At 45.9% G+C, this 126,108-nt stretch overlaps 5 protein-coding genes and 2 long non-coding RNA genes across 20 annotated transcripts; 5 read left to right on the forward strand and 2 right to left on the reverse strand.

Annotated features, from left to right (window-relative positions):
• Positions 1-12,882: 12,882 nt before the first annotated feature.
• Positions 12,883-13,936, forward strand: LOC100152524 (olfactory receptor 13A1). The gene has a single exon (XM_084993324.1). It carries the CDS (start codon positions 12,883-12,885, stop codon positions 13,897-13,899), a length of 1,017 nt encoding a protein of 338 aa, XP_084849450.1. The 3' UTR covers positions 13,900-13,936.
• Positions 13,937-30,551: 16,615 nt separating this feature from the next.
• Positions 30,552-32,038, forward strand: LOC100156664 (olfactory receptor 13G1-like). Its single transcript, XM_084994168.1, has 2 exons — positions 30,552-31,328; positions 31,871-32,038. The coding sequence occupies exons 1-2, from the start codon at positions 30,567-30,569 to the stop codon at positions 32,036-32,038; spliced, it is 930 nt and encodes a 309-aa protein (XP_084850294.1). The 5' UTR covers positions 30,552-30,566.
• A 20,165-nt stretch (positions 32,039-52,203) lies between these two features.
• On the forward strand, positions 52,204-58,983 carry LOC100154185 (olfactory receptor 13A1-like). The gene is made up of 2 exons (XM_021073735.2): positions 52,204-53,327; positions 58,769-58,983. The coding sequence occupies exon 1, from the start codon at positions 52,204-52,206 to the stop codon at positions 53,167-53,169; it is 966 nt and encodes a 321-aa protein (XP_020929394.2). The 3' UTR covers positions 53,170-53,327; positions 58,769-58,983.
• Positions 58,984-62,067: 3,084 nt separating this feature from the next.
• On the forward strand, positions 62,068-74,554 carry CYP2E1 (cytochrome P450 family 2 subfamily E member 1). Of its 2 annotated transcripts, none has more exons than XR_014825737.1 (9): positions 62,068-62,277; positions 63,203-63,362; positions 66,978-67,127; positions 67,412-67,572; positions 69,353-69,529; positions 70,551-70,692; positions 72,602-72,789; positions 73,282-73,665; positions 74,131-74,554. XR_014825737.1 is itself a non-coding variant. In NM_214421.1 (9 exon segments), coding segments are annotated over 9 exon segments (1,488 nt in total). In that variant the 5' UTR covers positions 62,098-62,100; the 3' UTR covers positions 74,351-74,552.
• Positions 74,555-78,251: 3,697 nt separating this feature from the next.
• On the reverse strand, positions 78,252-86,516 carry LOC106508107 (uncharacterized). Its single transcript, XR_014825766.1, has 8 exons — positions 86,396-86,516; positions 85,217-85,273; positions 84,969-85,076; positions 83,606-83,687; positions 83,194-83,251; positions 80,593-80,647; positions 79,639-79,873; positions 78,252-78,885 (listed from the first exon to the last, which is right to left on the reverse strand). It is a non-coding gene; the product is annotated as an uncharacterized LOC106508107 (long non-coding RNA).
• A 67-nt stretch (positions 86,517-86,583) lies between these two features.
• Positions 86,584-112,927, forward strand: LOC100514924 (uncharacterized). 7 transcript variants are annotated; one of them, XR_014825764.1, is made up of 6 exons: positions 86,584-86,954; positions 87,182-87,267; positions 89,175-89,318; positions 91,799-91,891; positions 106,612-106,791; positions 112,573-112,927. It is a non-coding gene; the product is annotated as an uncharacterized LOC100514924 (long non-coding RNA). The 7 variants fall into 7 exon arrangements; XR_002338897.2 differs by having other exon boundaries at positions 106,683-106,791; XR_014825765.1 differs by lacking the exon at positions 106,612-106,791.
• SYCE1 (synaptonemal complex central element protein 1) lies at positions 98,611-107,327 on the reverse strand. 7 transcript variants are annotated; one of them, XR_014825760.1, is made up of 14 exons: positions 107,225-107,327; positions 106,471-106,623; positions 103,583-103,645; positions 102,895-102,954; positions 102,480-102,554; positions 101,794-101,841; positions 101,508-101,562; positions 100,726-100,946; positions 100,414-100,477; positions 99,615-99,681; positions 99,406-99,529; positions 99,223-99,333; positions 99,003-99,090; positions 98,611-98,757 (listed from the first exon to the last, which is right to left on the reverse strand). XR_014825760.1 is itself a non-coding variant. In XM_084993320.1 (14 exons), the coding sequence occupies exons 1-14, from the start codon at positions 107,292-107,294 to the stop codon at positions 98,680-98,682; spliced, it is 1,146 nt and encodes a 381-aa protein (XP_084849446.1). In that variant the 5' UTR covers positions 107,295-107,327; the 3' UTR covers positions 98,611-98,679. The 7 variants fall into 7 exon arrangements, 6 of the variants coding, with proteins under 6 accessions (XP_084849446.1, XP_020929631.1, XP_084849445.1 ...); XM_084993320.1 differs by having other exon boundaries at positions 100,726-100,815; XM_021073972.2 differs by lacking the exon at positions 106,471-106,623 and having other exon boundaries at positions 100,726-100,815.
• Positions 112,928-126,108: the final 13,181 nt, after the last annotated feature.

Here is a 126,108-nt window from a genome sequence, read left to right on the forward strand (position 1 = left end):
GTCACTTATGCTTTTAGGTCTTTGTTCTTAAGCTTAAGACATTTACCAGTACTGTGACTGTTTTTCAAAGCAGGAAGATGGGATAAAATAAGACAAGAAGATGGGATAAAGTAAAGAAGGACAAGATGGAGTTTTCAAGGAAACATGTCTTGTGACAAGTGAGTGTTCTAATTTCATTCTTTTCCATGTGGCTGTCCAGTTTTCCCAGCACCACTCATTGAACAAGCTGTCCTTTCTCCATTGTATAGTCTTGCCTCCTTTGTCACAGATTAGTTGGCTGTAGGTGCATGGGTTTAATCCTGGGCTTTCTATCCTGTTCCACTGATCTATATTTCTGTCTCTGGGCCAGTACCATGCGGTTTTGATGACTGTTGCTTTGTACCATGGTCGGCAGTCAGGGAGCCTGATTCATCCAGCTCCATTTTTCATTTTCAGGATGTCTTTGGATATTCTGGGTCTTTTGTGCTTCCAAACAAACTTTAAAATATTTGGTTTGAGTTCTGTGAAAAATGTCCTTGGTAATTTGCTAGGGATTGCATTGCATCTGTAGATTGCCTTGGGTAGTATAGTCATTTTGATAATATTAATTCTTCCAATCCACCAGCATGGGATATCTTTCCATCTGTTTGTGTCATCTTTGATTTCTTTCATCAGCATCTTGTAGTTTTCAGAGTACAGGTCTTTTGTCTCTTCAGGTAGGTTTACTCCTAGGTATTTTAATCTTTTGGATGTGATGGTAAATGGGATTGCTTCCCTAATTTCCTTTTCTGCTCTTTCATTGTTAGTGTATAGAAATGCCGTCAATTTCTGTGTGTTAATTTTGTATCCTGTGACTTTGCCAAATTTGTGGGTGAGATCTAACAGTTTTCTGGTAGTGTCTTTAGGATTCTCTAGGTATGGTATCATGTCATCTGCAAATAGGGATAGATTTACTTCTTCCTTTCCAATTTGGATTCCTTTTACTTCTTTTACTTCTCTGATTGCTGTGGCTAGGACTTCCAACACTGTGTTGAAGAGTAGTGTCGAGAGCGGACATCCTTGTCTTGTTTGTGCTCTCAGCAGGAATTCTTTCAGCTTTTCACCATTGAGAATGATGTTTGCTGTGGGTTTGTCATATATGGCCTTTATCATGCTGAGGTAGGTTCCCGTTATGCCCACTTTCTGAAGGGTTTTTATCAGAAATGGGTGTTGGATTTTGTCAAAGGCTTTTTCCACATCTATTGAGAGGATCATATGGTTTCTATTCTTCAGTTTGTTAATATGGTGTATCACACTGATGGATTTGCGGATATTGAAGAACCCTTGCATCCCTGGGATAAATCCCACTTGATCATGATGTACAATCCTCTTAGTGTATTGTTGGATGCGGTTTGCTAGTATTTTGTTGAGGATTTTTGCATCAATGTTCATCAGTGAAATCGGCCTGTGGTTTTCTTTGTTTGTGGTATCTTTGTCTGGTTTTGGTATCAGGGTGATGGTGGCCTCATAGAATGAGTTTGGGAGTGTCCCTTCCTCTGCAATTTTTTGAAATCGTTTCAGAAGAAGAGGTGTTAGCTCTTCTCTAAATGTTTGATAGAATTCGCCTGTGAAGCCATCTGGTCCTGGACTTTTGTTTGTTGGAAGTTTTTTAATCAAAGTTTCAATTTCAGTTCTTGTGATGGGTCCATTCGTCTTTTCTATTTCATCTTGGTTTAGTCTTGGAAGATTGTACTTTTCTAAGAATTTGTCCATTTCTTCTAGGTTTTCTGTTTTATTGGTGTATAGTTGCATACAGTAGTCTCTTATGATCCTTTGTATTTCTGTGATGTCCGTTGTTACCTCTCCTTTTTCATTTCTAACTTTATTGATTTGAGTCCTCTCTCTTTTTTGCTTGATAAGTCTGTCTAGGGGCTTATCGATTTTGTTGATCTTTTCGAAGAACCAGCTTTTCATTTCACTGATCTTTTCTATGGTTTTCTTTGTTTCTATTTCATGGATTTCTGCTCTGATCTTTCTGATTTCTTTCCTTCTACTAACTTTAGGTCTTGTCTGTTCTTCTCTCTCGAGCTGCTTTAGATGTAAAGTTAGCTTGTTTATTTGAGCATTTTCTTGTTTCCGGAGGTGGGCTTGTATCGCTATAAACTTTCCTCTTAGAACGGCTTTTGCTGCATCCCATAGGTGTTGGGGTGTCGTATCTTTGCTGTCATTTGCTGCCAGGTATTTTTTAATTTCCTCTTTGATTTCGTCAGTGAGCCATTGGTTGTTTCGTAGCATGTTGTTTAGTCTCCACCTGTTTGTGTTTTTTGCAGTTTTTTCCTTGTTGTTGATTTCTGGTCGTATAGCATTGTGGTCAGAAAAGATGCTTGAAATGATTTCAATTTTCTTAAAGTGAGTGATGTTGGACTTGTAGCCCAGGATATGATCCGTCATAGAGAATGTTCCATGTGCACTTAGAAGAATGTGTATTCTGTTGCGTTTGGATGGAATGTCCTATAAATATCTCTTACGTCCATCTGGTTTAATGCATCATTCAGGGCCTGTGTTTCCTTATTGATTTTCTGTCTGGTTGACCTGTCCGTTGCTGTAAGTGGGATGTTAAAATCCCCCACTATGATTGTGTTATTGTTGATTCCTCCTTTTAAGGTTGTTGACAGTTGCCTTATATATTGTGGTGACCCTGTGTTGGGTGCGTAGATATTTAAAATTGTTGTATCATCTTCTTGGATTGATCGTTTGATCATTATGTAATGTCCTTCATTGTCCCTTAAAATAGTCTTCATTTTAGAGTCTGCTTTGTCTGATGTGAGTATTGCTACTCCAGCTTTCTTTTGATCCCCGTTTGTGTGAAATATTTTCTTCCATCCTCTCACTTTCCATTTGTATGTGTCCCTAGAAGTGAAGTGGGTCTCTTGAAGACAGCATATACATGGGTCTTGTTTTTGTATCCATTCAGCCAGTCTATGTCTTTTGGTTGAGGCGTTTAGTCCATTACCATTTCAGGTAACTATTGATATGTATGTTCTTATTGCCACTTTATTAATTGATTTGGATTTGCTTTTGTTGCTCTTTTTTCTTTCCTTCTTCTCTTGTTCTTTTCTGCCTAGAGAAGTTCCTTTAGTGTTTGTTGTAAGGCTGGTTTCGTGTTGCTGAATTCTCTCAGCTTTTGCTTATCTGTGAAGGTTTTGATTTCTCCTTCAAATCTGAATGAGAGCCTTGCTGGGTAGAGTAGTCTTGGTTGGAGGTTTTTTCCTTTCATCATGTTGAGTATAGCATGCCACTCCCTTCTGGCCTGCAGAGTTTCTGCTGAAAAATCTGCTGATAACCTTATCAGGGTTCCCTTGTATGTTATTTGTGTCTTTTCCCTAGCTGCTTTCAAGATTTTGCCTTTGTCTTTAATTTTGGTCAGTTTGATTAATATGTGTCTTGGGGTATTCTTCCTTGGGTTTATTTTATATGGTCCTCGTTTTGCTTCCTGGATTTGAGTGAGTGATTCCTTTTCCATGTTAGGGAAGTTTTCAGCTATTATCTCTTGGAATATATTTTCTGTCTCCTTCTCTCTCTCTTCTCCTTCTGGCACTCCTATAATATGGATGTTGGTGTGTTTAATGTTGTCCGAGACTTCTCCGAGACTCTCTTTATTTGTTTTCAGTCTTTTTTCTCTTTTCTCTTCCCTATCTGTAACTTCCACTAATCTGTCCTCCACCTCACTTATTTGTTCTTCTGCCTGTTGTATTCTGCTCTTAGCTGCTTCTAGTGAGTTTTTTGTTTCAGTTATTGTATTTTGCATCTCTTCTTGTTTAAGTTTGATATCTTGTCTCCCTTTGGTCAGTGTTTCCTGTAAGTTATCCATCTTTGCCTCCAGTTTATTTCCAAAGTCTTGCATCATCTTCAGCATCAACAGTCTAAAGTCTTCTTCCTGGAGGCTGAGAATTTCCTCATGGCTTATCTGATTATCTGGGGTTTTTCCTTTCTCCCTTATCAGAGTTATAGTCCTTTGTCTTTTCATTTTTATAGGTTTTTGGTGTGGTGACCTTCTTACAGGTAATAGAGTTGTAGCTTCTCTTACTTCTGGTGTCTGCCCCCTGTGGCTGAAGTTTATATGGGGGCTTACTGTAGGCTTCCTGATGGGAGGGGCTGATGCCTGCCCCTGGTAGGTGGAGCTGATTCTAATCCCTCTGGTGGGTGGGGTTTAGTCTCAGGATGGGATTAGAGGCAGCTGTGTGCCTGAGGGGTCTTTAGGTAGCCTGTTTACTGAGGGGTGGGGCTGTAATCCCACCTAAATTTTTGTTTGCCCTGGGGTTTCTCAGCAGCTGACTGATGGGTGAGGCCAGATTTTCCCAAAATGACCACCTCCAGAGAAAGGCACTGCTGCTGAATATTCCTTAGAACTTTGCTTTCAATGTCCTTCCCTCACAACAAGCCACATTCACCTCTGTTTTCCCAGGATGTCCTCCAAGAACTGCAGTCATGTTTGGCCCAGATTCCCCTGGAGACTTTGCTTTACCCTGGGACTCAGTGCACGTGAAAGTCTGTGTGCCTTTTAAGAATGGGGTCTCTGTTTCCCCCAGTCCTGTGGAGCTCCTGCACACAAGCCTCACTGGCCTTCAATGCTAGATGCTCCGGAGCTCTTTCTCCCTGTGCCAGATCCAAACACGTGACAGTTTGATGTGGGGCTCAGAACTCTCACTCCTGTATGTGAGTCTCTGTGAACCAGTTAGTTTCCAGTCTGTGGTGCTTTCCACCTGAGAGGTATGGGGTTGTTTATATCATGAAATCGCCCCTCCTACCACTTGATTTGTCCTCCTCTTTTTCTTCTGGAGTAGGGTATCTTTTTTAAGGTTTCTGGTCCATTTGGGTGAAGAGTGCTCAGTCTTTAGTTGTGAATTTTGTTGTTTTTAGGAGAGAAGTTGAGCTCCAGTCCTTCTATGCCACCATCTTAATCCCGTCCTGCATGTGGTTATTCAGTTTTCCAAGCACCAGTTTTCTTTTTTTTTTTTTGTGAAAAGTTTGTTGAAGTGTAGTTGACTTATAATGTGATAACTGCTGCTGCACAAGAGAGTGATTCAATTTTATATGCGAACACATCCATTCACTTTCAGATTCTTTTCCCACATAGATAATCACAGAAAATTGAGTAGAGTCCTCTGTACTATATAGCAGTTATGTTTCCAAGAACATACTTTTTTCAATTGTATATTCTTGGATCCTTTGTCATAAATTAATTGACCATATATGGAGGGTTTTTTTTTTCTAGGCTGTGTATTGTCTCCTACTGATCTGTTTGTATGCCAGTGTCATTCTATTTTGATTACTATAGCTTTGCAATATAGACAACTCAAGGAGGGTGATGCCTATTTTTGTTCTTCTTTCTCAAGATTGCTTTGGCTATTCAGGGTATTTTTGGTTGGTAGAAATTTTAATCCTTTTTTCATATTCCTATGAAAACAATATTTTAACAATAAAATGGTTAACACCTCTGAGATTTTTTTTTTGGATGTGTTCCATGGTGTTAAAAAATATAAAATAAGAACTTTATACAGTTTAAGGCAAATGGGCTATAGAATGAAAAGCTTTTGCAATGATTCTCTCAGAATTAAACTCTTAGTAGTCATAAAAAGAAAACTTAAAGTTTTGCCTATGTTCTCTTCCAGGAGTTTGATGGTGTCTTGCCTTCTATTTAAGTCTTTCAGTCATTTTGAGTTTATTTTCATGCCTGGTGTGAGGGGGTGTTCTAGTTTCATTGATTTGCATGTGGCTGTCCAGGTTTCCCAGCCATTCTTGCTGAATAGACTTTCTTTTTCCCATTTTATGCTCTTGCCTCCTTCGTCAAAGATTAATTGACCATAGGTGTAAGGGATTTTTTCTGGGTTCTCTATTCTGTTCCATTGGTCTATATGTCTGTTTTGGTACCAGTTCCACACTGTTTTGATGACTGTAGCTTTGTAGTATTGCTTGAGGTCTGGGAGAGTTATGCCTCCTGCTTGGTTTTTGTTTCTCAGGATTGCTTTGGCTATTCTGGGTCTTTTGTGGTTCCACATAAATGTTTGGATTGTTTGTTCTAGTTCTGTGAAAAATGTCATGGGTAATTTGAGAGGGATCGCATTGAATCTGTAGATTGCTTTGGGTAGTATGAACATTTTTACAAAAATATGAATTTTTCCAACCCAGGAGCATGGAATATCTTTCCCTTTCTTTACATCCACTTTAATGTCCTTGATTACTGTTTTGTAGTTCTCAGCATGTAAGTCCTTTGCCTCCTTGGACTTGGTCAGGTGTATTCCCAGGTATTTGATTTTTGGGGGTGCAATGTGAAAATGTATTTTGTTTTTGTATTCCTTTCCTAATGTTTCATTGTTAGTATACAGAAATGTGACTGATGTCTGAATGTTAATCTTATATCCTGTTACTTTGCTGAATTTGTTGATCAGTTCAAGTAGTTTTTGGGTGGAGTCCTTAGGGTTTTCTATGTATAGCATCATCTCCCCTGCATTTGGTGACAGCTTTATCTCTTCTCTTCGTATTTTGATGCTTTTTATTTCTTTTGTTTGTCTGATTGCTGTGGCTGGGACTTCCAGTACTATGTTGAAGAGCAGTGGTGAGAGTGGGCATCCCTGTCTTGTTCCAGATTTGAGTGAGAAGGCTTTCAGTTTTTCTCCCTTGAGTATTACATTTGCTGTGGGTTTATCATAAATGGCATTGATCCTGTTAAGGAATGTTCCCTCTATACCCACTTTGGTGAGAGTTATGATCATGAATGGATGTTGGACCTTGTCAAATGCTTTTTCTGCATCTATTGAGGTGATCATATGGTTTTTGACTTTTCTTTTGTTAATGTGGTGGATGACAGTGACTGATTTGCATATGTTGATCCATCCTTGTGAATCTGGGATGAATCCCACCAGGTCATGGTGTATGATCTTTTTGATATGTTGTTGGATTCGGTTGGCTAAAATTTTGTTGAAAATTTTTGAGTCTTTATTCATCAATGTTATTGGCCTAAGTTGCTTTGGTTTGTTTTTGGTTTTCATTTTCGCTTTTGGTTTTTTTTTTTTTTTTTTTTTTGGTGGTATCTCTGTCTGGTTTTGGACTTAGGGTGATGGTAGCATCATAGAATGTCTTTGGGAATGTTCCTTCCCCTTCAACCTTTTGAAAAAATTTAAGGAGGATGGGCGCCAGGTCCTCTTTGTATGTTTTGTAGAATTGCCTGTGAAGCCATCTGGTCCTGGGCTTTTATTTGTAGGGAGTGTTTTTATGACATATTCAATTTCATGTCTAGTGATTGGTCTGTTCAGTTGGTCTATTGCCGAGACCAGCTCAGCAGGATGGGCTGAAGAATGGGTGCTGTGGAACTTAAGGAAAAAAAGTTAACATAAAACAAGATACTGAGACGTTTGTCTTAAGCAAAGGTGGGAACCAAGGGACTCAAGGTCTCAGGGGCCAAGAGCCCTGCCTCAAGAAACCACACTGCTTTTATTGTGCTCTTCAGGATTACTCAAGTGAACAGGGGGTTGTAGGTGCAGGATATAGGTTTTTTTTAAATTATTTTATAAGTTCTTTTGTTATTTTAAAAGTCTCTTAGCTGGTAGATGGTTAAACTTTTACCCTAAACTTTAGGCATTTAAGAATCATCAGCATTTGAGTTAGTTATCTATGCATTGCATTTCAGAGAATCCTCACTGTGCTTCTGCAAATGGCATGCCTGTTTGCAGGCAACCCTTTGTGCCTAGGTTTGCACCTTGGTTCTCTTTGCTAATGCATATTCTGCTAACAACCACTCATAAACCATTGGCCATGAGGTTCCTCTTTCTCTTATTCTTTAGAGGACATATCATGCTTGTGCAAATGGCATGCCAATCTGCACAGGTCCAGCGTGCCTAGACCAACGTATTATCTCCTCATTCAGCTGAGCCCACGAATAACTCATGTCTTTAGGTCTTTGTTCTTAAGCTTAAGTTATTTACCATCACAATGACTGTTTCTCAAGCAGGAAGATGGGACAAAGTAAGGAAGGACAAGATGGAGTTTTCAGCAAAGAGGCTAAGAAAATATTATAAAAACATGTCTCAGGACAGTCTATTTCTTCTTGATTCAGTTTTGTTGGTCTGTAAGATTCTGGAAAGTTGTCCATTTCTTCCAGATTGTCAAATTTGTTGGTATATAGTTGACATCAACCTCAGGAATATTTTCTCAGGTCATTCTCCCAAGGCAACAGAAATAAGAGCAAAAATAAACCAATGGGACCTAATCAAACTGACAAGTTTTGCACATCAAAGGAAACCAAAAAGAAAACAAAAAGACAACTAACAAAATGGGAGAAAATAGTTTCAAATGATGCAATGGACAAGGGCTTAATCTCTAGAATATGCAAGAAACTTATACAACTCAACAGCAAAAGAACCAACAACCCAATGGAAAAATGGGCAAAAGACCTGAATAGACTGTTCTCCAAGGAAGACGTACAGATGGCCAACAAGCACCTAAAAAAAATGCTCAACATCCCTTATCATTAGAGAAATGCAAATCAAAACTACCATGAGATACTGCCTCACACCAGTAAGAATGGCCATCATTAATAAGTCCACAAATAATAAGTGCTGGATGGGGTGTGGAGAAAAGGGAACCCGCCTCCACTCTTGGTGGGAATGTAAGCTGGTGCAGCCACTGTGGCGAACAGCATGGAGGTACCTTAGAAATCTATACATAGAACTACCATATGACCCCGCAATCCCACTCTTGGGCATATATCCGGACAAAAATTTCCTTAAAAAAGACACATGCACCCGCATGTTCACTGCAGCACTATTCACAATAGCCAAGACATGGAAACAACCCAAATGTCCATCGACAGACGATTGGATTAGGAAGATGTGGTAATATACACACAATGGAGTACTACTCAGCCATAAAAAAGAACGACATAATGCCATTTGCAGCAACATGGATGGAACTAGAGACTCTCATACTGAGTAAAATAAATCAGAAAGACAAAGACAAATACCATATGATATCACTTATAACTGGAATCTAATATACAGCATAAATGAATCTTTCCACAGAAAAGAAAATCATGGACTTGGAGAATAGACCTGTGGCTGCCCAGGGTGTGGGGGGAGACAGAGGGAGTGGGAGGGATTGGGACATCGGGATGGTGGGGTTATTGGATGGAAACTCTTGGTCTTGCAATGGATTTACAATGAGATCCTGCTGTGAAGCATGGAGTAGTTCTAGATACGTACATCGTAACACAACAATGGGAGGAAAAAAGCATGTATACATGTATGTGTAACTTGGTTCCCATGCTGTACAGTTGAAAAAATAAATAATTATATAAATAAAACAAAAACCCCATAAAGTTTGAGTGTGATACTGGGTCAGGAACTGATCTAAGAACCTTAGATGTTTTATAAGATGTAATTCTCCCCCAAACTCTATAAGGCATTTATTATTGCTTCCAGTTTTCATGTAAATAAATGCGGCATGTGGGAGTTTGATAACACATATGTAATAGTCCCTCATATCTTTAGATCTCTGAGAGTTGATATTCTGTTTAAAAGTCCATAGCATATTTGAAAAAACCTGACCATGCCCAAACTAATGATGTTTAACCAAAAGTGATTGTGAGAAGATACTTGCAAAGTGTGTGAAGCAGCATCTGGCTGAGAACAGACCCCGCAAGCGGTGGGGCCACAGGGAAACCTCAGTAAGGTCGCAAAGGAAACCCCCTCTAGTCACGACCTTTGTGGTTGGTGGTCGTCAGAGCTCCAGGCCAGCGAGGGTTGGCCGTCGGGGTAATGTTGGGGTCAGGGCTCCCGGGGGCGGATAGGAGAATTTCAGGTCTAACTGTTCTCTGTGGGGAGGTGGGAAGGGGGCACTGATGAAGGGGTAATAAGGGGCTTTGGCCCAGGGAGGAGGGAAGCCCCCACCCCCCCGGCCAGAATCTGCCAGCAGCTGAGGGAGGACCTGGGTGGTGAGCGGGAAGGTGGGGGTGGAAGTCACACTTTCTTCCTCTGCTTCCCCCTTGACCCCATTTGTTACCAGGCCCAGGAAACACCTGCTTCCTACACATGCTGCTGCTCCAGGTGAGGGTCCCAGCCTTTGTCGAGCGGCTCCTTGAAATGCCGTTTGCTTGTCATCTTTGCAAGAGCCACTGACCTAAGTGATTCACACAGCAGGTGATGCTGAATCATATTTAACTATCTTTTAATATCCCAGAGGCAGATTCACCAAAGGTACAGGCAAACTTAGAGCAGCTGTAAACATTCTTTTCTCCCCCTCTGAAATCGGCCCCCTTTGCCATCAGTGGCAACAAAGAAATGAATGCCCGTTTTAAGCACTGGTTATATTCAGTGGTGACAATAATGCCAAAGGCAGGGCCTTGGTGCCACCACTGGGAATCTCCTCCTATCAGGAACCGAGTTATATTGTTGGTGTTCTCAGTTCCTAATGTTCATGGAGACTGCCTTCCTCCTTTTACTGGCAGGGGCCTGGTGAGAGCCAACACGGCCTGGAGCCTGGGCCCACAACAGGAAGGGGGGACCCGTGCCCCAGCCCCTGAGAGGACCAGGGTTGTCCTGGGCCCCAGGTGGCAGAAGGAGGTCCCAGGGGTTTTCCAGGTAATTTGCAGCTGATGTTCGGTTGCAAAGATTGTGGAACCTCAGCAGAGAGCTCACCCTCGTGCTGTGTTCACACTGACCCCTCCCACCTGGAGCCCCAGCCCATGTGGCACCAGGCACCCTGGCCCTTCTCGGTACCTGTCGGGGTCCTTTTCCTGCTTGCTCTGGGGCTTGTGCCCACAGGGACCTTGTTTAGTTCCAGGAGGGCACGACTGCCTCCTGAGAGCCAGGCCTGGTGGTGCTCTGAGCTCCCCAGAGCCTCAGTGTCACCTGAGGAGACAGACTCCTCTTAAAGGTCAACAGCAGACAAAGGCGCCACTGACCTGGAGCCAACGCTTTAGCCTCACGCTACATCTCACGTTCCAACAGAGCGAGATTTTCCCAAGTCTTTCCAGGAGGATGTAAATCTCATCTACTCGGACAGGAGACAAGCAGGGGCACGTCCCTTCTCCACACAGTGAGTCGCCTTCCGTCCTGAGCTCTTCTTGCCCTGCGACTGTCTTCCCTACTTTTCCTTTTGATGTTTCTGCAAAAGCCAGATTTGTTCTGCCCTGACCTATTTTATCGTGGAGAACACGATACCCAAATTGCTTTGCTTGTGTCTTCTGCCACCTCAGTCTGAAACTGTGAAGTCCCCAGGAACGTCCAGCAAGTCCGTGACCTGCCTGTGCCCCAGATCAGTAGGAGGAAGGCACTCAGAAGTGGTTCACTTTCTAAACTGATCAGAGTCTTTAAGAGAAACCAGAGCCCGAGGCCCTGACTCAGCAGGGATCTGGTAGTACCTGGGTTCCTGTGAATCAGGTGAGAGGCTAGGGAATAGCCAGCCGACACAGAGGGTCAGGTGGCCAGGCTACAGGAAGGGACTCAGGGGGCTCAGATGTGCAGCAGGAGGGGGTTGTGTCAATTCCTGCCCACATGGAACAGGTCTTGGGCAAGTGCTGACAAGGGGTGTGTGCTGTGTGGCAATTACCAGGGCCAGCAGTGACCAGCAGGCAGGAAGCCCACCCTGCTGACCCATGGGCATTTCGATGCTGTGGAGGTGGAGCAAAGCGGGTGAGAGGATTAGACAGGTGGCAGTTGGGGCTGTCAGGAGCCCAGAGCCTTCCGACCTGGATTCCCCCACAGATATGGCTGAGGACAGAGTTCTGTAAACACATGTCTTTGCTCACATTCTACCAGGAAAGGACAAGCCTTCCAGAGTTGCTGACACTTGTTTCCAGGTAGCCCACAGCCTTCATGAACCCCCAGGGCAGGGTGTGATCCTTCTGACCTGACATCCCCCTGGGCTCCCTGGAGGCAGCAATACAGAGGGAGTTGGGACCAGCCTCCCACCCAACTCTGGTGCATTGATCTAGTTTCTCCAGGGGCACAAGGAAGATGGTCTCCTCTAGTAGGTGCAGCCTGTCCCGCCCAGGGAGGCCCAGGCGTCCCAGAAGGGTTGGGAAACAGGTGTGCAGGGCTGGGTGAGGGGGCTTGGTAGCTGAAGCCCTTATAACATATACGCTGGGGTCCCGGGATATGCTGAGCGGAGTGTGTGCCTACCTTTGCTGTATCTCAGCTCCTGGCCTGGCCCAAAACTCAGTGCAGGGTGTTTCTTGGCCAGCTCAGGAGCAAGGGATGGAATTACAACCAGGACCCAGCTGACCCACACTCCTCTGGCTCACATGGCCTCCCTCCCTGGGGGAGCAGCTTGGAGTGGTCCAGGCAGAGCCGGGCAGCTGTGGTTTCAAAGAAAGTGCTGTGGCCAGGTCAATTCACAGCCAACTCTGACAACTGATGGGGACCTTCACTTGGTACCTGGGCCAAACCCAGGCTGAGCCCCCAAACACTCGCACCCCACCCCGACTCTGTACTCCCCGCCTGAGCACCCATTTTGCTGCCACCAAGAGTGAGAATTCCCTCCTGGCCTGGAGGCCTGACTCCGGCTGATGGGTTTTCCTTTAGGGAATCAGGAATCCTGTGCTGGCTTGTGGATGGGGACAAGCCCAAATGGTAACAGGTTCAGCTCACTTGCAACAGAGAGCTTCCAGGTGTGTGGATCCTGTTGGACATGCCCCACATCAAGGTAGGAAGGCTCACGGTGCCCCTCCTGTGTGGCTCAGGGAGCGATGCAGGCTCTCGTGGAGCTGGGGGGTTTGTGGGGTAGTAGGGGCCACCAGAGGGTCTAGAGTGGAGTTAGTTCTCTGCATGTCTCCCTGGGCACAGGGACCTTGCCTGATGTCTTAATTATGTGCTTTCTGCAACAGAGCTGCCAACACCACACACTCTCTCAGTGCCGCCCCACCGCCCCATGCCTCCCTGGGCCGGGCTGGCTGTTTCCCAGAGGCTGCAGGGGCTCACCCCCCAGATGACTGCAAACAACGGCACCGCCGTGGAGGAGTTTGTCCTGCAGAGCTTCTCGGAGGAGCCTGGGCCACGCATTCTCTTCCTGGCCATGTTCCTCCTCCTTTACCTGGGGGCTCTTGCAGGGAACGCCCTCATTGTCACCGCCATCAGCCTGCACCCAGGCCTCCATACCCCAATGTACTTCTTTCTCACCAACCTGGCCATTTTAGACATCGTCTGCACCTCTACGGTTGTCCCCAAATTGCTGGAGAACCTGGCACTCAAGGGTGGCACCATCACCTACCAGGGCTGCATGACCCAACTCTTCTTCCTGACCTGGTTTTTAGGGGCGGAGCTCCTGCTGCTGACGGTCATGGCCTATGACCGCTACGTGGCCATCTGCCGCCCGCTGCACTACAGCAGGCTGATGGGCCGGCCGGTCTGTGCTCTGCTGGCAGGCAGCGTATGGGCAGCCAGTGTGGTCAACACTTCTGTGCACACAGGGCTAATGACAAGGCTGATGTTCTGCAGCCACAATCAGATCCAGCATTTTCTCTGTGAAATCCCCACGCTGCTGCTGCTCTCCTGCAGCCCGACCACCCTGAACAATGTCATGATGATCCTGGCGGACGTGTACTTTGGAGTGGTCAACTTTCTGCTCACCCTGGCGTCCTACGCCTACATCATCGCCAGCATCGTGCGCATGCGCTCCGCCACGGGCAGGCAGCGGGCCTTCTCTACTTGCTCCTCCCACCTCTTGGTGGTCACCTTGTACTACTCCACGGTCATCTACACCTACATCCTCCCGGGCTCTGGCTCCTCCCTGGAAAACGGCAAAGTGGTTGCTGTGCTGTACACGGCAGTCAGCCCCACCCTGAACCCCCTCATCTACTCGCTGCGGAACAAGGATGTCAAAGTGGCCCTCGGGAAGGTGTTTTCCTGCATCCGTGGCCGGCATGGACCTTGCAGGCTCACGGGCTGATTTGATAGTAAGACGCGGAGAGTCTGAAGTGAGAATCAAAGAGCAAGAAGGAAGTTAATGTGATACACTTAGGTGATATGCGCTGTCCGGCAGGAACTGCCGGTTTTCCAGGTGGCTCTGAACTAAGCCTTCCAAGGCCCTAAGGGTGGATGCTGTCAGGGCTGCAGGAGGAAGGAGGCAGGGGAGACCCAGCAGGGGCAGGAGGAAGAGCAGGACGCTGGGCCGGGTGGACCCCCTCCAGCACCTTGCAGCCTGGTTTTCTCAGCACCTGGCACCTGGAACCTTGCCTGAGGGGTGCTGCTGGCCCCTTCCCATTCCAGAGCTGGGCTCCAGCGGTGAGGGAGTGCCCAGAGTCTGGCTGGCCCAGTGTGCACACTGCCTGGCACATTCTGGCGTGGGCAGGTCCCTGTATCCTGCTCTGGGCCACATCACCCAGAGCCTGATTCTCCCACTAGACTCCTGTTGGTGGGGGGTCCTGGTTCTGGCACCACAGAGACTGTGACACGTGGTGGCATCCAGCCTTCCACCTAAGGACCTGCAGCAAGAGGGGCGCTTCTACTTATTTTTCTCCTTTCAGAAAAGGGCACATTCATCCTTTTACCAGGAGACAGTGCCAGGGCAGGAAAGGGTTGTTTTTGCTTCTTCGCACAGAGCACTGCGGCTTATTATGTTAGGGGCCCCTTTCCTCCTCAGTCTCCTCGTTGTTATTTGTCCCACCCTCTGTGCTGGCCCCTGAGATTTGGTGTGCTTCATGGCTTCATGCGAGCCCCTCCTTTCCTTTAAGCCCATAATAAAAGCTGCATTTCTTCTTAGTATTTGCCAGTGGTCTCCAAATATAGAGCTACAGTCAGAGCCTCACCTCTGAAACCCAGAGCATTGCCGTAACTGCTTAGCTGACCCTTAGCCGACAGTGACATCCCTCACACACCTGGAGGCCCATTGGGACCTCACTCCACAGGCATATGCCACATATTCAGCCCTTCAACCGCATCCAGGCGGAAGAGCCACAGCTGTGTTTAATAGTGTATTTATTCATTCTTTCAGCTTTATTGAGTTATAATTGACACATAGGTCTCTGTAAGTGTGTGTGCAGCATCATGGGTTGACATACACCTATTGTGAAATAATTGCCACAGTGAGTTTAGTTAATATCCGTTATTTCATAAAGATACAGACAAAAATGAAAAAAGAAAGAAAGAAAGTGTTTGTTTTTCCTTGTGATCAGAAGTTTTAAGATCTGGAGTTCCAGCTGTGGTGCTGTGGATTAAGAATCTCATTATTGTGGCTCAGTCTCTGTGGAGGTTCAGGTTCAATTCCTGGCCCCAAAACTTCCATATGCCATGGGTGCGGCCATTAAAAAAACAGAACTTTTAAGTTCTACCCTCAGCCGGTTTTAAACACACGCTGTCAAGTGCAGTCACCCTGTTGTCTGTTACGTCCCCCCCTTGTCTGTCCTATGACTGGAAGTTTGCGAGTCTTTTATTTCCTTCAGCCCAATCCCTGCCTCTCTAACCTCAGATCTGATCTCTTTTCCTATGAGTTTGGTTTTTGTTTGTTTCTTTGTTTTTTGTTTAGGTTCCACATTTAAGTGACATCATATGGTATATACCCGTCTCAGGCTTCCTTCAGTTGGCATAATGCCCTCAAGTTCTGTCCATGCTGTTACAAATGGTAGGATTTCCTTTTTTAAAAAATTGGGATAATATTATTATAATTGTATAATTGTATAATATATAGCATCATCCCACAAATTCTTATCTGTTTTATTGCCATTTTCATTAAGTTTAAAATGCCATCTGACCTCCTGAGTTCTTAATTTGACCCATGTCCAGAAACGCATTATTTAGTTACATATTATTTGGTTACTTTTTCAGATATATTGACTTCTAATTTAATTTCCTCATGGTCAGCACCCATAATTTCTATGACTTAAATCCTTTAAAACTTGTTGAGACTTATTTTATGGCCTAGTATGTGGCTTTTCATGGGGAGTGTTTTGACACCTTTGAAAAAAATGTGTATTCTGCTGTCATTGCTCAGAATTCTGCTGAGCATTCTGTTAAGTAAGAATGAGGTCAAGGTGACCACGGTGTGGTTCACGCTACTATATCCTTGTTGATGTTCTGTCTAATTCTTCTATCAATTACTGAGAGAGGAGGTTTGAAATATCCCTCTACAATTGTGGGTTTGTCTATTGCCTCATGCAGTTCTTTCAGTTTTTTCTCATGTGTCTTGACACTCTGTATGTAGGTACATAAGCATTTAAGGATATTGTGTCATGTTAGTTGTTTCAAATTTTATTCTAATCCTTTATTATAAGATGCCTCCTAAGTCCCTGGCAATATATATATTTTACTCTGAAATTAACACTGTCTGATATTACTGTTATCACTCCTGTTTTTTCTTGACTGTCATTAACACGATACATCTGTTTTCCACCCTTTGCTTATAGTGTACTGTGTCTTTATTTTTTAAGTGCTTTTTTTGTGGGCAGCATGCCTTTTATGTTTATCTAAACTATGCCTTTTAATTGGTATGTTTTGGCCTTTTACATTTAATGTAACTATTTCACAAATATGTGAAAGATTTTTTACACCTAGGTTCAGAATTCCTAGGTTTTTTTTTCTTTTAGTACTTTAATGTTGTTGATTCTTTTCTTTTTATCTTGGATTGTAGCAAGAAATTTGCCATTATCTTTGTTTCTCTGTATAGATCATCTACTAATAGTTTGAAATAATTTGAGTGATTATTTTGTTAAATTTTTCCAGTTGCAATAGGATGTAATTCCACTACAAGCAGAAGCATGTTTGTTTTTCTTCCCGTTGTATCTTCAATAGATGGGGCAGACTCTGGTACAGAGGACCAACCAATCCTGCCAAGTGCATGAACACATTTGCTGTAATTAATGGCCTGTACAGTCTATTCAGGCACTTGGCAATGAGAAAGTGTAAACTAAGAGGAAAACACACTGTAGGAAGGAAAATAGCCACTTACAGGACTTTGTGGGTTTTTAAATCTTATTCTTAAGTTTCTGAGGATTATGAAGGGAATATTTGGGAATATTAGGGTGGCTAGGGATTTCTTGACCAAATCCCAGTGATTTACTTGGACAAAGATGCTTGTGATCTGTGTGTGTGAGACACTGTGCAGAAGCGACTGAGGAAAGCAATGCTGGATCCCTCCTTGCATCCCTGGTTGGATTGTGAAGCAGACTCTGTAAAAGCCTCATCTTGTTCCCGTCCCACATTAGTACTGTCATACTAATGAAAAAAATAAACACATGTTACTTCCTTCAAGCAGAATGGATGAAGAATGTCCAGCAAAAGGAGAGGTTTCTGGCCAAAACTGTTGGACAATGTGAGAAATAGTTTCCGAAAAGATGCATGGTAAGGACAGACTTTGTGTATGTCTGGCCCTTTATTTCTAGCCTTCATAGACTAGGGATACATGACCAAATGCAGTGCCATCAGCAATGGGTGAGTCTATTTAGGGAGTTTGTGGTCCAAAGAGCCCCATACACACTCTGTAGTTTATCAGGCACTCCAAGGGCTGTGTGAGGAAGGATATGAATGAGTTCTCAAGTCCAGTTCTGCTCTCTGAACAGTCAGATTTTTCTGGTGAATCTGGCTGGAAGTGGAGCCATGCAGAGGGATTCAAGTCAGTATACAACCACTTTCATTTTTGCATACTGATGTGATTCCCTCTGAATGGCTATAATTTCATATTTTCCCACCCACTTGGCTTGAGGATTCTGTGGGATGTTGAAAGACCTGGAAAGACCAAGATACATACAAGGGTGGCCCAGACATTGCTGGACCCTGAGAGGAGTGGGGAAGAGGGAGGATGACCTGGAGTGTGAAGAATAGACTAGAGACCAGCACGTTGATGCCCAATGATCTTTTCTCCTTTTCCTGGACCTTTATCCAAAACGCAGACCATGCGGTTGCTTCTCATCACACTCTGAATAAAACTCAGCCTCCTCACTGCAGTCTCCAGTGTGCCATGTGATTCCGCTGTGCCCTCTTCTGATCTCACTCCCCAGCTCTCCCTTCACCATTGGCCCAACTGCATCTCCCTGCTCTCTTTATGTCCAACAGGTTGCAGGTGCCCTCACTGTCCTGCCTCTTCAACTGGCCTGAGCCCTGCTTTCATTCAGGTCTCAGAAGAATTGTAACCTACAGAGTCTCTGCTGTTGTCTTCTGGCCTGGAAGCTACCCTCCAGATCTTTAGACGATATCATTCTGTTTACTGTTTACAATTACATTGTTTCCTTATTTGCCCATGTATATTTTACTAGAACATAAGCTCCATGAGTGCATGGAGTTTTATCTGTTCATTTCACCGTTGAATTTCCAGCATCTAGATCCATCATTGGCAAGTGGTAGGCATCTCATAAATGTCAGTTGAATGAATGCATGAACATCTCACTTACTAGATTGCAGATTCTATGTTCATGAAGTCTTCATCTACTTTATTTAAGCTGAGCACAACACTGAATGCCTGGCACACAGTAGGTGTTCAGTAAACATTTCTTGAATGAACAGCATGTCCATGATCTTCTGGAGAACTCTGAGGCTGGACTATAGACTGTATATGTGATTTTTGTAAATGTTTAGAATTGAGCCACACAATTGTGTTGTTTTAGGACTCCAGTGGCAAGCATGCCTATTGCTTGGATGTCAAAGAAGCAAAGAACACGGTTAGCAAGCCTTGATCACTTCTCCAAGTCTTTTGAAGGAGACCTGTCCTCCAAAGGCTTAAGTAGACAGAGAGGGGAACCAGTGGCACAGGAGGGTAGAGATAGTGGGAAGAGATTCTCTGAAAGCGGACTGAAAGTGATGTCCATCCTCTTACAGGGAATTCCCAGGAAGGGTGGACTCGGAAGGGTCAAAGAGGGTGTGTGTGAACATCCTTGGAGGTGCTGAACCCATGTTGATCCTTGGTGAGCTAGTGCTGCTTCCCCTGCAGGGGGACAAGCTTGCCCCCAGACACCCCATCCAGAAGTCCATCATCACCCACAACATGTGTTCCCCACTGGTGTTCCTGGTCACTTGAATGACAAGTCATTTCTTAGTCTGAACACCTGTCAGCCAGCCATTAGCAGCCATTCTTTCACTGCCTTGGGAAGGCTTCCTAGAAGCTGACCTGGAGGTAGCACTTTGGGCAAGTGGTTTATTAATCAGATTCTCCAGGCGACCTGTGGTAGGGAAGGAAACTAAGACAAACATGAGTGTGATTGGTTTCAGGTGAAGTTTCAGCCTGATCCCAGTGGGATCTCTGGAGCATAGAATTGACCAAGGTATGTGGATTAGGCTTTCAGTCTCCCATGCCAACCAGCTCTTTAGTGTCCTCTGGCCATGCAGACAGGAATGTAAGTGTGCAAGGCATTGGTGTCCTCACATCCAGTGTCCTCTGCAGGTTGGGTGTGCTCCAGCTTTTCTAGGGCCCATCATGGAGAGATGAGTAATAGGCCCACTGGCTGGTAATAGTCCCACTGGCTGCAGACCCTGAACAGATCTTTGTTCCAGTGGTAGCTGTACTGAACAAGATCTCTGAGACAGTCCTGTCCACCTAAAGAGCAGGCAGAAACCACACCCACCTGAGTTGGACCCTGTTAACAGCACCACCAACAGCAGACTCTACTGCTTACTTAGCAGTGACTCTGTGACTATGAGTGGCCCCAACCAACTCACACTGGTTCCTAGAAACAGTACTGTCAGCACAGGGACCTAATAGGAGAAAGTCTCTAGCTGCCAAATTTAGTGTGTAAAGACTAGAAGCGGTATTTGCTCCTTCAAATGCACAGACAGCAATGCAAGGCTACACAGAACTTGAATAATAGAGTCTACGTGACACCACAAAAGGAAAGTAATGAAGCTTTAGAAACTGACCCCAAGAAATGGAAACCTATGAATTGCTTGAGAAAGATATAAAAATCATCATGTTAAAGTAGCTCAGTGAGATACAAGAGAACACTGATAGATAATCAACCGAAATTACAAAACAGCTATGAAAAACGAGAGGTTTAATAAAGAAGGAAAATCCATTAAAATCAAACAGAAACACTAGGCCAAATATTACAGTGTCAAAGCCCAGAAATTCAACACAGAGCTTCAACAGCAGAGTTGATAATGCAGAAGGAAGAGTCCATGTATCAAAGACAGGTCTTTTGAAACCAGCCAGTTAAAGGAATGGAAGCAAACAAACAAATGAACAAACAAACAACAAAAAAGAAAAGATGGAAGTATCACATGAAACCTATGGGAAATATTGAAATGATAGAATAAGGCCTTTTGTGAAATTCAGGAAAAAGAGAGAGCGCTAGCATTCCCTTGTGGCACAGTGGGCATGTTCACTGCAGTGGCTTGGATTGCTGCTGTGTCATGTGTCTGATCCCTGGTCTGAAAACTCCCACATGCCATGGAAGTCAGCCCTCACAAGCTACCCTGGGGTTCTCTTCCATATAAATAGCTGTCCATGTCTCTAGGGGTTGTTTTCCCTAAACTCACAGAAAAAGAAAAATATAATTAAAATGAGGATGTTCAGGAATAATTCCAAATTAAAAGATCAGGACAATTCCCCTGAAGGAGGAAACAATGAATCAGACCTCTGCAGTCCAGCAGACACTGCATTCAGAAAGGAGACAATGAAAATGCAGAGGGACTTAAGAGTGGGTATGAACCGTTATGCAGATTACTTTAGAAAGGTACTAGAAAATATAAGGTGGAGCCAGGAAAAACTAAAAAAAATTCATTTGCAGAATTGCAAGCTGAGTTAAAGTCATTGAAGAGCAGAACGAATCCTTCAGGGGAATGAATAAGTGACTTGGAAGATAGAATAATGGAAATCATCCAATCAGGACAGCAGACAGACCAACTTGTGGAACCTGGGAAGCAGCTACGAGGGGTGGAGCAGAACCAGGCGGAGAGTGGGGAAGGCAGAGCAGGAGGTGGAGGCGGGGCCACTGGCCCTGGAGCTGCATGCCGCTGCACCTGTGTGGGCCCTCCGAGTGGTACCCCTCCACTGCCCTCAAGGGCTGTGACGTGCATATAAAAGTTAGAACTGAGGGAATGGATTAAGATGGCAGAATAGAAGGACTGGAGCTCAACTTCTCTCCTAAAAATCACAAAATTCACAACTAAAGACTGAGCATTCTTCACCCAAATGGACCAGAAACCTTAAAAAAGATATGCTACTTCAGAAGAAAAAGAGGAGGACACATCAAGAGATAGGAGGGGATGATTGCATGATATAAACAACCCCGTACCTCCCAGGTGGGAAGCTCCACAGACTGAAAACTAGCTGGTTCACAGAGACTCACATGCAGGAGTGAGAGCTCTGAGCCCCACATCAAACCCTCACATGTGGGGATCTGGCACAGGGAGAAATAGCCCCTGGAGCATCTGGCATAGAAGGCCAGTGGGACTTGTGTGCAGGAGCTCCACAGGACTGGAGGAAACAGAGACCCCATTCTTAAAGGTGCAAATGGACTTTCATGTGCACTGGATCCCAGGGCAGAGCAAGGGATCCATAGGAATCTGGGTCAAACCTGACTGCAGTTCTTGGAGGACATCCTGGGAAAACAGGGGTGAACGTGGCTTGTTGTGAAGGACGGACATTGAAAGCAAAGCTCTAAGGAATATTCAGCAGCAGTGCCTTTCTCTGGAGGTGGTCATTTTGGGAAAATCTGGCCCCACCCATCAGTCAGCACTGAGAAACCCCAGAGCAAACAACAATCTAGGTGGGATCACAGCCCCGCCCCTCAGTAAACAGGCTACCTAAAGACCCCCCAGGCACACAGCTACCTCTAATCCCATCCTGAGACTAAACCCCACCCACCAGAGGGATTAGAATCAGCTCCACCCACCAGTGGGCAGTCATCAGCCCCTCCCATCAGGACGCCTACAGCAAGCCCCCCATGCAGACTTCAGCAAGAGGGGGACAGACACCAAAAGCAAGAGAGGCTACAACTCTATTACCTGAAAAAGATCACCACACCAAAAACCTATAAAAATGAAAAGACAAAGGACTATAACTCAGATGAGGGAGAAAGCAAAAACCCCAGAAGAACAGCTAAGCCATAAGGAGATTCTTAGCCTCCAGGAAAAAGACTTTAGACTGTTGATGCTGAAGATGATGCAAGACCTTGGAAATAAACTGGAGGCAAAGATGGATAACTTACAGGAAACACTGACCAAAGGGAGACAAGATATCAAACTTAAACAAGAAGAGATGCAAAATACAATAACTGAAATAAAAAACTCACTAGAAGCAGCTAAGAGCAGAATACAACAGGCAGAAGAACAAATAAGTGAGGTGGAGGACAGATTAGTGGAAGTTACAGATAGGGAAGAGAAAAGAGAAAAAAGACTGAAAACAAATAAAGAGAGTCTCGGAGAAGTCTCGGACAACATTAAACACACCAACATCCATATTATAGGAGTGCCAGAAGGAGAAGAGAGAGAGAAGGAGACAGAAAATATATTCCAAGAGATAATAGCTGAAAACTTCCCTAACATGGAAAAGGAATCACTCACTCAAATCCAGGAAGCAAAACGAGGACCATATAAAATAAACCCAAGGAAGAATACCCCAAGACACATATTAATCAAACTGACCAAAATTAAAGACAAAGGCAAAATCTTGAAAGCAGCTAGGGAAAAGACACAAATAACATACAAGGGAACCCTGATAAGGTTATCAGCAGATTTTTCAGCAGAAACTCTGCAGGCCAGAAGGGAGTGGCATGCTATACTCAACATGATGAAAGGAAAAAACCTCCAACCAAGACTACTCTACCCAGCAAGGCTCTCATTCAGATTTGAAGGAGAAATCAAAACCTTCACAGATAAGCAAAAGCTGAGAGAATTCAGCAACACGAAACCAGCCTTACAACAAACACTAAAGGAACTTCTCTAGGCAGAAAAGAACAAGAGAAGAAGGAAAGAAAAAAGAGCAACAAAAGCAAATCCAAATCAATTAATAAAGTGGCAATAAGAACATACATATCAATAGTTACCTGAAATGGTAATGGACTAAACGCCTCAACCAAAAGACATAGACTGGCTGAATGGATACAAAAACAAGACCCATGTATATGCTGTCTTCAAGAGACCCACTTCACTTCTAGGGACACATACAAATGGAAAGTGAGAGGATGGAAGAAAATATTTCACACAAACGGGGATCAAAAGAAAGCTGGAGTAGCAATACTCACATCAGACAAAGCAGACTCTAAAATGAAGACTATTTTAAGGGACAATGAAGGACATTACATAATGATCAAACGATCAATCCAAGAAGATGATACAACAATTTTAAATATCTACGCACCCAACACAGGGTCACCACAATATATAAGGCAACTGTCAACAACCTTAAAAGGAGGAATCAACAATAACACAATCATAGTGGGGGATTTTAACATCCCACTTACAGCAACGGACAGGTCAACCAGACAGAAAATCAATAAGGAAACACAGGCCCTGAATGATGCATTAAACCAGATGGACGTAAGAGATATTTATAGGACATTCCATCCAAACGCAACAGAATACACATTCTTCTAAGTGCACATGGAACATTCTCTATGACGGATCATATCCTGGGCTACAAGTCCAACATCACTCACTTTAAGAAAATTGAAATCATTTCAAGCATCTTTTCTGACCACAATGCTATACGACCAGAAATCAACAACAAGGAAAAAACTGCAAAAAACACAAACAGGTGGAGACTAAACAACATGCTACGAAACAACCAATGGCTCACTGACGAAATCAAAGAGGAAATTAAAAAATATGCGGCAGCAAATGACAGCGAAGATACGACACCCCAACACCTATGGGATGCAGCAAAAGCCGTTCTAAGAGGAAAGTTTATAGCGATACAAGCCCACCTCCGGAAACAAGAAAATGCTCAAATAAACAAGCTAACTTTACATCTAAAGCAGCTCGAGAGAGAAGAACAGACAAGACCTAAAGTTAGTAGAAGGAAAGAAATCAGAAAGATCAGAGCAGAAATCCATGAAATAGAAACAAAGAAAACCATAGAAAAGATCAGTGAAATGAAAAGCTGGTTCTTCGAAAAGATCAACAAAATCGATAAGCCCCTAGACAGACTTATCAAGCAAAAAAGAGAGAGGACTCAAATCAATAAAGTTAGAAATGAAAAAGGAGAGGTAACAACGGACATCACAGAAATACAAAGGATCATAAGAGACTACTGTATGCAACTATACACCAATAAAACAGAAAACCTAGAAGAAATGGACAAATTCTTAGAAAAGTACAATCTTCCAAGACTAAACCAAGATGAAATAGAAAAGACGAATGGACCCATCACAAGAACTGAAATTGAAACTTTGATTAAAAAACTTCCAACAAACAAAAGTCCAGGACCAGATGGCTTCACAGGCGAATTCTATCAAACATTTAGAGAAGAGCTAACACCTCTTCTTCTGAAACGATTTCAAAAAATTGCAGAGGAAGGGACACTCCCAAACTCATTCTATGAGGCCACCATCACCCTGATACCAAAACCAGACAAAGATACCACAAACAAAGAAAACCACAGGCCGATTTCACTGATGAACATTGATGCAAAAATCCTCAACAAAATACTAGCAAACCGCATCCAACAATACACTAAGAGGATTGTACATCATGATCAAGTGGGATTTATCCCAGGGATGCAAGGGTTCTTCAATATCCGCAAATCCATCAGTGTGATACACCATATTAACAAACTGAAGAATAGAAACCATATGATCCTCTCAATAGATGTGGAAAAAGCCTTTGACAAAATCCAACACCCATTTCTGATAAAAACCCTTCAGAAAGTGGGCATAACGGGAACCTACCTCAGCATGATAAAGGCCATATATGACAAACCCACAGCAAACATCATTCTCAATGGTGAAAAGCTGAAAGAATTCCTGCTGAGAGCACAAACAAGACAAGGATGTCCGCTCTCGACACTACTCTTCAACACAGTGTTGGAAGTCCTAGCCACAGCAATCAGAGAAGTAAAAGAAGTAAAAGGAATCCAAATTGGAAAGGAAGAAGTAAATCTATCCCTATTTGCAGATGACATGATACCATACCTAGAGAATCCTAAAGACACTACCAGAAAACTGTTAGATCTCACCCACAAATTTGGCAAAGTCACAGGATACAAAATTAACACACAGAAATTGACGGCATTTCTATACACTAACAATGAAAGAGCAGAAAAGGAAATTAGGGAAGCAATCCCATTTACCATCACATCCAAAAGATTAAAATACCTAGGAGTAAACCTACCTGAAGAGACAAAAGACCTGTACTCTGAAAACTACAAGATGCTGATGAAAGAAATCAAAGATGACACAAACAGATGGAAAGATATCCCATGCTGGTGGATTGGAAGAATTAATATTATCAAAATGACTATACTACCCAAGGCAATCTACAGATGCAATGCAATCCCTAGCAAATTACCAAGGACATTTTTCACAGAACTCAAACCAAATATTTTAAAGTTTGTTTGGAAGCACAAAAGACCCAGAATATCCAAAGACATCCTGAAAACGAAAAATGGAGCTGGAGGAATCAGGCCTCCGGTCTTCAGATTATACTACAAAGCAACAGTCATCAAAACCGCATGGTACTGGCCCAGAGACAGAAATATAGATCAGTGGAACAGGATAGAAAGCCCAGGATTAAACCCATGCACCTACAGCCAACTAATCTGTGACAAAGGAGGCAAGACTATACAATGGAGAAAGGACAGCTTGTTCAATGAGTGGTGCTGGGAAAACTGGACAGCCACATGGAAAAGAATAAAATTAGGACAATTCTTAACCCTTACATAAAAATAAACTCCAAATGGATGAAAGACCTAGATACTATAAAACTCCTAGAGGAAAACATAGGCCAAAACCTCTCGGACATAAACCACTGCAGTATTTTCTCATATCTGTCTCTTAGAGTAATGACAATAACAACAACAACAAAATACTTAAAAATGTACAATCTCCCACAACTGAATCCTGCAAGAAATAGTAATTATGACCAGTCAGATTACCAGTAATGAAATTGAATCAGTAATTTAAAAACTCCCGGCAAACAAAAGCCCAGCACCAGTTGGTGCCATAAGTGAATTCTACCAACATTGAAAGAAGAGTTAATGCAGATAAATGACCTAACCAGGAAGTCTAAAAAACAACAAACGTAGCCCAAAGATACAGAGGAAGGAAATGTTAAAGATGTGAGCAGCAAAAAATGAATATGGCCTTGAAAGACAATAGGAAATATAACAAACCTAAGAGTTATTTCTTTAAAAAATGAACAACAAAATTAAAAGCTATTAGCTAGACCAGGAAAAAAGAGAGAACTCAAATAATTGAAGGGGGAGACATTACAGCAGACACCACAGATCTAGAGACAGTCATAAAGGAGTAGTATGAACTATTCTGTCCCCCAAACTGATGACCCAGGATAAATGAACACATTCCTATAAACATGCAGCATTTCAATTAGGTCAGGAGGAAATAGATAAGCTGAAGAAAATGCACAAGGAGTAAGTCGTGTAAGGAGATTGAAGCAATAATAATAATAAAAAACACCCCCAAGAAAAAAACCCAGGACCAGATGGCCCCATGGGGTCAATTATACCAAAAATTTAAAGATAAACACAAGTCCTTTGAAATTCTTCCGAAAGTATTAAGAGGAGCAAACACTTTAAAGTCACTTTACCAGTCCAATGTCACCCTATTACCAAAGTGGGACAAGGACTCCATCAGAAAAGGAAATTCCAGGCTAGTATCCTTGAAGAACATAGATGCAAAAATCTCAGAAAAATACTGGTTAACCAAACTCAAGAGCACATTAAAAAGTATGCTCAACTTTTAATCTTGTGATGCAAGGATCGTTCAATATTCCCAAATCAGTCAGTATGATTCACCACATTAATAGAATAAAGGATTAAAAGCCATATGATATAGATGTAGAGAAAACATTTGAAAAAATAAACCATCTTTTCATGAAAAAAACCCCTCAACCATTAGGTACAGAAAGAAGGTACCTCAATATAATAAAGGCCATAGGTGACCGGCCCCCAGCCAGCATCTTCCTCAGAGGTGAAGGGCTCAAAGCTTTTCCTCCAAGATGAGGACTAGGACAAGGAGGCCCACTCTCACCACTTTTATTCAGTGCAGTACTGCAAGTCCTAGCCAGGGCAAACAGGCAAGAAAAAGAAAGGAAAGGCAACTAAATCGGAAAGGGAGAAGTGAAAGTGTCTGTGTTTGCACAGATGGCACGATCTTATACACGGGAAACACTAACGACTCCATCAGACAACCCCACGCAAGTCACCCTGCCCTTTGGGACAATCGAGATGAATCTGGAGGACATTGTGCCAAGTGAGATGTGCCAGACAAAATGACAAATAAGTACGGTACTGCTCACATGTGGAATCTAACAAAATTGGATCACATAGAAACGGAGAGTAGAATGGGGCTTGCCAGGAGCTTGGAATGTGGGGAATGAGGAGAGGTTGATCAAAGGGTACAAACACTCAGTTATAAGATGAGTAGGTTCTAAGGGCTGACTATACTGCATGGAAACCAGAGTTAATAACACTGCGTTGTATACTTGGTATGTGCTAAGAGAGCTAACACTGAGCATTCTCGAAACAGAGTAAGTCTGGGAACTGACGAATACATTAATTAATTTTACTGAGGTAATCATTTCAGAGTGCGTACATATATATATCAAATCATCATATTGGATGCCCCTAACGTCCCACGGTGTAAACGCAAAGTATAAATAGACCCAAACTGGTAGGTGCCCTAACGGGGAACTGAAGACGTCCAGGCAAGAGCAGCAGGATGAGTCTGAGAAGATGTGGTGACCAGCCACCACCGATTCCACATTAACGTCCTGAGGACTGGAAAGTCCTAAAGCTTTCCAGGAGCAGGGCAGCTGCAGCCACTGGTTCATGCTGGCCCAGGTGTGTGATTTTTTCCTTTTTGGCGACACCCACAGCATGTAGAATTTCTCCAGAGAGGGATTGAGGCTATGCCACAGCAGAGACTTTGCTGGAGCCTTAACACGGTGCAGCAGCAAGGAACTCCCCAGGTGTGGTTTGCCCAGGGCAGGGTGGTTTTCATTCCCCCCACGTTTGGTAAGCAACTGTTAAGAGGAGTTGTTGGGGAGTTCCGGTCGTGGCGCAGTGGTTAACGAATCCGACTAGGAACCATGAGGTTGCGGGTTCGGTCCCTGCCCTTGCTCAGTGGGTTAACGATCCGGTGTTGCTGTGAGCTGTGGTGTAGGTTGCAGATGCAGCTTGGATCCTGTGTTGCTGTGGCTCTGGCGTAGGCCGGTGGCTAGAGCTCCGATTCGACCCCTAGCCTGGGAACCTCCATATGCCGTGGGAGCGGCCCAAGATATAGCAAAAGACCAAAAAAAAAAAAAAGAGGAGTTGTTGCCATGATTGGATGAAGTCTGTACTTGCTGGTCTTGCGAGGGAGGCAGCAGTGAAAGAGCCGATGCTGAGAGCAGTGTCACTAGTGGCCGTTGACAGGCGGCCTTTAGCCAGCATATGACACTAAAATAGGGTGATGTTCTTAGCAGCGTGGACCACAGATCCACTGACAGAGGCTGCCCTGAATTCTGTGTGTTTCTTTCTGGGAAGGAAGGTCAGTGTCTGCCCTCAGCCGAAATGATGGGTCTGTTTGTTCCCTGCCTGGATGCCAGGACAACGTCAACGTCTGACATGTCAGCTCTGCGCATCCTGCAACTGTCCATGCTGCTGCTGGTGGTCAACCAATCCCTGGATGGGCATGTCTAAGCACAGCCCCAATTCCAGGCAGGAAACACCAGCCTGTGCCAAGGATGACCTCAGTTCTTCCTTGGCAGGGCTTAGACCTGTCCCCAAGGTGCTGGTCAGCTCCTCCAGAGAGTCCTGGATCCATGGGCTGGTTCTGCCTAATTAGGGAGAGCAGGTTCTGGGCTAATTGGTCCCTCAGGGCCCCCAAGCACTAACTGTGAGCCATCTCTGTGGATGTCAGATGAGGCAGGGCTTCTCCAGCCAGGCTCACCATCTCTGCCTGACCTTCCTCTTGTCTGCAGTGTACCCATGGTACTTTTTTTTCCCTTTTAGTCAACTCTTTCTTCAAGTGATTGCCGAGAATTCTCAAGTGTTTTCCTGAGAAGGGAGTTTCTTGAGAGGACACCAGGAGCTCCAGAGATTCTTTTCCATCTTTCGTAAGCACCTCCTGTGAGTGAATGTGGATTCTATGTGTCATGTGTGTGCTTTGATTTGGGTGGATGATGCTATTTTACTCTGGAACTAAGAGCCGTGAGACCCCTTTGGCTGTCATGTTGGAGAACAAAAGTTCTGTAAAAAGGGAAGTGAGTAATGTGCACAAAAGGTGGTATAAAATCACTCTCTCCATCTGTGTGTGTGTGTGTGTGTGTGTGTGTGTGTCTTTCTCTTCTTTACCGTGAGAAATTGCTGGTTGAGAAGTGTTAGTGTTTTCCACACCAGTGAAGACATTCCAGTTGGCTGTCTGGATGTCATTCTGGACCACCGCTCACAGAGACACATCTCTGTCACATTTCGGGAAAGCCCTAATCTCCAGGCATTGACTCTAAAGCAGGCGGGCACAGGGAGACCAGACTGAAGACACACCATGCAGTGGTTGGTTGGTCCCCAGATTAATGCAGACATGTGACAATCTCCTTTTTCTTTAAAGTGCTGCAAGCTAAGTGGTGAAGTATTTTTAAAAAGCATGAACTTGAAATCCGCTCAGTGCCCCCTATGGAACCCCAGTTTATAAAGTGCCAAGACACCTTCACTTGCACCTCCATCCAGAAGCTGGCCTCCATGAGCCCAAGTGCCCACTATTTCTGGATGATCCTGGTGGGGGGGGTGCTTCATTCAGCTGAAGAGTTTTGGTGATTACATGTCTCTAATTTGCGGGGGTCCCCGTAATGGGTTGTGCAGGGGCAGGCAGCTGCCAGATCTGGGTTTGGTACCATTCTGGTTCTTGGCATTCCAGTGACCCTGGGTGTGAAGACCCTTGGCTGACTTCAGTCCATGCTGCCCTGTTGTGGTCAGTCTAGGAGGCGACATGAGGATTTTGGAAACAGGTTCTTTGCCATAAAAGGTTACTTTATCTTGCCATTCTTCCTTTGTGACCAGACACTGCGTGCATGTGTGGCAAAACAAAACGTTTCAAGTAGGAGAAAGAGCTCAGGAACCCTTCTGCTGGGTTTCCCTGATAGTCGAGCCCAACTGCAACCCCACACATGCTCAGTGCTCCATGAGGGCTAGGGAAGGACACGTCATGCACGCTGTCCAGGTCTTGGAGTCTGGGGATTTGGGGGAGTGGCCGTCTCGGTCCTGCACCAGCAGAGAGGGGGTGGGCACTGGAGCTTCTCCACACCTCGTTGGGCAGCTGCTCTCACTGCAGTTTCCCAGGGGTCCAAAACTATCAGGGGCACAAAGCTCCACTTTTATTGCTGGCCTGGGATTTGAACTTCTCTTTCTTGCTACACCCATTCTAGCAAGATGGAACATTCAGCTCCAGTGTAAAAGTGAGTCCCTCTGTCTCTACAGCCAGTGGCAGAGCAGCCCCTGGGCTCCCAGAGGGCCCCAGCCTGGCACCCACCAGGGTAGTGATGAACCAGACGCTGGTCACCGAGTTCCTCATTCTGGGATTCTCCGAACCTCCTGGGCTGCAAACACTGCTTTTTCTCGCCTTCCTGCTCCTCTACACCGTGGCCCTCTCGGGAAACCTGCTCATCGTGGCGGTCATCAGCTCCAGCCCAGCCCTGCACACCCCCATGTACTTCTTCCTGGTCCACCTGGCCTTGGTGGACATCCTCTGCACCTCCACCATCCTGCCTAAGCTGCTGGTGGGCATGGTGGCCAGCAGGACCATCTCCTATGGGGGCTGCATGGCCCAGCTCTTTTTCTTCACGTGGTCCATGGGGGCCGAGCTGCTACTCTTCTCTGCCATGGCCTATGACCGCTACGTTGCCATCTGTCGGCCCCTCCACTACAGTGCCCTGATGGGCCCCCAGGTGTGCCAGCTCTTGGCAGGAGTGGTGTGGACAGTCAGTCTGACCAACACCAGCGTGCACACTGGCCTCATGCTGCGCCTGCCGTTCTGCCACTCCAATGTGATTGAGCACTTCTTCTGCGAAATCCCGCCTCTGCTGAAGCTCTCCTGTGCCCCGACCCACCTGAACGAGACCATGGCCTTCACTGCGGATCTTTTCCTGGCGGTGGGGAACTTTTCCGTGATCATGCTCTCCTATGGCTGCATCATCGGCAGCATCCTGCACATACGCTCAGCTGCGGGCAAGCAGCGGGCCTTCTCCACCTGCTCTTCCCACCTGCTGGCGGTCACCATGCACAACTCCACTGTCATCTACACTGTTGGAGGCATGAATATGTGACGTGACAAAGAATGGAAAGAAAAAGTGGCGCCATTGAGCGACTGAGGAGGTCAGTCTATACTTTAAAGTCTTGTGACTCTCATGACCCTTGAGGCCAAACGAATGAGAACATCATCAAAGAATGGCATCTTGAAAACAAGATTGCTGAAGTATTGATGTTGCTGATGGAAAACCATCAGCTCTGACATTCTCAGGACTGGAACCTTGGATGATTTTTGGGAGAGGCCATAGATGGCTTGAAGCAAACAACAAATTACAGCCTAGGAGGGCTAAAACATTTATGATTACTTTATGTGCTTAGGAATGGCTGTCCTAGCATATCTTGCTTCCAATATGTTTGCAGTAAAATATCCCCTACACGTACAAGGAAGTAGGAAATAGTAAATAAAAACCTTGATTTGGCGCAGAGGGTTGCTATTGTCTCTTTAAGGCGGTAGCCCCCTGATCCCCACTCTATTTCTGTGTCTCTGTCTTCTTATTTATGCAGCACCGCTGACTTCGGGACCTGGGGTGATGAGCAGCCTCATCACTACACCTACATCTGCCCCACGTCCAGCTACTCGCTGGACAAGGACAAGTTGGTGTCGGTGATCTACACCTCCGTGGCACCCTCCCTGAACCCCCTCATCTACTCACTGAGAAACACAGAGGTGAAAGTGGCACTCGGGAGGCTGCTCTCCTACAGCTGAGGTCTGTCCTCGTCACCCAGCCTGCCCCCATCCCCCCAGGGTGGGGCCCAGCACAGTTTTCCCTAAAGTGGGGCGTGTTTGGTCCTGGAAGCCTCTGTTGTTTTCTCTGAGCACACACGTGAAGTACCATTCAGTGACCATGGGACCAGTTCTGACCCATTATGCCCTGGGGACTGGAGTTGCCCCTAAACCTCCAGTTGCCCCTAAAACCTGGGGTTGTGTGTGACTTCTTCATGACCTGAGAAGGTGGGCTGAGCCCTTTCTCCAACGCTCCTCCCAGGTTCTCCCCAGGAGGCCATCTCTGGATCTTGTGGACAAGCCAGGGTTTGCTCGAGCTCTCCTGCTGTGAGCTCCTTCCATTGTGGTGGCCTTTGCCTTAGTCAGAGTGGGGGCTGAGCAGGGAAGGAGGGGGCTGAATGGAGGGTAGGAGTTTCAGGAGGACAGGTTCTCCCAGGCAGCAGAGTCTCCAAGAGGAGTCCTTCAGAAAGGGGAGTGCTTTTTAGGGTACTATTTTGACAAGGCTTTTTCAAGTCAACAGTGTAAAGATGTTACAGGCATCAGTAAGGGCAGCGGCCTGGAGGCTTCCTTTCCTTCTTCCTCCACCACCAACCAGGAATCCAGCCAACCTCTCCTTGGAAGACGCTGGCTCCAGGAAGGTTGGGTTCAGGAGGGTTTGGGCACCAGGACAGGTGCTGGGGATGAGGTTCTTCACGGGCAAGCACTTTTTGTTCCCTTGTGATTTGACTTTGCACTGCTGGGGGCGGCAGTGTGGGGAGGTTGTGTGGCTTGAAGGAATGTGGGAGAAAGGACCCTTGAGGGAACAGGGTTTTCAGTCTTGTGGGGTTTGGCACCCTCTCTGAGCAACTCTGACTCCTCCACATTGTCTTGTCTCTCTCCCTGTACACACTGTAAGTCCTCTGAGGACGAGGACCCGGTCCTGTCCACCTCATATCTTCAATCCCTGGTTGTTGGTCTAAAGCAATTCATTCTGGAAGCATTGCACACCAGGCCCATGGCAGGCACCCAGTAAAGACCAGTTGACTGACAGAAGGAGTGAGAGGTAGGGATGACTTCTACCAAATAGACCGCTAGACCCAGTTTTGGAAAGGCTTGGCAGAGGCATTTTTGTGACATGGTCAGTCAGTGAATGGTGACCATTGTCTTTATTTTCCTAATCAGAAACAAACTTCCTGTTTATGAGATTTGTGATGCCTGTGGAAATTGGGTGGTGGCCAGTGGCTGAGTTTGCAGCACAGTCCTGGAGCCTGAGCTTTCACAGAAGGTCACAGGGAGGAGGGGGTGATCAGTCAGCTGAATGTTGAGGGTTAGTGGGCCCCACACTGTGGCTTTGCCCTCCATGTATGTAGGCTTAGCTTTCTGAGATGCTCTGTCCTCAGGGGAAGCAGGAGGTCTGCAGGAGGTGCTTCCAGACCAGAACCCTGAAGCCATAATCTGCGTGAGGGGCACGGCTCTTCCACACTGGGGGAGGCACTGCAGTGCGGTGCCCGTCCAGAGCCCTCGTGGAGGACCCGCAGCCCAGGCAGCCACTGTAAGGCTCACACCCCTAACTCATATGAATTCCTGGTTTCTGTTGCTGTGTGCTGTAGGGATGTCCCGAAGAAGATAATGGGGTTTCTTTTCATTACAAAGGGATTCTATGCTGGTAAAGTTAGAAAATAAGACCTTTAAAGGGTGAATATACTCGAGCAAAACCCCTGTAATTCCACTGAGAGGTAACCATTTATAACATTCTGGTGTAAACAGGTTTTTTTTCTTGTTTTTTTCCTGTTTGTATGCGTTCCTGCACATACACAGACTTTACTAAATAGAGGATTATTCCGTACTTACTATTTAAAAGAGAACCTGTTTCTCTCACTTTTGAAAACACCATGTACTTCTTTACATGGCATTCCAGGCTTTTCCGAATTGATTCATTTGGGAAGTCCTGTATTTCATTATCGGCATGGGAATGCAGTTATCAAGATATGCAGCAGTCAAGCTCTAGATTCAAATTCTCAGAAAGTTCTCTCGTTCTTTCCTTCTGTTTTATTTCCAAAATAAAATGTATGTATAATGAAATTTTGTAAATTGAGATTTAAAAAGAGACACTGTGCTATTTCTAATTCTATAATCTTTCAGTAGGTTGTATCAGATTAGCCTCCACATAGGCAGCAAGTATCATCTCCCGAATAAAACAACCTTTTAATGCCACAATTCTTTTTGTAGCTGAGGGTGTTGTATACCAGGCAAAGCAGGACAGAAATAACCTGTGAAAGGATGGCGTCATTATACTGATTTTCCTCTGGCTAAACTCAATTTTCAGCTGAGCATGGGGCACAAGCAACTCCTCATCAGGCCACACTCTCATCGGTTTGATGTGCCCAAGGACAGAGACTGGGACAGGTGGTGATTGAAATTTGAGTTCCACCAAGGAGAGGAGCTTGGCCATTACCTGAGCGTCCCCATTAAAACAGAAGAAGGGCCACACTTAGGAATAACTCTTCATTACAGGACTAAGGGCCTACCCTAAGGCAGAGGTCATTCAAACACAGATCAAAAAGCACAGTGACATACAGCCTCACACCTGCTAGAATATCTGTCCTGCAGAAGACAAAGATGACACATGTTTGTGCAGGTGTGGGGCAAAGGGAACCCTTGTGCACTCTCGGTGGGAGTGTAACTGGTGCAGTCACTGTAGCGAACCACATGGAGGCTCCTCAACAAGTTGAGTTAGAATTTCCTTGGGGTCCAACAGTCTCACCTCTGGGCATATATCCAAAGGACCTGAATCAGGATCTTGGAGACCTTCCTTACCCGGAGAGAAGCCAGACCGAAGTCTCCTGATTCTATTTATAGGAAATGTTTGAGTTAGGCAGATGCAGACAGACTGGTGGTTGCTAGGGTCAGGGTGGGGGTGGGTGCAGGGAGCAGTAGGCAGTTATCACGTAAAAGCACAAGGTTCCTGGAGTGAGGAGTCCAGATGGCAGAGTAGAAGGACCCAAGCTCACCTCCTCTCATGAAAACGCCAAACGGATTGTCGAACAACCCTCAACAAAAAAGAGTTGATTCTACCAAAAAAGATATACTACCCCAAAAGAAAAAGAAGCCATGAGAAGATGGGGGTGGGGGTTGTGATTTTGCTGTATAAGCAAATCCCATACCTGCTGGGTGGGTGTATAGTTACAGACTGCACAATAACTATATGGCAGAGACATTCCCACAGGGGTGAGAGTTCTGAGCCCCACATCAGGTTCCCATGCCCATGGTCTGACATCGGGTGGAGGAGTCCCCCACACCACTGGCACTGAAACCCCGTGGGGCTTGACCGCAGATCCATGGGATCAGGAGAAATAGAGCCTCCACTCTTGGAAGGTGCACACGATATTTCATGTGCACCAGTCCCAGGACAAAGCAGTCACTCTTGGAAGTCTGGGCCAGAACTACCTGTGTGTCTTGCAAAGTCTCCTGGGAAGCAGGGTTCAGCTATAGCTTCCTGTGGGGGCAGAACACAAAAGGTGAAGGTCCCAGGCAGCAATTATCAGTGTGAGCTCCTCCTGAGGTCAACTTGCAGAAATGAGGCTGCCCCACCCAACCGCCTCCTGTGCTGGAGTGTTACAGACTTGGGCCCACCCAACAGGCTCTGGTGCTGGAATATTACAGGCCAAACAACCATAGAGTGAGCACAGCCCCACCCATTCACAGAGTGGCTGCTTAACCTCCTCCAGGCACACATCCACCTCTAAACACAGCCCTTCACATGTCTCTTCCCACCATAGGGACAAGACGCAGCTTTACCCACGAGTGGGCAGGCAGCAAGCAGTCCCTCCCACCAGAGATTCGGTGAAAGACCCTGGACAGAACTCACCTACCAGGGAAAGTCACCAGAGGCAAAAGTGGCTGAAACCCTGCAGCCTGCAGAAAGGAAACCACAACCAGAGAGTTAGACAAAATGCTGTGGCAAAGAATTATGTTCAGGTAAAGGAACAAGTCAAAATCCTAGACGAACACTAAGTGAAGTGGAGATAGGAAACCTACCTGAATGGTTAATGAACCTGACTAATAACCATGAGGTTGTGGGTTCGATCCCTGGCCTCACACAGTGGGTTAAGGATCTGGTGTTTCCGTGAGCTGTGGTGTATGTCACAGACATGGCTCAGATCCCACGTTGCTGTGGCTGTGGTGTAGGTCAGCAGCTGTAGCTCTGATTGGACCCCTAGCCTGGGAACCTTCACATGCCACTTGTGCAACCCTATAAATACAAAAAACAAAAGAAATATAAAAGAATGGAGGCACAGACCATGAAATTACAAGAAACCTTTAATAAAGAGCTAGAAGATTAAAGAACAAACAGAGAGGAACAATGCCATAAGTGAAGTGAAAAAGCACTGGAAAAATCAGTAGCAGAATTCATGAAATGGAAGGGTGAATAAGTGAGCTGGAAGACAAATGGGTGGAGATCACTGCCAATGAGTAGAATAAAGGGGAAAAAAATGAGGAAGGTCTAAGAGACCTCTGAGACAACATTTAATGGACCAACATTTGCATTAAATGGGTTGCAGAAGGAGAAGAGAGCTGGTGTTAGGGTTGGAGAAATTTTTAAAGAAACAATAGCCAAAAACTTCCCTAATTTGGAAAAGGAAACACTTAAGTCTGCTGCGTCTAGCGCTGCAGGGAAATGGGAATCCTAGAAGAGGGATGGTGGTATAACAGCACACACAAGACCTTTAGGTTTACAAAGTGGAGGGCCAGAAGGCACTCTGTTCTGCAGAACAAAGGCAGAGGACAAAGGTGCCCACTGATCTTTATTAAGAAAAGTGATGAGATTATTATTAGTGGGATCAAGGAAGGTGACAAGATTCCTGGGCAGGGACAGGCATAGGCAATAATGAGATTATCTTCTTAGTGATACCAAATGGGGTATCCTTAGGACAAAGTGCAGCTGTTTATAGAATAACATGGTTAATGCATAAGTCCTTTATCTTGTCTTTGAAGGAGAGTCTGTACTTTAGAACTCTGCATCCATAGATATTTGCCTTCTACAGAATTCAGCTGTTCCATGGTCTCCAACACAATTCTGGGAAGGGAAGAGAGTCCCACAGGGATATGCCCTAGGGGGAACACCCAAGACACATATTAATCAAATTGAGCAAAATTAAAGACAAAGGGAAAATATTGAAAGAAGCTAGGGAACAGGAACAAATAACAAGCAAGGGAATCTCCACAAAGTTTTCAGCTGATTTTTTATGCAAAAATTCTGTAAGCTAGAAGGGAGTGGCACAATATGTTTTATTTTATTTATTTATTTATTTGTGTGTTTGTTTATTTATTTATTTTGCTTTTTAGGGCCACACCTGTTACACATGGAGGTTCGCAGTCTAGGGGTTGAATCAAAGTTGCAGCTACTGGCTTATACCACCATTACAGCAATGCAGTATCTGAGCCACCTCTGCAACCTTCACCATAGCTAACAGCAGTGCCAGATGCTTTACCCATTGAGGGAGGCTGGGGATCAAACCCATATCCTCATGGATACTAGTCAGGTTTTTCACTGCTGAGCCATGATGAAAACTCCCCCATGATATGTTTAAAGTAATGAAAGGGAGGGAGTGCCCTGGTGGCCTAGTGGTTAAGGATTTGGCATTGTCACTGCTGTGCTGCAGTTTCAATCCCTGGCCTCGGAACACCACATACAATGGACACAGCCAAAAAAAAAAAAAAAAAAAAAAAAAAGTAATGAAAGGGAAAGCTTATAACCAAAAATAGTCTACCCAGTAAGGTACTCATTCAAATTTGACAAAGAGGTCAAAAGATTTAAAGACAAGCAAAACTAAGAAGATTCTGTGCCACCAAACCAGCTTTACAACAAATGCTAAAGGAGCTTCTCTAGATGGAAAAGAAAGGCCATGTATAGGGAGAAGAAAATTACAAATGAAAAGCTTAGTTGTAAAGGCAAACATATAATAAAGTTAGGGAATCATCCGCACATAAATATGATATCAAAACCAACAATAGTGATAGGAGAGTATGAATGCAGGGTATTGGAAAGGCATTTGAAATTAAGAGACCAGCAACTGAAAACGACCTATATATATATAGACTGCTATATCAAAACCTCATGGTAACCACGAACCAAAAATCTATACTAGATACATGCAAAAAAGAAAAAGCAACCGAAACAAAGCACTAAAGACAGCCATCAAACCACAAGAGAAGAGAACAAAAGAAGAAGGGGGAAAAAAAGACCTACAAAAAAAATCCAAAACAATTAACAAAATGGTAATAAGAAACACATACCAATAATTACCTTAAGTCCCAAATACTCCAACCAAAAGACAGACTGGCTGAATGGATACAAAAACAAGACCCACATATATAAAATCTGTCTACAAGAGACCCACTTCAGATCTCGGCACACATACAGACTGAAAATGAGGGCATGGAAAAAGATATCCCATGCAAATGGAAATCGAAAGAAAACTGGAGTTGCAATACACATTTCAGACAAAATAAACTTTAAAATAAAAATGGTTACAAGAGACAAAGAAGGACACTACATAATGATCAAAGGAGCAATCCAAAGAGAATGTGCAACAATTGGAAATATATATGCCCTCAGCATAGGAGCATCTATGGCAACTGCCAACAGATATAAAAAAAGAAATTGGCAGTAACCCAATAATTGTGGGGGATTTTAACGTCAATGGACAGATCATCCAGAGAGAAAATCAATAAGGATAAGAAGCCTTAAATGATTCATTAGACCTTGTGGACTTACTTGATATTTATAAAACATTCCATCCAAAAGCAGAAGAATACACACTCTTCTGAAATGCACACAAAACATGCTCCAGGATAGATCACATGTTGGTCCATAAACCGAGCCTCCATAAATTTAAGAAAATTGCAATACTATGAAGCATCTTTTTCAACCACAATGCAGTGAGACTGGAAATCAACTACAAGAAAAACCTAAAAAAAAAAAAGCCACAAACACTTGGAAGCTAAACAATATGCTACTAAAACCCAATGGATCACTGAAGAAATCAAAAAGGAAATAAAAAAATACCTAGAGACAAATGAAAATTAAGACACAATGATCCAAAATCTATGGAATGCAGCAAAAACAGTTTTAAGAGGGAAGCTGTTTGCAATACAACCCTACATCAGGAAACAAGAAAAATCTCAAACAACATAATTTTACACCTAAAGCAACTAGAGAGAGAAGAACAAACAAAACCTAAAGTGAGGAGTTCCCGTCGTGGCACAGTGGTTAACGAATCTGACTAGGAACCATGAGGTTGTGGGTTCGGTCCCTGCCCTTGCTCAGTGGGTTAACGATCTGGCGTTGCCGTGAGCTGTGGTGCAGGTTGCAGACGCGGCTCGGACCCCGCGTTGCTATGGCTCTGGTGTAGGCTGGTGGCTACGGCTCCGATTAGACCCCTAGCCTGGGAATCTCCATATGCCGCGGGAGCGGCCCAAGAAATAGCAAAAAGACAAAAAAAAAAAAAAAAAAACCTAAAGTGAGATAAGAGCAGAAATAAATGAAAGAGAGATGAAGAAAACAATAGAAAAGATCAAAGAAACCAAAAACTAGTTCTTTGAAATGATCAGCAAAATCAATAAATCTTTAGCCAGACTCATAAAGAAAAAAGGGAAAGGGGATTCAAATCAATAAAATTAGAAATGAAAAAGGAGAAGTTACACTGACATGACAGAAATACAAAGGGACATAAGAAACTATTATGAGCAAAAATATACATATTAAATGGACAACCTAGGAGAAATTGACAAATTCTTAGAAAGGTGTAATTTTCCAAGACTGAACCAGGAAGAAATAGAGAACACGAACAGACTAAACCCAAGCACTGAAATTGAAACTACTAAAATACTTCCAACAAACAAAAGTCCAGAACAGATGGCTTCATAGGTGACTTCTATCAAACATTCAGAGAAGAGATTACAGTATTCCCTCTGAAACTATTTGAAAAAATTGAAGAGAAAGGAACAGTCCCAAACCTATTCTATGAGGCCATCATCCCCCTGATACAAAAGCCAGAGAAGGATACTGCAAGAAAAGAAATTACAGGCCAGTATCACTGATGAACACAGACGTGAGTATACTCAACAAAATATTATCAAACTAAATCCAACAATACATCAAAAGGATCATTCACCATGATCCAGCAGGATTTTTCCCAGGGATACAAGTATTTTTCAATATCTGCAAATCAATCAACATTATATACTGCATTAATGAAGAATAAAAACCATATGATCATCTGTATAGATGCAGAAAAAGCTTTCAACAAATCTCAGCACCCATTGATGATAAAAACTCTCCAGGAGGTGGGCCTGAGTGGTCCTACCTCAGAGTTCCCATTGTGGCACAGTGGAAATGAATCCAATTAGTATCCATGAGGATATGGGTTTGCTCCCTTGCCTTGCTCAGTGGGTTAGGGATCCAGTGTTGCTGTGAGCTGTGGTGTAGGTTGCAGATGTGGCTCAGATCCTGAGTTGCTGTGGCTGTGGCATAGGCCAACAACAGTAGGTCTGATTCGACCCCTAGCCTGGGAACCTCCATATGTGTTGGTGTGGCTCTAAAAGCAAAAAAAAAAAAAAAAAAAAAAAGAGAGAGAGAGAGAGAGAACCTAATTCAAGATAATGAAAGCCACATAAAACAAAGATGTACTAACATCATTCTCAGTAGTGAAAAGATAAAAGCCTTTCCCCTAAGATCAGGAAAAAGACAAGGATGTCCACCTTCACCACTTCTATTCAACGTAATTTTGGAGGTCCTAGCCATGGCAATCAGAGAAGAAAAAGAAATAAAAAGAATCAAAATTGGAAAAGAAGTAAGACTGTCACTGTTTGCAGATGAGATAATACTATATGGAAAATCCTAAAGATGTTATCAGAAAGTTATTAGAGCTCATCAATCAATTCAGTAAAGTTGCAGGATACAAAATTAATACACAAAAATCACACTGGGTTAAGGATCCAATGTTGCCGTGAGCTGTGTTGTAGGTCGCATTCAGCTCGGATTTGATGTTGTGTGGCTGTGGCTTAGGCTGGCAGCTGCAGCTCTGATTTGACCCCTAGTTAGGGAACTTCCATATGCAGCAGGTGAAGCACTAATAAACAAACCAAAGAGAAAAGAAAAGAAAAGAAAAGAAAAGAAAAGAAAAGAAAAGAAAAGAAAAAGAAAGAAAGAGAAAGAAAGAAAGAAAGAAAGAAAGAAAGAAAGAAAGAAAGAAAGAAAGAAAGAAAGAAAGAAAGAAAGAAAGAAGAGAAAGAGGAAAGGAAAGGAAAGGAAAGGAAGGAAGGAAGGGAAGGGAAGGGAAGGAAAGGTAGGAAAGGAAAGGAAAGGAAGGAAGGAAGGGAAGGGAAGGGAAGGAAAGGAAGGAAAGGAAAGGAAGGGAAGGGAAGGGAAGGGAAGGAAAGGAAAGGAAGGAAAGGAAAGGAAAGGAAAGGAAGGGAAGGGAAGGGAAGGGAAGGAAAGGAAAGGAAAGAAAGGAAAGGAAGGAAGGAAAGGAAGGGAAGGGAAGGGAAGGGAAGGGAAGGGAAGGAAGGAAAGGAAAGGAAAGGAAGGGAAGGGAAGGGAAGGGAAGGTAGGAAAGGAAAGGTAAGGAAAGGAAAGGAAGGAAAGGAAGGGCAGGGAAGGGAAGGGAAGGGAAGGAAAGGAAAGGAAAGGAAAAGAAAGGAAAGAAAGGAAAGGAAGGAAAGGAAAGGAAAGGAAAGGAATAGAAAAAAAAAGTTAACCTGGAATTCTATATCCAGGTGCACTGTGCTCATATGAAAATATGCCTATTCTTAGAAAACATACATGGAAATATCTGGGGCCAAGTAAAAAATATATAGTATATGTAACCCACCTTCGAATGAGTCAGGAGAAAATGAATTGTGTGTATGTGTGTTTTCTGACAAATACTTACGAAAGGAGTAATACCAATTTCTTTCAGGGAATAGGAAATCTGGGACATTTCTAACTTATTTGAAAAGACTAGCATTATCTCGACTCCCACAAACAAAGACAACAAAGATATTATAAAGAGAAAATGACAGACCAAAACGGTCGACAAAATATTAGCAAATGGAATCTAATAATCTGTGGAGGAAAATCATCACATCAGTTGAAGCTTAGCTTGGTAATACAAGGCTAGTTCAATATTTTAAAACCCAATCAATATAGTTCAATTATCAACAAACCCCAGAGAAGCATAGGATTATCTCACAAGGTGCAGAAACAGCACTTGACAGAATTGGACACGCATCAATAACAAATACTCAAGGCAAATAGGAAGGAAAGAAACCTGCCTCAAATTATTAAGGAGGGTGACTACACACTACATTTGCCAGGGAAAGATTGAATGTTTTTCTTCTCATGTCATAAACATGACAAAAATATTCATTCTCATTACTTCATTCAACATCACACTAAAATACTCACCAAGAGAAAAGGCACAGAAAATTACTAAAGGCATAGAGATTTATGAGGAAGAAATAAGCTATTTTACTCCACAGAAACATGACTGTTTATGTGGGAAAAAAAAACAAACAAAGAATTGACAAAAAGCTACTAACATTAACAAAAGAGTTTAACAGGGTCACAAGATACAAGTTCACTATACAAAAATCAGTTGCATTTCTATATGCAAACAATGAAACCATTAGAAATTAAAAATTTTAAGGTACCACTTACAACAGCCCTTAGTTACAAATTATAATAATATGTGTGGAAAAAAAAAAAAGAGTTCCTGTCATGGCACAGCCAAATCGAATCCTACTAAGAACGATAAGGTTGTGGGTTCGATCCCTGGCCCTGCTCAGTGGGTTAAGTATCCACCATTGCCATGAGCTGTGGTGTAGGTCACAGCTGTAGCTCCAATCAGACCCCTAGCCTGGGAACCTCCATATGTCATGGGTGCAGTCCTGAAAAGACAAAATATCAAAATAATAATAATAATAATAATGTGTGACATTTGTATGCTAAAAACCAATATTTTGATGAGAAAAGTGAAAGATTTCCATTTCCATGAAATCCTGGAAGAAGCCAAAATAATAGAAGGACTGGGAAGTAGATGTGGTGGTGCTGGGGCCAGAGACAAGGGGCTGAGGCAAAACTGAGTGTCAAGGACACAAGAAAACACCCTGGAATAATGAAACTGTTTTCTCTGTCAACATTGAAGGGGCGATTACATGGCGTATACAATTATCATAATTATAATCTGTGACTTTTAATGTTAATTGCAGTCAACCTCCAGCAACATGGATTTGAATTGCCTAGGTCCACCTATATGCAGACATTTTTCAATAGTAAATACTGGAGTAATTACTACATGATCCATAGTTGGTTAAATCCACAGATGCTGATATAGAGGCCGAATGTAAATTGTATTTGGAATATTCCCATGTTCAAGAATAACTCTATATCTCAATAAAGTTGATTAAAAATCCTCATTAAGCAGGAAAAATGTTGAATAATATGCAAATCTGGTCAAAACACATGTATATCGAAGACAATTATGGAACTTAGGGTAAAATTCAGCAAGGGTAAACCGCAAATCTCATATACAGAGTTTCATAACTAGAAGATAAAACAGAAGTATTAAGGAACAATGCATAGAACTTTAGGCAATTTATTAACTTGTTTAAATGTGGGAAAAATAATAATACATGTAAAAGGATGTAAAATACTCTAAGGATAGATCCATATTATCATGAATACATTTAATATGATGTATTATTAGTAGTATGCAGGGCAAATTAAGACAAAAGAGCGCAGGGCCAGTGAGAGGTCCTGATGCCACACTGAAGCTGAGTGTAGGGAGGGTGCCGGAGAGGTCCTCAGCGAAGGGCTGCAGAGGGAGGCTTTGGTTGCTTGAGTCTCTCCTCAACACTAATTGGTAGGAATCTTTGGTCATAAACCCTTGAGCCACATTTAATTGGTCCTGAGAGCTTTCTCTTCCAGTTTGCCTCCCTAGGCAGAGGCAAGACAAACACCTGCCCTTGATCTTGGAAACACAAAGTTACTTAAAGGTCAGTTGAACTCAACCCAGAAGTGCAGCCAGTAGGACCCTGGACACTCACTTCACTCAGGACAGGTAACCTCTGTGGTCACTGCTGTGCTTGCTTTGTCTGGAGCCCCTTTCCAAAACATCCACAGATGCTGCTGTGAGCAGACAAGGTGAGTTCCACCCATGAATTGTTAAGAGAACAAATATTTATTTCACACTGAAAACAGTTTTGCCACAGTCCCTGGAACTCGATATGGAGTTATGGCTCCATATTCTAAGTGAATTTTACTTCTTCAAGTTTTTCTTTTTAAATGATTGATCAAATATCATGATATGGCAGAAAAGTTTAGTCTTACATTCCATTACATAAAAACATAATATCAATCCTTTTTTTAAAATGACTGATCTGTCTATTCACATGTTATTTTTACCTTTTGTTCAAAACCTGGTTTTCTCACTCATCTGCTTTACCAATAATACTACTTTTGAAATGAAATAAACTTTGAAGAAGCTAACATCCAAGTCCATGACCAGACAAGATTTGTCTCTCATTCAGTCCAGGCCTCCAGAGATAACCCTGAGGAACCTGGCATGTCGGGGGACGTGTTTCTACAATCTTTTCTTAGCCTCTTTGCTTCTATTTTCTATGTTGAAAACTCCATCTGGTCCTGCTTTACTGTGCCCCTTATTCCTGTTTGAAAAACAGTCGCAGTGCTGGTAAATAACTTAAGCTTAAGAACAAAGACCAAAACGCACAAGTTATTCATGTGGTCAGCTGAATGACGGACCTGTGCAGATTGGCACGCCCTTTGCACAGCATGATATGTCCTGTTAAAATAAGAGAAAGGGGAACCTCATGGCCCCAGGGGGTTTATGAGCAGTACTTAGCAGAATATGCATCAGCAAGGAGAACCTAGGCTATGCATAGGCAGCTAATGCCAGACTTTCTCAATGCTAATGATTGTTAAATGCCTAAAGTTCAGAATAAAAGCTTAACCACCTACCAGCTATGTGACTTTTAAAATAATAAAAGATGGAGTTCCCATCGTAGCGCAGTGGTTAACGAATCCAACTAGGAACCATGAGGTTGTGGTTCGATCCCTGCCCTTGCTCAGTAGGTTAACGATCCAGCATTGCTGTGAGTTGTGGTGTAGCTCCCAGTTGCGGCTCGGATCCCGTGTTGCTGCGGCTGTGGTGTAGGCCGGCAGCAACAGCTTCGATTAGACCCCTAGCCTGGGAACCTCCATATGCCATGGGAGCGGCTCTAGAAAAGGCAAAAAGACCAAAAAAAGAACTTTTCAAAATAATAAAAGAACTATATCCTGCATCTACAACCCCCTCCTCACTTGATGTCACCCTAAAGAGCACAATAAAAGCAGTAGGTGTCTTGAGGCTTTGCTCTTGGTCCCTCAGACCTTGAGTCCCCCAGTTCCCACCTTTAACCAAGATAAATGTCCCTGTGTCTTGCTTTATGTTAACTTTTTCTTGTTTCACAGCATTTGTTCTTCAGCCCTCACCTGCTGAGCTGTTCTCAGCAAGTCTGGCACAGACACTCTTTGGGCTGGTGTCTGGCTGTGCCCTGCAGCAGAGTCAGCACTTGCATGACTGGAAGTCACCTAAGTAAAGTGTCTCTGTCCTTTGACCTTAAAGTCAAACAAAAGTCACAGGTGCATGGACATGGGAACAGAGGTTCCAGTTGGAGCTGAGGGCCCCAGGCCAAGACATGACGTGGGCCCAAATGCAGCCACGTTCTGTCTGGATCGCTGCTCCCACAGGTGTGGACATGGGCCCTGAACTTCCCTAATCACTGCCTGTGGGCTGCCATGAGGCTGCTCCAAACCCACACGGAAATACTGCTTCATTTCTAGACATTCAGCACTGTCTCTTGCATGAGGCACCCTTAACAGCTCAACTCTGCCCCTCTCTGGATGGACATCTCAGAGCCTATGCTCTACTGCCCAAGAGCAGCCTGGATGAGTGGGAAGGGCCCTCAGAGGACCCTTTGCCTGCTCCTGTGTATGTGTGTTGGCATGTGGGGAGCACATAATTCATCCTCTCTGGGGGTCAGCTCCTATGGATGAAATAGAGGGTTAAAAATACTTCTTATGCCAGCCTGCAAGAGAAGGGTCAAAATTGTCTCTATTCAGGCCAGCGAAAAGGAAACTGACCAATTATTGACTTTTTCAAAAGGAACAATTCTAATCCTCCCAACTGTGTACATAAAGAATTGCACAGAGAATACATGAATTTCAGCAGATGGATCAACCAGGGCAAGGCAGGCTCACAGGCCAGGTCCAGGCAGGGGCGGGCAGAGTCCACTGAAGTGAGGTCCCCTGTTTATATCCTATATCTGTGATGTAATTTCCACAGTTATATTGGAAAAAAACTGGGGCACACCCCTTAATATGCTACGGGGATGTTTGCCCAACATCGGCAGACTCAACTATTAGCACTTGGTGAGAGAAATCGAAGTTACTATTTTCCCCTCTGCCATTAGCAGATAATCTGAGGGGAATGCTTAGAGATTAGGTAAAAGCCCTGTGTCTGGCCTAACTTTTACTCATCCACCATTTTTAGCAATAACTAATGATGTGTGAGTCCCTTTTCCCCATAATATTCACAAATTATATCTCCTTTAAGGACAAAATTTCCCTTCCTGCAAATTAATTAGTGTAAATACAGATTCATGGGATCTTAGTGGAGTTTAGTCCTTTAGTGTCATTATTCATTTTGTTTCCAAATTGGTTCAGATTTTACCAGCTGGAACCATGCCAGGCAGCTCTGTCTCCTTTTGACATATTGTTTGATATATATTGTTGTCATCATTGTTTGAGTGATTTTTCTACTTTTTGGCACAATAAGGATAGTCAGAGCTCATCTTGTACTTCCCTTGCCCTAGTCTTGGAATCAGCCCTGGCTCCTTCTGCTGGAGACTGACTTATAGGGACAAAGGTTTGGATGCTCATTGCTGGTTGTTTCTCCTTGCTTCACATTTTCTCAGTGGACAGAGGAAGAAAAGGTGTGTTGTGGGGGGGGGGGGATTTTATATATATATATATCTCCATGTATGCACTAAAATGTGAGTTTACTTGAGAGTGGTGATGGTTTCATGGGTACGTACATAGGTGAAAACTTCTCAAATTAAACCTGCATAGAGCTGCTTCAAAAACATGAGTCCTTCTGATGTCTCCAATCCTAATGTCCCACCATGTCAGTCGTTCTAGGCTTCCCCTTTCCAGGTGGGCCACTCTGCCCAACACTGGTTCCCATTACAATGGCGAGATTGACCCATTTGCTGAGGCCTGGGACACACAGAAAGCAGGTTCAGGATGGATGTCCTAATGTGTTGTTAAAAGCAAATGTAATAAATAGAATTTAGTCTTCCTCTGCAGTTTTTAAGGCAAATTTCTATAGAATGAAACACATGCATCTACAGGAACAATTTGATGTGTATTGACAAGTGCTTATGCTAAGTAGCCCACTTCTGTCGAATGTAGGAACTTTCCTTGACCCCAGAATTCCTTCCATGCTCCTTCTTGGTGAGCCCTACCTACCCAGGCCCTTGGAGGCAAGCACAAATCTCATTTTTTCTATCATAGATTAGTTTTGCTTCTTCTAGAACTTCACACAAATGGAGTCATATATTTCCTTTGTAACCAGCCTATTTTTCACACTTGTTTTGAGATTCATCACTATTACTGTGTATTTATATCAGTCCTTTCTGTGGCAAATATTCAACTTTATGTATATACCTCAATTTTTTAATCCATTTTCCTGTGGATGTTCCAGATTTGGGCTATTATAAATAAAGATGCTGTGAATATTCTTAATCAAAACTTTTCAGGGACATAGCTTTGGTAGATACCTGGGAATAGAATTACTGAGGAACAGGTCAGTGTATCTTTAGTTTCTAAAAATCTATTTACCAGAGTGGTGTGTAATATTACATCACGCTTAACAATATAAGTTGATTATTCCGTATCCTCACCAGCCTTTATCCATTTTGTAGTTTTTAAAAATGTTTATCTCACTGTGATTTGAATTTGCATTTCTCTAGTAACTAATGTGGTTGAGGACATTTTTTTTGTGCTATTAGACATCCACATGTCTTGTTTAGTGAAGAATCTGTTTAATCTTTCACCAACTTTGTGTTGAGATTCTGACCTTTCGTTTTTCAGTTGTAGGATATTTTTATAGTCTGTGTGGAAGTTCTATAGCAGCTATATATTTCCTTCCAATGTGGCTTCCTCTACCCTTTTCAATAGTGCTTTTTGATAAATAGAAGGTTTTTTATTTTGATGAAGTCCAACCAATCTCTCAATGAATTGTTTATCATTAGAGGTTTTTGTGTTGTGTAAGAAATTTTGCCTAGTCTCAAGTGGCAAAAATATTATCTAAAGCTTACTCATGAAAACTTTATAATTTTACCTTTTCTGCTTAGATGCTTAGGTCTATGATTAATCTTGAATCAATTATTATGTACAATGTAAGGACAGGTAAGGTTTGTTTCTTTCATTTGAAATTCCAGGAGTTCCAACATAATTTGTTGAAAAGACTTCTTTTGCCTTTACACCTTTAGCAACTCATTTAAAAAAGCACTTGACTATATATGTGTAGGTTTATTCTGGGACATTCATTACATTGATTTGCTTCATTGATTTGTCTATCCTAATGCAAAAATTGAACTATTTAGATTAGGTCGTTCAGTGCTGAGGCTAGAAGATGTAAGTCCTTCTTCAAATTTGTTATTTTCAAGACTATTATGGCTAAGTCCCTAGCATTTCCATATAAATTTTAGAATCAGCTTGTCAATTGTTTTTAAAAAGGTTGCTGAGATTATGTCTGAGATTGTGTTAAACCTATCATCACATAAAAGAAAATTGACGTCTTAGTTGATTTTACTCTTCACTCATTGCAAGTATATTTTTCTTTAGTCATTGCACATATTTATAAAATCTGTTTTAAAGTTATCAGCTGATTCCAAAATCAGCTTATAAACTATTACTTTTTGCTTGTGTATGGACCACATTTTCCTGGTTTTCTGTTTGTTTTTAGTAGTGGTTTCTCATATTCTGTGTCATGGATGATGCACTGTAATTATTGTGCATTCTAATGGCTGCCTCTGAAGAGTGTCGTCTTTTGTCCTACCCACTTGGCTGGAATGAAACCCACACTCTTTCTTCCCTATGATGGGCTACAGTTGGAGTCTCTGCTCAGTTCTTTCTGTTTCCCAGATGTTGCTTTCCAATGGATTCCTGGAGTCTTACACACACACACACACACACACACACACAGAGCCCACATGTGCATTTCAGGGGCCAGGTTCCTTATATACAGATTTGGGGCAGTACACTCTGTGCCTCACTCCTTTCCAGATTTCCCACCCCATTTCCAGTCAATTTGGAATCTCTGAAGTACCTGTAAAATTTCACATTTCAGCTTGTCTTTTACCAGACCCACATCTTAATGGGCTCAGATGGAAAAGCCATACAAAGAAATCTCCAGAAAGATTCCTCCTTCCAAAGGCAGAATCCCATCTGACATACGCCTCCTTTTGAATGCCCTTTGGAGCCTTCAAATGGTTGTTTTAACAACGTGGCTAAAGATTATGATTGTTAGCTGCGGAGTGGTCAGTGTGACCACTACTATGCTGTTAGAAGCAGAACCCACACCCCACTTGCATGTTACTCTGTCTTGCCAAATTGACTGTGATGCAAAAGATGGATTTCCTAGATTTCCTCTGGTTAGAGTTTTTGTTGGGACTTTGATTTCGCAAATGAGAGGCACTGCTGTGAGATGGTGGTGATGAGGTGTAAGCATCTTTCCATTTCTGTGACAGCAAGTGCACAGTCAGACAGATGAACGTCTGCATGGGCAGGAGTTGGCATATATCATAGTCTGTGCTCGAGGGCTGGAAGAAGAATTTCCAGACTCGTATTGCGGTTAAAAGAATGGAGAGTTTATTGAGCATGACAAGGTGAAGAGAAGGTAAAATTTATTGAAGTAAGAGATGCTGCAAGTGTAGCAGAATGACTTGATGATCAGGGAGAGCCACCCTGAAGAGAAAGAGTTTGAGAAGAGAGATGCTGCAAGCACAGTGGGATGACTTCCTGATAATCAGGGAAAGCCAACCATGAGGGCATAACCCAGGGAGAGGAGAGGTCTCACGGTACCCCTGCTGACCTGCCGACTGGTTGGGGGAAGACGGGTCTTATGATACACTTGTTGGTTGAGGGTGTATAAGGTCCCTATAGAGGTGGGGAGAAGAATGGGCCACATACCTCTCCTGGTGGGGGGTAGGAAGGGGTAGGCCAGGTTGCTCAAAGGTGGAGGAGGGGCGTTACAGTGACATGGGTAGGCGGTGATAAGGGTCTGCTCATTCTTGTCTTGGCCAGAGGCTTTGAGTTCAGTCTCCCTGAAGGGGCCTTGAAGTCCAGCAGTCCTCACACCTTCAGCTTGGGAGACAGCCCTGTGAGAATGGCAACAATGTAGCAGCAGTAGTAGCAGCAGCAGCAGCAGAATGCTGACTTCTAAAATGAAGACACCATGGTGTGGTTGCCAGACGGTGCTCAGGATCCACTGAGCACCACTTCTCCACCAGCTCTGAGGATTTTGTGGCCCTCTGATGGCTTTGGTTTAAATGCTTAAATTCCTGACTAGTCAGGATGGCATTTGGGGTCAGTGAAGAGCCCAGTCTGGTGATGAAAGTAACTCATTCATTTAGCATTTGAAACTCCATTGAGATAGAAGGGAAAACAGGCCATGGTTCCTACTGTGGAAAAGCCTTTAGAGAAGAGTCAGTGTACGGAGGGATAGTGAAGACTTCGAGGGCTGTGATGGAAACTAAACAGCACATGCCTTTGTGAGGAAAGTGGAGAGGTCGTGAGGATGGGAAAGACTTCCCTATGTAGGTCCTGCTGTGAAACACCTTGAAGGGTGAGGGCCCCTTCAGCCTTGGGCAGTGGATGAGGAGGGCATTTCCAGTGAGGGAGCCATGTGAAGAGCTGGCAACTCCAGGGATTGCCAGTGAGGGACTGGCGTTGGTACCGACGACTCAGTGAGAAACCCTGCAAGAGGGGCCTCGAGGCTGTCTCAGGAGGTAAGGAGCCTCCAACTTACCTGAGTCTCTGGTGAGTCTCAGTGATCTTCAAGGAAGGGAATAAAATGCCAGGATCAGGTCTTCTTCTTAGGGCATCACCATGGCCTCAGTGGGGAACATACGGGAGGGTTGAAGGGAGAAACTGTCCATCCAGGAAGTGACAAAAAGCTTGAGGTAAATACATAGCTGAGGACGGGAGGTGGGAGTGTCTGTGAGCACCGTGCAAGATTTGCCCACACGCCTTGGGGACCAGCGGATGAGGGGTAAGGAGACCATCACTGGCTCACAGAACAAGTATATTCTCAGATCCTCCTATGACCAGGAGCTGAAGCTTGATGTAGGCCAGGTGAGGTTCTGCTGCCACAAAGCCTATATCTTGGACTTCGGGTGGCCAAGTGACTGGGAGGTGGGTAAGTTACCTTGTGCTGATGTAAAACACACAAGATGAACAGAGTTCAGGTTTGTGTTGAATTTGAAAGGCCTGCAGTTCAAGTCAGAACCTGGGGTTTGCAGGTCTGGGATATAGGGGAGCTCTTCTGGAGTTGTGGATACCAGAACCAGCAACAGGAGCAACTCTAGAGGGCAGGGTGCACAGGTTCAGAAAAGAGGCCCAAAGGCCAGCCAAGAGGAATTACTCACATCAAAGGGGAGAGGAGAAGGGGGCTCACCCAGAACAGCTGAAAAGGAGCCCTGTGTCCACCAGAAAGGTGGGGGCGGGAAGAGGAAGCACCTGAGGTTGGGGAGGGGCACAGTCATGTCGCCATTATAACTGGAGCAAGTTCCACATGACTCACCTATGAGGGGGGTGAGGATGGGGCCCCGGGCCTCACAGAGCACAAATCTAGAGGACAAAATTTCTCAAGGTGGTAAATAAAAGGAGAAGTAAATGAAGGATATGTGGCCTTCAGAAGAGTATCAGGGTGGAGTTTAAGGAACAAATAGGCTCCCAGGTCACACCCGCCCCCGCTTCCAAGAGCAGGTTGCAACGATGGTCTCCTGGGAGGGGTCTGACGCCAACCTCTTGTGATCTCTTGTCAGAAGGCTGTGGGCACATGGAGTGGGGCCTGGGGGCTGCTCCCAGCCAGGTGGCAAGGTCCAACCAGACGGTGGTGACAGAGTTCGTGCTTCAGGGCTTCTCAGAGCACCCTGAGCTGTGGCTGCCCCTTTTGGGCTGCTTCTCCTTCCTCTACACTGTGGCTCTCATGGGCAATGCCGTGATCATCGCTGTGGTCAGCTACAGCGCCAGCCTCCGTAGCCCCATGTACTTTTTCCTGTGCAATCTGGCCACCATGGACATTATTTGCCCCTCGTCGGTGCTGCCCAAGGTGCTGGCAGGCCTGGCCTCCGAGAAAAACACCATCTCCTTCCCAGGGTGCATGGCCCAGCTCTTCTTCCTCCTCTGGTCCCTGTCTTCCGAGCTGCTGCTGCTGACGGTCATGGCCTATGACCGCTATGAGGCCATCTGCCACCCGTTGCACTACGGCTCCAAGATGAGCCCTCTGCTGTGCAGATCACTGGCCCTGGGCGTGTGGGTTGTCTGTGCCCTCAATGCTTCGGTGCACACCGGGCTGATGATGCGGCTCTCCTTCTGCGGCTCCAACATCGTCACACACTTCTTCTGCGAGATCCCCCCACTCCTGCTGCTCTCTTGCAGCCCCACACTGATGAACAGCATAATGACTGTCTTAGCGGATGCCTTCTATGGAGTCATAAACTTCCTGCTTACCCTGGCGTCTTACTGCTGCATCATTGCCAGCATCCTGCGCATGCGCTCGGCCTCAGGCAGGCAGCGAGCGTTCTCCACCTGCTCCTCCCACCTCCTGGTGGTTTCCGTGTATTACTCTGCAGTATTCTGTGCCTACATCAGCCCAGCCTCCAGTTATGGCCCCGAGAGAAGCAAAGTGTCTGGTGTGCTCTACACGACTCTGAGCCCCACCCTGAACCCCATCATCTACTCTCTGAGGAACACGGAGGTCAAACACGCCCTAAAGAGACTCATCCTCCTTTCCAGACGTTAATGGTCATGTGCAAGCCCTTCTCCATCTGGGATCCCTCGGCTGCCTCCCTGAGACCAGCCTGGAGAAGGGGGAGCTAGCTGCGGCTGTGGTGCACACGGAAAGGCATCAGCTGCAGGACCAAGTCCCCAGGTCCCGGGAAGTGCTCTTCTTGCGTCCAGGTAAAGGTCTTACCACCCCTGGGTAACTCCCATGATCCTGACCCTGAACTGCTTCAAAGCTCTTCTCAACCCAGCTCCTCCTTAGCTGTCCCAAGCTGCCATGCATCATTAGCTCCAGCTGAAAGGTCCACTGGCTGTATCTGTCTCACTGTCCCCACAAACCACATTCACCTTCTGTGGTCTGTGCATACACCTCAGTACATGGTCAGGTCCTGAACTTCAAGCCAGCTGACCTGCCACCTCCCTCATCTTCCTTCATCTCCCCCCCTCCCCAGAGAGCCCTACTCTCTGCCTCCAACTGCTTACTTGATGTCACATTGCCTGTCCCCTCATCTACCTGGAACTTACACAACCTGTCCCTCCTTCTGCCTGGGCCTCATGGGGCCCATCCCCCATTCTCTATGGCCTCAGGGGCCTGTCACCTGTTCCACCTGACCACTCACAGCCTGACTCCATTGTACCTGGGCCTCATATGACTTGACCCCTATTCTACCTGGCCTATTCAACCTTCCCCCTATTCTTCTTCGAACTTAAAATCCATGTAGTAACTGTTTCTTTGACCACATCTTTGTTCTTGTTCTTGGTGTTTCACAGATGAATGATGGGCTCTTTCAGATAAGTACATTCAATCAAATAAAATTTCCTTCAGAGAATGTAGGGAGGTTGATGTTTCATTCCCAGTGTTTGTTTTATACTAATCCTTTTACTGTTTAGGCAACAGTCAGTAAGTCCTAAAGTGGTCAGTTATCATGAAAAAAGCAAACAAAAAATGAAAAGTGTCATTATGCAGCTTGGAGTTAAAATTCTGTTACTCATGTCAACAACAACAAAGTTGAAGGTTTGTGAGGCCAAAGGCAAATTCCCAAGAGAATTGGAAGCTGGTCCCCAGGCATGGGATGCACCCCCTCAGCCCAGGGAAGATTGGAATCCTTTGCCCTGGAGGGAGCAGAGCAGACATGAGGTGGAGAGTCACTTAGCAGGGCTCATGCCCTGCCTGCTGCACCACATCCCAGGGACATGATGGGGAGAGGCCCGTGTTTCCCCCCAGAAAAGGGCTGCCCATGCTGTCAGCCCTACCTTGAACCTCCTCTTCTCAACAGTAGAAGTGACTGCAACATGGCTTTCCATAGGTTAGACTTAGCAATGAAGAAACTTAGCATTTTCTAAGAAGGGTGTGAAAAAATAACAGAGAAGGTGGTGGGAACAAAGAGGCCTTGTTCCCAAGTTGAGGAGACTCACCTGCAAGTGTCCAGCTGAGACCAGCTGAGAAGGGATGCTGGCACCTGGGACCCATACTTGGCACTGCAGAAACACCTGGGAGAAAGGGAAACAGACCTGACCAGGATTAAGCTAAGTGAATCCCATATAGAAATAGGGTTTCATGATGGAGAAAAGGATCATGTTGATTCAGGTCAAAATACTGTATATGCTGCATTGATATTGATTGCCACAACGGTATTTTATACTCTCCAATTACTGCCTCTTCCACCCCCTTTTCCAAAGACTCCCTCCCAGGAAGTAGATTGGAGGAGGGCCCTTGTCCTCTACCAGAGACCAGCAGACCGGGGCACTTCCCACTTTGCAAGGTCCCTCCAGCACCACAGAAATAGAAGTCCTTAGGGCCCACCCTCTTCACTGCTCTGGACAGATAGCATATTTAATGAACTTTGGTTTTATCATTCAGCTTGCAGCCAATTGAAACTCTTCCCAGTTACACTGCTGGAGGCTCCCCGAGCCTAGGATACTCTTGGGCATGGTGAGCAGAATGGCCCATCTCTACCAGCATGTTGGTTGCCTGGGTTCTCACTATCTAGTTCAGAATATTAAGAAAGGTTAATACATATGAAATCTGGAGAGTTTCTGATCTGAATTAATTTTTAAGAAACTACCTACTTGGTGGTCCCTGTTTCTTATAAAGAATGTAATTCCCAAGCAAAATAGCAATAGCAGTGTTTCAGTATTTATTTTGAAAATATCAAAATGAAAGTACTAATATCTTAATATTTTAAGTTCTAAATTCATGGAACTTTTAAAAAATTGGTCATACTAAATGTTTCATGCAATTTAAATATAAAAATTATAAAAATTACATGTGACTTCAAAGTGTTGATTTATAAAGATACAACTCAGCTCTTCTTTGTCACCTTAATTCAAATTATTTAAGTGCATAAACATGAAGTATTATACAAAAAGTAAGAAAATATAAAACAAAACAAATATATGAACTATCAATCATCAATACCATCATCCATATCATCCCCATCACCCCATCCCCATCATCCTCGTCATTATCACGTCACCACTGCCACCATCATCTTCACCATCACCATCATCCCCATCACCATCACCCCATCCCCATCATCCTCATCATTATCACGTCACCACCGCCACCATCATCTTCACCATCACCATCCCCATCACTATCACCATCACCCCATCCCCATCATCCTCGTCATTATACCATTGCCACCACCATCACCGTCATCTTCACCATCACCACCACCATCATCAACTTCATCATTTTCATTGTCATCATCACTATCCTCACCATCATATTTAACATAATTGTCATCGTCACTGTTATCATCAGTTATAACAAAGAAAGTAATGACTTAAGTGTGCCCTGTTCTTCATTTTCCACTTAGACTGAGATGAACTTTGCAACTGTTTCCATTTCTTAGCCACACTCATTCTTCATGCTTGTTTTTATTCTCTGGACCTATTGCTCCTCCTTCTGCTTTTCTTTCATTACAGTCTCTCCCACTGTACCTTCCTTTTGTCTTTTCCATTTACTTTGAGCCATTCTTACATCCCTGGCAGGTGTCATCTATGAGGCAGTGCTCTTCACCCTGACTGTGCATTGCTTCTCCTTCATGCCCCCATACCCAGAGATTCTAGTGCAGTTGGTTTAGGGGGTTCTGGAATCAGTATTTTTTGAAAGCTCTCTTGGTGACTCTGATGTGCAGCTAAGATTGAAAACACTGTGTTTAAACAAATTTAATTGCAACTGTGTGTAGATAAGTGCTGGACAACTCTATTCAGTAAATTTAAAAATGCATTGAAACACTGTGTACACTAGGGGTCTCCATCCCCTTGCTGCTTAGCCAGGGAGCCCTCAACTGCAGCTGAAGTGTTCTCCCAGACCATACTTAAAAGTAAGGAAGGCTGGAGACCTTTGGGCCTGAACGTTTATTCTCTGCACTTTTAATGTAAAGCTATATTAATTCAGATGATACTTTCTCATAAATAAGCACTTTTAAAACAAAACTGTGCCAACATGGATGACTTTTCATTAAAACACATTTCATATGGTCTAATATTTGGCCAATTTCCTGTATAAAATAGCTAATATTTTTCCATTTGTTTACACAAATGGTCTTCCTCTATGTTGGTTTCTCCATTTAAATATACAATGAAGATCTGATTCATCAACTAGTTTTTTTGCTCATGTCCATTATTAACCTCATCACTTCTGCCAGTGTGAGTTTTCCTTCTTGGCCAATATTTCTCCCAATCCTATCTTTACATTTCCATCATTTCTTAGCTGATTCATGAGAAAACTGGAAGCCATTTTGTGAGCCATAAATGGAGGAGAGAAGATGGGTTTCTGGCAAGTTGGGTCAGCAGAGGACACACTTCTGGATAACAGGCAGCACTGCAGTGACAAGTTCATTACCCCACGTTTCCCTGGATGGTTACCTCTGTCTAGATTTTGAAGGGGTGTGAAATCTAAAGAAGATCATGTATTGTTAGACTGGCCCATAGTTTCTTGTGAGGCATGTAACTCCCATTCCAAAATCTCCCATTCCTGAGTTAGGAAACAACAGACCCACCAGCAACCCTTTGGTCTCACAAGTTACCATCGGCCCAGCTGGCCTTTAATACCTTCGACAGGAAGCCAGACCCATGTCAAGCAAGATAGAGTGTGAGGCACAAGGGGTTATCAGACAAACTAGCTTCAATGCACCTGGCCAAATAGTCTCAAAATGTTTACAATAAAAACTGATAGGCCCGCTGGAAGAAATCTGAAGGTTTTAATAGTCCTCTGTCCATCTGAGGTCAAGCACACAAACAAATGTTTTTAAAAGCAAGAAAGACATTTGAATAACCTCACCATCATAGAACATGCAACTATTCAAGCACTAGTGGAACATTTACATAAAGGGGCCTCAACTGGGCTGGTGCTTCTGAGATTATGTGTAGTAAAGAGTTAATTTATTGCATAGTTAAAAAAAATTTTCCTATCTGTTATGGGCCAATATTTTTAAAAACGTGGTAAAAGTGACTTAACTAGAAGAAAGGTCAAGTGCTTGGAAAGCACAGCAATGTCAAAGTTTGTATGTGTTTCTGCTTCTTCTCAGTTTCTGTCCTGGTCTCAGTACAGACAGCAGCAGACTGTGCACCACACTTAACTGCACTGTACAAGCTATGCGACCTGTGAGATTAATATCTATATGGGAAAATCAAATTTTATCCTTAGCCTGTGATACACAGAAATCAGTTCCACATGGATTTAAGATGTAAAAGTGAAAGTTAAAACTTTACAAATGGGGTACTAATTTTCTCATCTTTTGGGGTAAGGACAGACTTTTAAACCCCCAGAAGTGCTAACCCCCAAATAAAAGACTGATAATTTTAAAGTATGTGTTTATCAAAGAAAAACTGCCACAGATAGTGCGAAAAGGTAGCCAGAAGAGAGGAAAAATCATTGTGCTATATTGAAGTGGAGAAAAAGATCATTAACTAGAATACAGAAAGCATTCCTAGAAATAGTAAGAGAAGGACAGAATCCACAAGAAAAGAGTAAGTACATGAGCAGGCCTTTTACAGAAGAGGATCCAAGTTTGACAAATAAATATATATCAAGAGATTCTACACTTCACTCATGATCAGAGAAATGAAAGTTGGAATCAGAATTAAACACCATTCTATGCCCACCAGATGGCAAACATTAAGAAATCCATTAGTGGAGCTCCCGTCATGGCTCAGCAGAAATGAATCTGACTAGTATCCATGAGGATTCAGTTTCAATCCCTGGCCTCACTCGGTGGATTAAGGATCCAGCATTGCCACGAGCTCTGGTGTAGGTCACAGACACAGCTGGGATCTGGTGTTGCTGTGGCTGTGGCGTAGGCCAGCAGCTACAGCTCCGGTTTGATTTCTAGCCTGGGAAGGTCCATATGCCGCATGTGCAGCCCTAAAAAGACAAGGAAGGAAGGAAGAAATCTATTAGTGCTAAGTGTTGTCAATGGACAGGACCACCTGGGCACACTGCTCAAGGTCAAGGGGTTCAAACACCTAAGACCTTAAATGGTATCATGTGTCACAGACGCAGGTTGAGGCAGTTGGAAGGGGAGGTTGCAGTTCTGGGCTCAGCAGTGGATTGCTTGGTGTTCATAATGTTATTGTACCCTAATTTACTGAAGGAATTCCTTATACAGTCTTCTCAGTGTACCAAGTGCGACATTGAAGATACTGAGGGCCAAAGCTGCTCGAGGCTGTTTTTCCTTCACTTCTCTTCTGGTCCCTCTGGTGAGTCCCACAGCAGCTGGTCCTCCCTCTAGGTCCATCTGTATTCTACAGGCATCATTGTCCTTTGTGGGACCCGTCCATTTCTAAGCCCCACCACCATCACCACCACCACCGCGGAGTCGTGGTAAGCTGAAGCCGCTCACGGGGGATTCTCCCACGCAGGGGGGCTAACACTTTTGGAGGTGGGGGAACAGTGTTGCCTGCTCCCAGAATCTTGAACAGCAGCCCCAAGATAAAGGCAGAGCTCGCGGAGAGATAAGAGGACACATGCATGAAATCCCCGGTCCCTTTGATGTGAAACACTTTGTTCCTGGGCCAAGCTGACTGTCCCTTTGGACACTGGGAAGTTGTGTGTTCTCTGCTATTGTTTACTTGGGATAGATTTTTGGCTTTTATCAAGGTCATCCTTTTTGGCCCAGAGTGCATTAAATGTTACACACAAACCTGCCTAGGTTTCTATCTGGGTGTTCTCAACCTTTTACTATATAGAGTATGAGGGGATTTCCAGCAGAGCATTCTTAAATCAACCCTCCATCCGCAAAACAGCCCCAAATGGATTGTACACTTGAGAAAAAGCCTCAAAGTTAAGTCTTTGTGACCTCAGATTAGGCAATGATTTCTTAGATACAAACCAAAGCAAAAATGACAATGGAAAAAAACAGATCAATTGGACTTCATCAAAATTTGAACCGTGTGTGCTTCAGGGAATATCACTGAGGATGCAAAAGGACAGCCCGCAGGATAGGAGGAAATACCTGCAAGTTCTATATCTGATAGGAACTTGTACCCAGAATAACCATTTGGATGCAACTTCTCTGAAACAAGTTTCCTTAGAGTTGTCTAAGTCCATGGTTTCCCTACACAATATTCCCCCTGTATTGTTAAAAAGCCTTGCAGGAAGCTTTTAAAAAGAGGTTTCTGCTGTTCTCCCAGGACTTTATTTCAAGTTACTGCCACTAATTCTACCAGTGTTGAAGGTAGCCCTTCCCTGGACACCTGGACAGGGGAACTTGTTTCAGGTACACTTTAACCAAGATACTTGTTTACATCTGCTTTTGAAATGTGTGCCCAGGAATGATTCAGAGTCAAAGTAAGAGCAGAAGAAATCTTTCATAAGGTATAAAATAAAAATCAGAAATTTAAAAAAAAGGAAGTGTTAGATTGGGTTATTGTTACAAGGAGCATGTCTTACTTTCCTAATTGAGACGATCTTTCCAATCTTTCTAAACAATTGTTTAACTTCGGTAAGGCCTTTCCATAATATTCTACCAGTGCATTCTCTCAAAATTTGTAAGTCCAGATAATTATCTGACAATTTAAATTTTCCTGACAATAGAGAAAGATAGAATTCCAATAGTTTCTAGAGTTAGCACAATTCTTATAGAACATAATAAAACATACGAATCTGAAGCCCAATTTTACCTATAGATATAGGTGCAAAGCTACTACCAAGGCTTCATTCCACAGCCTTCTAAAGGCAGGAACAGATGTCTTTCAAAAGTAAGTGCTTGAAAATGTCATTACTTCCAAAAGATCCTGCCTTTAGAATTTGTTGTCATTTGGCCATTCAACGGCATTTTCACAGAGGACCTGGAGTAGCGGGACTCAGCCCCAGACCACAGCGGCATCCCTGGGAAAGTCCAGGCCAACCTGCACCCACCCTCGAACCCCTCCACGGGGTGCACATGTTCAGATAAGTTGCCAGATGTACGTATTCTCGGCCGGTGGGAACCAGGGGCCCTGCTCTGCCTCACACACATCCTGTCCTCACGCCCACCAATCAGGGCTTGAATTGGAGCCCCAGGGAAAGCTGACTCTGCCCATCCCTCCAGCCCCAGCAGGAGAGACAAACCAAAGCAAGACTTGCTGCATGGACCCAGGTGTCTGTCTGGCAGGCCTGGCAGGGCAGAATAGGAGGGCAGAGGGGTCAAGGTGGCTCGATCTCTCTCCTGGAAATGGGTCCTGCCCCCCTGGCAGCCACTAGAAAGGAAACACAAGAGCACAAGTAACTCTGCAGAGCCTGCTGCCCACTAGCACATGAGGCACAAAACGGGCCCGAAACCCCTGCCAGGTCAATGCCCCTTCATACCCAGGAGAGTTAAGTCAGACATCAGTAATGGGGCTGCATTTCTAAACCAAGAGCAATCGAGGGCCTGCCACATTGCTAAAAAACTGGAAGGGAAAGTGGGTTAGAATGCAGGGTGTGGAACGAAGCCTTGGTTTTATATAAGTAACAGTTCAAAAGGTGATTTTTGTTCTTTTCTTCATATTTTGTATTCAACGATGCATTACCATATAAATGTATAAAATTACAACCTAGAAATTAAGATCTTCCCTATGTCACAACTAGAAGACAAAATGAAACTGCAGACATCCTGTAAAAATCTCTGCAAAGTCCCCAGAAACAACCTAACAGAAAGGTGAATGTAAATAGTTTGGAGCTCTTATTTTAAATGAGAATGTCCACACACATTAGCACAGATTTAAACAAACACAGTTAAAATACTAATTTTTTTTTTAGAATTTGACAAAATGACTCTAAACAGTAATTATCCCTTAATTTTCTACAGTAAAAATATACCCTTTTTTGGTAGTAATCAGAGATGAACTTTTTTGAAATTTGTCAACTCTTTTCCTTTCTCTTTTCCTCCCCCACTGAATTTGCCAGTTGATTTCCCAAAGTGGAGTGAAATTCAGATACTGAATTTCCCTTCTCTGGCCCATGAGGCTGGCTGCTGATGACTCAGTACCACTGGGGTTGCTCAGACAGACCTGCTCGGAGGCTGAGAGTTGCACCAGGAGATGGAGCAAGACGGTCGGCACATCATTGATGTCGCCTTACATAAATCCTACCCCAAACAAACCCATGTAAATATGACCTTCTTGTCCAACCAAGGTAAAGGAGAGGACAGTTCCCCACCCTATGTTCTGACCTCTGGGTTGGTGGAGCTAAACTGGATGACATGTTTTACTGACATTGGTGCAGGTGTCAGCAGCCAGTGTTGGCAGAGCCCAGGCTAGAGGAAGTGAGTGTCTGGATGGAGTTCTAAGGGGTAACCGCCTCAGGGATCAGCCTTTGAACTGATAGCCAACAGCAGCTAATAATAAACCTATATCTTGGGCTGGAGGAAAAGGAAGGTGGCATTGGTTGGCTGGTCACCCTCCTTCTCAAGGATGCATTATAAAAGGCTGCCTCTCCACAGGAGCATCTCCACACATTGAAAGATCCCCTGAAGGAGCCATGACTGCCCTGGGCATCACGGTGGCCCTGCTGGTGTGGTTGGTCACCCTGCTGCTCATCTCCATCTGGAAGCACATCCACAGTAGCTGGAAACTTCCCCCTGGCCCTTTCCCACTGCCCATCGTTGGGAACATTTTCCAGTTGGACCTTAAGAATATTCCCAAATCCTTCACCATGGTAAGAGAAATATTGTTTCTGTGGGGTAGGAGAATTCCAGAATTAGATGTAAAATGTGTCCATTCAACTCGGGCAATTTGCTATTCAATAAGATCTTATTATGAATTAACTAAATTAGCAGTAGCATCCAAGTGTGATATTCAAAATATTTAGCTAGTGGTACAGCTTGGGCATGGAGCGTTGGCCATGGCTGGCCTGGAGGCCCCTCTTGAGCAAAGTGTTAACTGCCTTGTCATTGGGAGGCATGGGCAGGCCAGTGTGGCTGCTGCCGTTTGCCACTGAGATGCAAGGAGAGACACGCATGGACTCCAGGAGCACACTGGCTGGGTCCAACCTAGAGCTTTCTGTAGGTGCCAACGAACAGGATGAAAAGTGAAGTGTTGACCAGCCCACCTGGTACCTCACAGTAGACTGTTGTGAACCGTGAATGAGCTAACAAATGCAAAAGCTACATGTTTGGTAAATCTGTTAAATGAGATGATAGAAGAATGCCCTGGAGCACAGAGTTGCTTGGAAGGTGTTGACCAGCTTCATGCAAAGCAGAGGAAGATGGGCTCATAGACCTCTGGCTGTCTCGCTCCAGGGCCTCCTGCAGCATCCTGGGGTCCAGGACCTTGACTGGGGAGAACAGACAGTGGGGATGGTGGGCTGGATGTGGGCAAAGGGGCCTCAGCAGGGCCAGGAGGAGTCGGCTGCCCAATTATTTGTATCAGGGTGGGAGGGGAGCTTGATGCACCCAAGCGCATGGGATCATGTGCAGAGGGCATAGCAATGTGCTCCCTACGGAATCCTCAGTGGGGAGGGTCTTCCCTAGGTCCCTCTTGGTTCTCCTGGTCAACAGTAGTGACTTTGGGGGTCAGTTTAAAGGGCATGTTTCCTCCCCAAGTCCTCAGTGGCTCACTCCTTGGCCTGCTGGTCTCCACAGCTGGCAGAGCGTTACGGGCCGGTGTTCACTGTGTACCTGGGTTCGCGGCGCATTGTGGTCCTGCACGGCTACAAGGCCGTGAAGGAGGTCTTGCTCCACTACAAGAATGAGTTCTCTGGCAGAGGGGAAATCCCCACGTTCCAAGTGCACAAGGACAAAGGTGGGTCCTACTTTTGAGGGAGGGTGTGGGGGGCAGGAACTGAAATAACAGCAACAACATACTGAAGACAGAAAGGTGAAGCCATTCTCAGACAACCTAGGGGGTGGATGGGGTGTTCACTGAGTGCATCACTGCTCTGCACATTTTGATCAAAGCTACTGTATGAGATCCACTCAAAGTGCACAAGACCTGGAGCAGCCAGCCTCTGCCCAGCAGGACAGACCTGTTCATAGAGCCTAGGAAAGAGGAGCCTCTTTACAGAGTGGGATGCCTAGGACAGGGGAGCCCTCCTGACAGAGGGGATGCCTAGGACAGGGGAGCCCTTCTGACGGAGGGGGAGCCTAGGACAGGGGAGCCCTCCTGACAGAGGGGATGCCTAAGACAGAGGAGCCCTCCTGACAGAGGGGATGCCTAGGACAGGGGAGCCCTCCTGACAGAGGGGGAGCCTAGGACAGGGGAGCCCTCCTGACAGAGGGGATGCCTAGGACAGGGGAGCCCTCCTGACAGAGGGGATGCCTAAGACAGAGGAGCCCTCCTGACAGAGGGGATGCCTAGGACAGGGGAGCCCTTCTGACGGAGGGGGAGCCTAGGACAGGGGAGCCCTCCTGACAGAGGGGATGCCTAAGACAGGGGAGCCCTCCTGACAGAGGGGATGCCTAGGACAGGGGAGCCCTCCTGACAGAGGGGATGCCTAGGACAGGGGAGCCCTCCTGACAGAGGGGATGCCTAGGACAGAGGAGCCCTCCTGACAGAGGGGATGCCTAGGACAGGGGAGCCCTTCTGACGGAGGGGATGCCTAGGACAGAGGAGTCCTCCTGACAGAGGGGGAGACTAGGACAGGGGAGCCCTTCTGACGGAGGTGGGGGGGGGGCCTCTGCTCTGCAGACTTTCCTGCCTCCCAGGCCCTCTGTCTCTTGGGGGAGCTCTTCCACTCACAGCTTCAACTGCTCCTGGGTATTGAGGCTCCATCCACTGAGGTCTGCTCACTGGGGGCAGGGGGGGGCACCCTTTTCTCCACTGAAGGGGCCTCTGATGTCCCACCTGGGACTGTTCTTAGACCAGGAAGGAAAGGGGTGCTGAGATTTCCCTGTGACCTTTTTTCCCCAGTTCATCTCTCTTTCCTCTCCCACTACCTCCATGTCTCCAGAACTCCGAGTTTTCCTCCTGCAGTAGGAAGAGGCTTTGGTGGTCTAACTGATCTTTTTCTGAGTGTTTCCCAGGCTCTTGGCTTCAGACCCCATGTTCCGTGTCTCCTGGGATCTCCTAGAACCCGGGGTGGGCGCCCCTCCTCTAGCTCTCAGCCCTGAAAGCTCCCTGTACCACCTGCCATCCTCCAACCTCACCTGCTTGTCCTTTACCCTCTGCTCACTGGTGTTTAAATGAGATTCCAAAGCAGATTAGAATGAAACTGTGTCCCACCTACCCTACAAAACTTGGAAGCCCCTAGCTCTTCCTGACTCAATTTTGGTGGTGAGCTTCTAGAGAACTTTTATCCATTTTATGTAGAACTTCCAAATGCTGCAGTTGAATATGGCATTTTTGCTTCATTTTTCCAGTCTACATTTCCAAGGTTGTCTCCTGTTACAGTCGGTGGCATTTGATTGTCCCTTGTAGACATCGCAGCTTTGTTTTGCTTCTTTGGGGCTGCCCAAAGCAAAAATAACCACCACAACCTCCTCATTAAAACTCAAGAGGAGATGTACTGGAGGAGAGCCCCAGGAGGTTAGGAGTTCTGGGGTCAAAGGGCTCCTTCCTCACTCAGGGGAGCCCTTAACTGCCAGCCCTGGTCCAAGTCATGGGCCCCTTGAAGCAGCCAGGCAGGGAGGGCCAGCCTCTCCATCCTGCAGGTGGGGCACAAGGGGCTTGGCTGCCTCCTGCCTGGGGACTCCAAAGTCCTGTCTTTGTTTGTCCACCATGGCCAAGGGGTGACCCTGAACATCAGCTAGGCCCTGGATGAGGGCTGCATCTGGTCTCCAGGAGTGATGAGTGAATATCCCTTATTCCCGTAGCGTATGCAGCGCCTGCATGTTAATGTGCCAAGAGGGCCGCACCCACCGTTTCAGGGTTAGTCTTCCTTCCCAAAGCTCTCATAGAGGAGCCATCATTGCCTCTGTTTGGATTCAAAAGGAGGGTGGCTGCTCTGGAATCTGTCTCCTTCTCTCTCCAAATCTGTCTCTTTGTCCCTGTCTCTCTGTCTCTGTCTCTATCTCTGTGTCTCCATCTCTTTCTCTTTGTCTCTCTCTCTATATATATATATCTATCTACCTCTCCTCACATTTTTCTTTTTTTTTTTCTTTTTTTGTCTTTTTGCCATTTCTTACAGCATATGGAGTTTCCCAGGCTAGGGGTCTAATCAGCGCTATAGCCACCAGCCTATGCCAGAGCCACAGCAAGGTGGGATCTGAGCCACACCTGCAACCTACACCACAGCTCATGGCAACGCCGGATCCTTTAACCCACTGAGCAAGGCCAGGGACCGAACCCGCAACCTCATGGTCCTTAGTCGGATTGGTTAACCACTGCGCCATGACAGGAACTCCTCTCCTCACATTTTTCTGTCTTTCTTTCTATGTAATTATTCCCAGTACATTTTAAAATTACCTGCTTCTGTGCCCTTCCCTCTTCAACTACTTCTTCCCCTCATCGCAAGCTCTTTGGGGTGGTCTTGCAGCACTGTCTCCTTCCTGCTTTCCTGCACAGCTTCTCTGGCCCTCAGGGCTAGGGGCACAGCTGCAGCTATGATTTTGGCCTCCTCAGCACACACTCCCTCACATGCTGTGTCCCAGGTCAGGACGGGATAAGCTGCCTGAGTCCTGCCCAGGTTAATCTCATAGCCACTCACGAGACTGGATAGTCTTCTTGGGCAGCTGGGCTGCATATGCAGTGTCCACTCACACGTTGTCATGTCCCCCAGGAATTGGCACAAGGACACCTGAACACAGCACCCAAAACTCAGTCCCTCCTGAGCCTTTAACTTGGTGGATGACACCTGTAAATGGGCCTCTTCAGTGCCCCCACACCGCTCAGTGGTCGTCCTGTCCATCCACTGGCTCCTTTCAATGGTAACCTCCTTGGGTCACATTCCTCCCCTCCCATTGTCTCTCAGGCTTCCCCTGCAGGCTGTCTAGCTGTCCTTTTGAGGGATACCTCCTGTGGGGGCCCCCATCATGCTCAGCTCTCACGCATGGCCCATCTTCCCGGGCCTTGGCCTTCCTCAGACTTTCATGTAGTCAGGGGCCCAATGACCTTAGAAAGGATTTGCTGTGAAGCTAAAAAGTGCAAGTTGAGGTGTCTATAGTGTGAGGGTCAAAAATCATTAAAAACTTATGGCTTTAAGGAAATAAGTCAATAGGCAGGGGTGGGGGAGTTTCTTGGTGGTGGTCACCTGGGGAAAATGCGTGGCAGAGTGGAGAAAGGCAGGAGGTTGGTGGATGAAGAGCTCACAGGAGCAGGAGAGAAAACCAGCCACCCCTAGAGGCTTCTCCCCAGAGGGGGTCTCTTTCTGGGCTGATCAATCCTTCCCTGCAGAGCAGAGCACAAAGCACCTCCACTTCTGCTCCCTTTCCCCCAAGAGGAGCCTTTGGAGTAACAGCTCTGCGGCTCTCTCTTCCTCAGGGGTCATTTTCAATAATGGACCAACCTGGCGGGACACTCGGCGGTTCTCCCTCACCACCCTCCGTGACTTCGGGATGGGGAAACAGGGCAATGAGCAGCGGATCCAGAGGGAGGCCCACTTCCTGCTGGAGGCACTCAGGAAGACCCATGGTGCGTATGTCCTGGCCTGGATCCTGCCCCTGATGACTAGGGCATCTTCCCTGTCACTCACAGACACCATTCCACCAATTGTTCTCCTCTGGTCCAGGGAGCAGGCAACGCCGTCAAGGGAGTAGTTGGTGCATCCTGAGTAACTGAACAGGAAAGAGGACCTGGGTGGTCTACCACGTCCCAGGAATTATCACAGCTCTAGGGGTGTCTCCTCACAGGCACTGGAGACATCCCTCCCGCCACACCCGCAAGCCAAACGCCCTGACAGCTCCCCTGTTTTCCAGGCCAGCCCTTTGATCCCACCTTCCTCATCGGCTGCGCACCCTGCAATGTCATCTCCGACATCCTCTTCCGCCAGCACTTTGACTACAATGACAAGACCTGTCTGAGGTTAATGAGCATGTTCAATGAGAACTTCTACCTGCTCAGTACCGGCTGGATCCAGGTGAAGCACTTTCCTCCCTCTTGCCTGGCCTGTGCCTATCATCGGTTGATGGTTCACAGCAGGAGAAGGATGAGAAGGGGCATTGGGGTATATGGACAGATAGGCATACCCACCTAGGTGGCCTGCATGTCCCTTCTGGAGAATTCCATGGGCCCCACCCTTCCCCCTTGCTAACCTCGAACACTTAGCATTTCACTCTTTAGAATCAGTCCCCCCCAATTCTGTCCCCAGGTGTTTTGTTCACCATTATAACGAATTTAGTGAGTGTAGGTGATCCACGTAACTTCCTGGAAACAAACCAACAGCACTGTAGCAAATAATGTTTTGAAACTGAACCTTTGTGCCCTATCACCGAACCTTCTAAAATCCTAACTGCATGGACTTTCTCACTAAATTCTGAAAATGTCCTTGTAATGTGCACTTAAAGTACTCATGGTTCCATTACAGCCTTTGTCTGGCAATGTCACAGCCTCGTCAGCATGAATTTGTAATGTCTTGAGCTGTGTTATGAATGTGAAGCCTTCCCTTATCCCCCTATAACTTGATCCATTTCTAATTATGTAGCTCTTTGCCAGGAGTGCTCCTACCCAGTCATTCTTGCATATAATGCAAGTTCCAGCTGTAGCTCTAGCCTGACATTAAAAAAAAAAAAAAAGGCAGTTACCATTAAACTCTCTCCCTGGTGCTTATACTCTTAATTGCCACCTCTTAAACAGCATCAAATCAAAATCTCCACTTTTTGGCTGGATCCTTTTTTTCAGGAGGATGTATGTAATAAATTTTTATTTAGTAAACCAGTCCTATGCATGGTTTCATCACTACCCCAACCACCAATGCCTTGCTCTAGAAAAACAGGCAGTTGGTACCCTCATGATATCACACAGAGAAGTCACAGGGCAGTACCCGAGGGTCTGTAGGTTGCACACTTTGGTGCCAGATAACTTCTTTCTTTCTAAGACTGAGTGCTCCACACTCCACAATAACTCCCCCTGGGGCTTTAACTTTGTTTTGTTTTCAAAATCAGGTCCAATGAGCTTTCAGAACAGCTAATGTAGCTACAGAGAAACCCGCTTCCTTCAGAGAGCAGTGCTTTTGGTGGGAGGGAAAGCTCTTCATTCTTGAACATTGTCTAAGTGCTTGTTTATTGTATTCTGGGGTGTGGCATACGTACAGAGAAGCCATACACCTCAGGTGGCAGCTTTTAAGAGAGTTTTCTCTTTTCCTCAATACCACGATTCCTTTAACATGTTTCTAGAATTCTCAGGTATAGGCCAAGGTGTCCTACTGGAAAATCTTGGGTTAGACTTCTAGCTGGTGTCAAAAGAAGAGAAGCAGAGCTGGTGCAGCTGGCCGTGGAGAAAGCTGGTGTGGTACAGAGATGCCAGCTTGTTTACTTATTCCATGACTGCTTGCCCTAAGCAGAAAGTGCCTTTCAGATTCTATTTTTGGAGATTTATTATGTATGTCTGGTACCAATTTCAATAGCTTAGTGAATATCTAAATAAAATTCTAGATTCTACCTTAAAAAAAAAATCAGTCCCCACCAGACAGCAGACATATTGTCCCTCTGCCTATGTGCTCATATTCCCACCACAGAACTCACACAGCCTTGAAGAATGGTGCCCCAAGATACTTTAAGACAAATTATCCTATATAGTACAATAGTGACAGCCATAAATTTGGGTTTGGAGAAGGTGATCAGTCTAGTACATAAAATGCTGTTGCATCAAAAAAAAAAAAATACATAGTAAGACAATTGTCTCTCCCTCCCCCTCTCTAGCTTTATAATAATTTCTCAGGCTATCTACGCTACCTGCCTGGAAGCCATAGGAAACTAATGAAAAATATATCTGAAATAAAAGATTATGCTTTAGAAAGAGTGAAGGACCACCGGGATTCACTGGAGCCCAGCTGTCCTCGAGATTTCACTGACACCCTGCTGATGGAAATGGAGAAGGTACCCTCCCAGCTTGAGGCTTCCAGACCTGGTGGAGCCAAGTTCTGGGTTCTTCACAGATGGGCTTGCAGTGGGGTGGGGAGAGGGATGCACTTTTCAGATTTATATTATGGCCTGCACTTGTGGTGTCCACACCGCCCTACTTTGTATGCATTCTGATGCTCTTAGATTTGCACAGACACACTGGCTTCAGCATGACACCACACATATCAACTCATAGCCAGGTTGCCTGGCCCACCCTCCACACCACTGTACTGTCCAGTGTGCTGGCCAAAAAATGCTCTTTCTTGGGGGAGCTGTCAGGGGCTGTGGGACGGGGTGAGTGGGACTCTCATGTTGGCTCCCTCCAGCCCATGCTTCTTAGCCTCTTCTGATGGACTGACTGATGACTATGTCTCATCTGGGGAGAGGCCCTCAGTGTTCCTGGTCAGCACATAACTCCCCAGTTGTGCACAACTTCAAGAAGGTCCAGGTCTTCTGAGCACCACTTCCCTGGAAGCCCCTCCAGGTTCCCCATCCAGATCAGTCAAGCTTCTTCTCTTTCCTTGGCATCATGTGTGGCTCCAGAACCACACATGAGGTCCACACATGGCTTTCTGTAACTTCCCTGGGTTGTGCTGGAGGGTCCCTTCCCCCTCCCCCGTGTCTTGCTTCCCAGTGGCTTCCCTGCCTCCTGGGACCCAAAGGCTCTGGCACCCCAGCAGAGGCCCCACAGCTCAGCCCTGGGCTGATGGAGGTCATGGCACAGGGCCAGGGAGTACCTTTTCCCCTGGAATGGGCCTCCATGGTGTAGAAGAGGCACAGGCAACACAGCCTAGCCAAAGGCACTGTCCTGACCACAGCCCCTTTCCTGGGAGCCTCGGCTCCCTAACTGTGCAGTAGAGATGATTGTGTCTGTGTAGGGGCACTCCCTGTGGAGTTGGCAGGGCTGCGAGGTGGTCTTCTGCTGAGGGATACAGGGTCTCTTTCTCACCCGTCTGAAGATATCCCCGTATTGAGGCCCTGTCACCACCATCTGCAGGAAAAATACAGTGCAGAACCTATATACACCTTGGACAACATTGCCGTGACCGTGGCCGACATGTTCTTTGCGGGGACAGAGACCACCAGCACCACCCTGAGATACGGGCTCCTAATTCTCATGAAATACCCAGAGGTTGAAGGTAAGACAAGTGACGGCAAGGGCCTAGGTCATGTGGCCATCACACCTGAAGGCCAGCCTGGAGCATTTAGTAGGCTTCACCTTTCCATCTGCAAAACAAGGGCTGGCACTGCTTGTTAACCTTTGAAGGAGTGACACTGCGATCGCTGAAGGAATGTTTTGGGGGGAAGTGTCCTTGTACATGATAGGCACCCTGCCCCCAGCCCTCCCACACCCACTGACACCCCAGATTGTGGAGAGAAAAGCTCAGCATGAGTGGAAAAGCACAAAGCCATCTGCATCTGCTCAATGACATGGACCATTTATGACAGGGGAAAAATGTCCGTATTGCTCCTGAGTAAGACCTGGCCTTCCATGCAGGTCAGGGAGAAGGAGAGACCAGAGGTGAGGCCTCCTGGCATGTGTCACTTGACCGGAAGAGTGGGAATCAGAGGTGAACCCCAGGAATATCATTGCAGGGCACCCTGCTGCCCTGGACCCGGCCCTCCCTCTTCAGACCCCTCCCCAGCACCTGGGCCAGGTGGGATTCACAGTGCCCTGGAGGAGGATCAGGCTTTGGGGGCAGCAATTTCAAAGTGTCAGGCACTAGAAACACCCACATGGGCCTAGTGGAGGCAATGTGAGTGTCACCAATGTGCCAACAGTCCGATCCATGCCAACCTCCTGGGAAAGATGAGGGAAAGGAGCTGTTGCTTGGGGCCAGAGTGACATCCCCATGTCCAGGCCTGGAGCCCCTGCCTTCCACTGGGCTGGGCCCAGAGCTAGGGATCCTCGCTCCAAGGAACTCCTCACTACCTGAGCCATGCTTGCTGCTGCTGTGCACGTTTAGGCTCCTTTGTGTGCCAGACATGGGGATTAGCCCTTTAATACACTGTATTTTGGGGGACTGACATTAAAGAGTATGAAGTAATTTCCCCCAGGTCAGTGAATCCATGACCTGTCTGGGATCAGACCTGGTCCGTCTGACTCCAAAGCATTTGCTTTACCATGTGAGAGAAAGGTGAAGGCAAAGGGGCAGAAAGTCCCCTAAGCGAAGTCCCCAAGGGTTTGTGGAGTTCTACAGGAGCTTCTGAGCTAGGGAAGCCACAGATTCAGAAGTCACTTCACATGATTAATTATGAAGTATTTCCAGTGTAGAGAAAAATACAGAATATAAATATGACTGACACCCATATATCCATTGCCAAGTTTAACACATATTTTTGGCTTCAGAGGTCTTGAAAAGAAAGCAGGGTGCAGAGCCAGCCAAGGCCCCCTGCCTTCCCTACCTCACCCCCAAAACTCGGCAGTATCCATGGACTGCTGTGTAGCCTCTCTCTGCATGACTTCTCACATTTACCATCTACTGAGAATCAGCATACGACACGTATTGCTGTGTGTCTAAAAGCTTTCCTTGGTTACCATACTATATAGAGCTCTGCAGTTCTCTCAACATATTACAAAGGCCTACAGGCAACTTCAAACACAGAGAGGCCAAGCAAATGCCAAAGGCTGCTGTTGCCTCTGCGTGGACAGGGGCTCCAGACTCCTGCCTCCCAGGGCTCCTCAAGAGTGCACCATGCATGTCTATTTCCTCTCTCCAGTCATCTCCATACTCCTTAGAAGCATGTAACAAACTAACCTGGGGTAAGAATTAATACAGACAGAATTAATACAGAGTTTCCCTCCAAATAGAAATCTCCAAGATCCTTTTTTATTCTCGACTCCTTCATAAAGATAAGAATGGGACTAGCCATGACCAGCTAAGATAACAGAGGCCGTAAAGAACTACATGAATGCAGACAGAGGTTAGCTCTTACTGACAAGTGTGGATGAATTATCCAATAATCTGAAGCTCTGTAAGTATTTACTGGGTGGATGGAAGTTGAACAGCTTTGATTCATGCATTGATTCCCTACATATCTTGGCAGAGAAACTTCATGAAGAAATTGACAGGGTCATTGGTCCAAACAGAATCCCTGCCATCAAGGACAGGCTGGACATGCCCTACCTGGATGCCGTGGTACATGAGATTCAGCGATTCATCGACCTCATTCCCTCCAACCTGCCACATGAAGCAACCCGGGACACAGTATTCAGAGACTACATCATCCCCAAGGTCAGATGTGTGAGCTTGCAGTGCATATCCTGAGTTCCACCCTGCAGGCTCTTCAGCCAGCCTGCCAGCAAACAGGATGGGAACCAAGGACACCTCCTCTTGGCAGATGAGGCTGAATGTTGGGGGCTGGGCCAGCATCCCTACCCTACAGAGTGCTGCTCCCCCAGTAGGCACCATGTGGACCTGGTGACCACAGAAATGGAGGCAGCCTGGGAGTGGGGCTCCTCAGACAGTGCCTGGAGTTGCGGTGTGTTCCAACACTAGAGGCAGACAACAACAGCAGCATCCAGCCCTGGATGAGTAACTGGGGGGAGTCACTCCCCTGAAAAGATGAGCGCACTCATTGCACTTTAATCATGACCCACCAGCTTTCTGTCTGTCCTCAAGGAAACAACTTCCCCAGCGGGACTCATACCATCTTAAATGGTATGTAAAATTCAACTGGGGGAAAGCCTATACTGTGTTAATTAAGACAGCCTCTCTTCCTTTCAGGGCACAGTGGTAATTCCGACACTGGACTCCGTCTTATATGACAGCCAAGAATTCCCTGAGCCGGAGAAGTTTAAGCCAGAGCACTTTCTGAATGAAAACGGAAAGTTCAAGTACAGTGATCATTTCAAGGCATTTTCCGCAGGTAAGAAGAGCTCCTTCCCGTGGGAGCTGTCCCTAGTTCCTGCTCTCTGCCCCATGTGTGATATGGATGTATCACGTGCCTGATTTCTGTCTGCAACATGAGCCAAATGTACTCTTCCCTGGTCAGAGAAGCTAAGTGACATCTCTCTCAGGAAGTCTCTGGGAATGGGCTGAGGGTGAGTTATTCTTTCCTTAGATAGTTCACTTCGTTCAGGGCTAAAACTCTTTATTTAATAGAACTTAGTGAAAATCTTTCAAAAGCTTATTATGTAATTCTCCATAAGTTTAAACAAGGGTCCCAAGCAGAAGCTAATGTTTGGTTACCTGGACTCACCGTAGGACCATCTGACCCTCCCAGCCCTTGGCTGCCCTCCCAGGGCCTTCCCTTAGATATGGGTGTGAGGGCAGATCTGTAAGCAAGTCGAAAATGTTCACAGCCAACACAAGAGCACTGGCTTCCACCTGGGGCCCCCTACTTTCCCATAGGGCATCAGGCTTCTCCCACCCTAGCACAGCTTATGCATTGAGTCCGGGTGGCTGAGGCTGTGTGAAGGCTGGTCCCTGAACACACATGCTGTTGACACTCTTACACCAAGACCCACTCTGGGCTTCCTTTCAACAGGCAGACAGAGGCCACTCTGCTTAGGGTGATGGTTTACACATGGCCTCCTCCCACCCATCTCTCCCCTGCTGTATCTCCTGAGGTAGCATCTCATCAGTGCTGTTGTCCCCTCCAGGAAAGCGGGTGTGTGTCGGAGAGGGCCTGGCTCGCATGGAACTGTTCCTGTTCATGGCTGCCATCTTGCAGCACTTTAACTTGAAATCTCTTGTTGACCCCAAGGATATCGACCTCAGCCCCATCGCGATTGGGTTTGCCAAGATTCCCCCCCATTACAAACTCTGTGTCATTCCCCGCTCACAAGTGTGAGGGAGATGTGCTCTAAAGGCCCTGGTTCCTTGATGCTGACCTGGAGGCCTCCTGTCCCCAGTGTCCCCACAGGGAGCGCAGCCCGGGCTCCATAGGAAATCAAATGGGCCAGTGAAGCTGCTTCCAGCCCACATCCTTCAGATAGAATTTGAAAGCAAAGTCCAAAAAAGATTTTGTACAATCAATTAAAGTAAGTAAAGCTAACCATGTCTTAGTTTGAGTCTGTGTTGGGTTCCTAGAAACCATGATGAGTAGGAACATGTCCCTGGAGGTTAAACTAAACTCTTCTGAAAAAGTAGAGTTTGGTCATCAGAGTCAATGTATCTGATAAAGGGTTCACAAAAAGAGTACAGACACTCTTTTGCTGTTTGGAAATCAAAGAATCCGTTGGAGGACTTGTTAGCCATGTCCAACATGTATCTCCCGCCATCTTTCCCTAGAATGTGAAGCCAGATACCCTTGGGTCCACTAAGAGGGTCATCCTGTGCTATATTTTAAGATTAGAATATGTCTGAACAGTCAACCCAGACATCTGTTATTATCTCTTAATATTAACATGTGGGAGTTCCCGTCGTGGCGCAGTGGTTAACGAATCCGACTAGGAACCATGAGGTTGCAGGTTCGGTCCCTGCCCTTGCTCAGTGGGTTACCGATCCGGCGTTGCTGTGAGCTGTGGTGTAGGTTGCAGACGCGGCTCGGATCCAGCGTTGCTGTGGCTCTGGCGTAGGCCGGTGGCCACAGCTCCGATTCGACCCCTAGCCTGGGAACCTCCATATGCCGCGGGAGCGGCCCAAAGAAATAGCAAAAAGACAAAAAAAAAAAAAAAATATTAACGTGTGAAGGGGAAATTCTAAGCACATGGGGACCCTTGTGTCGAATGAGGCAGAAGCCAACAGATGCCCATTGCCCTTGGGGAAAGTGGCACATGAGGCAGGAATCTCCCACCATAGAGAAGAGGGGTAGGGGTGGCCCACTCAAGTGCAAGAACCTGCACAGGACTGAGGCTGGACCAGGTGACAGAGAACGCCCCCTGTCCCTTACCTGGAGTCTAGAAACAAGTCACAAGCAGTAACTATCCACAGTGGGTACCTACCCTCTGCACCTATGTTCCTGCAGAGAGGCACCTCATTTACATGTGTAATGAAAACATTCACCACCTCCCCCTGCAAACTGGTAAATGATGTGAAAAAAGAAAAGAACACTCAGGAGTGTTACGTACACATCTCCTTATTTCCAGTTTAGAAAGCAAGACCATGAGATTCGAAGAGCTGGATGTGCTGCTCAGCATTACAGAGTCACAATGCAAAGAGCCTGTAGACTTCATGAAAGACACTGATAGAAGCTTCCCACCCCCCCGCCCCCACTGGGGATTTCGCCTTTATTGTGAAGACACTCTTTTTTTTTTGTCTTCTCTAGGGCTGCACCCGTGGCATATGGAGGTTCCCAGGCTAGGGGTCTAATTGGAGTTATAGCCACCGGCCTACACCACAGCCACAGCAACGCCAGATCCTTAACCCACCAAGTGAGGCCAGGGATGGAACCCGCAACTTCATGGTTCCTAGTTGGGTTCATTAACCACTGTGCCACAATGGGAACTCCCTTGAACACACTTTTTAATAAGTATTATATAACAAGTGAAGAACAAACACCTTAAAAAAATGCTACGAAAAAAATAACCTCACCAGCAGACATTAATATAACATTAGTAGCCGATAAATAAGGGAGAACAGAGAACTGGCCCCCAGCACCACAGAATGCTCTACCATCAAATTTATAAATGGATCAGATTTGTTTAAAGGAGACGTGCCTCTCGCAGGCCCACAAGATTACACTGCTCTGTGATTCAAGTATGGGCTTTGAAAGCAAGGCATGGGTTTCTCACATGGAAATGTGTCTGAGAGGAAAGGTCATATTGCAAGTCCTCACACATTCTAGGAGAGGGAGTGCCCGGTGCAGTTCATGGCCGTGGCAGGGGAGGTGGACGAGGCAGTACAGGGGCATTAGATATTTGATTCCTCTGATGCATAGGTTTTGAAATTGTGGGCACAAACAATTCTGAGGAGCTTGATGATTCTTTACTTGAAATAGGATAGGATATAAAAGAAAATACAAGGGCAAACCATAATTAGCAAGGATGAGTTTTGCCTTATGAAAAATTTCTTTCAGTTGTGTTTGATGTACTGTTGTGTACTGGGTTGGAATATAAAATGCATTTCTTACACTTAACGGAATTTCAGGAAAGCCTGAAAAACCACAAGTTACTCTTATTCATCTTGCCTTTGAAAGGATTCACCAAGTTGCCTCTCATTTATAACTTATTATTACACATATCTGTCTACCTGGAGGGAAGGTGCTGGTCTTAATGGGTTTCAGTATGTGCCAGCAGGTGTGTGTGTGTCTTAATAGGCTTTTGTGCATCCTGTACTATAATGGCCCACCTCTCTGTGAACACAGCACTCAGTCCAATGCACCTCAGACCACCTTCCAGTAGAAATTGGGGAGTGGAGTTTCCATGAGCAAACTTTGGCAATGAAGGGGAGAGTAGAGTCTCAGGCTCCTGGGAGTGCAGAGCTGCTGGGCCAATTCAGAAGTCCAATAAAGAGTGTTTGCTCCACATTCACCGGTACCTTTCTGTTGTCGTCTTTCCAGAACTTTTTCTGCCTTCATCATCCAACCCTCTCAATGCCCCTCCTCAAGAAACCCAAACCCTTCTCTCCTTGTGCATTGAGGCTCCTGCATTTCCAGGCTGTGATCGAAGGCTTCCTCTTGCCCCCTTACTGTCTCTTTCTCCTCTCTTTTGGTTCTTATACCCTCTCCCCAATGTCCCTTCACATAGTGGAGCTTAAAGTGCCATAAGATGCCCTCGGTCAGGAACTGCCAGAGGACCAGACTGGGCCTACACTTCATGTTCTGGCCAAGCACAGAAGACCCAGTCTCACTGTGCACCTGGCTCTGAGTGGAACAGCCCTGCTCGGGCCCAAGTCACCCCTGACTGCCGCAGGGCTGCTGCAACACCAGCCACAGGCAGACCTGAGGGACTGTAGCCTCCCAGAGCACAGGGAGTGGCTGTGGTGGAAATGGTGCGGGTTAGAGTGGGGAGGCCTCCGGATGTGCGAGGCAGAGTCCTGGACGGGAGTGGGCGGCACACAGACCTGCTGAAGCTGGCAACCAGCATCTGCGTGCACTGGGGAGGATCATGGGCACACACAGATGCCTAGAGCAGGTGACAGACAAGGACCTGAGAACCGTTTGAAGGGACAAGTGGGAAGCACAGGACCCGCCCTCGCAATGCTTGATCCCTCGGGCCCGGCCATGCTCAGACTGGATTCCTCTGTCTGGACCTCGCTCCCTTTTTCTGCCCCTTCCCGTCCAGGCTCAGCTCTCTCTGCCTCTCTCCATCTGAGCACAGCTCTCTGCTCCTCTCATCTCTCCATTTGGATTTGGCTCTCTCCATCCTATTCTGTCTATACTTATGCTCTGTCTGGGATGGGCTCCTTCTGCTTAGACTCAGCTCTCTCCACCTCCCTCAGCTGGGACCTGGCAAAACTGAGGGTTCTGCCTTCTCTTATCCCCTCTAAGTTCAGGGTTAGAAGGTCTTAAATAAATTAATTTTTTAAAAAGAAGGTCTTGCACCCCAGTCTTCTCCTGCCTCTGTCCCTCTCAGGAATTTGCCCCCACCTGCTCGAGTGTGCAGCCCCATGGCCACTTCCTCTCCTTCATTCTTCCCTTGAAGAGGCTCCTCAGTGTTTCTGTGCACAGAACTACCTTTTCCCCAAACCTGATGTTTTGCAAATAACTGATAAACAATCTGGAATAGAAGATAATTTTATTGGAGCCAAACTAAGGACCATGGGTTTGTCCAGACATCTCAGTACCTCCGAGAAACTACTGCAGAGAAGCATGGTTTGCAACATGGTTTTATATATTGTCACAACAAAGAATATACACCAAACATGCTGAGTACAAACATGATGGATACATTCCTTCAAGCTTTCAAAAGACAGATGAGCACATATACAAGTCAGCATGTCCTTGGCATCTGGGAAGGAAGTCTTATCATCAAAGGGGTACCAGCATGGATATCAAAGGAAGGGAGGCATTTATCCCTGTATTTAGAGTGGACATTCTTTAGTTCTGGGTAATGCATTCTTTTGCTTAAGTATTATGTGTGTATGGCAGGTTGCTCTAGTTCAGACCAAACCATGTATAAGCCAGAATGGCTTCCCCATACTTCAGTATGTGAGAATTTCTTCGATTCCTGGCAAACACTGCATGGGTATATGGTCGCCGAAGGATGTGCCATCACCTGTGTCAGGGCTCAGACCCTCTGAGGGTGAGGGCGGCTTCCTACTGGGACTCTCATCATCTGTGTGAGGGGCTTGTCTGCCTTCTTACTTCTTGGGGCTCCATTAATCCACAGAAGACATGGCCATTTGTCCAGAAGGCAGGGGATGGAGTGATGTTACCACAAGCCAAGGAATGCCAGAGCGACCAGAGGCAGGAAAAGGCCAGGAACAGATTATCCCCTAAGGTTTCTGGAGGGAAGAAAGACCCATCAATACTTTGACACTGATCTTGGACTTCTGTCCTCCTCAAGTGAGAGAATACACTTTTGTTCTTTTAAGCTATTGAGTTAACGGTAATTTCTTACAGCAGCAATAGGAAATCAGACTCCCTTGCAGCTAAAATCCTGTATCTGATTCAGTTTCCATCAAGCATAAGTGGTAGCTATCAATGGACCAATCAGATCTTCTGGAAAATACAACATAAGTACTACTGACTCTCCTGGTGGTGATACTGATTCTGCTGGGTGATTGTGTTAGTATTGCTAGTTTGGGGACCTGCCAACTCCTTAATTCTGGTTGAGGGGTTAAGGTAGATGTTAGTTTTTGGCTGGAGCCCTTATACTTGACTTTGACTTGATCAGAGCAGGGGTAGTGTTGTCTTGCTTGTTTTTCCTGTTGTCTTCATTTTGTATTCTTCCCAAACACAGACGAGACACAAGCTTGTGCAAGTAGTTATTTGGGAAATGATTTCAAAAAGCAAGAATGAGGGAGTGGGAAAAAGGATACAAGAGAGGAGGAGAAGCCACTAAAGTGTGTGCTGCTGAGCTGGTGACAGCGGTGAACAAGCTGACATCTATCCCATTGGGTACTCTGTAAGGGGCTGGGTCATGTGAATCTCAACTGACCACTGAGGCACAGGAAGCTGTGACCTTTATCTGTGGCTTGACAATCAGCCAGTAATCCCCTGAACTCACTGTAAATGGGGTCAGTGAGCTCCTTTACCCTTAGAAAAATTCCCAAAGCTGAATAATGAGAGACAAGGTGGGGACTTAGGCTGAGGCTCTGTGCACATGAGAGCAGCCGTCCTCCACAGCTTTAACTGAGCTGAGGGATGTCCAGGGGCACCAAGGGTCTGCTGTAGTTTGTAGTTTGTTCTTAGCAGTGTTCAGAGACATTCGGACCCCATGTGAAGTCCCCTCTCTTTTTAAAATTTCAAGGTAGTGGCTGGCAGCAAAATCTAAAATAGAACATAGTAGAATGGTTAGTATCAAAAGTCAGTTCCTGTTCCCTCAACTGGTCCCAAGGCTGTTATTGATATTCATTATCCTATGAAAGATCTTGTAAACATCACTTAAAGCTCACACTTGGGACAATATGACATTGTATCTATAAATACTATAGTCACCTATCTATAAATACTATAGCAAAATTCAGTTTTAATTTTCTCTGCTTTATCTACTAAATTACATATTGTGTCATGGTGGTTGCTTCAACTGCTTGATGGACTTCTGTAATAAAAAAATTCTACTAAATTATTGTTAGGTATATTTTTCATCATTTGCAGTAATTTCAGTTACTTAAACATATGGCTGACTCACAGAACTTAATTTTTTTAAAAAGTACACTAACTCAGATCATCATAGCATCTGTAAAGCCTTTAATGCACACAAATAATGATGTGACTCATATGATACTAATAATATATGAATTTAATTTTGTTGGCAACCGATATGTAATTACTCTGTGGCAAATCAAATTTCACAAGTCACTGAGCATTCAGGCTTGAAAATTGCATAGGTCTTGGAGGAACTTCCAGTACAGTAGTGTGAAGAATTCCACTGACCCGCTCCCTAGCCAAACTATGAAAATTATAAAACAAAACACAAACAAAAGCAGCTGTTTAAAGTCTGTGTAATTAGTTCCAAGGATACAGCAAGTAAAGAAGCATTTACTCACATCCAGGAACCCAGTGAACTGCAAGTAGGGTAAACAGAAAGGGATCCGCAGACGCCTTGAAGTAAAAATGCAGAAAGGTGAGGCAAAGTAGAAATCTTAGAAGGAGGAAGATAGAAAAAAGAATGCTTTTACTTAGAAGAGAGTCTTTTTATCACTTTAAAGAACCCCAATAAGATTAATAACTAACTCCTCAGAAGAAACGAGAGGTCAGAAAGAACTGAGATAGCATATTCAAAGTACCTAGAGAAAAAACTCACTGTTTTTTATTTTTATTGATTGACTGATTGATTGATTGTCTTTTTAGGGCCGCACCTACAGCATATGGAGGTTTCCAGGCTAGTGGTCAATTTGGAGCCATAGCACTGGCCTACACCACAGCCACAGCAATGCTGGATCCGAGTTGCATCTGCAACCCACACCATAGCTCACAGCAATGCCAGATCCTTAACCCACTGAGCAAGGCCAGGGATTGAACCCATGTCCTCAAGAATGCTAGTCAGATTCATTTCCACTGAGCCACGACATAACTCCTAATTTTTATTTTTTATTTTTTGCTTTTTAGGGCTGTACCCACAGCATATGGAAGTTCTCAGGGTAAGGGCTGAATAGGATCTACAGCTGTTGGCCTACGATACAGCCATAGCCATGCAGGATCCGAGCTCATAGCAATGTCAGTTCCTTAACCCACTGAGTGGGGACAGGGATTGAACCACATCCCCATGGATACTACTCAGGTTTGTTACCACTGAGCCATGATGGGAACTCCCAAAAAACACTATGAATTAAGAATTTTATAGCCATCGAAGTTATTTTTAAAAAGTTGAAGTTGAACAAGGACTGAAGAAATTTATTGCTAGCATACCTGCTTTACAAGAAATATTAAAAGAAGTTATTCAAGATGAAAGTAAGCAACCCCAGGAATTAATCTGAATGTAAAAACAACAACAAAGGTCATCAGGAAAGGTTATTAGGTTAACTATAAAAGAGTACAAATGCATTTTTTCTACTTTCTTCGCTCGACTGATTTAGAAAGCACTGTATAAGGGAGTGTGTATATAATGTATTGTTGGGTCTGCAGTACATGCAGATATTTTCCTATAACTGTACAAAGGAGGTAAGTGGGAGAAAAGATGTGCAGCAATAAGAAAATGCCTCCAGATGGTAACTCAGATCTTCTAGAATGATTGCAGAGCCCCACTAATTTACAAAATCTATAAATATATCTTTGCTCTTTCTTCTCTCAACTTCTTTAGAAGACATAAAATTATATGATGTCATATTTGGTCTAGTTTTTAGTATTTATAGATGTAACATATAACAATAATACCTCAAAAAAGGTGAAGAGAGCATAGAGCTTTATAAAAGTAACATTTTTATATCTAGCTGCAATTAAGTTAGTATAAACTGGAATCTGATTCTATAAGTTGAGATGTATGTGATAAGCCAAAGGGCAGTCACAAAGAAAAAACATATGATAGAAAAGTTATTAAGGAATTTAAGCGCCACATTAGAAATCATTCACTGCTTTTTTTTTTGCAAAAGAAAACAGTAAAAGAAATGGAGAAACCAAAAAAAAGAAAAAGAACATAGAAAACAAAGAACTGTAGACCTAAATCCAAGGATACCAATAATAACAGTAAATGTGGATGGATTTAACAATCTAATTACAGAGACGGTCAGACCAGATTTAAAAAAAAAGATCTAAGTCTATATTGCATATGGGAGTCACACTTTTTTCTCTTTTTCAACCACATCTGAGGCATATGGAAATTCCTGGGCCAGGGACTGAATCTGAGCCACAGCTGCGACCTATGCCACAGCTGCAGCAACACTGGATCCTTAACCCACTATGCTGGGCTAGGGGTTGAACGCAAACTGCCACAGAGACAATGTTGGATTGTTAACCCACTGTAGCCCAGTAGCAGCTCCCAGGAGTTTCATTTTATATTCCAAGATAAAAATGAATGAAAAGTAGGATGGAAAAGGAAATATAACTCAAACCCCCCCCCCAAGAATGCTATACTTGTTATACTAATTTCAGGCAAAAGAGACTTTAAAACAAAAAGACATTTTATAGTGGTAAAAGAGTCGACCCATCAGAAAGACATAACAATTATAAATACAGATGCACCTAATGACAGAACACCAAATTTCATGCAGCAAAAACTGACAGAAATGAAGGAAGAAATAGACAATTCAATAATAAGTTTTGGAGACTTCAATAACCTATTTCAATAATAGGCAGAGCTAGGCAAAAGGGGAAATAGAAGACTCGAACAAGAGCATAAACCAACAAACATGTGGAACACTCTACACAAGAGTAAAATATACAATATACATTCTTCTCAGCTTCCCATAAACATTCTTCAAGAAAGACTACATGCCGTAAGGCAATCTAGAGTACATGAAAAAGAACTGAAATAACAGAAAATATGTACTCCAGTCACAATGGAGTGAACTTCATAATTGAAAACATAAAGAAATCAGAGAAACTCAAATATTGGAAATGAACAACCTCCAAAATTACCATTGGCGAAAGAAAAAATCAAAAGGGAGGTTAGAAACATAATTAAAATGGTTAAAACTGAAGTCACGACTTACCAAAACTCACGTGAGGCAGCTAACGCAGGCTTAGAGGGCAATTTATACCAATAAATGCCTATATGATCAGAGAAAGTTTTTAAATAAATAAACAAATCTTAAGACTCCTCAAGATTCTTGAAAAAGGTAGAAAAAAACTGAATCTAAAACAAGTAGAGAAAGGAAATAAAAATTAGAGCAGAAATAAGTGAAATAGAGAATACAAAAACAGTTGAGAAAAACCATTGAAACCAAAAGCAAGTCCTTTTTTTTTTTTGGTTTTTAGGGCCATGCTCCCAGCATATGAAGGTATGGAGGTTCCCAGGCTAGGGGTCTAATTGGAGCTACAGCTGCCGGCCTACACCACAGCCACACAAAATCCGAGCCGCACCTGCAACCTACACCATAGCTCCTGGCAATGCCAGATCCTTACCAGGGATCGAACCCGCAACCTCATGGTTCCTAGTCAGATTCTTTTCTGCTGTACCACAATAGGAGCTCCCCAGTATCAAGCTCTTTCAAAAGACAAAGAAAATTAATAAATATTAGGTAGACTGAGCAAGAGAAAAAGAGAGAAGACTCAAATTGCTAAAATCTAAAATGACAGATGTGACATTACCACAAATTGAACAGTTTTAGAGGAATTATATGAACATTTGTATGCCAAAAAACTATATAATGTAGATGACATGGATAAATCCCTAGAAACACCTAAACTACCAGGGATGACTCAAGAAAAAATTAATTTGAATATAGCTATAAAAAGTGAGGAGACTGAATTAGTTAAAAAAAAAAAATACCGAGAAAAAACCCAGGTCCAGAATTTTGCTGATGAATTATCAATATCTGAATACAATTTAATATAAAAAATACCAAAAAAGCTTTGTATTGTTATACTCCTCAAATTGATCTATAGATTTAATCTCAATCCTTGTCAAAATCCTAGTAGTCTTTATTGCATAAATTGATAAGCCAATCCTAAAATTCATATGGATATGCAAGGGACTCAGGAGCTTCCTCCTTAGAAAAGTATGAACAGTTCATGCTGGGAGAGGTAAACAGACCCCAAGCCAACTGAAAACAGCAAAGAGACAATTTCCAGGAAAGGATCTCACTACTCTGTAGTATCATTCTAGCTCAACCCCAGCAAGTTCATTGTCTTCACAGAATATAACCCTGAGACCTATCTGTGCAGGGCACAGTTGTCTCCATGGTCAGATGTGAAAGTGCCTAGGTATTAACCCTTATCTCCTCTTCTTGGCTCTGAGGACTTCAGATTCATCCTTGGAGGAAAGGAGTGGCATTTTTTGGTCTGTATGATGTCAGAGGCAGGCTCAGAATGAGGATAACATATTCAAATGTGCATTATTGTCTCTGTTTTTATGGCTAAGATAACTGAGGCTACGGAGAGAGGAAATGACATTCCATACCCTCAAGGGGTGAGTATCAGGTATTGATTTCCCCATCCCTAAATTCCTGTCAAGCATTCTGTATGTAAAGTATCTCCAACTAGCATGCCAATAGATGTTAAAGAGAGGAGCATTAGATCCAGGGGACTGGGAAGGACGACTAAGGATCCCAGAGTCTGAGAGAAGCAAGAAATGAGGAGGTAAAGGCTGAAGTCCCCAGATGTAATAATGTGGTTATTGAGGGGCAACTGCAGGATGAGAAAAAAGTACATGACTTTCAATACAGTACGTCATACTTTAGAAAAAGGGAAAACCAGGTTAGATAGGTCGTGGACTACATAGTTAATCCCTACCCCTCCCAATGGACTTGCATAAACCCAGTCATACCAGCCAGGTCTATTCCAGTTTGTAGAGGTGCAGCAGTGGCAGCAGGAGTTCTGAGAAACCTGTGTCGACCTCCCTGCTCAGTGTGGCAGAAACCAGGGAAGACCCCACCTCTCAGAAAAATAAATAAGCAAATATATAAGGAGATTTATGAACGATTAAAGTTTTGGAATTTCTAGACAAGTCATTACCAGACACTGTACAAAGTATAAATTTTCACAATTTGGGCATGCACGCACCCAATGACTTACCTATTTTATTCTTGTATATAAACTAGAGCAGGTTTTCCAACAGTGAACGATCACCTACTGATTTAGAAATTTAATGGATAAGAACTAGCATATTTTTAATGGGTACAAAGAGAATCACTGTCAAAGAATTTAAACGACTCCATATAATTGTTGCCAAGGGGCCTGCTAGAACTTAGAACTGACACTAGCCCTTCCTGCAAGCACATAACCTGGAGAATAGTCTGCAGAGTCACAAACAAATGTAGGGGTTTTTTTGTTTTTGTTTTTTTTTTTTGCTTTTTTAAGGGCCGCACCCGTGGCATGTGGAAGTTCCCAAGCTATGGGTCCAATTGGAACTACAGCTGCTGGCCTCTGCAACAGCCACAGCAACACAGGATCTGAGCCGTGTCTGCGACCTACACCACAGCTCACAAGGCAAAGCCAGATCCTTTACCCAGTGAGCAAGGCCAGGGACCGAACATGCAACCTCATGGTTCCTAGTTGGATTCATTTCCACTGCGCCAAGACAACTCCGACAAATGCAGGTTCTTGATAGGACTTTCTCAGCAGCCCTTGTGAGCAACAGCTCCCCTCCTTTCCAGATCTTTCCCTTGAGCGCTCCTTGAGTACCTCCTGCAGAGATACCAAAACCCCACTTTCTGTGGTCTGAATTGACCAATCCAGCCTTAGTCCCTATATCTAAAGCACTTTAAGGACTGACTATGATAACGGCATGTGCTCCAGGCCCTGCCACACTCTCTGCATGCACTTTGCCTTGACCTCCTGTTGTGGCACCTTGAGGCATGTGAATAGTTCCTCTAAGACGTGCCTGTAATAACCTTTTCTATTTCACGTTTCCTTGCGTACTTTGTTGACAATAGTTCACCATTGCACACACCGAGGATATACATTAGAAATGTTAATTTAACAAAGTCAAAACAGTTCCAATATTGGTTTAAATAGTTTAATAAAAGACAAACGTGCTGTCTCACGATCCGTGCTAGAGTATGCAATTGTTAAAAGGGGCGGGGGGGGGGACGTGGTTTCCATAACTGCAATAGGAAATAAAAACTAACATATTACCATCGAATGCACGGCCCAAGTAATAATTTCCCTATTTGCCCCACAACATCTCTTTCAGCTTGTCAAACTAACCCTTAATAAAGAACCAGAATTGCATGTGGTTGCACGAGACACTACCTCATCCATCACATCCTAGTTTAAGAGCAACAACACCCACTCCCGGCTGATAACACAGCCTCGACCACTACCAGCGAAAGGAGACGCTCTAAGGGAAAGCGCTCTCGCCACGCAAGTGCCGCAGGGCACTCTGGGAGGGAGTCTTCCGGGTTGCTTCTGCGCGTGTGCGGCTCCGCCCACCCCGTCCGGGACTTCCGGGCCCCGCTACGCCCCTGCCGCTGCCCCGGGGGTGGATCAGGTGTCCCGCGAGGGTGGGTGAGCAGATGGAAGGGCGCCCATCGCGGGGACGCAGGGCGCTGCTCCAGCCCGTGGAGTGAGAGATCGGTGGGTGAGCAGTGGACCTGACGCGCAGGTGGGAGCCGCGGCCTAGGCGGGTCCGGGGCTGGGAAGGGCCGGCTGCAGCTCCGCCTGAGGTGTTCAGTCAGAAAAAGGTCAGCTGCTGACGGCCCGGCGCCCGCCTCCTGAGGCTTCGCGACGTGGGAGTGCAGTCCAGGGTGACAGCGGGGCCAGGGTGGGTCTGAAGACCACCCGAGCCGGCGCGGGAGGAAGCTTCCCTACGGTATGTTTAACCTCTGACCCTGAGTTTGTTCATTTGTGATGCGAGCGCTTTAAGGACTAGCGAGATGCCCACTGTTCCCGGAGAAGTCGTTGTGAGGGGCAGGCAAACGGAGTCTTACCATGTGGCAGTTGTACTTGTGGGGTCTCTTGGAGCCTCTTCCGCAGGCGAGGTGTCAGGGCCCCTCAGGCGCTGCGTAGCCTGCTGAGCACTCCTGGTTTTGTTTACAGTTTATACCAGACCTAGTTTCCGGAGACCGTGGATGCCGGGAGGGGTCGTTGGGCTCTGGATGGCCGACCCGTGTCTTTGGAACAAGGTAGCTATTGTGAAGCATGAACAGTCCTACCTGAAAGACAACCGCTGTGACCTGAACGCTCTCACTAGTGCTTCAGGGCAGACCCAGAAGAGTCAAAGAAAGGAGACGATCCTAGCTTTACGAAGCGAGGCAGTGACTGATGCTTCTGTCCATAGTGAACGAGATCTGGGTGATGCTACTACCTCCAGAAGTTGTGAAAGATTGGGTGGTATTGGAGGGCTTGGCCCAGCTTCCAGGAAGAGACCTCAGCCGGGCTGAGAGGGGTGGGCAAAGGCCTTAGGAAATGTAACCTATTGGAGGGGATCTCAGGGTGCGGTCTGGGGGTGGGTGGGCGCCAGGGTAACCTGGCACAGCTGAGAGTGCTCCTTAAATATTCCCATTCCTTCGTTCTCCTCTCATTGTTTCTGTTATCTGAACTCTCTCAAAACCTATTGTATCATTAAATTTGATATCTAGAGGTATGTTGTTGCTTCCTCTTCCTGCTGCTTCTTCTTGGTAGTTCAGGAAGGGTTGTCAGGGTATTTCTGCCTTATAATAAAGATTGGGGGTGGAGTGAGGGTAAGTTAAAGAGAAAGGATTTGAGGACCGGAGTGATTCGCCAGGCTCACATGATTTTTTGTATATATCAGGTATCCTGACTTTAAGATAATATTATCCACTCTGCCATCATTAAGCTAAAACACACATTTATTTTTGACATCGTTTTTGAGAAATGCAGTGAAGTTAGAACAAACAGTTTTTAGAAGACCTTGCCTTAAACATGCCTATCCTATTTTCCCTAATTGTGTCTGTGGACGGTGTGAGCTGCAGGGGCTAATAATACAGGTTTCTCACTTAACATCAGAAATCTGTTTTAATAATTATAAATTTTACAGCACAATAAAAGAAGCCTATTTTCCACTGTTTAAAATAGGAAAATTAGAGGGAATCACACTTTACTTTTTGGTTACAAACTGATTTTTTAAAATGTAAATAAAACACAGCACATGTCCTCATTAAGACTCATTAAGACTCATTAAGATCATGAGTCATTAAGACTCATGATCTGCACACAATTGGTTTGTGCAATATGCATGATCTCTTAGTTCTAGCAGCTTCACTGAGGTCCATCTAGGTGACATTTGTTCTGCTTTTCAAAAGTTCTACATGTGGTTGTAAAGTTCTGTTGATTGTTTTCAACATGTAAGCCTTTCTTCCTTATGTAATTTTGTCAAAAAACATTGAGTTTTGGAGTGTAGATGTGTCATTTAGTATTTGCTCTGTAATGAACCAACCCAAGTTTACTGGCTTAAAAAAATGAAAAAATTATTAACATATTTGCTGAAAGTTCTATGGTTCAGTATTTTGGTCCAGGTTTAGTTGGTCGGTTCCTATGCTAGTGTTGTCTGGATCACAAATGGGGCTGTAGTCATCTGGTGTCCTGACTGAGGCTCTTTGGTTTAAGGTGACTTCATTTACTTTTTCCTTGGTTTGTGCTGGCTGTTGGCTATAAACCATGTGTCCCTAACTGGCTAGCTCCAGGTTTCTTTACAAGGTGACAGTGTTCCCAGAAGCCAAGCTCTAGTGGAAAAGTACTTTTCATCCTTTGTTTGCAACATACATCCTTTTAGCATGTTAAGAAGCAAAAGCCACATCATTGTTGCAGGTAACTTCATGGGGCAGTAAATACAGAGAAGCAACTGTTGTTTAAATAAACAACCATTAGTTAAGTAAACATCTTTAGAAATTTTAATTGATTTTTACCATTAACTCTTGATAAATCAGTAGGAAACATGCTTTTGTTGAGGACTAATTATCTTCATTCTACAAATTCCTAGACCCTCGGGTGTTCCTTCTCAAGGTGTACAATATTGTTATCTCTCAGAAAGCTTTCTTTCCCTCCCTCCCCTTCCTTTTGTCTTTTCTAGCTAATGTCAGAGGTCTGGACAGCAGAATCTAGGAGCAAGTCACCCAGGTCTTTCATGATGCTGTACCAGTCTCCTTCTCTCCCAGCTCTATTTCCAGGATCCTTTATGTATTTCTAGGAGCAGCGGGAAATGAATACATCTCTGGTGAGTTGGGTTTTTTCCCTCAACTTGTTTTATATTTTGCTATATGAACTTGATGAGGGACCTTAAACTGAAATGGAAGTTCAGCCTCAGGGAAATATATGTAAATAAAATGAAGGCAGGTAACATGAATCAAGTTAAGTGTCATGGCATAAACACAGATGCAGCTGTTCCCTGATCAGAATAGACTCTTAGAAGAAAGCATGCTACTTCTTTTTGGAACACAAGTAGTTGCAGGCACAGAAATCTGAAACAGTTTCTTTATTGGTCACATAGATGATGGAGTAGACAGTGTTTCATTGCCAGCCTGGAAGTAAACACTTCATGAATTCTGCAGTGCTGCATCAGAACTTGCTTCATAAGATTATTCTGGGGTTCGTTAAATAGTGTGGACCCAGACAGATTTTAGAATGCCCTACCGGATGCCTGGATAAAACTTGGACTGTCTGGAGGGTTGAATCAACTGCAGGTCCTTTAAATACCTTTCTGTACATTTCTCTCAACTAGTCCATATATGCAGATTGTTTGGCAGGCTATTCAAGGTTATACGTTTTTTTGATAACGATATTTTTATTGTATTATTAAATACCATCTTTTTTCCCCACTGTTACGGATTTGTAGGTACTACAGGAATGATGATACATAACTTATATTTATAGTTTGTGGTATGAAGTATTTACACTTATAGTTAGTAGCAGTGTCATGCTACATTTCCATAGGAGATGCCTATTTAAAACAAAATGTTAGTAAAATGTGAGCAGCTTATCTACTGTAGGGAAATACTTTTGGAGGGTGGAATGTATACCAACCTACACTACCTGTATTGGGGTGACCTATAAGCTTATTTTTTGGCTTGTGTTTTAGAGGATACTTTAAGGTTGTATCTTTATTTATTTATTTATTTTTTGCATTGTAGGGCCGTACCTGTGGCGTATTGAGGTTCGCAGTCTAGGGGTCAAATCAGAGCTATATCTGCCAGGCTACACCACAACCACAGCAACATGGGATCTGTGCCGCAGCTGGGACCTACCCCACAAGCTGATTTAAAAGTTCATGTTGGGGAGTTCCCGTCGTGGCGCAGTGGTTAACGAATCCGACTAGGAACCATGAGGTTGCGGGTTCGGTCCCTGCCCTTGCTCAGTGGGTTAACGATCCGGCGTTGCCGTGAGCTGTGGTGTAGGTTGCAGACGCGGCTCGGATCCTGCGTTGCTGTGGCTCTGGCGTGGGCCGGTGGCTACAGCTCCGATTCAACCCCTAGCCTGGGAACCTCCATATGCCGTGGGAGCGGCCCAAGAAATAGCAACAACAACAACAACAAAAATAAATAAATAAATAAATAAAAGTTCATGTTGAAAATTAAGCAAGAATAAACATGAGGTAGGTTATATTTCTGTCCAGCCAAATTCAGTGCTATAGATTGAATGTATTTTTTCATTAGAACAGTATTCTGTTAGTTTATTGACCTAAGGAGACTTTATGATGCATTTTTTTCATTAGAACAGTATTCTGTTAGTTGTTATTCTAGGTAAAATGTTTATACTTATGTCTCCATACCAGATTGTATGCTTCTTTGAGGAGCAGAATGCTATCCACCCTTTTAACCCTAGCAACAAGGATAGTTCCAGATTTCTTGTAAGGGAAACTATAATAGTACTTTTAGGAAATAATGAATTAACACAGATGTGGGATATTTCTATTGTGATTTCTCCTTATCCCACAATATGGAGGACAAAAAATAGTGTATCCTGCTTTAAGATAAAACACACAGGAAAGAATAATTCCCAGATTTCTTACTCTTCTGAGACAGGCTGATGCCTTGAGTTGAGAAGAAATGTGCCATTACAGACAGGAGTTGGTGTCATTTGAGGATGTGGCTGTGAACTTCACTTGGGAGGAGTGGTGGGACCTGGATGATGCTCCAAGGGCCCTATATGGGGATGTGATGCTGGATATCTCCAGTAGCCTGGTGTCACCAGTTGAGTAAAACTACCCTAGTAACTGCCAGGTGCAGGCACTTTTTTCTTCACTGGTAAATGTACATTTGCTTGTGAAGTGAAATGCTACCTATGTTTAAAATTGTGGGCTAAGAAGAATGTCATTTCCCCCCTGTAATCAGAGGTTCATGTTAGCAACTCTCGAAGCTGTGCTGTTGGCGTACTTCAAAGGCCATGATACTTAAGCAGCTTGACAAAATTCTTATTTTTGTCTTTTGAGGGCCACACCTGCAGCACATGGAGGTTTCCAGGCTAGGGGTCTAATCGAAGCTGTAGCTGTTGGCCTACGTCAGAGCCACAGCAACACCAGATCCGAGCCACGTCTGCAACCTACACCACTGCTCGCGTCAATGCCAGATCCTTAACCCACTGAGCAAGGCCAGGGGTCGAACCCACAACCTCATAGTTCCTAGTTGGATTCTTTCCCACTGTGCCACGATGGGAACTCCAGCTTGACAAAAAAATTCTTACATTATTTCTCATCAACAGGACTTTGCTTTACCAAACCTGAGGTGATCGTCAAGTTGGAACAAGGAGCAGAGCCATGGACTGTAAAAGAACCCCCAAACCAGAGTTTCCCAGGTCAGTCAGTGCATGCTGGACAGAGGAGAACACAGCAGATGTTGGCTGTGCTGAACCGCTGTCACCGGTGGTTTCCGCAAGTTCAGACTTTAGGACAGTTATTCTGCATATATCATACTTATGCATTAGTCAGTCTCTAAATATGGCTGTCACATGTAAACGTCCCCCTGTCTGTTAATTCTTGAATATTTTCTCAGACTTTACAAAAATCCAAGGCCTACCTGCCTCCTCTTGGAATTTTTTCTTGGTTAGTCACTTTCTCTGGATTCTCAGTAGGCTTCCTTTTTCTCCATTCTCACAGATTATTTTCTTTTGGGCATTTGGTCATGCATTCATGTATTCTTTTAACATGTTAATTGGGAAGTTTTAGGCACTGGTAATTTTTATAGATGTGTGGATAGTAGCAGTAATCTAAGAAGTGTCCTTTTTATACAGTTTTTATTTTATTGAAAGAGAAAAATGAAATATACATGTTTAACAGTGAAATCCAAGCCACAAAAATGTTGAACCAGAAAGAGAGAAAAATAGAGTGTAGTGTTTTCAGAGGGTGCTCAGAAGGCACATTTATGGGAGGTTGTTAAGTTTACATTGGTAGAGTTCAAGTCTGAGATGATTGTAACATACAGGGGCATTTAAAATCTGGAGTAGAGGGTGGATATCACTAGTGGAGATGCAGACTAGGAAATCATTAAGTTAAAAGCGCCTAGGGACCCATTAAGAACATGAGAGAGGGGGTCGAATTTCAGTCCTTGGGTGAGAATCTTGGCATTAGAAATCATGAGGCTGAGAAAGACCTAGCAGATTGTTTGCCATGGACAGTGGTGGTCTGTGACATGGGAGAATAAAGATTATGGCTCCAAGGCCAGTGAAACCAAGAGTTTCAGGGTGGAGGAGCTCATACTTTGGGAGTGGAATTTGAAATTAGCAGTTTTACTTTCTCTTGTGAAGATCATGGTTCAAAAAAAAGAAAGAAAGAAGGGAAGAGGGAAAGAAAGAAACATACCTGGGACTCCAGTTTCTGTATACCTGGGGGAAGCTGCACTTGTAGAGTACAGTAAAGTTAACATCTTTAGAAGCAGTGAACTATCAAGTCACTCATACCATGAATTGAGATGAAAAGGCCCAGTTAGTTGATTGCTGAAGAAACCGGAAAACAGTTTTTCAAAGATGATGGGCGTAGACTGGGTTGCAGAACCTAAACCCTTCAGACCTGCAGGGAGTTATTACACAAAGTGATAACTAGAGTTTCCTGAATCTGTTAGGATTTTGAGAAGCCAAGGATGTAGTATTAAGTTTGGAATTTGCAGAATGCTCCCTTGCTTAGTGTGAAGTGATTAAGCCTTTGAAAAACCCACAGGTGCCTATAGCTGTTCCCCAGGGAGAAGTAAAAACTAAACAAACATAGGTGTAAAGTCCTTGTCCCTAAGCGGTATTCTTGTTTAGGTAATAGTCAGTAGCCCTCTCCCATATCCTTTAAGCAGCTGATTGAGGAAAATCATGCCATCTTCAAAGCTGAGTGATCAACAGAGGTCTAGCACAAGTTACCCACAATTGTAAGAAAAACAGTAGAGAAAATAAATGGAAAACAAATGATAGATAACAAGCTCTCAGCTGAAAGCTACATCTAGAGAGTAAGTGAATATTTTGACCAAATATTTCCTCATTAAAAAGAAAAGAATTCCAAAGAAAAAACTTAAGGGAAAAAAAACCCAAACCAACAACAACAAACCCAAAAACCAAATGGGGGAATACCTTTTGTGAGAAATGAACACAATTGAATCCTCACACAGCTGATTTGCAGGAGCAACACCGTAATTATAATCAAATTGGGAATAATTTTAGAAAGACATTACACCTCACTCAGCTTCAGAGAATTCAGTTAGGAGAGGAAAACTTTTGAATGTGATTTATATGGTAAAACTTTCTGCAAAAAGTCTACTCTCATTAAAATCTGGAAAATACACACAAGAGAGAAACCCTATAAATGTAGTGAATTGGAGAAAACCTTCATTAGCAAAACAGTCCTTATAAAACATCAGAGAACTCATACTGTGCATGTGATGAGTGACAGATCCTTTTCCCTTAAATCAGGCCTTACTATTTATGAGATAATCCACACTGGGGAAGAGCCCTTTTGGCCGCTGGCCAGCACTCAATGACGAATGTCAGAAAACCTTTTGTGAGAAGTCAACCCTCAATAGACATTGGAGAATACACCCAGGAGAGAAACCCTTTGGATAAATGGAGTGTATGAAAACTTTCTACCAAAAGTCAGCCCTCGCCATACACGAGAGAACTCATACAGGAGAGAAACCCTATGAATGTAACAAATGTGGAAAAACCTTTGGTCAGAAATCACACCTCAGAAAACACCAGAGAACTCACACTGGGGGAAAATCATGAATGGCAGAGACTGGCTATATATATATACCAAAACTCTCTTTTTCTTTTACTTGGATTATGGGATAAGCAGATTGGAAGCTCAAGAAACACAATAGAATCCCTAATGTCAAAGGAGGAAAAGCAGTAAATGTCCTGTGTCTAGTTTACGAGCCCTTTAGGAGAGTGAAGCCTTGGGCATCCCGGGAGCAGAGGTTTTAGTGTCCAGGTCAGCGTTGTCTCTAGCTCAGAGGATGATGTCATTTCCAGCGTTGAGTTCCTGGGTGGAGCAATATCGTCTAATGTGAGATTGGAGTGTCCTCAAGTGGACACCACTTGGTGTGAGTCTTGGTTTTGTTGCTGGGAGCCACAAAGTAGCTAAGAAGAATGATCTTGTGTGAGGCCTAACTGTAAGCAAAGCTACAGCAGATGCTGAAGAAGCTGAAGCTGCAAAGCAGTTTCGAAGAATCTCCCAGCTGATCCTGTCTAGTAAAAATTCCTGAAAAATGATTTCCTCTTCTATTCTTGCACTTTTTTGCTGTCTGACGTTAATGTGTGTTGTAAGTCATTCTTGGCTCATAAAATGGGAACCTTCTCAAATTCCTGAGCCTCCACCCAAGTATGGGCCATTACCTACTTACAGACCTAGCCCTTGCAAAATAGGTTGAAAACAGTTGAGCATTGTGTAAAGAACTTTCCTGTTATGCAGAACTGCCACGTAAGCCTGGGGATTTGTGGACTTTGGTCCGTTCCCATGGAAACAGATTAGGAGGTGGTTTGGGTGTTGCCCATGGCCCAACAATTGTGGCTACTATAAGGGGAGATATTTTGCCACAAAAAAACGCTACCTGTTGGGACCCAGCAGGTGGAAATTATTATTTTTATAATTGGCAGGATTCTTTGACATATAGATTTGATAATTAATAGAGATTTATATAATTATAGACAAGGTTTATGTAAGACAGTTTATGTTCCCACGACCTGCTAATGGTCTGAGGTCAGCCTGACCTCAAAAGCAAGCCACGTGTGAATACCCCACTCCCCATTAATGGCTGCTCATGCCTGCTATAAGAGCACAATAGGTAGCTTGAGGCAAGAATGTCTATCACCTTACGCCAAATCATGAAGCAAAAATTAGATACCTATTATTCTGCCTGCTAATCATTTTTCTAAGAATAAAAGTACAGTTTGCACGTATTTTCTATGTACTCTTCATTTAAAATCTAAAAGAAGAGTTTTGAATAATCAATTAGCACATGTTGTTTTGTGCTTTGAATAATAAATTAGCACATATTGTTGTTTTGTATAATCATGTGCAAGAGTAAAATGTATAAAAGCTGATGCTCTCCTTTCAATAAACGGGTCATCTGCAGCATTTGCTGAGGGAGTTGGCTCCAATTCTTTCCGCACAGTTAGTAGCCCCTCCTCCCGTTCGTCCTCTCCTGGCTGATGGGGCTGGACCCCAGCATTTTGTGACTCTTTGGCATTACAACAATGCTGAACAATTTGTTGAATTTGAAGGCAACATTATGCTGGTAGCTCAACTTGCAAAGATCTTTTAAGTTAAGCAGGTGATGTTTGTATCTGTGATACTGTCATCATGAAGCAAAGTGCCAGAACCCAACTGACACAATTAAAGTCTCCATTAAAGGTGGCCAAATCTGAGTTTTTACCTCTCCAGGGTTTTTCCCAGATGGGTGATGAGTGAGGTTCTCTTGCAAATAGGTTTAAATAATATGGCCTGATTTCAGTGTATGCTGTTAACAGAGTGTCAGGTTGTTTGACAATTAAAATATCTGTGGCTGATAGAGCTCTGGTATTCCTCTTTAAATGGTCCCTTTGCCTCAGTTGTTGGTTTGAATGATAACAAGCAAGCCTGTGGGGTCTTTGGGTTGTAAAGCTTGAATTAGTCAAAAGTGATGGTTTGTGGGCCCGCATTCTCCATGTTGGTTTAAGCAGCGGCTCCCTTGGAACATTTGAGAATGGTTTGCAAACCAATGAAAACATCCAGGGTGATAGTAAGGAAACCAAAATTCAGCAATGTGGTGTACCGCTCATTTGACTGGCTTTTGTTATTTGATGTTGGTTTTCCTCCAGCATATATCACTAACAAGTTGAGGTTTTCTGGGTTTATCCTTATGGGATATGGTATTAATTTTATTATCTCCAAATGTGAATTTCATTTGTTAGTGGAAATTCTTATCTTTTTGGTAGTCCATACTGCCTGTGAGAATGGCCTTGGAGTACGTGGAGATAGAACATGGTGTCATTCCATGCTACACAGTAGAACAGACCCAATATGAGGCAGTGTTCTGTTGTAGAGAAAAAGAGGCTTTAATGCAAGGCAGCCAAGCAAGGAGACAGGAGGTAAAGTGCAAATTTGTTGGGTCCCATATGTAACAAACAGGAGGTGGATTTTTAGTCTCATCAGTCCCTCAGTGTGCCTGATATGTTTCCAAATATAGTTGCCCTGGTCCTCTACAAAACAAGCTTGGTGTTCTTGGTGTATCATTTTGTTTCTACCATATGGACTTCGTAAGTTATAGCATATGACTTCACAAGGGACCTTGAATTAAGAGAGATTACAGCCTTGGATAAGTCAGAAACCCATCTGGTGGTCCATTTGCTGGAGTGGAACTTGAACACTTGTCTGAGGAGACCACTGTGTCTTTCAGTTAACTGGCTATTGGGAACCTATCAGAAAGATGAAAGTGCTACTGAAGACCTTTTTTGAGAGTCTAGCATTATGTATTCTGAGAAGTGAACTGTATGCCTTGGTTCATATCAGTAATGACTGCAGCTCCAGAGGGGATGAGGTTAGGGATAAATCTGGATGTGGATTTGCCTTCCCTGCACTGTCTTAGCTAAAACTGCCATCTGTAGACTTAGTAATTCCTATCCACTGTCATGGTCTTCCACACAGTGTTGTTTCTGATGAGAGAGCTCCCTTGACAACAAGAGTGCTGCAGTGGGCCCAGGCTCTGATGGAGATCACTCGTCCTACCATGCTTCCACTATCCTGAAGCAGCAAGCTTGGTAGAATGGTGGAATGGTCTTTGAAGACTCAGTTAAAGTGCTAGCTAGGTGGCAGTAAAATTCAGGGCTTCCGGAAGGTTGTATGTGTCTGAATCAGTGTCTGAGAGAGAGTGCTGTCTCCTGTAGCCAGCATTCGAAGGCCCAGAAATCATGGGGTGGAAATGGGAATGGTAGCAATTGTCCCCAGTGATCGGCTGGGAAGCTTTGTTTCCTGTTCCCACAACTGTATATTTCACTGGCCTAGAGTCTTAGTCCCACAGGGAGAATTGCTCCCACTGTGAGATACAATAATGATTCCACTGACCTGGAAATTAAAATTGCTGCCCAGACACTTTGGGCTTCTCATGCCTGTGAATCAATAAAGAAGGGATTTACCATGCAGGCTGGCATGATTGGACTTTTTCCCCAGGGTGGAGGTAAGGAAAGTATGTCTGCACTACAGGAGACACCCTAAGGCTTCTTTAACTATCACCATGCCCTACAATCAGTGCCAACGAAAAATTTCAGTAACTCAAACCAGTAAGTAACAGCCTTCAGGAAGAAAAGTTAGGGTTACCCCACCAAGTAAGAAGCACAACCACCAGAGTTGTTTGATAAAGGCAAAGTAGATACAGAAAGTATGTTGGAAGAAGGTGAAGGTCGTTATAAATACCAGCTGTAGTTCCATGATCAGGTAAAGAAATGGACACACACACAGAAATGAGGGCTGTTGAAGTTTCTGTCTGTCCTGCTATGTCACTGTTCTACCTGAATGGGGGAGCCTTTTAAGAGAAGGAATTTCTTTGTAACTGAATCCACTGTCTGTTAACCCAAAAGCACAGACTTTGACTCCCATCATTGCCCCTGCTTGGATTGATGGATTCCAGTGGATTTGATAAGCACACAATAGTCCAAGGTGATTGACTCCCAGGACACTGAGGATTTCTGACATACTCTGCTTTTGTAACAGTGTCTCAGGTATAGAGTTTGTGCCCATGAAGGTACAAACTACATTTAGGATCCAGTTACATTTCTTTTTCTCAGCTAATCAATGGGGACTGTGGGCATGGAACTGACAGGCTGAGGTTCTGGTTTACATAACCCCTGGGCCTATTGTGAGAAGGTCTCAGTCCTGCATCCCTGTGCCTGGGGGTCCTTGATCATGTCAAGTCCTAGAGATGAGCAGACCCAGAGACTGTAAGCTTAGGGAAGCATTTATTGAGTGCTTGCTGTGGGACTCTGGCTGAGGCCAAGAGGCAGAATGTGGCCCAGAGGTCTTGGGACAGACAATCCCCCACCTAGCACAGACTCAGCTGAGGCAGTTGTACTGAAGTGGTGCCTTTATTTCCTGAAGCCCAGGGTATAAGCGCCAGTGTATGGTGGGTCCTTCTTGCCTAGGAAGACATTAGGCCCTGCTTGATGGGCAGCTCTGGGTCTTTCTCCTCACTGACTCCAAGGGTCTTAGGATTAGCCTGTGGGAGGTCAAGGTCTGAGGTTGAAATCCCCTCACATTCCTTTGCTTACACCCTCCCTGGGATCTGCCCCACCTCACCCCACCACTGCCAGCCTCTGCACCTTTGTCTTGACTGTGTCCCTGTAAGAATGCCTTTCCCTGAAGACCATCTTCTAAGGATTCTGCAGACCCCCTCCTTGCCTTCCCACCCCCAGCTCCTTTCATGAGCTGTCTCTGCTCCTTGCACCCGATTCCAGGGCTCACAGCTTCTCCTGGGCTAGCTCCTTCCTCTTGCTTTCTCTGGCTTTGAGCAGGGACCTGCACCCCAAGCTTTTCCAGCTCTTCTTTCAGCCTGAGGTAGGGTAGGAGATTGGGGAAGGAGAAGGGTAGGATTGTGAAGAGACCAAGAGACAGAGTCTGAGAGGGAGGAGACTCCCTCAGCTACCTTCCCAGTGAGGATTGCAAGGAGGGGCCCTGTGCCCACCTCTGCTTCTTCTGCTGTAGCTGCTGGCACTTTTGTTGTAGCTGCTCCTGGCGCTGGGCAGCAGCCCCCAGGAGCTCCTGGGCCTTCCTGTTCTCCTCTTCAAACAGATGCCTGAAGATGGGGCCATCAGTGCTGGCAGCTCCCTTTCTCTACCCCATCCCACCCTCTCCATCTCTGCCTTACACCACAGCTGCTGCCTCCTGGCTGCGGAGGAAGAGCCCCTCAGTGATGGTTGAGCAGCCCTTGGCTCCAAACTGGGAACACAGACGATGCTTCACATCCTCCAGCTTTGCCTCCACCAACTTCTCTGTAGCAGGAAGGAACAGATGGGCAGGGTAGGGCAGGGCAGGGCAGCGCAGAGTTGATCTGGGCATCCCTTCTCCAGGCCTCACCTTCCTTGAGCAACTGTTCCTTGTTGCTGTCCAGGGCATCAATTTCCAGGGCCAGTTGCTCTGGCTTCTGAGGGGTAGAAAGATGGCCTGTCCACATCTCCCATGTGCTGCAGTGAAGCTGACCAAGATCTGGTCTTCCTTACTTCCTACTACTTTGGCCCTCCATGTATGCCAGGCACAGTCCAGCTTCAGGGCCTTTGCACTGGCCATTCCCTCTGCCTAGAGCTTTCACTCCAGATACCTAGGGTGCTGTGCTATGCTGGAGAGGCTCATGAGGTCATGAGTATTCAGGAATTAAACAAGGTTTGAAATCGGCCCTAGAATGAGTATTTACTATAGGAGATCCTGCAAACAGTACAAATCAAGGTTTTTCTTTTGAGAGTAAGTTACCACCCAGTAATGCAGCTCCTCCTCTTACCATCATGTGACCTCACTGAGCTCTTCCATCTGGACAGTCATTTTCTCTGCCTATTTTCTTGTTTGGGATCCCCAGATGCCTGCCCTGTGTCTGTGATGGCCCCAAATACATATATGGATCTCATTTTTGGGTGAGCCCTCCTTGGTTCATCGGGGTTCCTCATGACCACTTAAGGATACTTGGAGAGCATCAGGGATGGGTGGGCAGGTCTGGTGAAGAGGTCAGCAGCAGGTGGCAATGAGGGTGCTGCACAGCTGCCAGGGTTTGTACGGAACTAGGTGTGGAAGTAGAGAGGAAGGAGGCCTGGAGAATTCCATTGGTTTGGGGCCTGGTGCTGCCGGGGGAGATGCGGAAGGTTGAAGGAGTGGCTGAGTGACTCACATGGAATTCCCAGAGGTCCTTATGCTGGCCCATCAGATCCTCCAGCTGTTCTTCAAAATCCAACCTGGAGATCAAGCACATAGGATGAGGGGCCGTGGGCTGAGAGACACCCCTCCCCAACCTTGCACAGCTAGGGCCTTCATGCACAGACCAGGGGGAGCTCACCCATGCTCTTCATGCTGCTGGGAACACCTTCTCCACTTTGACCCTCCAAGCTTCAGCTCGGCCAGCTACTCTTCTAACCTCCATTGCTGGTATAACTCCCACTGACAACCCAGCCCAGCCCATCAGGCTTCAGGTGATGGGCTTTACCTCAGCTTCCTCTGTTTGTTCTTTTCTTCCTCGATCTGGGAATTCAGGGCAGAAATTCGCTCCTTGCATTCCTGCAGCATGGTTTGCTTCCTGGCAAGAGTCAGCGCAGCCCTTCATCATGTTCTCTGAATGTCTCCCTACATTCAGGGGTTGGGGTAGGGCTTCTGCATCCTTCTCTTGAGGTCTGTTCTAGCCTTCTAGATTGAGGTCCATCTCTGTAACTTTGTAGGGGGACATGAGCACATGCCCCCAGGAAATGTCATTGTGAAGATTAGAGAGATCAGTGTGGGTCTGGTCAAATGCACAATCACACAGGTTAACCTCATGTGAATTTCTCTAACAGTTTCAATCTTGGTATGCTAGGGGCTTGGGGCTTCTGGTCACAAGATGAGCAAAATAAGCATTGAGGAGGTAGAGATCAATGCACAAATCGTTGGGTGGATGGAAGGATAATGGATGAAGAGATGGCTGGCTTGATGCCTTAAATGAAGGGACAGATAAGAGAACAAACAGCTGCTGTGGAAAGTATCAAAGGTACAGAATAAAAACCAGCTGAAGGAATTTAACATTCTAGCAAATGAGTGCTTATTCCAGGTGGGTGAGTGAGAGGGTATTCTTAACACTACTGCCCGCTGTTGCAGCCAAGATGGAAAGACCCTTATTTGGCCTCTCCATTTTACAGAGGGAGAAGATGAGAGCTGTGGGTCTAAAACTGATTTCACTTACTTTCTCTACCAGAATGAAGGGGTAGCTTGGAGCAGGGCCCAGGTAGAGGCTCTTACCTCTGTGCCTCACTTTCCTTCTCCTGGCAGTGGAGCCGGAGGATCCTCAGGGTCTCTGCAGAGAGAGGAAGTGAGGGGGCCATGAGAGCTCATCAAGGCATGAGGTTTGGGCAGAGGTAAAAGGGCCAGGTCATGTGGACACCGTATGGGACTGTCATTTACTGTGGTGGAATCCACAGGAGGGGTGCAAGGTGATTCAGGTTTCAAAAGGCTTCTATCACTATAGAGAGTAGGCTTATACAGGTTGGAAAAGGCAAAAACATGAAGACAGAACAGCTATAATTACCTTGCTTTTTGCTCAAGATCTCTTTCAGGCGTACTTTCTCTCCACTCACTGGAAAAAGTAACATGTTCAGGCATCAGGGACCATTCACTGCACCCCTGGGGACCAGGCCTGCGCACGGTCACATGGGCAGTTTCATACAGGCTTACCCCTGACCCCAAATGTGGACCCCCAAGGTGACCCTCTCCTCTCTTGTGCTGACACTCGCTATAAGCACTAGAGTCCTGAAGGTGATAAAGGGTGTCTGTGATGACTTTGTGGGATGCCAGTGTGTTTACATGAAAGGGAGAGAAAAAATAAGAAACACATCACATGAAGTGGGACAAGGACTGTGAAGAAATAACATCAAGCAGTAAGTGGCACATGCCCAGGCAGGGACAGGGTGCTGTTTTTAGGTAACTGGGGAAGGCCTCTCTGAGCATACTTGAGCTGAGAGCTGAGGATGATGTGAGGCAACAGGAAGTGGTGGTATCTGGGGGACTGTCTAGCCAAGGCCCTGAGGTAGAGGCATGCTTACAGAGTTTTTCAGGAACCTTCCCACCAACACAGTGGGAGGAGCAGGGATTAGGAGGATCTGAGGTTGAAGGGCAGGAGCCCTTGGTCACAGCCAAGAATGCAGACATCTGGAATACTGTGTTCAAAGCTGCATGACATTGTGTGGACCTCTGGGTGACCGGTGACAAGCTTACATGAGTCAAGTTCCTTTTGCAGGGTCTCCCAGACAGTCCGGGCCTCTCCCAGCTCTTCACTGGCTTTCTTTTTTGCTGTGCCAAAGAGTAAAACATTATTTAAGTGTCTTTTCCTTGCAAATATTTCACATTTGTCTTCAAGTAAACCTAAAGGGGCTCAGGCTTTACAGAGCAGGAAATGGGGCTTCCAGGAGCCTAAGCCCTTCCTGTTAGGTTCAGGTGGCAGCAGGGCCAGGTTAATAAACATGACTATAGCAGTTAGTATTTAGATGGACCAACCCATGCCTCATTTAATGCTCTGCTCTTTCAAAACACTTTGTATATTTTGAACTAGGGGCACCGCATTTTCACTTTACACTGAGTCCTGCAAATCACATAACTTATCCTGGTTGACAAGGCAAGGTCCTGAGCTCACCTTGCTGAACCTCATTAATCCGGTTAATCAGGACCTCAACCTTGGGCTCTAGGCTTCCCGCTGCAGGGAGAAAAGGAGGTTGAGTGACTATGACAGGACAGACAGAGGGAGGTGGATGCCCCTCCAAGGGCTTACATCTTGGGTAGGGGAGACAGGAACAGAGAGAGACAAAGTCAGATTGTGGTAACTGCGGTCAAGAGAAATAGGTAATGGATTAAAAAGTAAAGGAGCAGGACACGCTTCTTCAGATATGGGAAGACCTCTTGAGAGCCCCAAATCAAGTAGGGTGGGGTAGGCCTTGAAGTTCGCTGGGTGGGTGTGAGACAGTGCAAAGGCCTGCCTTGAGGTAGGAACATGGCTGGGAGGTGTCTGGTAAGGAAGCACAGAGGAGCAGATGTGAGGTGGAGGGAAGGGAGGTAAAGGTGAAAAACTGTTTTCAGCAAATCGCAGTGGGAGCCAAATGGATGGTGAGTAAGGGGAGTGTTAGGACAATGTTTTGCATTTTATTGCATTACACTTTAACTTTGAATCATGGGTCATATTTTTAACTCAGAAAATTAAGGTTTAAAAGTAAGAGAAAGCAAATGACTTCATTTCCCAAGTTTGTGAATTTGGGGGCTTAGAATTGATTCTACTTCTGCCTGAACCCAAACCTCAGGCTGAGCCTTAGTTACAGAGGAGACGTGACCTTTCTGCAACTTCTTCACCATTTCCATCAAGTCTTCTATTTTTTGTGAGGACTTGGCCTGCCCTGTGGAGACAAAAACCAAACATTTAAGAATCATATAGGTGTGAGAAGCCTGAGGGAAGATCTGACAACCTTGGGCTGGAACTGAGGTGGGTTGAGGGCAGGTTTCCAGCCAAAGTGGTGCTTCTGCTCCTTGACCTTAAGTGGACACTGCACAAGGGATGAATCGGGTCATGGTCAGCTTTTCCTTAAGGATGAAATGACACCACAGATTTCCCCTTACTAAAACTCAGGGCAAGGGAAGGAGTGCATGCTTACTACAGATACTGTTCAAGGCTTGGTCAAAGCGCAGGATGTAATAATGAAAGAAAAAAAGGTATTAAAATATTAAAAACTGGAAACAAGGAGTCAGAAGTCACTGTAAACAGCAGATGGCATAATCGTCTATAAAGTTCAAGAGAATATCACCAAAACAAAACAAAACAAATCCCCACAAAAAGACCAAAATACCTCACAAGGAATAGTGAGGAAATTTAATAAGATGTCTCATTTAAATGTATATGAATACAAAACGCTTTCCTACATACAATCATTACTCTGGAGCCTCCTAGAAAACCATTTTGTACTGACTTGCTTATACTCAAATAGGCATTTATTTTTAACTCCCTAATGAACTGGTAGATCTAGGCAATTATTATTAACATCAAAATAAAGATAGACATTATGAGCTATTTGATGTAAAAATACAACATAGGATTCTTGTCAAAAATGACACTAAAACAAGTTAAGCCTCTCTATCTAAATAACAATTTGAAGGAAACACAAGGACAGAGGATCATTTTAAATGGCTCCTGTGGATGCAATTAGCAACATCCACACTGGGGAGCTTCACAGGAAAAACAACCCAGTTTAACTTAAATACATTTTTGGGTTATGGGGGAGGGAGAAAGGAAGACCCTTACATACAAAAAGAGATTAAAGACACCTATCACCCAATCTCGATAAATGGATCATATTTGCATCTTGATTCAATCAAATACACTATAGAAGAATATATATATTCTTTTTCAGATTATTTTCCATTACAGATTACAAGATATTGCATATAGTTCCTTGTGCCATACATCAGGTCCTTGTTGTTTAGGTTTTATATTTAGTAGTGTGTATCAGTTAATCTCAGTCCTAATGTATCCCTCCATTCCCCCTCTCCCTTTTGGTAACCGTAAGTTTGTTTTCTATGTCTGTGAGTCTATTTCTGGTTTGTAAATAAGTTCATTTGTATCATCGTTTTAGATTCCACACATAGGTGATATTTGTCTTTGTCTGATTTACTTCATTTAGTATGATTACCTCTAGGTCCATCCATTTTGCTGGAAATGCCATTATTTCATTCTTTTTATGGCTGAGTATTATTCAGTCATGTATATATATGCACCACCTCTTCTTTATCCAGTTATCTGTCCATGGACATTTAGGTTGCTTCCATGTCTTGGCTACTGTAAAAAGTACTGCTGTGACCCTGGGGTGCATATACCATTTCAAATTAGTTTTATTTTTTTCCAGATACATGCCTAGGAGTGGGACTGTTGGATCATATGGTAACCATATTTATAGTTTTTTAAGGAACCTCTCTACTGTTCTCCATAGTGACTGCACCAATTTATATTCCCACCAACAGTGTAGAAGGGTTCCTTTTTTCCACACCCTCTCCAGCATTTATTTGTAGACTATGATAGACATTCTTACTAGTGTGAGGTGATACCTCATTGTAGTTTTCTCTTTCTATATTAGCAATGTTCAGCATCTTTTCATGTGCCTGTGCATTCTTGCATATGCCTAAATTTTTCCATAATAAAGTTTAAGAATAGGACATACAGCTCCTTTATGCCCTTCATCCCAAATCTTCCATTTGCTACTCTTTCTGAACCTTGAGAATGAGTTGCAGATACAATGCTTCATTACCCCGAATATTCTGTTGTGAAGTTCTAAAGTACAGGGACACTCTCCTATATAGTAATAACCTCAGTATAACAATTAAAACTGAGAGAACAACAGTGATAGATATTAACATACAATCCTCAAATGGCATTTTAAAAATGTCCCCTACTTTTACATTTTAAATTTCCACTAGTATTAATTACATATTCTTAGTAGAAAATACAAATATTAAGGTTAAAAATGTTCCTTTACCTCTGCATTGCCCTCAAAATCCAAGTCCCTTCCTTGGAGCCATCAATTAGGAAAGCAGCCTCCAGACATCTTTCTGTGCAACCTACATAGTGCTATAATTATAATTTTTCTTGCTTTTCTCTCATAAAAATATCCTTTTTGAAAATCATGCTGTATCGGTGTAAATACATCTAATAATTTAAAAGTTGACATAGTTACCTTAATTTTAATTCCATTTCTTCCTCATTTCAGAAATCCACTCTACAGGTATTTCCCAGTAGAAATACCTCGGGATTTAGCTGTTCCCTCCCCATGTTTTCCTACCGCCATCTAGGCTCCAGTGACTACGTAGTCCATGCATCTATATGTTTTGTGTGATCCTCCAGGAAAGAGTGAAGTTGTAAAATTCCTAAGTTTCTAAGCCACATGGGATATGGTATTTCACCAGTTATAAGACACTGGTGAAACTGATTAAACATTCATCTAAATATGTTGTCTTATTTGAGAAATTTGGAAGAGCAATACTAAGAGGTTTCTTTAGTACAGTGGTGGCCACGGTAGGTGCTTAAGAAAAGGGAACTATATGCATCTGCCCTGTTTTTCTTTGTCCTTAGCTGAGAGTTGTCACCAGGTGCCACACTGTGCTCCAATCAAGCTTTCTGTGCTGTTTCTTTAATTACTTAGACCTTTATTTTATAAAAACGTTATGGAGCCCTTACCAATGTACCAAAGCTGCACTGGTAACGGCAGGTCTGAAAGTGTCACCAAGACATGTTCATGATTGAATCTTAAGGAGGGAGGTGGGTGAGCCAAGGAGAGCAGAGAGTAAACAAGCTGAGGGATGGGTGTTCCTTGTACAGGTCCCTCCGGTTCTGTGAAACACCGGGGCGAAAACGTCTAAGGAACACTGTTCATCTCTCCTCTACCCCAGGCTGTCCCTGCAGAACTTTTTAACTGAAGGAGCTGCCGTGCTCCCCCACCCGCTTCCTGGTGAGGTGGGAGCCAACACGCGGAGGATCAGTGTCAAGACGAAAGAAAAGGTAATGCCGTGTGGAGCCGTCCGGACCCTCGTCCGGGGAAAAACTCCCCCGAGGAGAACCACTACGGGGCAGCTGGGAAGGCAGATGTGTGCGGGCTGTGGGACGAGTGACGGGACCGACGCGGGCCCACGGGTGTGGGGGCCCCGGGACCAGATCGAAACCGTGTCCCCTGCCTCCTCTGAGCTACTTGAGCAAACGGGGTGGACAGACCAGGCCAACGGGAAGTGCGCGAAGGTCAGGCGAGGCCTGCGGGTGAGTCCCCCGGAGCGCTCCGGGTAGCGCCGCCCAGACCCTTCCAGCGGGGCGACAGTCGTTTTTCCTCACGACCGACCCCGCCCTGAGGAAGAGGCGCCCGCACGCGCTCCCCGCCCGGCCCCTGGCAGCCTGGCTCCCTCCGGAGGCCGGGTCAGAGGCCGCCACCGGGCCCAGCTACCTCCTGCCTCGCCAGCGCGGCCCAGGGCTCCCGCGGACTCCTCGCTCGAAGGCCCCGGCCGCCCCGCCATCTCCTCTCAGGTCGCTGGCTCCCGGCGTCTGGCGCCGCGCCGGGGGCGGGGCGTCCTCTGTGCGTCTGCGCAATGCCCGTTTCCTCGAGCGGGGGCCGCGGGGAGACCGTGGGCTCGCGCCAGTGCGCATGCTTGAGCGTCTGGCCCTGACTCTGCGCAGAGCAGGCGAGGGTCGCGTGCGCTTGGGTTTGCGCTTGGTCGATGGAGGAGCCAGGGGCCTGCGGGCGTGTGGCGGTCTCCTGAGGGCGCGTCCCAGGGGACCCCGCCCGCGCTTCGGGGACAGTGCCAGTGCTTGGCGTGGGGGTCTCAGTTCATTCCTGTCTCTGCACCCGGAAGAGGAATTTCCGGTTTTCCCTCAGACGCGTCCTGGGTGCTTTACAGCAGGGCGGTGTGTTGGCCTCGTCGTGCGCAAATCCTGTTCCAAGACCTCCAGCGTCACGTTTTCCTCACCTGTTGCTCAGGATTCCAGGTGGCAGGAACAACCAGGTGTGAGGAGCAGTTTTGAGTGCTACCTGTGCAAAGCCCTGCCCTAGAGCTGACTTAAGCGTCCTCGATAGGGATAAGGTTACGAAAAGTCACAGAGTAAGCATTAGGATTAAGGCTCAAGGTGTGGGGAGAAATCTTCCGGATGTGTTTTCTAAACCCCAAGGAAACCATAAGGGGCTAGAGGGACCTGGCTCAGCAAGTTAGGCATTAACTGAGAGGACAAGGTGTTGACTTTGGAAAACCGGGTCAGCTCAAGTCAGAAAACTGCTTGAGAAAACACTGATTGTTCCTCAAGATGTTATGCCTAGATAGCTAACACCAGCCTCATTGATGCCCTTTAGAGTAAAGGTCGGAGTTCAAATTCAAGGTGACTGGAGGCCGAGGGCCTTGGGGTGTCTATTTTCTCACATTGTTTACCTTCCTGAGAGCATAATAAAGACGATGAGGCGTCGGCATTCAGGGCTCTTGACCCATGACGTCTTGAGTCCCCTGGTCCCATCTTTAACTGTACCCTGTCTCTGTGTCTTTCTTTGTTTCCGATGAACATTTCTTAAGCTTTGCAGCACCCGTCCTTCACCTCCACTCACTGAGCTGGTCTCAGCATCAAAGTAAGAGTCTGAGTAGGAGACGAGGGTCAGGGAAAGGGTCAAGAGTCAATGTCAGACGAGAGTCACCTTTCATTTTTAGGGTCAGTATCAAGGTCAGGGAAAGGAGTAGGAATTAGTAGCTGAGCCCATGACCATTGCCACCCTTGACGGTTGTTCAAGTCATGGACTACCAATCCAAACTGGCAAAGTGGGCCATAATCTCCATGTTACTGGGGCTACTTCTTTGATGGTGAACTGACCTGTGCAAGATAAGGGTAGAGCAAAGGTTCAAGTGACCCTTAAAACCCTAACCCATCCTGTTGTACAGACTGCCTGGCCTTAGAGGTTAGAGTCAGGGATAAAGGGGCTGGGGTCAGAGTGTAAGTGAGCAACCATTAGTGAGCGACATTTAGTGGTCCTCTTCAGCCATTGGTCAGCATTGTAGTGAGCCTGTCCCCCCAGCAAGTGACAGTGGCTGACCATTGGCCCCTGCCCCTCCCCTTTCTCAGTATTAAAAGAGCCTGAATTAAGACTGAGGCAAGTCTCAAGACACTAGCCTGCCGTCTTCTCCATCTGCTAGCTTTCTAATTAAAGTAGCTATGCGTCGCCCCAACAACTCTTCTTAGAATTCATTGGCCTGAGCAGTACAGTGAGCAGAGCAAACTTGGGTTCGGCAACAGGTTTTGGTGAGCCAGCCAGGAGCCTTGCTGTTTGTGACCAGCTGGCCCCAGTTGGGGAGTTTTCTGGTGAGTTCCTAGCAGCTGCCAGGACCACTTGTCCTGAGCATCTTCCTTTCAAAATTCCCTAAAGTGGCCCTGGCTGCCCCAGCTCTTGGCGGTTGGAGCAAGGAATCGACATTTGGGAGCCACTGGGCTCCATACAGTAGGGTAAGTCACTCCAGTGAAAGAAAAAAATGTAAGAAAGGTAGAACAAAGGAAGAAAGACCTATGAGCTAATGAATAATAGTTGGAAAGGTAAGAAAATAAGTCAATAATTACATATGTAAACAAATATATTCAAAAACACACACCTGCGTGAATATATGAAAAATTGAAGAAGGCTGTCAGCACATGATGGGTCGGGAGCTGAGTGTTTAAAAGCTGTGGCATCGGGTAGGGTGGCCTCAGGGCTCTGAAAGCCTTTGAGAGAGAAATAGCCCACTTGGTAGGGCCCTTCTTGATATTTCAAGAAAGCAGAGGAAGGCAATCCAACCAGTGTGTTGCCCAAGGCCAAAGCTGCCCCCGGGGGCTGCTCAGCCAGAGGGAGGACGAACACCTGAGAGTTGCTGTTAGTGCAGATGACCACAAGACGGTGCCAGGGTACTTTCCAGACCCAAGGGCAAGCTCCAAGGCTGCATGTTGGGGCTCAGCGTTGGGGTTGATGATGTGTTTGTGGGAAACCCCAGCCAGCACCCAGAGATCTGGGGTTGTTTTCCAGGTTATCTGGGACTCTCTGCTCTAAGTTGCCTCACGTCAGGCAGAGCACACAGCTGTCCTTTTAGCATTTAATGTGTGTGCATTTGCTGCCTGGCCAGGTGGCAGTGTGTTTATAATGCTTGAGTGATCCACTGGGTTTCAGAGCGCCTTGTGTTCCTCCAGGCCAGGAGCCAGAACCCACACAGCCTCTGTTTTGAATCATGAACTGTCCATTTTCAAGCCCCTGACTGCCAAGGGTTTAGCTCTCTGGATAGAGGCTGGTGCTGATGAATGGATGGTGGACTTCGGTGGCATTGTGGTGGGTGGTTGTGCTAATCCCTGTGCATTTTCTGCTCATGAGACCTAGTGAAATGTCTTTCTTGCCTTGCCACACGAGTCTCCCTTTACAGTGACCGCTCCAGGGAAGGAGGCCTGACCGAACCCAGGTCTGATGAATTAAGCAGGGTTGATTGATACCAAGAAAGCTCTCAGAGAGTTCCCTCGTGGCTGGCTTCCTTAAGAGTCTGTGGCTATGGTGAGAGTTGCATAGGGAGATCAAACCCTGACTGGGCAACTCCCTGATGTTGCAGGTGGCACCCAAGTAAATGAATCAAGAAAAGTAAATATTTTGAAGAAGGCGATAAATTGATGAAGTCAGTGCATACATATAGATATCCCTACATAGTAGCTAAGTGAATTGACAGAGAAAGGCATGAAAAAGGCTCTTCCGACATGATGCTTGTGGTGGCAGAGGGTTGTGTGTACGAGCCTGGGGTAGTAACAGCCCTGGGGTGGATTCAGTTCCTGGCCAGACAATATCTGCATGCCACAAGTGGGTCCAGAAAAATAAATCAGAGAATAAATCAATGAAGATGTAAGAAATTAATAAATTCATACGCCAGAGATAATCACTCCAGGTAATTATTATGTGAAGGAAGAAAAAAGGCTCCCACAGCACAGTGGGTGGGGTTAGGGTTACAGCAGAGTGGACACAATAGCCTTGGGTAAGTTGGGCTGAGTGCCCCGAGAGATTTTGAGAGAGAAATCCCCCACTTCCTAGGGCACTTCATGGCGTTCAGAGGGAGAGGAAGTCTCAAGGGAAAGCCGCAGGCTTGCCCAACTCCAGTGCAGCCCCCAGGAGAGCTGAGCAGACAGGAGGAAGGCAGGCACGAGAGCTGCTGTTAGGGCCGATGTCCACAAGACGGCGTCAGAGTACCTTCCTGCGGACCCATGTGCAGCTCCAAGGCGGCAGGGTCCAGGCTCAGAGATGTGGCTGATGATGCATTTGTCGGAAGCCTCAGCAGCACCCAGAAATTCGGGATTGTTTTCCAGGCACCTGTGACTCTCTGGCCCAAGATGCCTCAGGTCAGGCAAGGACACAGGGGTGTTTCCTTCAGCATTTGATGTGGATTTGCAGCCTGGTCGTGTGTCACAGCAGTGAGAAAGCTTGACAGTTTCGATGGGGTCAGATGGCCTGTTTTTTCTTGAGAGGCAGGAGTCTGGACCCAGATACCGTCTCTAGTGAGCCCTCAGCTGGTAATTGTGATTTTTTTTTTTTAAATGATTCCTTTCCCATTGTAGTTGACTTTCAGTGCTCAGTCTACCCTATAGCCAAGTGACCCAGGCTGACATCTCTATCCACACATCCTTTTTGTCCATTTATCCTCCATCATGTTCCATCACAGGTGACTAGATAGCACTGCCTGTGCTATGCAGCAGGATCTCATTGCTTACCCACTCCAGATGCCATAGTTGGCATCTATGAACCCCCAACTCCCAGTCATCCCCACTCCCTCCCCCTCCCCTTTGACAAGTCTGTTCTTCAATTCCATGGGTTTCTTTTCTATGAAAAGGTTTATTTTTACCATTTGTTAGATTTCAGATATAAGTGATATCATATGGTATTTGTTTTTCTCTTTCTGACTTATTTCACTAAGGATGAATGTTCCTTTTCTATCCATGTTGCTGCTGCACATGGCATGATTGTGTTCTTTTTTTATGGCTGAGTAGTATTCCATTGTGTACATGTACCACCTCTTCTTAATCCATTCATCTCTCAGTGGACATTTGGTTGTTTCCATTTCTTGGCTATTGTAACTAGTGCTGCAAGGAATACAGGGGTGCATGTGTCTTTTTCCAGGAATGTTTTGTCTGGCTATATGCCCAATGCTGGGTTTGCTGGGTCAAAATGTCCTTCTATATTTAGTTTTCTGAGGTGCCTGTATACTGTTTTCCATGGTGGTTGTACCCATTTACATTCCCACCGGCAGTGTAGGGAGGGTACCCTTTCTCCACACCCTCTCCAGCATTTGTTATTTGTAGACTTACTAATGATGGCCATTCTGACTGGTGTGAGGGGTCCCCCATAGTAGTTTGGATTTGCATTTCTCTAACAATGAAGGATGGTGAACATTTTTTCATGGGCTAGTTGGCCATGTGTATGTCTTGTTTGGATACATTTCTATTTATATCTTTTGCCCATTTTTCAATTGGATTGTTGTCTTATTTGCTGTTGAGTGGTATCAGCTGTTGAGCAGGTAATTTTGAACCCCCCGCCTGACTGGGGTTTGGGATCTGGATAAAGTGCCTACACCTGGTGAATGGAAGGTGGTGAAACGGTGATCTTCTGGGGAGAAGCTGTGCTCCTCCCTGGGCTTTTTCTCTCCAGAGGTCTCCTGAATAAACCTGGTATGTGTTAGGGGCTACACGGGGGTCACTGTTACAATGGCTCTTTCTGCTGACCCGTGGGACCGACCACCTTGCTCAAGCGACATCCTGTTTTCACCACAGGTGCTGGCTTTGCCAAGACTACGAGACTGCCCTCCCATGGGACACCACACACCTCTGGCTTTCCCAAGATGACGAGACCCCCCTACCGTGGGACACCACACACCTCTGGCTTTCCCAAGACTGCGAGACCACCCCCCTATGGGACACCACACACCTCTGGCTTTGTCAAGATTCCGAGACCACCAGAGTCCAGCTGCAGGTGAAAGGTCAACTAACCTTCTCCCCCAGCTTCAGGGAATCAATTTCCCATCCACAGGGTATAAGAAGGCCCCAGCAGAAGTGGGGGGGGCTGGCTCTTCTCAGGGTCAGTCACCCTCTCCTTTCCCTCTAATAAATTTCCTTCTCTTTGTTGGAACACCTGGCTTTTTCACTTTTTCTCTGCATTCGCCTTACAGTATGAAGACCTGATGAAAAGCCAGATCTGGTGAATCAAGTCCAATAGTTTGATATAAAGAAAACTCTCCCAGAGATCCCTCCTGGGCCCCTGGGTAAAGGATCTGTCTTTGTCCCTGCGGTGTGTTTAGAATGATCTGAGGCTTGAAATCCGTCGATGGGCTAATAAGTCACATATGCTTCAGGCAGGTTTAATAAAGTAAGAAAAAGAGGAAGAAAAGCAGAAAGAAGGAATGAAAGAGAAAGAATAATGAACGAAAAGAAGAAAGACGTATGAATGAATAAAAGTAGGAAAGATAAGAAAATAAATCAACATTTACATGTGTACACACCTACATTCATAAATACATAAGTGTATGGACACATGAAAAGTTGATGAAGGCTGTCATGACGTGATGGGTGGGGACCTGAGTCTTTGAACTGCCTGGCGTGAGGTAGCTTGGCCTCAGTGCTCTGAAAGGTTTTGAGGGAAAAGCCCACTTTGTAGGGCACTTCCACGTATAGAAAAAGGCAGAGGAAGGAAATCCAACCAGCATATTGCCCAAGGCCAATGAAGCCCCGGGGGTCAGCTGAGCCTGGGAGTTGCTGTTAGAGCAGAGTCCACAAGATGGCGCCAGAGTATATTCTGGACCCTCGTGCAGCTCCATTGCTCCATAGCCAAGCTCAGAGTTGGGGTTGATGATGTGTTTGGTGGAAACCCCAGCAAGAACCCAGTGGTTTGGGGTATTTTCTGGGCACCTGGGTCTCTCTGCTCAATGATGCCTCATGTCAAGCAGGGGACACAGGTGTCCTTCAGCATTTGATGCGGTTGGGAGTCACAGTGGTACGAAATCTTGACAGATTCAGTGAGATCAGATTGCTTGTTTTTTTCTCCAGGAGCTGGAGGGAATGGAGGCCTGACAGAAATCAGGTCCGATGAAGCAGGGTTCTTTGATACCAAGAAAGCTCTCAGGGAGATCCCTCATGACTGTGTTTCTTAGGAGTCTGTCTTGTCACTGCTGTGGCTGTGGTCAGATCTGCATTGGGAGGTCCAACCCTGGCCAGACAACATCCCAGTGTCAAAGGCAGCACCCAAATAAATTTATAAATAAAAACAGATATTGAAAAGAATGAGCTCAATTGAGAAAGATGTCAATACACACAGATACAAATTTCTACAGTGTAGCTAAGGGAATCGAGAGAGAAGGATAGAATAAGAATTTGTGACATTATCCCTGTGGTGGAGGAAGGGGTTAAATACAAGCCTGAGGTAGTAACAGCAGTGGCATGGATTAAGGTACTGGCCAGACAGTATCTGTTTGCCCCAGGTGGGTTGAGAAAAATAAACAGGTATGTAAAAAAAATAAAAGGGTGAATATAGAAAGAAATCCATAGAACATAGGTCATTACATCAGGTTGGATGTCACACTGCAAATAAATCTTGACAGGTTCAACAGAGGTTGCCTGTTTTTTGTTTTTTATCTTCTTTTCTCGAGAAGCCGGACTCTGGACCCAGACCCCTTCCCTGGGGAATGCCGAGCTGGTCCTTTTGGGTTGGAATTTCTTATCATGCTTGGTTACCGTCAGAAATGATTTACAGTGCTCTGTCTCTTTAACAGCAGCGAGATTTAGTGGAACGTGTGTATACAAAACCTTTCTCTCCCACTATCCTCCAACTTGTTCCAAAACAAAGCGTCAGACACAGTTAGCTGCCTGTGCTCTAGTGCTGGACCTCATGGCTTACCCACCCCACAGGCAAGGCTCTGCATCTCTCACCCCACAAATCCCAGACCTTCCCACGTGCTTGCCCTCCACTCTGGCATCCTCAAGTCTGTTATCCAGTCCTGGAGTTAATTTTCTGTCAAAAGGTTCATATGTGCCATAGGTTAGATGCCAGATAGAAGGGGGAGCCGAAGGTATGTGTCCTTCTCTTTCAGGCATAAGTCACTTCATATGAGCGTTTCTCCTTCCATCACTGTGGTAGCAGGTGGCATATTCTGTTCTTGTTCGTGGCTGAATCGAATTCCATTGCGTACAGGTAACGCTGCTTCTGAATCCATTCATCTGTCGATGAGCATTGTGTGCGTGTCCATGTCTGGGCTCTGGTGGATAGTGTTGCCATGAACCTAGCGGGGCCTCTGCCTTCCGCAAAGAGCATGGGTCCAGATCCAGGCCCAGGTGTGGGACTTCTGGGTCATAGGGTCGTTCTCTATTTCTCTGTGGCATCAGACTCCATCCCTCATGTGCACGGGGGTGGTACCCATTTCCATTCCCAGCCACCCTGGAGGAGCTCACGCCTCTCCACACCCTCTCCAGGAGTTAGTCTTTGCAGACTTCCTCCTGATGGCCACTGGGACAGGTGGGCCTTGGTCCCACCGAGGAGATTGGCTTGGCCCTTCTCTGCTGAGGCATGATGGGGATCCTTGGTTCCGCTGCCTGCTGCCCTCTGTGGAGCTGGTGGTTGGAGAAAAGCCGCCTCAGGTCTTCTGCTCAAGTTTCAGAGGTGTTGTTGTTGGGATGGGTCCCCAGCTGCTGGGTTGTGTCCCTTGTTGAGCTGGTCCTTTGGAAACCCTGGACTGACCTTGGCTTTGGGTTCCAGATCAAGGGCGTGCGGGTTGTGCGTGGATGGTGGTAAAATGCTCCTACTTGGGGGAGCAGCTGGGCCCATCGCTGGGCTTCTCTCAAGAGATCTCCTGAAATGCTGTCTTCTTCTTTCCTTGGGAGCCCCCTCTTCTACCCGCCCCCTCCCCCTCCGTATACACCTGGTAGGAAGACCGGATCCAAAGCCAGGTCGTGTGAACTCGGGCTGGTAGATGGATGCTAAGAACGCTCTCCCAGAGATAACTCCTGGCCCGCTGGGTACAAGGGCTCACCTTGTCGCTGGAGTGGGGTGGGGTGGGGTGGGGAACCCCCGTGGCTTGAAAACCGTGGAAAGGGTAGACAACCGAAACACGCTTCGGGTGGGGTCGATCAAATGAGAACGAATGTGGCAGAGAGAAAAGGGGTTGTGGGAAGGCAGCAAGCGTGCACAAAACAAACAAGGCTGTCTTGGGGGAAGGAAGGCATACCAGGGCGCCAGTGAAGACTAAGTCACAGTTCCCTCTACCTAGAGCGATATTCATAAAGAAAGAAGGACAGGACCCTATGACCAAGGAAGAAGGTTGTCAGGACCTGATGGGTCGGGAGCTGCGTGTTTGAAAGGAGTGGCCTGGGGGCACGTTGGCCTCGGGGCTCTGAAATCCTTTGAGAGAGAAATAGCCCACTTGGCAGGGCACTTCTTGGGTCGGAAAGCAAGCGGGGGTGGGGGTGGGGAGGAAATCCTGCCAGCATCTTACCCAAGGCCAAATCAGCCCGGGGGTCAGCTGAGCCAGAGAGGGGAGGAACACCTGAGTGTTGCTGTTAGAGCAGGTGTCCACCAGATGGCGCCAGAGGCCCTTCCGGCCCCAGACGCAGCTCCCAGGCGGCTTGTCCAGGCTTCGAGTTGGGGGAGCATGCCTGGTGCTTTGGGCGGAGGCAACAGCCAGCACCCAGCACCCAGAGGTTTGGGGTTGTTGTCTGGGCACCCAGGTCTCTTGGCTCCAAGACGCCTCCGATCAGGCAGAGGACACAGGTGTGTCCCATCTGCATTGCAGATGGATGGGCAGCCTGGTTCCGGGGCAGGGTGGGGTGGGGATTGGCTATTGGGTTTCAGACACTTGAGACATTCCCTGAGGTTCGGAATGCCTTGGGTTCCTTCACAGGAAGGAGCCAACAGCCACCCAGCCTCTGCGTTGCAACGACCGTGAACTGGCCAGGTCGAGTGTTGGGGTAGAGGTAAGTGGGTCGAGGGGACTGTGCTGATGAACGTATGGGGTTCCTAGAAGGTATGCTGGTGGTTATTGTTACAGTAAGGGTTCGGGGTTAGGGTTAGGGTTCGGGTTCGGGTTGGGGTTGGGTTTGCGGCTGGGGTTGGGGTTAGGCTTCGGGTTGGGGTTGCGATTAGAGGTTAGGGGTTAGAGGTTACGGTTACGGTTCGGGTTCGGGTTTACGGTTCGGGTTCGGGTTCGGGTTCGGATTACAGTTTTAGGGTTAGGGTACGGGTTAAGGTACGAGTTAGGGTTCGGGTTCAGGTTCGGGTACAGGTTCGGGTTAGGGTTCGGGTAGGGGTTACAGTTCGGGTACGAGTTCGGGTTTACGGTTCGGGTTCGGGTTCAGGTTCGGATTACAGTTTTAGGGTTAGGGTACGGGTTAAGGTACGAGTTAGGGTTCAGGTTCAGGTTCGGGTACAGGTTCGGGTTAGGGTTCGGGTAGGGGTTACACTTCGGGTACGGGTTAGGGTACGGGTTCGGATTCGGGTTAGGGTACGGGTTAGGGTAGGAGTTCTGGGTTAGGGTACAGGTTCGGGTTAGGGTTCGGGTAGGGTTTACAGTTCGGGTACGGGTTAGGGTACGGGTTCGGGTTCGAGTTCGGGTTCGGGTTAGGGCTGGGGTTCGGGTTCGGGTTAGGGTTCGGGTTAGGGTTAGGATTCGGGTTCGGGTTAGGATTCGGGTTCGGGTTCGGGTCCGGGTTAGGGTTCGGGTTAGGGTACGGGTTCGGGTTCGGGTTCGGGTTAGGGGTTGGGGTTAGGGTTCGGGTTAGGGTTCGGGTTAGGGTTCGGGTTTAGGGTTAGGGTTAGAGTTCGGGTTTAGGGTTAGGGTTAGGGTTCGGGTTCGGGTTCGGGTTAGGGTTAGGGTTAGGGTTAGGGTTCGGGTTAGAGGGTTAGGGTTCGGGTTCGGGTTCGGGTTCGGGTTAGGGTTCGGTTTAGGGTTAGGGTTCGGGTTAGGGTTAGGGGTAGGGTTAGGGTTCGGGTTAGGGTTTAGGGTTAGGGTTTAGGGTTGGGGTTAGGGTTCGGGTTAGGGTAGGGGTTCGGGTTAGGGTTCGGGTTAGGGTTAGGGTTAGGGTTAGGGTTAGGGTTAGGGTTCGGGTTAGGGTTAGGGTTCGGGTTCGGGTTCGGGTTAGGGTTAGGGTTCGGGTTCGGGTTAGGGGTTAGGTTTCGGGGTTAGAGTTAGGGTTAGGGTTAGGGTTCGGGTTAGGGTTCGGGTTAGGGTTCGGGTTAGGGTTAGGGGTTCGGGTTCGGGTTCGTGTTCGGGTTAGGGTTCGGGTTAGGGTTCGTGTTAGGGTTCGGGTTAGGGTTAGGGTTAGGGTTAGGGTTAGGGTTTAGGGTTAGGGTTAGGGTTAGGGTTAGGGTTAGGGTTAGGGTTAGGGTACGGGTTAGGGTTAGGGTTAGGGTTAGGGTACGGGTTAGGGTTAGGGTACGGGTTAGGGTACGGGTTAGGGTTAGGGTTAGGGTACGGGTTAGGGTTAGGGTACGGGGTAGGGTACGGGTTAGGGTTAGGGTTAGGGTTAGGGTTAGGGTACGGGTTAGGGTAGGGTTAGGGTTAGGGTTAGGGTTAGCGTACGGGTTAGGGTTAGGGTACGGGTTAGGGTTAGGGTACGGGTTAGGGTTAGGGTTAGGGTACGGGTTAGGGTTAGGGTTAGGGTTAGGGTTAGGGTTAGGGTTAGGGTATGGGTTAGGGTTAGGGTACGGGTTAGGGTACGGGTTAGGGTACGGGTTAGGGTACGGGTTAGGGTACGGGTTAGGGTACGGGTTAGGGTTAGGGTACGGGTTAGGGTACGGGTTAGGGTACGGGTTAGGGTACGGGTTAGGGTACGGGTTAGGGTTAGGGTACGGGTTAGGGTACGGGTTAGGGTACGGGTTAGGGTTAGGGTACGGGTTAGGGTACGGGTTAGGGTACGGGTTAGGGTTAGGGTACGGGTTAGGGTTAGGGTACGGGTTAGGGTTAGGGTTAGGGTTAGGGTTAGGGTACGGGTTAGGGTTAGGGTACGGGTTAGGGTTAGGGTACGGGTTAGGGTACGGGTTAGGGTTAGGGTTAGGGTACGGGTTAGGGTACGGGTTAGGGTTAGGGTACGGGTTAGGGTTAGGGTACGGGTTAGGGTACGGGTACGGGTTAGGGTACGGGTACGGGTTAGGGTACGGGTTAGGGTACGGGTTAGGGTACGGGTTAGGGTACGGGTTAGGTTAGGGTTAGGGTTAGGGTTAGGGTTAGGGTTAGGGTTAGGGTTAGGGTTAGGGTTAGGGTTAGGGTTAGGGTTAGGGGTTAGGGTTAGGGTTAGGGTTAGGGTTAGGGTTAGGGTACGGGTTAGGGTACGGGTTAGGGTACGGGTTAGGGTACGGGTTAGGGTACGGGTTAGGGTACGGGTTAGGGTACGGGTTAGGGTTAGGGTACGGGTTAGGGTTAGGGTTAGGGTTAGGGTTAGGGTTAGGGTTAGGGTACGGGTTCGGGTTCGGGTTCGGGTTAGGGGTTGGGGTTAGGGTTCGGGTTAGGGTTCGGGTTAGGGTTCGGGTTTAGGGTTAGGGTTAGAGTTCGGGTTTAGGGTTAGGGTTAGGGTTCGGGTTCGGGTTCGGGTTAGGGTTAGGGTTAGGGTTAGGGTTCGGGTTAGAGGGTTAGGGTTCGGGTTCGGGTTCGGGTTCGGGTTAGGGTTCGGTTTAGGGTTAGGGTTCGGGTTAGGGTTAGGGGTAGGGTTAGGGTTCGGGTTAGGGTTTAGGGTTAGGGTTTAGGGTTGGGGTTAGGGTTCGGGTTAGGGTAGGGGTTCGGGTTAGGGTTCGGGTTAGGGTTAGGGTTAGGGTTAGGGTTAGGGTACGGGTTAGGGTTAGGGTTAGGGTACGGGTTAGGGTACGGGTTAGGGTACGGGTTAGGGTTAGGGTTAGGGTTAGGGTACGGGTTAGGGTTAGGGTTAGGGTACGGGTTAGGGTACGGGTTAGGGTTAGGGTTAGGGTACGGGTTAGGGTTAGGGTACGGGTTAGGGTTAGGGTTAGGGTACGGGTTAGGGTTAGGGTACGGGTTAGGGTTAGGGTACGGGTTAGGGTTAGGGTTAGGGTACGGGTTAGGGTTAGGGTACGGGTTAGGGTTAGGGTACGGGTTAGGGTTAGGGTACGGGTTAGGGTTAGGGTTAGGGTTAGGGTTAGGGTTAGGGTACGGGTTAGGGTACGGGTTAGGGTACGGGTTAGGGTACGGGTTAGGGTACGGGTTAGGGTTAGGGTACGGGTTAGGGTACGGGTTAGGGTTTAGGGTTAGGGTACGGGTTAGGGTTAGGGTTAGGGTTAGGGTTAGGGTTAGGGTTAGGGTTAGGGTTAGGGTTAGGGTTAGGGTTAGAGGTTAGGGTTAGGGTTAGGGTTAGGGTTAGGGTTAGGGTTAGGGTTAGGGTTAGGGTTAGGGTACGGGTTAGGGTTAGGGTTAGGGTACGGGTTAGGGTTAGGGTTTAGGGTACGGGTTAGGGTACGGGTTAGGGTACGGGTTAGGGTACGGGTTAGGGTACGGGTTAGGGTACGGGTTAGGGTACGGGTTAGGGTACGGGTTAGGGTTAGGGTTAGGGTTAGGGTACGGGTTAGGGTACGGGTTAGGGTACGGGTTAGGGTTAGGGTACGGGTTAGGGTACGGGTTAGGGTTAGGGTACGGGTTAGGGTACGGGTTAGGGTTAGGGTTAGGGTTAGGGTACGGGTTAGGGTTAGGGTACGGGTTAGGGTTAGGGTTAGGGTTAGGGTTAGGGTTTAGGGTTAGGGTTAGGGTTAGGGTACGGGTTAGGGTTAGGGTTAGGGTTAGGGTTAGGGTTAGGGTTAGGGTTAGGGTTAGGGTTAGGGTTAGGGTTAGGGTTAGGGTACGGGTTAGGGTTAGGGTTAGGGTTAGGGTTAGGGTTAGGGTACGGGTTAGGGTTAGGGTACGGGTTAGGGTTAGGGTACGGGTTAGGGTTAGGGTACGGGTTAGGGTACGGGTTAGGGTACGGGTTAGGGTTAGGGTTAGGGTTAGGGTTAGGGTACGGGTTAGGGTACGGGTTAGGGTACGGGTTAGGGTTAGGGTTAGGGTTAGGGTTAGGGTTAGGGTTAGGGTTAGGGTTAGGGTTAGGGTACGGGTTAGGGTACGGGTTAGGGTACGGGTTAGGGTTAGGGTTAGGGTACGGGTTAGGGTTAGGGTACGGGTTAGGGTTAGGGTACGGGTTAGGGTACGGGTTAGGGTTAGGGTTAGGGTTAGGGTTAGGGTTAGGGTTAGGGTTAGGGTTAGGGTACGGGTTAGGGTACGGGTTAGGGTTAGGGTTAGGGTTAGGGTTAGGGTTAGGGTTAGGGTTAGGGTTAGGGTTAGGGTTAGGGTTAGGGTACGGGTTAGGGTACGGGTTAGGGTACGGGTTAGGGTTAGGGTTAGGGTTAGGGTTAGGGTTAGGGTTAGGGTTAGGGTACGGGTTAGGGTTAGGGTTAGGGTACGGGTTAGGGTTAGGGTTAGGGTTAGGGTTAGGGTTAGGGTTAGGGTTAGGGTACGGGTTAGGGTACGGGTTAGGGTACGGGTTAGGGTTAGGGTTAGGGTTAGGGTTAGGGTACGGGTTAGGGTACGGGTTAGGGTTAGGGTTAGGGTACGGGTTAGGGTACGGGTTAGGGTTAGGGTTAGGGTTAGGGTTAGGGTTAGGGTTAGGGTTAGGGTTAGGGTTAGGGTTAGGGTACGGGTTAGGGTACGGGTTAGGGTTAGGGTTAGGGTTAGGGTTAGGGTTAGGGTTAGGGTTAGGGTTAGGGTACGGGTTAGGGTACGGGTTAGGGTTAGGGTTAGGGTTAGGGTTAGGGTTAGGGTTAGGGTTAGGGTTAGGGTTAGGGTTAGGGTACGGGTTAGGGTTAGGGTTAGGGTTAGGGTACGGGTTAGGGTTAGGGTTAGGGTACGGGTTAGGGTTAGGGTACGGGTTAGGGTTAGGGTTAGGGTTAGGGTTAGGGTTAGGGTTAGGGTTAGGGTACGGGTTAGGGTTAGGGTACGGGTTAGGGTTAGGGTTAGGGTTAGGGTTAGGGTTAGGGTTAGGGTTAGGGTTAGGGTTAGGGTACGGGTTAGGGTTAGGGTTAGGGTACGGGTTAGGGTTAGGGTACGGGTTAGGGTTAGGGTTAGGGTTAGGGTTAGGGTTAGGGTTAGGGTTAGGGTACGGGTTAGGGTTAGGGTACGGGTTAGGGTTAGGGTTAGGGTTAGGGTTAGGGTTAGGGTTAGGGTTAGGGTTAGGGTTAGGGTTAGGGTTAGGGTTAGGGTTAGGGTTAGGGTACGGGTTAGGGTTAGGGTTAGGGTTAGGGTTAGGGTTAGGGTTAGGGTTAGGGTTAGGGTTAGGGTTAGGGTTAGGGTTAGGGTTAGGGTTAGGGTTAGGGTTAGGGTTAGGGTTAGGGTTAGGGTTAGGGTTAGGGTTAGGGTTAGGGTTAGGGTTAGGGTTAGGGTTAGGGTTAGGGTTAGGGTTAGGGTTAGGGTTAGGGTTAGGGTTAGGGTTAGGGTTAGGGTTAGGGTTAGGGTTAGGGTTAGGGTTAGGGTTAGGGTTAGGGTTAGGGTTAGGGTTAGGGTTAGGGTTAGGGTTAGGGTTAGGGGTTAGGGTTAGGGTTAGGGTTAGGGTTAGGGTTAGGGTTAGGGTTAGGGTTAGGGTTAGGGTTAGGGTTAGGGTTAGGGTTAGGGTTAGGGTTAGGGTTAGGGTTAGGGTTAGGGTTAGGGTTAGGGTACGGGTTAGGGTTAGGGTTAGGGTACGGGTTAGGGTTAGGGTACGGGTTAGGGTACGGGTTAGGGTACGGGTTAGGGTACGGGTTAGGGTACGGGTTAGGGTACGGGTTAGGGTACGGGTTAGGGTACGGGTTAGGGTTAGGGTTAGGGTACGGGTTAGGGTACGGGTTAGGGTTAGGGTTAGGGTTAGGGTTAGGGTTAGGGTTAGGGTTAGGGTTAGGGTTAGGGTTAGGGTACGGGTTAGGGTACGGGTTAGGGTTAGGGTTAGGGTTAGGGTTAGGGTTAGGGTTAGGGTTAGGGTTAGGGTACGGGTTAGGGTACGGGTTAGGGTTAGGGTTAGGGTTAGGGTTAGGGTTAGGGTTAGGGTTAGGGTTAGGGTACGGGTTAGGGTACGGGTTAGGGTTAGGGTTAGGGTTAGGGTTAGGGTTAGGGTTAGGGTTAGGGTTAGGGTTAGGGTTAGGGTACGGGTTAGGGTTAGGGTTAGGGTTAGGGTACGGGTTAGGGTTAGGGTTAGGGTACGGGTTAGGGTTAGGGTACGGGTTAGGGTTAGGGTTAGGGTTAGGGTTAGGGTTAGGGTTAGGGTTAGGGTACGGGTTAGGGTTAGGGTACGGGTTAGGGTTAGGGTTAGGGTTAGGGTTAGGGTTAGGGTTAGGGTTAGGGTTAGGGTACGGGTTAGGGTTAGGGTTAGGGTACGGGTTAGGGTTAGGGTACGGGTTAGGGTACGGGTTAGGGTACGGGTTAGGGTACGGGTTAGGGTTAGGGTTAGGGTTAGGGTTAGGGTACGGGTTAGGGTACGGGTTAGGGTTAGGGTTAGGGTACGGGTTAGGGTACGGGTTAGGGTTAGGGTTAGGGTTAGGGTTAGGGTTAGGGTTAGGGTTAGGGTTAGGGTTAGGGTTAGGGTACGGGTTAGGGTACGGGTTAGGGTTAGGGTTAGGGTTAGGGTTAGGGTTAGGGTTAGGGTTAGGGTTAGGGTACGGGTTAGGGTACGGGTTAGGGTTAGGGTTAGGGTTAGGGTTAGGGTTAGGGTTAGGGTTAGGGTTAGGGTTAGGGTTAGGGTACGGGTTAGGGTTAGGGTTAGGGTTAGGGTACGGGTTAGGGTTAGGGTTAGGGTACGGGTTAGGGTTAGGGTACGGGTTAGGGTTAGGGTTAGGGTTAGGGTTAGGGTTAGGGTTAGGGTTAGGGTACGGGTTAGGGTTAGGGTACGGGTTAGGGTTAGGGTTAGGGTTAGGGTTAGGGTTAGGGTTAGGGTTAGGGTTAGGGTTAGGGTACGGGTTAGGGTTAGGGTTAGGGTACGGGTTAGGGTTAGGGTACGGGTTAGGGTTAGGGTTAGGGTTAGGGTTAGGGTTAGGGTTAGGGTTAGGGTACGGGTTAGGGTTAGGGTACGGGTTAGGGTTAGGGTTAGGGTTAGGGTTAGGGTTAGGGTTAGGGTTAGGGTTAGGGTTAGGGTTAGGGTTAGGGTTAGGGTTAGGGTTAGGGTACGGGTTAGGGTTAGGGTTAGGGTTAGGGTTAGGGTTAGGGTTAGGGTTAGGGTTAGGGTTAGGGTTAGGGTTAGGGTTAGGGTTAGGGTTAGGGTTAGGGTTAGGGTTAGGGTTAGGGTTAGGGTTAGGGTTAGGGTTAGGGTTAGGGTTAGGGTTAGGGTTAGGGTTAGGGTTAGGGTTAGGGTTAGGGTTAGGGTTAGGGTTAGGGTTAGGGTTAGGGTTAGGGTTAGGGTTAGGGTTAGGGTTAGGGTTAGGGTTAGGGTACGGGTTAGGGTTAGGGTACGGGTTAGGGTTAGGGTACGGGTTAGGGTTAGGGTTAGGGTTAGGGTTAGGGTTAGGGTTAGGGTTAGGGTACGGGTTAGGGTTAGGGTACGGGTTAGGGTTAGGGTACGGGTTAGGGTTAGGGTACGGGTTAGGGTACGGGTTAGGGTACGGGTTAGGGTTAGGGTTAGGGTTAGGGTTAGGGTACGGGTTAGGGTACGGGTTAGGGTACGGGTTAGGGTTAGGGTTAGGGTTAGGGTTAGGGTTAGGGTTAGGGTTAGGGTTAGGGTTAGGGTACGGGTTAGGGTACGGGTTAGGGTACGGGTTAGGGTTAGGGTTAGGGTACGGGTTAGGGTTAGGGTACGGGTTAGGGTTAGGGTACGGGTTAGGGTACGGGTTAGGGTTAGGGTTAGGGTTAGGGTTAGGGTTAGGGTTAGGGTTAGGGTTAGGGTACGGGTTAGGGTACGGGTTAGGGTTAGGGTTAGGGTTAGGGTTAGGGTTAGGGTTAGGGTTAGGGTTAGGGTTAGGGTTAGGGTTAGGGTACGGGTTAGGGTACGGGTTAGGGTACGGGTTAGGGTTAGGGTTAGGGTTAGGGTTAGGGTTAGGGTTAGGGTTAGGGTACGGGTTAGGGTTAGGGTTAGGGTACGGGTTAGGGTTAGGGTTAGGGTTAGGGTTAGGGTTAGGGTTAGGGTTAGGGTACGGGTTAGGGTACGGGTTAGGGTACGGGTTAGGGTTAGGGTTAGGGTTAGGGTTAGGGTACGGGTTAGGGTACGGGTTAGGGTTAGGGTTAGGGTACGGGTTAGGGTACGGGTTAGGGTTAGGGTTAGGGTTAGGGTTAGGGTTAGGGTTAGGGTTAGGGTTAGGGTTAGGGTTAGGGTACGGGTTAGGGTACGGGTTAGGGTTAGGGTTAGGGTTAGGGTTAGGGTTAGGGTTAGGGTTAGGGTTAGGGTACGGGTTAGGGTACGGGTTAGGGTTAGGGTTAGGGTTAGGGTTAGGGTTAGGGTTAGGGTTAGGGTTAGGGTTAGGGTACGGGTTAGGGTTAGGGTTAGGGTTAGGGTACGGGTTAGGGTTAGGGTTAGGGTACGGGTTAGGGTTAGGGTACGGGTTAGGGTTAGGGTTAGGGTTAGGGTTAGGGTTAGGGTTAGGGTTAGGGTACGGGTTAGGGTTAGGGTACGGGTTAGGGTTAGGGTTAGGGTTAGGGTTAGGGTTAGGGTTAGGGTTAGGGTTAGGGTTAGGGTACGGGTTAGGGTTAGGGTTAGGGTACGGGTTAGGGTTAGGGTACGGGTTAGGGTTAGGGTTAGGGTTAGGGTTAGGGTTAGGGTTAGGGTTAGGGTACGGGTTAGGGTTAGGGTACGGGTTAGGGTTAGGGTTAGGGTTAGGGTTAGGGTTAGGGTTAGGGTTAGGGTTAGGGTTAGGGTTAGGGTTAGGGTTAGGGTTAGGGTTAGGGTACGGGTTAGGGTTAGGGTTAGGGTTAGGGTTAGGGTTAGGGTTAGGGTTAGGGTTAGGGTTAGGGTTAGGGTTAGGGTTAGGGTTAGGGTTAGGGTTAGGGTTAGGGTTAGGGTTAGGGTTAGGGTTAGGGTTAGGGTTAGGGTTAGGGTTAGGGTTAGGGTTAGGGTTAGGGTTAGGGTTAGGGTTAGGGTTAGGGTTAGGGTTAGGGTTAGGGTTAGGGTTAGGGTTAGGGTTAGGGTTAGGGTTAGGGTTAGGGTTAGGGTTAGGGTTAGGGTTAGGGTTAGGGTTAGGGTACGGGTTAGGGTTAGGGTTAGGGTTAGGGTTAGGGTTAGGGTTAGGGTTAGGGTACGGGTTAGGGTACGGGTTAGGGTACGGGTTAGGGTTAGGGTTAGGGTTAGGGTTAGGGTACGGGTTAGGGTACGGGTTAGGGTTAGGGTTAGGGTAAGGGTTAGGGTACG

This window comes from Sus scrofa, chromosome 14, assembly GCF_054392235.1.
Source record: "Sus scrofa isolate SSC_HxYL_T2T_F1_AM1 chromosome 14, Sscrofa_HxYL_maternal_Yorkshire_Landrace_v2.0, whole genome shotgun sequence".
NCBI lineage: Eukaryota > Metazoa > Chordata > Mammalia > Artiodactyla > Suidae > Sus > Sus scrofa.

Coding starts and splice junctions, on each gene's coding strand:
- LOC100152524 (XM_084993324.1), top strand. CDS start 12,883: ATGCCTCCCTGGGCCGGGCTGGCTGTTTCCCAGAGGCTGCAGGGGCTC.
- LOC100156664 (XM_084994168.1), top strand. CDS start 30,567: ATGAACCAGACGCTGGTCACCGAGTTCCTCATTCTGGGATTCTCCGAA. Junction 31,329..31,870: donor ACTCCACTGTCATCTACACT/GTTGGAGGCATG, acceptor GGTGATGAGCAG/CCTCATCACTACACCTACAT.
- LOC100154185 (XM_021073735.2), top strand. CDS start 52,204: ATGGAGTGGGGCCTGGGGGCTGCTCCCAGCCAGGTGGCAAGGTCCAAC.
- SYCE1 (XM_084993319.1), bottom strand. CDS start 107,294: ATGGCGGGGCGGCCGGGGCCTTCGAGCGAGGAGTCCGCGGGAGCCCTG. Junction 100,816..101,507: donor AAGGAAAGTGAGGCACAGAG/GTAAGAGCCTCT, acceptor GACTCTTGCCAG/GAAGCAAACCATGCTGCAGG. Junction 99,682..100,413: donor AGGACCTCTGGGAATTCCAT/GTGAGTCACTCA, acceptor TCTACCCCTCAG/AAGCCAGAGCAACTGGCCCT.